Source organism: Oncorhynchus keta, chromosome 19 (assembly GCF_023373465.1).
Source record: "Oncorhynchus keta strain PuntledgeMale-10-30-2019 chromosome 19, Oket_V2, whole genome shotgun sequence".
NCBI classification, from domain to species: Eukaryota; Metazoa; Chordata; class Actinopteri; order Salmoniformes; family Salmonidae; genus Oncorhynchus; species Oncorhynchus keta.
The window spans coordinates 75,337,364-75,473,167 of NC_068439.1; the positions used below are offsets into that span (position 1 = coordinate 75,337,364).

General features: G+C 44.7%; 3 protein-coding genes and 2 long non-coding RNA genes across 8 annotated transcripts; 1 reads left to right on the forward strand and 4 right to left on the reverse strand.

Moving 5' to 3' along the window:
* Positions 1-47,457: 47,457 nt before the first annotated feature.
* LOC118398856 (serine/threonine-protein phosphatase 4 regulatory subunit 3) lies at positions 47,458-73,766 on the reverse strand. Of its 3 annotated transcripts, none has more exons than XM_035794624.2 (15): positions 72,586-73,766; positions 71,961-72,016; positions 71,753-71,851; positions 70,812-71,432; positions 67,550-67,627; positions 67,217-67,333; positions 66,299-66,415; positions 61,347-61,478; positions 60,989-61,091; positions 60,553-60,711; positions 55,748-55,917; positions 52,843-52,985; positions 51,636-51,850; positions 51,137-51,351; positions 47,458-48,720 (listed from the first exon to the last, which is right to left on the reverse strand). In XM_035794624.2, the coding sequence occupies exons 1-15, from the start codon at positions 72,725-72,727 to the stop codon at positions 48,601-48,603; spliced, it is 2,487 nt and encodes an 828-aa protein (XP_035650517.1). In that variant the 5' UTR covers positions 72,728-73,766; the 3' UTR covers positions 47,458-48,600. The 3 variants fall into 3 exon arrangements, with proteins under 3 accessions (XP_035650517.1, XP_035650516.1, XP_035650515.1); XM_035794623.2 differs by having other exon boundaries at positions 52,843-52,982; positions 72,577-73,766; XM_035794622.2 differs by having other exon boundaries at positions 72,577-73,765.
* On the reverse strand, positions 59,300-60,324 carry LOC127909483 (uncharacterized). 2 transcript variants are annotated; one of them, XR_008071418.1, is made up of 3 exons: positions 60,195-60,324; positions 59,920-60,011; positions 59,300-59,828 (listed from the first exon to the last, which is right to left on the reverse strand). It is a non-coding gene; the product is annotated as an uncharacterized LOC127909483 (long non-coding RNA). The 2 variants fall into 2 exon arrangements; XR_008071417.1 differs by having other exon boundaries at positions 59,300-59,874.
* Positions 73,767-80,109: 6,343 nt separating the features above from the next.
* Positions 80,110-83,481, reverse strand: LOC118398857 (enhancer of rudimentary homolog). Its single transcript, XM_035794625.2, has 4 exons — positions 82,979-83,481; positions 82,381-82,468; positions 81,847-81,967; positions 80,110-81,101 (listed from the first exon to the last, which is right to left on the reverse strand). Exons 1-4 carry the CDS (start codon positions 82,979-82,981, stop codon positions 80,999-81,001), a joined length of 315 nt encoding a protein of 104 aa, XP_035650518.1. The 5' UTR covers positions 82,982-83,481; the 3' UTR covers positions 80,110-80,998.
* Positions 83,482-83,728: 247 nt separating this feature from the next.
* On the reverse strand, positions 83,729-102,581 carry LOC118397902 (papilin-like). The gene is made up of 13 exons (XM_052471309.1): positions 102,450-102,581; positions 102,297-102,359; positions 95,215-95,324; positions 94,703-94,763; positions 94,424-94,526; positions 94,178-94,308; positions 93,712-94,020; positions 88,797-88,973; positions 88,350-88,500; positions 88,108-88,182; positions 86,032-86,179; positions 84,550-84,628; positions 83,729-84,206 (listed from the first exon to the last, which is right to left on the reverse strand). The coding sequence occupies exons 2-13, from the start codon at positions 102,351-102,353 to the stop codon at positions 83,901-83,903; spliced, it is 1,707 nt and encodes a 568-aa protein (XP_052327269.1). The 5' UTR covers positions 102,354-102,359; positions 102,450-102,581; the 3' UTR covers positions 83,729-83,900.
* Positions 88,980-90,781, forward strand: LOC127909484 (uncharacterized). The gene is made up of 3 exons (XR_008071420.1): positions 88,980-89,209; positions 89,253-89,765; positions 90,201-90,781. It is a non-coding gene; the product is annotated as an uncharacterized LOC127909484 (long non-coding RNA).
* Positions 102,582-135,804: the final 33,223 nt, after the last annotated feature.

Consider the following 135,804-nt stretch of genomic DNA (forward strand, 5'->3'; position numbering starts at 1 on the left):
GGAGAGAGGGATGAGTGGGAGAAAGGAGAGAGGGATGAGTGGGAGAAAGGAGAGGGGGAGAAAAGAGAGAGGGATGAGTGGGAGAAAAGAGAGAGGGATGAGTGGGAGAAAAGAGAGAGGGATGAGTGGGAGAAAGGAGAGAAGGAGGACAAAATCTTGGGGGGGGTGACATTCTTGCGGCCTGATGTAGAATGGATGCAAAATTAAAAATATCCCATGCTCCTGGAGGGGGTCCAAAACCTTGGATACACACACACAAAACCACTGTCAGGGGATCCTCCCCCAAAAAGAAAGGAATCGCTCTGGATCCGCTCACAGCCAATTGCGCCCCCCATGCACCCCAGCCTACGGTCTTTCTCCTCTGGCATATCAAACGCCAGTGAGAGGGAGCTGTCAAACCGCTGGGATCAAAAAGCGGAATGAAACGAGAGACTGACAGAGTCACAGGTGATGATTAATGAACTGTGTTTCTGTGTAGCTGAGAAGAAACGAAAGAAGCGGAGCAGGGAAATATACAGATGGGAGCTCTCATTGAAAGTAGAGTACAGTAAGTAGCCCAACGTGCTAAGAGAAGATGTGTGAGAGACTCACACGTTTCAAGGATGGACATTTTGACACAATTATCTTTATTCGAGATGAAAGGTTGGAGTTTTGTTCAGTTGAGGGCAGAGGCTGTCCTTCTATTTTCTTATGCTTCCCAGAGAATTAACAGTGGATACAAGGTTTTCTATTCATGTCTCTCTCAGGTTTCCACTGGCATCCAGCCATGCACACACACACACACACAGTCTCTCTCTCCTTCACTCTTTTGCCACTGGTGTAAAACCGGGCACAACGGTGGAAACCAAACACTCCAGTGTTTTGACTGGCCGTGATCCGTGGTTCCGGGCGGGATGAGGCTAGAGCGGGATTGATGACTCTCACCTGGAGGAGGACATTTACAGGAAAAACTTCCTCGCTGGAATTCCCAAGTTCTTATATTGGATCCTGGACACACAAGGCCACAGTCATGCCTGTGTGAGGGCCAAGTGGTCCCTGAGTGAAAGTGAAGAGTCCCTGGCGACACATACCACACACATACAGACACACATGCGAGCTTGAAAACTCATCGAAGCACAGACAGGCGAGCATGCACGCATGTGTGTGTGTTTGGATTAGTGTTTTCAAGCTCACGTGTGTGTGTGTGTGTGTCTCTTTCTGTATGTGTCGCCAGAGACTTGCTTTTCACTCAGGGACCACTTGGCCCTCACACAGGCATATGAGAGAGAGACACCCACACAGAGAGACCGAGAGAAATAATCGAATCAAAATGTTATTTGTCACATGAGCCGAATACTACAAGTCTAGACCTTACAGTGAAATGCTTACTTACAAGCCCTTAATTAACCAACTATGTAAAATAGAGAAAATGGAGAGATAATTGAGAGAGAGATCATGAGCTCCTGCATTTTTCAGTATGTTCTGAAAATAATATTTAGTTAGATAAACTTGGATATTGTGGCAGAGACATATACAGGATGCTACCCTCCACAACATAACCTTCACTCAAACCCTACAACCTGATTTTGGACGGAATTAAATGGAAAGCCCAAGCTATACATCAAATGCTCTGGCAAACAAACAAACTGAGAACACCATCCAACCTGGAAATGAGTGAGTAATGTTTAGTCTGAAACTATATTTCATATTCAAAAGCCAAGAAGAAAAATACATTACAATGATATATTTGACTTTATAAGGACTGAATGTTAAGTTAGACTACCAAGCTGCTTGGACAAGAGATTCAATTAGCACTGACGTGTCAAGTGTGAATGTTGCCAAAGTCCTTTAGCCCAGCAATGGCAGGAGAATCAAACAAGCTACACCAACCAAATTCAGAGCTGCTTCCCGCTGTTCAGAGGTAATTAAAATACCCTTTGTATGTAATAAATGACAAGGCAAGAAAATACACTGCTCAAAAAAATAAAGTGAACAATTAAAACAACACAATGTAACTCCAAGTCAAATCACACTTCTGTGAAATCAAACTGTCCACTTAGGAAGCAACACTGATTGACAATACATTTCAAATGCTGTTGTGCAAATGGAATAGACAACAGGTGGAAATTATAGGCAATGAGCAAGACACCCCCAATAAAGGGGTGGTTCTGTAGGTGGTGACCACACCCTGGTTGATGTTTTGGTCACTTTTGAATGCTGGCGGTGCTTTCACTCTAGTGGTAGCATGAGACGGAGTCTACAACCTACACAAGTGGCTCAGGTAGTGCAGCTCATCCAGGATGGCACATCACTGCGAGCTGTGGCAAGAAGGTTTGCTGTGTCTGTCAACGTAGTGTCCAGAGCATGGAGGCGCTACCAGGAGACAGGCCAGTACATCAGGAGACGTGGAGGAGGCTGTAGCAGCAGGACCGCTACCTCCGCCTTTGTGCAAGGAGGAGCAGGAGGAGCAATGCCAGAGCCCTGCAAAATGACCTCCAGCAGGCCACAAATGTGCATGTGTCTGCTCAAACGGTCAGAAACAGACTCCATGAGGGTGGTATGAGGGCCCGACGTCCACAGGTGGGGGTTGTGCTTACAGCCCAACACCGTGCAGGACGTTTTTCATTTGCCAGAGAACACCAAGATTGGCAAATTCGCCACTGGCACCCTGTGCACTTCACAGATGAAAGCAGATTCACACTGAGCACATGTGACAGACGTGACAGTCTGGAGACGCCGTAGAGAACGTTCTGCTGCCTGCAACATCCTCCAGCATGACCGGTTTGGTGGTGGGTCAGTCATGGTGTGGGGTGGCATTTCTTTTGGGGGCCGCACAGCCCTCCATGTGCTCGCCAGAGATAGCCTGACTGCCATTAGGTACCGAGATGAGATCCTCAGACCCCTTGTGAGACCATATGCTGGTGCGGTTGGCCCTGGGTTCCTCCTAATGCAAGACAATACTAGACCTCATGTGGCTGGAGTGTGTCGGCAGTTCCTGCAAGAGGAAGGCATTGATGCTATGGACTGGCCCGCCCGTTCCCCAGACCTGAATCCAATTGAGCACATCTGGGACATCATGTCTCGCTCCATCCACCAACACCACGTTGCACCACAGACTGTCCAGGAGTTGGCGGATGCTTTAGTCCAGGTCTGGGAGGAGATCCCTCAGGAGACCATCCGCCACATCATCAGGAGCATGCCCAGGCATTGTAGGGAGGTCATACAGGCACGTGGAGGCCACACACACTAGTGAGCCTCATTTTGACTTGTTTTAAGGACATTACATCAAAGTTGGATCAGCCTGTAGTGTGGTTTTCCACTTTAATTTTGAGTGTGACTCCAAATCCAGACCTCCATGGGTTAATAAATTTGATTTCCATTGATAATTTGTGTGATTTTGTTGTCAGCACATTCAACTATGTAAAGAAAAAAGTAAAATATTTAATTCATTCAGATCTAGGATGTGTTATTTTAGTGTTCCCTTTATTTTGAGCAGTGTAGTTTAAAATGAAGCTCCTTATGGAAAATCAAGAGACAATTTTTGCTGACTATTATTAATCTTCCACACAGATAATCCCCTGGCATCCCCTGGCGTGCTATATTAACTAGAGGTCGACCGATTAATCGGAATGGCCGATTAATTAGGGCCGATTTCAAGTTTTCATAACAATCGGAAATCTGTATTTACTTAACTAGGCAAGTCAGTTAAGAACACATTCTTACTTTCAATGACGGCCTAGAAACGGTGGGTTAACTGCCTCGTTCAGGGGCAGAACGACAGATTTTCACCTTGTCAGCTCGGGGGATCCAATCTTGCAACCTTACAGTTAACTAGTCCAACGCAATAACGACCTGCCTCTCTCGTTGCATTCCACAAGGAGACTGCCTGTTACGCGAATGCAGTAAGCCAAGGTAAGTTGCTTGCTAGCATTAAACTTATCTTATAAAAAACAATCAATCATAATCACTAGTTAACTACACATGGTTGATGATATTACTAGATATTATCTAGCGTGTCCTGCGTTGCATATAATCTTACTGAGCATACAAGTATCTAAGTATCTGACTGAGCGGTGGTAGGCAGAAGCAGGCACGTAAACATTCTTTCAAACAGCACTTTCGTGCGTTTTGCCAGCAGCTCTTCGTTGTGCGTCAAGCATTGCGCTGTTTATGACTTCAAGCCTATCAACTCCCGAGATGAGGCTGGTGTAACCGAAGTGAAATGGCTGGCTAGTTAGCATGTGATAATAGCGTTTCAAACGTCACTCGCTCTGAGCCTTGGGGTGGTTGTTTCCCATGGGTAACGCTGTTGTCATTTAGTTGCTGGTTCAAGCCCAGGGAGGAGCGTGTTTGTTACACTGGCAATACTAAAGTGACCATAAGAACATCCAATTTTTATTTTACCTTTATTTAACTAGGCAAGTCAGTTAACCTCTTGAACCTCTGGGGGCAGTATTTCATTTTTGGATGAAAAACGTTCCCATTTTAAACAAGATATTTTGTCACGAAAAGATGCTCGACTATGCATATAATTGACAGCTTTGGAAAGAAAACACTGACGTTTCCAAAACTGCAAATATATAGTCTGTGAGTGCCACAGAACTAATGCTACAGGCGAAACCAAGATGACATTTCATACAGGAAGTGAGCCAGATTTTTGAGGCGCTGTGTTCCAATGTCTCCTTATATGGCTGTGAATGCGCAAGGACTGAGCCTACACTTTGTCATTTCCCCAAGGTGTTTGCAGCATTGTGACGTATTTGTAGGCATATCATTGGAAAATTGACCATAAGAGACTACATTTACCAGGTGTCCGCTCGGTGTCCTCCGTCAAAACTATTGCGTAATCTCCAGGTGCGTGTATTTTTCCATTTTGAACAGAGGAGAAACCAAACTGCCACGAGTGACTTATCATCGAATAGATATGAAAAACACCTTGAGGATTGATTCCCTCAACACTGGGGCCCCACAAGGGTGCGTTCTGAGCCCTCTCCTGTACTCCCTGTTCACCCACGACTGCGATGCCACGCACGCCTCCAACTCAATCATCAAGTGATTGTGGACTTCAGGAAACAGCAGAGGGAACAACAGTGGTAGGCTTGATTACCAAACAAGGCTGAAGAAATTCGAGACAGCTTCTACAGGGAGGAGGTGAGGGCCCTCCGCCCTCAGTGTGGTGTCAGTGGTTATTACTGCACTGTCGGAACTAGAAGCACAAGCATTTTCGCTCACACTCAAAGCTGGGACCGAGAGACTGAAAAACGCATTAACATCTGCTAACCATGTGTATGTGACAAATACATTTGATTTGATTTGATTTGATTCTAAACAACGTTTGCCATGTTTCTGTCGATATTATGGAGTTAATTTGGAAAAAGTTTTAGCGTTGTAATGACTGAATTTTCGTTTTTTTTATGTGACCTTAGCCAAACGTGATGAACAAAACGGAGACAGAGTTTAGAATTGTTAGTTAGATTACGCGATTTCTCCTACACAAATAATCTTTTTGGAAAAACTGAACATTTTCTATCTAACTGAGAGTCTCCTCATTGAAAACATCCGAAGTTCTTCAAAGGTAAATGATTTTATTTGAATGCTTTTCTTGTTTTTGTGAAAATGTTGCCTGTTGAATGCTAGGCTTAATGCTATGCTAGCTATCAATACTCTTACACAAATGCTTGTGTAGCTATGGTTGAAAAGCATTTTTTGAAAATCTGAGATGACAGTGTTGTTAACAAAAGGCTAAGCTTGTGAGCCAATATATTTATTTCATTTCATTTGCGATTTTCATTAATAGTTAACGTTGCGTTATGGTAATGAGCTTGAGGCTATTATTACACTCCCGGATACGGGATTGCTCGTCGCAACAGGTTAAGAACAAATTCTTATTTTCAATGTCAGCCTAGGAACAGTGGGTTAACTGCCTGCTCAGGGGCAGAACGACAGATTTGTATCAAGTCAGCTCGGGGATTTGAACTTGCAACCTTCCAGTTACTAGTCCAACGCTCTAACCACTACGCTACCCTGCCACCCCAATAGTCATGGTATAGAGGGAAATAGTCGTATAATTCTTATAATAATTACAACCTAAACTTCTTACCTGGGAATATTGAGGACTCATGTTAAAAAGGAACCACCAGCTTTCATATGTTCTCATGTTCTGAGCAAGGAACTGAAACGTTAGCTTTCTTACATAGCACATATTGCACTTTTACTTTCTTCTCCAACACTTTGTTTTTGAATTATTTAAACCAAATTGAACATGTTTCATTATTTACTTGAGGCTAAAATGATTTTATTGATGTATTATATTAAATTAAAATAAGTGTTCATTCAGTATTGTTGTAATTGTCATTTTTACAAATAAATAAATATAATCGTCCGATTAATCGGTATCGACTTTTTTGATCCTCCAATAATTGGTATCGGCGTTGAAAAATCATAATCGGTCGACCTCTAATATTAACACACTACCCCCCTGGGGGGGTGTTAACGAGGGGTGGAAACTCCAGATATTAGACAATGAGGACTCAGAGTCATCTAATATAGATCTCTATAAGTCTGGAACAGTAATGGTACAGGGTAACCCCAAACTGTTTCAGCTGGACTTTCAACCAAACAAAGAATTAGCTCAGCAGGAGAAGCTCTCCCTTGAGAAAGATACCCCCACCCCGAGTAGGTCAGACCAGACCTCTTCATTATATAACCCCACAGACGAGCAACCCCAGGCTGAAAGTCAACCTCCCAGTCCAGAGTACTACTCCCTCATTGAAATGAATGATGAATTCACCCAGCTGGAAGTAAGGCAGGTGGAGCTGGAACAGCAGGTGAACACACTCCAGTCAGCACAGACCCAGACAACAGTCCAGCACAACAACACCCCCTTAACTAGACCTGGAGAGAGACATATCTGCACTCTGGACTGTAATGAGACAACATCAACAGGAGAAAGAGCAGGAGAAGAACAGCGCACAAGAGGAGAGGATCAGACTGCTGGAGGAGAGGGTGAGGGGGATGGCGTGTGACAGAAAAGCCAACTAGAGAGATTGCCACCCCTACAGAGAAGCCAGCAGAACAGCCCACCAGAGAGGTTGCCACCCCTACAGAGAAGCCAGCAGAACAGCCCACTAGAGAGGTGGCCACCCCTACAGAGAAGCCAGCAGAACAGCCCACTAGAGAGGTGGCCAACCCTACAGAGAAGCCAGCAGAACAGCCCACTAGAGAGGTGGCCAACCCTACAGAGAAGCCAGCAGAACAGCCCACTAGAGAGATGGCCACCCCTACAGAGAAGCCAGCAGAACAATCCACCAGAGAGGTTGCCACCCCTACAGAGAAGCCAGCAGAACAGCCCACTAGAGAGGTGGCCACCCCTACAGAGAAGCCAGCAGAACAACCCACCAGAGAGGTTGCCACCCCTACAGAGAAGCCAGCAGAACAACCCACTAGAGAGGTGGCCACCCCTACAGAGAAGCCAGCAGAACAACCCACCAGAGAGGTTGCCACCCCTACAGAGAAGCCAGCAGAACAACCCACTAGAGAGGTGGCCACCCCTACAGAGAAGCCAGCAGAACAACCCACCAGAGAGGTTGCCACCCCTACAGAGAAGCCAGCAGAACAACCCACTAGAGAGGTGGCCACCCCTACAGAGAAGCCAGGAGAACAACCCACTAGAGAGATGGCCACCCCTACAGAGAAGCCAGCAGAACAACCCACTAGAGAGGTGGCCACCCCTACAGAAAAGCCAGGAGAACAGCCCACTAGAGAGGTGGCCACCCCTACAGAAAAGCCAGGAGAACAGCCCACTAGAGAGGTGGCCACCCCTACAGAGAAGCCAGCAGAACAACCCACTAGAGAGGTGGCCACCCCTACAGAGAAGCCAGCAGAACAGCCACTAGAGAGATGGCCACCCCTACAGAGAAGCCAGCAGAACAACCCACTAGAGAGGTTGCCACCCCTACAGAGAAGCCAGGAGAACAGCCCACTAGAGAGGTGGCCACCCCTACAGAGAAGCCAGCAGAACAACCCACTAGAGAGGTGGCCACCCCTACAGAGAAGCCAGCAGAACAGCCACTAGAGAGATGGCCACCCCTACAGAGAAGCCAGCAGAACAACCCACTAGAGAGGTGGCCACCCCTACAGAGAAGCCAACAGAACAACCTACTAGAGAGGTGGCCACCCCTACAAAGAAGCCAGCAGAACAGCCTACTAGAGAGGTGGACACCCCTACAGAGAAGCCAGCAGAACAGCCACTAGAGAGGTGGCCACCCCTACAGAGAAGCCAGCAGAACAACCCACTAGAGAGGTGGCCACCCCTACAGAGAAGCCAACAGAACAACCTACTAGAGAGGTGGCCACCCCTACAAAGAAGCCAGCAGAACAGCCTACTAGAGAGGTGGACACCCCTACAGAGAAGCCAGCAGAACAACCCACTAGAGAGGTGGCCACCCCTACAGAGAAGCCAGCAGAACAGCCCACTAGAGAGGTGGCCACCCCTACAAAGAAGCCAGCAGAACAACCTACTAGAGAGGTGGCCACCCTTACAGAGAAGCTAGCAGAACAGCCCACTAGAGAGGTGGCCACCCCTACAGAGAAGCCAGCAGAACAGCCCACTAGAGAGGTGGCCACCCTTACAGAGAAGCCAGCAGAACAGCCCACTAGAGAGGTGGCCACCCTTACAGAGAAGCCAGCAGAACAGCCCACTTCAGCTCCTGACAAAAGTCTCGACATCATAGCAGAACAGTCCATCCCAGACCCTGACCATAGCGTCAAAATCACAGCGGGACAGACAAATGAAGAACCCCATGCCCCCTCTGAGAACCCCCCTGTCAGCATCCTGACAACACCCCCACACCCACTGAGGACATACACAAAACAAATTCTACTCCTTATGGACTCAAATGGGAAATATATACAAAAACGACCTGAAAGCACAGCAGGGAAGGGTGGCCACAGCACTGAAGGGAGGGATTGAAAAAGCATCTCCCACTTTCCCCAACGCACAAGTGGTTATCTCCACCCTGCTACCACGAAAAGACTTCCACACAGCTGGCAAACGCAATAATTTCCTGCGACTGTGCCTGAAAACCAGATGTTTACCTGGTCCACCACTCCACCCTCGACTTGAACAGAATTTACGACCAGTTCCACCTATACAAGGCAGCAGTGCCCATCTTCGCAAGGACATCGCTCTCAACCGCAGCCCCAACACTTCACACAGGAGCAACAGATCAATAGACACCACCACCCCCCCGGACCTACACATAGAGGACCCACGCCGAGAGGACCTACATCCAGATCACACCCCCACCAAACAACACCCCCCCAAGTCAACCATGCCCACACCCCATTTAGATCCCGAGAGATCAGACCTATGCCCCTCCTGTCCACCCCATGCCTCCCACTCCCGCAAAGAAAGCCACACATACACCCAGGCTGTGAGCAGGAGCAGGCCAACCCCCACTCTTTCACTAGCCCAAGTCCATGGAATGTACCAGATGCTCTGCAGGCTCTGCTCACACTTACTGGCCTGAGGCCAAACCACACAACATTGGACACTTTATGGAACACAAAGCCTTCACTATCTCATCCTGGAATATCCAAGGCCTGAGGTAATCTGCCTTTAGCCTAAAGAGCATGAACCTGGACTTTATCAAAGAAATACAGACATTGTCGTACTACAAGAAACATGGTATAAAGGAGACAGACCCACTGGTTACAGAGAGCTGGTAGTCCCATCAACCCAACTACCAGGTGTGAAACAGGGAAGGGACTCAGGGGGTATGCTAATTTGGTATAGCGCAGACCTAACTCACTATTAAATTAATCAGAACAGGAACATTTTACATTTGGCTAGAAATTCAAAGGAAATGATCTCAACAGAGAAAAATGTCCTCCTGTGTGCTACCTATATCCCCCCACTAGAATACCCATACTGAAGACAGCTTCTCCATCCCGGAGGGGGAAAATCAATAATTTCCAGGCCCAGGGACATGTAGCCTGTAGCGACCTAAATGCCAGACCTGGACAAGAACCTGACACCCTCAGCACACAAGGGGACAAACACCTGCCTAGAGGTGACAGCATTCCCTCCCCCATTTGCCCCCCTAGGCACAACTATGACAATATAACCAACCAAATAAGCAGGTCACAACTCCTACAGCTCTGTCACACACTGGGTATATACACATGGTCAATTGTGGTCTTCAAGGGGACTCCTATGGTAGGTACACCTATAGCTCATCTCTTGGTAGTAGTACTGTAGACTACTATCACTGACCTCAACCCAGAGACTCTCAGAGCGTTCACAGTCAGCCCACTGACACCACAATCAGCCCACTGATCACAGCAAAATCATAGTCTACTTGAACTGAGCAATACTCAATCATGAGGCATCAAAGCCAAAGGAACTGAGTAATATTTAGAAATGTTATAGATGGGAGGAATATGGTGTGGAAACCTACCAAAAAACTATTAGGCAACAACAAATTCAATCCCTTTTAGACAACTTCCTGGACAAAACGTTCCACTGTAATAGCGAAGGTGTAAACTTGGCAGTAGAAAATCTTAGCAGTATATTTGACCTCTCAGCTTCCCTGTCAAATCTAAACATTTCAAACAGAAAACCAAAGAAAATGAACAACAATGATAAATGCAAAAACTCCAGAAACCCTGAGTCTAATCCTTCACTATGATGAATCACTAAACAATACATAAACACCATGGGAAAAGGAACAGCACGTGAGAAATCAGGACCAATGTAATTGAAGAATCCATAGACTCTAATCACTTCTGGGAAAATTGGAAAACACTAAAACAACAATGAATTATCTATCCAAAATGGAGACGTATTGGTAAACCACTTCTGCAATCTTTTCCGCTCTATCACAAAAGAACAAACAGTAAAACATATACATGATCAAATACAAATCTTAGAATCAACTATTAAAGACGAACAGAACCCACTGGATTCTCCAATTACCTTGAATGAACTACAAGACAAAATAGAAACCATCCAACCCAAAAAGGCCTGTGATGTTGATGGTCTCCTCAATTAAATGATCAAATATAAAGACCACAAATTCCAATTGGCTATACTTAAACTCTTTAACATGATCCTTAGCTCTGGCACCTTCCCCAGTATTTGGAACCAAAGACTGAACACCCCAATCGGGGAGACAAATTTGACCCCAATAACTACCGTTGGGATGTGCGTCAACAGCCACTTTGGGAAAATCCTCTGCATTTGTCACACCCTGATCTGTTTCACCTGTCCTTGTGACAGTCTCCACCCCCTCCAGGTGTCGCTTATTTTCCCCAGTGTATTTATCCCTGTGTTTCGATGCATGTTCGTCTTGTATGTTTCCAAGTCAACCAGTGTCTTTTTCCCCCGTGCTCCTGTTTTCTATTCTCTTTTTCTAGTCTTCCTGGCTTTGACCCGTCTGTTTTTCTGGACTCTGGACCTGCCTGCCTGACATCGAGCCTGTCTTCCACTCTTTACCTCTTAAACTCAGAATCTGGTTTTGACCTTTTGCCTGTCCATGACCATTCTCTTGCCTACTCCTTTTGGATAAAAAATAAACAACAAAGACTCTAACCATCTGCCTCCTGTGTCTGCATTTGGGTCTCGCCTTGTGCTCTTATAGCATTATCATTAACAGCAGACTCGTACATTTCCTCAGTGAAAACAATGTACTGAGCAAATAACAAATTGGATGTTTAGCAAATTATTGTACGAAAGACCACGTATTCCCCCTGCACACCCTAATTGACAAACAGACAAACCAAAACAAAGGCAAAGTCCTCTCATGCTTGGTTGATTTCAAAAAAGCCTTCCGACTCAATTCGGAATGAGGATCTGCTATACAAATTGATGGAAAGTGATGTTGGGGGAAAATCATAGGACATTAGAAGATCCATGTACAAACAACAATTGTGTGGTAAGAATTGGCAAACACATTTCTTCCCACAGGGCCATGGGGTGAGACAGGGATCCCGCTTAAGCATCACCCTCTTCACCATATATATCAACGAATTGGCGAGGGCACTAGAACAGTTTGCAGCACCCGGCCTCACCCTACTAGAATCTGAAGTAAAATATCTAATGTTTGTTGATGATCTGGTGCTTCTGTCACCAACCAAGGAGGGCCTACAGCAGCACCTAGATCTTCTGCACAGATTCTGAAATACCTGGGCCCTGACAGTCAATCTCAGTAAGACCAAAATAGTGTTCCAAAAAAGGTCCGGTCACCAGGACCACAAATAAAAATTCCATCTAGACACTGTTGTACTAGAGCACACAAGAAACTATTTGTTCCGTGGCCTAAACATCAGCGCCACAGGTATCTTCCACAAAGCTGTGAACGATCTGAGAGACAAGGCAAGAAGGGACTTCTATGCCATCAAAAGGAACATACATTTTGACATACCAATTAGGATCTGGCTAAAATACTTGAATCAGTTATAGAATCCAAATCAAATCAAATCAAATCAAATTTTATTTGTCACATACACATGGTTAGCAGATGTTAAATGCGAGTGTAGCGAAATGCTTGTGCTTCTAGTTCCGACAATGCAGTGATAACCAACAAGTAATCTAACTAACAATTCCAAAACTACTGTCTTATACACAGTGTAAGGGGATAAGGAATATGTACATAAGGATATATGAATGAGTGATGGTACAGAGCAGCATACAGTAGATGGTATCGAGTACAGTATATACATATGAGATGAGTGTGTAGACAAAGTAAACAAAGTGGCATAGTTAAAGTGGCTAGTGATACATGTGTTACATAAGGATGCAGTCGATGATGTAGAGTACAGTATATACATATGCATATGAGATATATAATGTTACTTACCCTACATTATTCAAGGTAGCATTGTTTAAAGTGGCTAGTGATATATTTACATAATTCCCATCAATTCCCATTATTAAAATGGCTGGAGTTGGGTCAGTGTCAATGACAGTGTGTTGGCAGCAGCCACTCACTGTTAGTGGTGGCTGTTTAACAGTCTGATGGCCTTGAGATAGAAGCTGTTTTTCAGTCTCTCGGTCCCAGCTTTGATGCACCTGTACTGACCTCGCCTTCTGGATGATAGCGGGGTGAACAGGCAGTGGTTCGGGTGGTTGATGTCCTTGATGATCTTTATGGCCTTCCTCTAACAACGGGTGGTGTAGGTGTCCTGGAGGGCAGGTAGTTTGCCCCCGGTGATGCGTTGTGCAGTCCTCACTACCCTCTGGAGAGCCTTACGGTTGAGGGCGGAGCAGTTGCCGTACCAGGCGGTGATACAGCCCGCCAGGATGCTCTCGATTGTGCATCTGTAGAAGTTTGTGAGTGCTTTTGGTGACAAGCCGAATTTCTTCAGCCTCCTGAGGTTGAATAGGCGCTGCTGCGCCTTCTTCACGACGCTGTCAGTGTGAGTGGACCATCAGTTTGTGTTTGTGTGGACCATCCATTGCCCTTTATGGTTGTGAGGTCTGGGGTCTGCTAACTAACCAAGAATTCACCAAATTTGACAAACACCAAATTGAGACTGCATGCAGAATTCTGCAAAAATATCCTGTGTACAACGTAAAACGCCAAATATTGCATGCAGAGCAGAATCTGGCCGATACCCACTAATTATCAAATTCCAGAGAAGAGCCGTTAAATTCTACAACCACCTAAAAGGAAGCGATTCCCAAACCGTCCATAACAAAGCCATCACCTACAGAGAGATGAACCTGGACAAGAGTCCCCTGGGGCTCTGTTCACAAACAGACCCCACAGAGCCCCAGGACAAAAACACAATTAGACCCAACCAAATCATGAGAAAACAAAAAGATAATTACTTGACACATTGGAAACAATTAACAAAAAAAACTGAGCAAACTAGAATGTTATTTGGCCCTAAACAGAGAGTACACAGTGGCAGAATACCTGACCACTGTGACTGCCCCACACCTAAGGAAAGCTTTGACTATGTACAGACTCAGTGAGTATAGCCTTGCTGTTGAGAAAGGCCGCCGTAGGCAGACATGTCTCTCAAGAGGAGACAAGGTATGTCCACACTACCCACAAAATGAGGTGGAAACTGAGCTGCACTTCCTAACCTCCTGCCAAATGTGTGACCATATTGGAGACACATATTTCCCTCAGATTACACAGACCTACAAAGAATTTGAAAACAAACCTGATTTTGACTGACTCCCATATCTACTGGGTGAAATTCCACAGTGTGCCATCAAAGCAGCAAGATTTGTGACCTGTTGCCACAAGAAAAGGGCAACCAGTGAAGAACAAACACCATGGTAAATACAACCCATATTTATGCTTATTTATTTTCCCTTGTGTACTTTATTAACTATTTGCACATCATTACAACACCGTATGTAATATAATATGACATTTGAAATGTCTTTCTTCTTTTGGGAGTGTAGTATTTACTGCTCATTTTTATTGTCTATTTCACTTTTGTATATTGTCTACTTCACTTGCTTTGTCAATGTTAACATATGTTTCCCATGCCAATAAAGCCCCTTGAATTGAATTGAGAGAGATCGTTGAGAGACAGAGAGAGAGAGAGAGAGAGATCGCTGAGAGAGAGAAAAGTAGATAATTGAGAGACAGAGAGATCGCTAAGAGAGAGAAAAGATAGGACAAATAGATGGGGGTAAGGGTGGGGTAGGAGGAGACCCCAGGGACTAGTCAGAGGGGCGAGCCCATCGATCTGGTACACTGAGTGGGGTTGCATTTCACCTCCTCAGCAGAACACTGGCGCTTGGCCCATGGAACTGAGCCCTGTCCCATCTGTTCAGGGTCACCTCCAGGTGTGTGTGTGTGTGTGTGTGTGTGTGTGTGTGTGTGTGTGTGTGTGTGTGTGTGTGTGTGTGTGTGTGTGTGTGTGTGTGTGTGTGTGTGTGTGTCAAATCAAATCACATTTTATTTGTCACATACTTTGTAAACAACTAACAGTCGTCAAACAATTTCTGTATGGACCTCGCTTTGTGCACGGAGGAAGTGTTATGTTGAAACAGGAAAGGGCCTTCCCCAAACTGTTGCCACAAAGTTGGAAGAACAAAATCATCTAGGATCTAATCAAATTGTATTTGTCACATGCGCCGAATACAACAGGTCACAGACCTTACAGTGAAACGTACAAGCCCTTAACCAACAATGCTTTAAGAAACAAAAAAAGTGTTAAGTAAAAAAATTGATCATTTACTCCGCTACTTGAGTCATCCCTCTCCGCTCTCTCTCTCTCTCTCTCCATGCTGCTTTCCACACAGACCTAGTCCCACCCCCTGTCACTCAAGGAGCGCATTTGTTGTTGCTTAACCGCAAGATACTTTAGTTCAGTCTGCATGGTCAATACACCACATGCAACAATGTTGATGACAACGGTGTTGTTTCCACTTTGATTTTAATATAAATCCACAAGCATTTTAAAATTACAATATTCGTGTTTCTTACATCTGCAAAGAGATGTTTTCTTAGCAAGTTAAGCTAAATAATGTTAGCCACTAATGCTAATCCCTAGTTAGCTGGCTAGCTAACTTGCTAATAAAAGTACCGAGTCAGAGCAAACGTAGCTAGCTAATACAGCCTGATACCAGTGCTGGTGGAGGCTTAAATCAGCATGTTGTTTGTGCAACAGTATCTTCTAAATCAAAGAGGAATAGGCTAAGCATGAATATGTCGGCTATACGAATAAAGATTTTATGTATCCTAAGATTATAGGGTCCCATAGGAAGCACTGAACATCACTTTGGTTCCTACCCTGTCACAATAATCCATCCATGGTATTTTCATTCATTGTCATGTCAAACAACACTGTATTCAATGTGCCCACTGTTATTTATATTCTAACTATAGAATAAAGTCCCTAAGTTTGTTCTACTCACTGCTTTAGCACACTCTGCCAACCCCGGATGTCTTAGCTGTGTCTGAAACCTAGCTTAGGAAAACCACCAAAAACCTTGAAATCTCCATCGCTAACTACAGAATTTTCTGTCAAGATAGAACTGCCAAAGGGAGCAGTGTTGCAATCTACTGCAGAGATAGCCTGCAGAGTTCTGTATTACTATCCAAGTCTGTACCCAAACAATTCGAGCTTCTACTTCTAAAAATTCACCTTTCCAGAAACAAGTCTCTCACTGTTGCCGCTTGCTATAGACCTCCCTCTGCCCCCAGCTGTGCCCTCGATAATATATGTGAATTGATTGCCCCCGATCTACTGAGCTCGTGTTACTAGGTGACCTAAACTGGGACATGCTTAACACCCCGGCCATCCTACAATCCAAGTTTGATGCCCTCAATCTCACACAAATTATCAATGAACCTACCAGATAAAACTCCAAATCCGTAAACATGGGCACCCTCATAGATGTCATCCTAACTAACTCACCCTCCAAATACACCTTTGCTGTTTTCAATCAAGATCTCAGCGATCACTGCCTCATTGCCTGCATCCGTAATAGGTCAGCGGTCAAACGACCTCCACTCATCACTGTCAAACGCTCCTTAAAACACTTCTGCGAGAAGGCCTTTCTAATCGACCTGGCCGGGGTATCCTGGAATGACATTGACCTCATCCCGTCAGTAGATGATGCCTGGCTATTCTTTAAAAGTGCCTTCCTCACCATCTTAAATAAGCATGCCCCGTTCAAAAAATGTAGAACTAGGAATAGATATAGTCCTTGGTTCACTCCAGACCTGTCTGCCCTTGACCAGCACAAAAACATCCTGTGGCGTTCTGCATTAGCATCGAATATGCAACTTTTCAGGGAAGTTAGGAACAAATATACACAGGCAGATAGGAAAGCTAAGGCTAGCTTTTTCAAACAGAAATTTGCATCCTGTAGTACTAACTCAAAAAAGTTCTGGGACACTGTAAAGTCTATGGAGAATAAGAGCAACTCCTCCCAGCTGCCCACTACTCTGAGGCTAGGAAACACTGTCACCACCGATAAATACACTATAATTGAGAATTACAATAAGCATTTCTCTACGGCTGGCCATGCTTTCCACCTGGCTACCCCTACCCCGGTCAACTGCCCGGCACCCTCCACAGCATCCCGCCAAAGCCCCCACCATTTCTCCTTTACCCAAATCCAGATAGCTGATGTTCTGAAAGAGCTGCAAAATCTGGACCCCTTCAAATCAGCCGGGCTAGACAATCTGGACCCTCTCATTCTAAATTTATCTGCCGAAATTGTTGCAACTCCTATTACTAGCCTGTTCAACCTCTCTTTCGTATCGTCTGAGATTCCCAAAGATTGGGAAGGTGCCGTGGTCATCCCCCTCTTCAAAGGGGGTGACCTCTAGACCCAAACTGCTACAGATCCTACCCTGTCTTTCTAAGGTCTTCGAAAGCCAAATTAACAAACAGATTACCAACCATTTCGAATCCCACCGTACCTTCTCCGCTATGCAATCTGGTTTCAGAGCTGGTCATGGGTGCACCTCAGCCACGCTCAAGGTCCTAAACGACTTCATAACCGCCATCGATAAGAGACATTACTGTGCTGCCGTATTCGTCGACCTGGCAAAGGCTTTCGACTCTGTCAATCACCACATTCTTATTGGCAGACTCAACAGCCTTGGTTTCTCAAATTATTGCCTCGCCTGGTTTGCCAACTACTTCTTTGACAGAGTTCAGTGTGTCAAATCAGAGGGCCTGTTGTCCGGACCTCTGGCAGTCTCTATGGGGGTGCCACAGGGTTCAGTCCTCGGGCCAAGTCTCTTCTCTGTATACATCAATGATGTTGCTCTTGCTGCTGGTGATTCTCTGGTACACCTCTACGCAGACGACACCATTCTGTATACTTCTGGCCACTCTTTGGACACTGTGTTAACTAACCTCCAGACGAGCTTCAATGCCATACAACTCTCCTTCCGTGGCCTCAAAATGCTCTTAAACACAAGGGAAACTAAATGTATGCTATTCAACCGATCACTGCCCGCACCTGCTCGCCTGTCCAGCATCACTACTCTGGACGGCTCTGACTTAGAATACGTGGACAATTACAAATACCTAGGTGTCTGGTTAGACTGTAAACTCTCCTTCCAGACAAACATTAAGCATCTCCAATCCAAAATTAAATCTAGAATTGGTTTCCTATATCGCAACAAAACATCCTTCACTCATGCTGCCAAACATACCCTCGTAAAACTGACCATCCTACCGATCTTCAACTTCGGTGATGTCATCTATTAAATAGCCTCCAACACTCTACTCAACAAATTGGATGCAGTCTACCACAGTGCCATCCGTTTTGTTACCAAAGCCCCATACACTACCCACCATTGCGACCTGTACGCTCTCGTTGGTTGGCCCTCACTTCATACGCGTCACCAAACCCACTGGCTAGAGGTTATCTACAAGTCTCTGCAAGGTAAAGGCCCACCTTATCTCAGCACCCACTCGTAGCACGCGCTCCAGCAGGTATGTCTCACTGGTCACCACTGTGACGACCCTCCCACTCTGTCTGCCGTATTCTCTCTTTGTTCTTGTTTCCTTATTAGGATGCCGGTGGGTGGAGTTGGGAGGGTCGTCAGCTACATGGGAAACACCTGGGCCAGGTGTCTCCCAGGATAAATAGACCTCTTCCACATTCATGGAAGAGACTCTCTCCATGCAGACACCTTTTGTAGATTGTGTTGTGGTTCTTGGTGGCCTTTTGTTTGTTTGCTTTGGCACCTTTCATCACCCTGCATTATCACATTCATGCATGCAAAACACTCACTTACACTACTGATTACTGATTACACACACCATTGTATATTATACTTAGTTGCTTTAGTTAATAAATACATATTTTGCTACTCCTTATCTCCACGTTGTCTCCCTTTGTTACGGGCTTTGAGCCGGTTCGTGACACCACCAAAGCCAATTCCTCCTTTGGTCATCTTTCCTTCCAGTTCTCTGCTGCCAATGACTGGAACGCTACAGCTCACAGATCACTGCACCTGTACATAGCCCATCTGTAAACAGCCCATCTATCTACCTACCTCATCCCCATATAGTATTTATTTATTTATCTTGCTCCTTTGCACCCCAGTATCTCTACTTGCACATTCAGTATTTAAATGCTATATTATAATTACTTTGCCACCATGGCCTATTTATTGCCTTAGCTCCCTTATCTTACCTCATTTGTACTCACTGTATATAGACTTTTTGCTTTCTTTTGTTCTACTGTATTATTGACTATGTTTTGTGAAATAAAAAAAAATATTAAAAAAATTATAATAAACATTATATTTCCATGGTACCAACATTTTACCCAAGTGTTTTGATCTAAATCGCAATTGCAACATTTGGTTAAAAATAAGGCCTAGTATCACGGCAGTGTGGATCTCAAATGAGTGCAGGAAATGTAGAAATGGATAGAAATGCAGGATATTATTTTAGGATGAAGTTGAATGGAACAGTATAAAACAATCAGAATGGAGAAAGACGCATTGATATCACTTAGAATATATATGTTGCCAACAGAGAGTAGCAGCAGCGTAAAATAAGGGTCTGGGTAGCCCTTTGATTAGCTGTTCAGGAGTCTTATGGCTTGGGGGTAGAAGCTGTTAAGAAGCCTTGTGTATCAAGACATGGTGCTCCGGTACAGCTTTCCGTGCGGGACCAGAGAGAACAGTCTATGACTAGGGTGGCTGAAGTCTTTGACCATTTTTAGGGCCTTCCTCTGCCACCGCCTGGTATAGAGGTCCTGGATGGCAGGAATCTTGGCCCCAGTGATGTACTGGGCCGTACGCACTACCCTCTGTAATGCCTTGCAGAGGTCGGTGGTCAAGCAGTTGCCACCCCAGGCAGTGATGCAACCAGTCAAGATGCTCTCGATGGTGCAGCTGTAGAACCTTTTGAGGACCTGATGACAAATATTTTCAGTCTCCTGAGGGGTAATAGGTTTTGTTGTGCACTCTTTACGACTGTCTAAGTGTGTTTGGACCATGATAGTTTGATGGTGATGTGGACACCAAAGAACTTGAATCTCCCAACCTGCTCCACTACAGCCCCGTCGATGAGAATGGGGGTGTGCTCAGTCCTCCCTTTCCTGTAGTCCACAATCATCTCCTTTGTCTTGATCACGTTGAGGGAGAGGTTGTTGTCCTGGCACCACACGGCCAGGTCTCTGACCTCCTCCCTATAGTCTGTCTCATCATTGTTGGTGAGTAGGCCTACCACTGTTGTGTCATCTGCAAACTTGATGGTGTTGGAGTTGTGCCTGGCCACTCAGTCATAAGTGAACAGGGAGTACAGGCGGGGACTTAGCACGCACCCCTGAGGGGCCCCTGTGTTGAGGGTCAGTGTGGAACATGTGTTTTTACCTACCCTTACAACCTGAGGGCGGCCCGTCAGGAAGTCCTTAGCTTAGTGATGAGCTTTGAGGGCACTCTGGTATTGAGCGCTGAGCTGTAGTCAATGAATAGCATTCTCACATAATTGTTCCTTTTGTCCAGGTGGGAAAGGGCAGTGTTGAGTGCAAGAGACTGCATCATCTGTGGATCTGTTGGGGCGGTATGCAAATTTGATTGAGTGTAGGGTTCCTGGGATAATTGATGTGATTGTATGCTGTAGCGTCACATACATGTGTTTAGCAGATGTTATTGCGGGTGTAGCGAAACGCTTGTCCTTCTGTGCTTTATTGCGGGACAGGTACAGGATGGTAACAACAACTGCCCGAGTTACACCAGGAACACACAATCCCTCCATCAGTGCTCAGACTGTCCGCAATAGGCTGAGAGAGGCTGGGCTGAGGGCTTGTAGGCCTGTTGTAAGGCAGGTCCTCACCAGACATCACCGGCAACAACGTTGCCTATGGGCACAAACCCACCGTCGCTGGACCAGACAGGACTGGCAAAAAGTGCTCTTCACTGACGAGTCTGACGAGTTTTGTCTCACCAGGGGTGATGGTCGGATTCGAGTTTATCGTCAAAGGAATGAGCATTATACCGAGGCCTGTACTCTGATGCGGGATCGATTTGGAGGTAGAAGGTCCGTCATGGTCTGGGGTGGTGTGTCACAGCATCATTGCAGGCAATCTCAACGCTGTGCATTACAGGGAAGGCATCCTCCTCCATCATGTGGTGCCCTTCCTGCAGGCTCATCTGGTGGCTCATCATGACAATGCCACCAGCCATATTGCTCATTCAGTGCGTGATTTCCTGCAAGACAGAAATGTCAGTGTTCTGCCATGGCCAGCGAAGAGCCCGGATCTCAATCTCACGTCTGGGACCTGTTGGATCGGAGGGTGAGGGCTAGGGCCATTCCCCTCAGAAATGTCCGGAAACTTGCAGGTACCTTGGTGGAAGAGCTGGGTAACATCCCACAGCAAGAACTGGCAAATCTTGTGCAGTCCATGAGGAGGAGATGCACTGCAGTACTTAATGCAGCTGGTGGCCACACCACACCAGTTCTTGCTGTTGATGTGGCCACCAGATTTGCCAGTTCTTCAAATCAAATCTAATTTTATTTGTCACATACACATGGTTATTCCCATCAATTCCCATTATTAAAGTGGCTGGAGTTGAGTCAGTGTGTTGGCAGCAGCCACTCAATGTTAGTGGTGGCTGTTTAACAGTCTGATGGCCTTGAGATAGAAGCTGTTTTTCAGTCTCTCGGTCCCAGCTTTGATGCACCTGTACTGACCTCGCCTTCTGGATGATAGCGGGGTGAACAGGCAGTGGTTCGGGTGGTTGTTGTCCTTGATGATCTTTATGGCCTTCCTGTGACATCGGGTGGTGTAGGTGTCCTGGAGGGCAGGTAGTTTGCCCCCGGTGATGCGTTGTGCAGACCTCACTACCCTCTGGAGAGCCTTACGGTTGTGGGCGGAGCAGTTGCCGTACCAGGCGGTGATACAGCCCGACAGGATGCTCTCGATTGTGCATCTGTAGAAGTTTGTGAGTGCTTTTGGTGATAAGCCGAATTTCTTCAGCCTCCTGAGGTTGAAGAGGCGCTGCTGCGCCTTCTTCACGATGCTGTCTGTGTGAGTGGACCAATTCAGTTTGTCTGTGATGTGTATGCCGAGGAACTTAAAACTTGCTACCCTCTCCACTACTGTTCCATCGAAGTGGATAGGGGGGTGTTCCCTCTGCTGTTTCCTGAAGTCCACAATCATCTCCTTAGTTTTGTTGACGTTGAGTGTGAGGTTACTTTCCTGACACCACACTCCGAGGGCCCTCACCTCCTCCCTGTAGGCCGCCTCGTCGTTGTTGGTAATCAAGCCTACCACTGTTGTGTCGTCCGCAAACTTGATGACTGAGTTGGAGGCGTGTGTGGCCACGCAGTCGTGGGTGAACAGGGAGTACAGGAGAGGGCTCAGAACGCACCCTTGTGGGGCCCCAGTGTTGAGGATCAGCGGAGTGGAGATGTTGTTGCCTGCCCTCACCACCTGGGGGCGGCCCGTCAGGAAGTCCAGTACCCAGTTGCACAGGGCGGGGTCGAGACCCAGGGTCTCGAGCTTGATGACGAGCTTGGAGGGCACTATGGTGTTAAATGCCGAGCTGTAGTCGATGAACAGCATTCTCACATAGGTATTCCTCTTGTCCAGATGGGTTAGGGCAGTGTGCAGTGTGGTTGAGATTGCATTGTCTGTGGACCTATTTGGGCGGTAAGCAAATTGGAGTGGGTCTAGGGTGTCAGGTAGGGTGGAGGTGATATGGTCCTTGACTAGTCTCTCAAAGCACTTCATGATGATGGAAGTGAGTGCTACGGGGCGGTAGTCATTTAGCTCAGTTACCTTAGCTTTCTTGGGAACAGGAACAATGGTGGCCCTCTTGAAGCATGTGGGAACAACAGACTGGGATAGGGATTGATTGAATATGTCCGTAAACACACCAGCCAGCTGGTCTGCGCATGCTCTGAGGGCGCGGCTGGGGATGCCGTCTGGGCCTGCAGCCTTGAGGGTTGACACCGTAGGCTGCAATGAAGGAGAGTCCGCATGTTTTAGTTGCGGGCAGTGTCAGTGGCACTGTATTGTCCTCAAAGCGGGCAAAAAAGTTATTTAGTCTGCCTGTGAGCAAGACATCCTGGTCCGTGACTGGGCTGGTTCTCTTTTTGTAATCCGTGATTGACTGTAGACCCTGCCACATACCTCTTGTGTCTGAGCCGTTGGATTGAGATTCTACTTTGTCTCTATACTGACGCTTAGCTTGTTTGATTGCCTTGCGGAGGGAATAGTTACACTGTTTGTATTCGGTCATGTTTCCAATCACCTTGCCCTGATTAAAAGCAGTGGTTCGCGCTTTCAGTTTCACACGAATGCTGCCATCAATCCACGGTTTCTGGTTTGGGAATGTTTTAATCGTTGCTATGGGAACGACATCTTCAACGCGTGTTCTAATGAACGTACACCGAATCTGAGGAACTTGAAGCTTTCACCTTCTCCACCGTGGTCCCATCAATCTGGATAGGGGGGTGCTCCTTCTGCTGTTTCCTGAAGTCCTTAGTTTTGTTGACATTGAGTGAGAGGTTATTTTTCCTGGCACCACACTCCCAGAGCCGCTCTTATATGCTGACCAGACCGGACACGTCGCATGCGCGACACCAGGGGCTAAAATAGAACTCATTCCTATTTCTGATGCAGATCGCGCTGAAAGTCCTGCCTCTCCCATCTCCTCATTGGTTTATAGAAGCAGGTACCCACGTGCCATCTCCTCATTGGTTATACCCACGTGGGTGACTGAAAGACTAACTGTTTTGCTGGTAGTCGTGGTAATACAATGAAAGTTTAGATGTGATCTCCATATAAGTTAAACAATGAAAAAGCCTGGAAGGAGGAGAGATGACTAGAAACGATTCGGTTGGCTGTTTTTGTCAGAGGTCCTTGTGCATTTCAGGTAAAATAACAACTCAATGTTTATACCCCAGGACAAATTAGCTAGCAAGCTAGCTAAATAGGACAAATTAACGTTAGCTAGCAAGTGCAAGCTAACTAGCTAAATTGCCATACACGTTTAATGATTTTCAACCTGTCCCCAAATGAATGTCATTGGTTCCGAGTTTGTTTTGATATTTTAACCTGCGTGTTGTGATCGCGTTTGGTGTGGGGGGGGGAAATAAATTTATGCACGAGAGCGCACGACGGCACACGTTGAGTTTGAGTTAATTTTTTATTTTTACAGGGACAGTGCACATTAATCAACGTTTCAGTAAAAGTGCCGGTTTTAGCCAGCCGGCTAATTTTCAACCGCAGTCCCTGGGCAAGTTATTATAAACAATTACAATATAGACAATAGCAACATAGAACAAGCAAGACATAGCATACAGACAGAGCAACATAGAACAAAAAGCAGCAAGACAAAATTCATAAAAGCAACAAAGTGTTTCCACGTGCGGAGCCGGTTTGGGTTCCGTGTTACACTATTCCAGCGGACGCTTGGCATTGGGCATAATGATCTTAGGCTTGTGTACAGCTGCTCGGCCACGGAAACCCATTTCATGAAGCTCCCAACGGACAGTTATTGTGTTTACATTGCTTCCAGAGGCAGTTTGGAACTTGGTTGTGAGTGTTACAGACTATTTCTACATGCTACGCATTTAGCCCTCGGCGGTCACGTTCTGTGAGCTTGTGTGGCCTACCACTTCGTGGCTGAGCCGTTGTTGCTCTTAGATGTTTCCACTTCACAATAACAGCACTTACAGTTGACCGGGGCAGCTCTAGCAGGGCAGAAATTTGACGAACTGACTTGTTGGAAAGATGGCATCCTATGATGGTGCCATGTTGAAAGTCACTGAGCTCTTCAGTAAGGCCAGTCTACTGTCAATGTTTGTCTATGGAGATTGCATGGCGGTGTGCTCGTTTGTATACACCAGTCTGTATTGGATGTGACTGAAATAGCCAAATCCACAAATTTGAATCCACATACTTTTGTATACATAGTGTACCTTGTGAAAAGCCTGATGACCACCAACACCGGATTTGTTTCTCCCGTTGGAACAATAAACACCTGGGACAGTGATGTTATAGTACTGCTGGATTGTTTCACACTTTATTCACTGGCGGATTGTGAGGGGAAACAGCTCATATCCCCTCTTATCCTCTTTCGCTCGACCGAACAAAACCCACCAACCCAGTTTCCTGATCATAATGGAAATATAGCTCACCCCATGAAGAACACAGACTGTGCTGAAAACACAATATATCCTCAAATAAAACAAGGAAAAAGAAAAACACTATTTACAGTAAGGTTTAAATCACAGTTAACATGACAGAAAAAGAAAAACACTATTTACAGTAAGGTTTAAATCACAGTTAACATGAAAGAAGAAGAAAAACACTATTTACAGTAAGGTTCAAATCACAGTTAACATGACAGAAAAAGAAAAACACCATTTACAGTAAGGTTTAAATCACAGTTAACATGACAGAAAAAGAAAAACACTATTTACAGTAAGGTTTAAATCACAGTTAACATGAAAGAAGAAGAAAAACACTATTTACAGTAAGGTTTAAATCACAGTTAACATGAAAGAAGAAGAAAAGCTGTAATGTATAAAATAACGTATTGTTATATCTTAGGACTTCTTACACTTCTCTTAGAATCTTTTCTTTTTTTCATGAAAGAAAAGTGAACCTTTTCAAGTAGGCACTCCCTGTACTTCTAAACTCTGGTTCCATGTCAGATTTTAACACAGGGGAGTAGTTTGAAGCATTCCTAAACTCACAGACCTTTAATTCTAGGGTCAGATTGAAAACACTGTGGGGAGCTCTACAGCATTCCTAAACTAACATCAAACTGGTCTTGAGTCAGATATTGAACAGTTGGGAAAAGCACAGATGAACACGGGGTCTTGTTCTCTGGTCTACAGAAATCTAAGACATTCCTAAACTAACATCAAACTGGTCTTGGGTCAGATATTGAACAGAGGGTAAAAGCCCTGGGAAACATTACTGAACACTGGGTCTTGTTCTCTGGTCAGGTTGAGACCACTGGGGTGTAGTTTTCTACTTCTTAGTAGGATGGTTCACTTGTGTTTTGCACACATTTTTGACTTAAAGTTCCGCAAAGTCTCGTACACACACACACACACACACACACACACACACACACACACACACACACACACACACACACACACACACACACACACACACACACACACACACACACACACACACACACACACACGTCGTCAGAGACTGTGGACAGATTTACCTGTCAATCTAGAGGGTTTTCTCCTGAGAGGTGGTGCAGACAGTCATCCTGGTCTTATTTTCTTTGTGTGGGTGTTCGTGCCAGACACAGAAGCCTCCACTCAAAGTAAATTTGCTCACTTTTCTTTCACTTTTGTGCTTTTAATAACTCTTCTCAATTTATAGAAACCATTTAAAAACTTGTTAATGTCTATAAACCATTTAAAAACGTGTCAATGTCTAGAAACCCTTTCAACTTTTCTCAATGTTTCAAAGCCCTTCTTAATGTCTCAATGCCCTTTAAATTATTTTCAATGTCTCAAAGCCCTTCAAAACTCTTCTTAATGTCTCAAAGCCCTTTAAATTCTTCTCAACATAAACAAATCTGGACTTAATGGGGCTGAATTAAGGTGTCAGGACATCAAAGCCAGGATGTGGGCATGGCATGGCATGGGAAAGTGTGTGTGTGTGTGTGTGTAGGTATGTATGTTGGTTCAAACCGATCTACACACATATTAGCTACATCTACAGATCCATCTATATACAGCTGTGTCAGATTCAGAGCTGATTGTATTTCATGTAGCTCAGATTCAGAGCTGTCTGTATTTCATGTAGCTCAGATTCAGAGCTGTCTGTATTTCATGTAGCTCAGATTCAGAGCTGTCTGTATTTCATGTAGCTCTGATTCAGAGTTTTACTTCTAAATGGCACTCTATTTGCTATATAGTGCACTACATTTGACCAGAGCTCCATGGGCCCTGGTCTAAAGTAGTGCACTACATGTGGAAACTCTAGTATAAAAAAAAGTGGAGGGGGGGAAAAAACAGGACCATGGAAGAGAGGGCTAAGAATAGCAGCTAATAGTGTGAAACCTGCCACTGGCTCTCTCTCACACACACACACACACACACACACACACACACACACCTTGGAAACGAGTCTGAACAGTAACCTAAGCTGTCCCACCACAGAAACCAAGGCAATCAGCAAATCAAAGTGCTGTGTGTGTGTGTGGGGGGGGTAGGTAAACGAAAGCAGAAGACGTGGTGGAAACAAATCGTCCGAAAAATGAGCGGTGTGTGTGTGTGTGTGTGTGTGTGTGTGTGTGTGTGTGTCTCTGCAATCTGATGTATAGTTGAATGAGAGAGATTTTGCTCACTCATCCCCTCATCTTCCCCCTTCCTTCACTCCTGGAGAGCATCTGAGGTCCATTCTCTCCCCTCTTCTTCCACCACACACAAATACAACATCTCTCTCTGATGGGCCACTCTCCTCTCTAACTGTGCCCAGACAATTTCTTAACATGAAATAAAAGGGAACGAAGGAGAGTGGAGGGGTTCGGTGAGGAAGGAGAGAGGAGGAGAGGAGTGGAGGGGTGAGTGCAGAGTTGGAGAGACAGAGACAAAGAGACCGAGAGAAAGAGAGCGAGATGAAGGATGATGGTGAAGGAAAGAGTGGAGAGGGGTGGAGAGTAGAAGAGAGAGGAGTAGAGAGGAAATGAGAGAGAGAATGGTGAAGTGGAGAGGAGAGGGGTGGAGTGGAGGAGAAGAGAGAAGAGCAGGGTGGAGAGGAGAAGGGTGGAGTGAGAAAGAGGAGAGGGGTAGAGTGGAGAAGAGAGAGAGAGAGAAGAAAAGAAAAGAGAAGAGAAGAGAAGAGTGGAGAAGAGAGAGAGGAGAAGAGTAGAGAGACGAGAGCAAGGAGAGGGGTGGAGAGGAGAGGGTGGAGATGAGAAGAGAGAGAGGAGAAGAGAGGAGAGGGGTGGAGTGGAGTTTAGAGAGAGAGGGAGAGAGGAGAGGAGAGGAGAAGAAAGAGGAGAAGAGGGAGAGAGGAGAAGAGTGGAGAGGAGAAGAGGGAGAGAGGAGAAGAGTGGAGAGGAAAAGAGAGGAGTCAAAGGAGAAGAAATTAAGTGTTTGTTCACAACCACCAGCTGATAACTTCTCTTATCTCTTGCCCAGCTAAACCACATGCCACTAGGCCACACCGAGGGAGCTGTGTGTGTGCGTGCATGAACAAGACAGGGCACGTGCCAGACAGACAGAGAGGAGAGAAAGTGTGAAAGAAAAAGGTCAAATAGGATGAATGGAGAAAGTGAGAGAATAAGAGAGAAAATATGGCCATGGAGAAAGAAGGCGAGAGAGCAAGAGAGTAACAGACAGACAGATGGGGGAAAGATGAGTGGAGTTAGCAGGGGCTCGGCTTTGACCTGGTTCCACTCTCTCCCCCATGGTCACCCAGTCGCCTGATGACCACACACATCGCCGGCCCGCCGTCGTGCAACTGGCAGGGCACAGACGCCATCGCCCCACGACACAGAGCCGCCGCCACAATCCTCCAGACACCCCAGCGGGCCACCATTTCTGCTTGACAGCCTTTGGAGATGATAGTTCGCCGTAACAACAAAAAAATGACCGTTGTGTCCGTGGAAAATTTGGGAGGGAAAGTGTGAATGTCAAACAACGCTTAGACTGCTACTGTATGTAGACAACATATATATTTTGCTTAGTTATATAGTTGTATTACTAGCAAAACATAACGGCTGCTAAGACATTAACATAAAATCTACAGGTTTTTGAATTGTCGAGTTAAACGTTAAGTTAAATGAGGAGTGAAATGTACACAGAGTATAACAGTGTGTATACAGACAACGGTGACTGGGGGATGGGACGCAAATCGGCAACTTGCTCTACATGTTCCGACTCCGGTTGAACCTTTAGGTCCTCGACTTCTGACTCCCCTGTTAATGGCTTATTATTCATTTATTAAAATGACTATTTATTTCTGTTTATTTGGGACGCGATATCTTTAAGGCTTTATTCGTTCCAGCTTTAAAAGGCCTGGTGCAGTCAAGAACGTGATTTACCTGTGTTTTATATACATGAGTGTACAAAACCTGCTCTTTCCATGACATAGACTGACCAGGTGAAAGCTATGATCCCTAATTGATATCACTTGTTAAATCCACTTCAAATCTGCATAAATGAAGGGGAGGAGACCGGTTAAAGAAGGAGTTTTAAGCATTGAGACAGTTGAGACATGGATTTTGTGTGTGCCATTTAGATGGTGAATGGACAGGACAGATGATAGTAGGTTTGAGTGGGTCAAGAACTGCAATGCTGCTGGGTTTTTCACAATCAACAGTTTCCTGTGCTTATCAAGAATGGTCTACCACCCAAAGGACATCCAGCCAACTTGACACAACTGTGGGAAGCTAGCATCCCTGTGGAACGCTTTCGACACCTTGTAGAGTCCATTTCCCAACCACTTCAGGCTGTTCTGAGGGCAAAAGGGGGTGCAACTCAATATTAGGAAGTGGTTCCCAATCTTTTGTACACTAAGTGTATATTTCCACACTATGAGTTTGTAATAATAATGTGAAATTGTGAAAATTATGATAATGCCCTTTTAGTGTAAAAGCTGTTTGAAAAGGCTGATTTAAATTTCTGCCTGTTTTTGGCCTTCCTGGTGACATCACCAGGTGGTAAATGAGTTAGACTAATAAGGAAGAGGGATCCAAACATTTCTGCCAAAAACAACTCCTTTTCAATTTCCCCCTCCACACTCAGATCACTTCCAGACGGTCCTTGAAACATTTTTTGCTTGAGAAATTTCTCTTTGCTAAGAATGTATTTTTTACCTTTTTAATTTCAAACAATCAACACCATAGTGCCCACCAAACTCACGACTAAACTAAGGACCCTGGGATTAACCAGTTATTAAAAAAATAAATAATTGATCTTTATTTAACTGGGCAAGTCAGTTAAGAACAAATTCTTATTTACAATGACGGCCTACCCCGGCCAAATTCGGACAACGCTGGGCTAATTGTGCGCCACCCTGTGGGACTCCCAATCACGGCCAGATGAGATACAACCTGGATTCGAACCAGGGACTGTAGTGACACACTGAGATGTGATGCACTGAGATGCAGTGCCTTAAACCACTTGGGAGCCCAAATGTAATCAAAAATCTACATAAAACCCTAAAGTCATTAGTTATCATGAGAGGGTCATAACCAATAACTAGTAGTGCTGCATACTCAGAAAAAGGATCAAATCTTACTTTTCTGGTTTAAAAATAAAAGTTATATATTGCTGAGGTCACAAGCTCAAGTTCACAGTACAAATATGAAACATTTGATATGATGCATTTGCTATTCAACAACACTATGAATAAGGCTGGAAGTGACAAAAGCTTTCTAAATTTAACATAATCAAATTATAAAACGACTAACTATAAGATTTCACCTGTAAAATACATATTTTCATGTTTAGCGTTCGATAAATGTGCTTATTTTCTTAAGGTCTCTTCTCTGCCCCCATCGCTTTGAACTTCTCAGAGCTCTAGCTTGACTTTCTGAATTCATTAGGAACTCACCTTTCATTTCATATTAATCTTGTCCATCTATGACAAACAGAAAGTTGTTTTTTTTGTTTTAAATCTATGAACTATTTTAGATTAATGGCTATAAATAGATCTCTGAATATGCTACCGTGATGAAGCCACTCTTCTACTGCGCTAGCATGTAACAATTACAGGCAGTTGTGCTTTGTCAGTGGCTGCAATGTGGGGTTCAGCCTGGGATTGATGGACAGTCAGAAGAGCTACTTAAATGGTAGGAGGAACATCCCAGCTTCAAGTGGTTTCAGATTGCACATCCTACGTCACACAGGCTCAAAACAAATACTACTGGGTCCGTGAAAACCAGGGCTATCACTCAATGTAAGGCATTTCAATCTACCGTGTCCACAGATCGATTTATAAGTGAAAATGTCAGTCGGAACCAGTACCAGAACCACACAGGTCCCCAAAACAGTGGTCCTTACATCGCACATGTTTTAAACTCTTCCCTCTGCAACTGTATCCTGGACTTACTGACAGACTGCCCCCAGGTGGTGAGGGTAGGCAACAACACGTCTTCCCCGCTGACCCTCCACACAGGGGCCCCACTGGGGTGCGTGCTTAGTCACCTTCGATACTCCCTGTTCACCCACGACGGCGAGTCTGCGCACAACTCCAACACCATCATTAAGTTTGTTAACGACACGATGGTGGTAGACCTGATCACCGACGACGACGAGGGAGGAGGTCAGAGAGCTGGCAGTGTGGTGCCAGCACAACAATCTCTCCTTCAGCGTGAGCAAAACAACGGAGCTTATCGTGGACTACAAGCAACTGAGGGCCGAGCACGCCCCCATTCAGATCGACAGGGCTATAGTGGAGGAGGTCAAGAGCTTCAAGTTCCTCAGTGTCCACATCACTAAGGATCTATTATGGTCCACACACATCAACACAGTCCTGAAGAGGACACGACAATGCCTCTTCTCCCTCAGGAGGCTGAATAGATATGGCATGGAGCCTCAGATCCTCAAAACGTTCTACAGCTGCACCATCGAGAGCATCCTACACGGAACTACACATTCCTATGCACGCTCACTGGTTGCATCACTGCTTGGTATGACAACTGCTCGGCCTTCCGACCGTAAGGCACTACAGAGGGTAGTGCGTACGGCCCAGTACATCACTGGGGCCCAGCTCCCTGCCATCCAGGACCTCTATACCAGGTGGTGTCAGAGGAAGGACCTAAAAATTGTCAGAGACTCCAGCCACCCAAGTCATGTTCTCTCTGCTACCGCACGGCAAGAAATACCAGAGCGGCAGGTTTGGGACCAAAAGGATTCTCAAACGTTTTTACCCCCAAAGCCATAAGACTACTGAACAGTTAGTCAAATTTATTTCCAGACTACTTACATAAACCCCCTTTATTTTATATTCAGAAACATTGCACTGGCTCTATGCTCACTAGACTTTATCCACACATAATCCACTGGCTCTATGCTCACTAGACTTTATCCACACATACTACACTGGCTCTATGCTCACTAGACTTTATCCACACATACTACACTGGCTCTATGCTCACTAGACTTTATCCACACATACTCCACTGGCTCTATGCTCAATAGACTTTATCCACACATACTCCACTGGCTCTATGCTCACTAGACTTTATCCACACATCCTCCACTGGCTCTATGCTAACTAGACTTTGCCCACACATACTCAACTGGCTCTATGCTCACTAGACTTTATCCACACATACTCCACTGGCTCTATGCTCACTAGACTTTATCCACACATACTACACTGGCTCTATGCTCACTAGACTTTATCCACACATACTCCACTGGCTCTATGCTCACTAGACTTTATCCACACATACTCCACTGGCTCTATGCTCACTAGACTTTATCCACACATACTACACTGGCTCTATGCTCACTAGACTTTATCCACACATACTACACTGGCTCTATGCACACTCACTAGACTTTATCCACACATACTACACTGGCTATATGCACACTCACTAGACTTTATCCACACATACTACACTGGCTCTATGCACACTCACTAGACTTTACCCACACATACTACACTGGCTCTATGCTCACTAGACTTTATCCACACATACTACACTGGCTCTATGCTCACTAGACTTTATCCACACATACTACACTGGCTCTATGCACACTCACTAGACTTTATCCACACATACAACACTGGCTCTATGCACACTCACTAGACTTTATCCACACATACTACACTGGCTCTATGCACACTCACTAGACTTTATCCACACATACTACACTGGCTCTATGCTCACTAGACTTTATCCACACATACTACACTGGCTCTATGCACACTCACTAGACTTTATCCACACATACTACACTGGCTCTATGCACACTCACTAGACTTTATCCACACATACTACACTGGCTCTATGCACACTCACTAGACTTTACCCACACATACTACACTGGCTCTATGCTCACTAGACTTTATCCACACATACTATACTGGCTCTATGCACACTCACTAGACTTTATCCACACATACTACACTGGCTCTATGCACACTCACTAGACTTTATCCACACATACTACACTGGCTCTATGCACACTCACTAGACTTTATCCACACATACTACACTGGCTCTATGCACACTCACTAGACTTTATCCACACATACTACACTGGCTCTATGCTCACTCACTAGACTTTATCCACACATACAACACTGGCTCTATGCACACTCACTTGACTTTATCCACACATACTACACTGGCTCTATGCACACTCACTAGACTTTATCCACACATACTACACTGGCTCTATGCACACTCACTAGACTTTATCCACACATACTACACTGGCTCTATGCACACTCACTAGACTTTATCCACACATACTACACTGGCTCTATGCACACTCACTAGACTTTATCCACACATACTACACTGGCTCTATGCACACTCACTAGACTTTATCCACACATACTACACTGGCTCTATGCACACTCACTAGACTTTATCCACACATACTACACTGGCTCTATGCTCACTCACTAGACTTTATCCACACATACAACACTGGCTCTATGCACACTCACTTGACTTTATCCACACATACTACACTGGCTCTATGCACACTCACTAGACTTTATCCACACATACTACACTGGCTCTATGCACACTCACTAGACTTTATCCACACATACTACACTGGCTCTATGCACACTCACTAGACTTTATCCACACATACTACACTGGCTCTATGCTCACTCACTAGACTTTATCCACACATACAACACTGGCTCTATGCACACTCACTTGACTTTATCCACACATACTACACTGGCTCTATGCACACTCACTAGACCTTATCCACACATACTACACTGGCTCTATGCACACTCACTAGACTTTATCCACACATACTACACTGGCTCTATGCACACTCACTAGACTTTATCCACACATACTACACTGGCTCTATGCACACTCACTAGACTTTATCCACACATACTACACTGGCTCTATGCTCACTAGACTTTATCCACACATACTACACTGGCTCTATGCTCACTAGACTTTATCCACACATACTACACTGGCTCTATGCTCACTAGACTTTATCCACACATACTACACTGGCTCTATGCTCACTAGACTATCCACACATACTACACTGGCTCTATGCTCACTAGACTGTATCCACACATACTACACTGGCTCCATGCTCACTAGACTTTATCCACACACACACACACACACACACACATATATGGATGCCACACACACACACACACATACGGATGCCACACACACACACACACACACACACACACACATATATAGATGCCACACACACACACATATAGATGCCACACACACACACACACACATATATAGATGCCACACACACACACACACACACACACACATATAGATGCCACACACACACACACATATATAGACGCCACACACACACACACACACACACACACACACACACACATAGATGCCACACACACATGGATGCCACACACACACACACACACACACACATATGGATGCCACACACACACACACACACACACACACATATGGATGCCACACACACACACACACACACACACACACACACACACACACACACACATGGATGCCACACATGCCACACACACACACACACCACACATGCCACACACACACACATATGGATGCCACACATGCCACACACACACACACACACACACACATAGATGGATGCCACACACACACACACACATATGGATGCACACACACACACACATATGGATGCCACACACACACATATGGATGCCACACACACACATATGGATGCCACACACACACATATGGATGCCACACACACACACATGGATGCCACACACACACACACACACACACACACACATATGGATGCCACACACACACACACACACACATATAGATGCCACACACACACACACATATAGATCCCACACACACACACACACAAATGGATGCCACACACACACACACACACATATGGATGCCACACACACACACATATGGATGCCACACACACACACATGGATGCCACACACACACATATGGACGCCACACACACACACACATATAGATGCCACACACACACACATATGGATGCCACACACACACACACACACATATGGATGCCACACACACACACACATATGGATGCCACACACACACACCACACAGACACACACACACACACACACACACACACACACACACACACACACACACACACATATAGATGCCACACACACACACACACACACACATATAGATGCCACACACACACACACACACACACATATAGATGCCACACACACACACACACACACACATATATGGATGCCACACACACACACACACACACATATAGGATGCCACACACACACACACACACATATGGATGCCACACACACACACACACACATATATAGATGCCACACACACACACACACACACACACATATATGGATGCCACACACACACACACACACACATGGATGCCACACACACACACATGGATGCCACACACACACACACACACACACACACACACACACACACACACACACACATATAGATGCCACACACACACACACATATGGATGCCACACACACACACATATAGATGCCACACACACACACATATAGATGCCACACACACACACACACACATATGGATGCCACACACACATATAGATGCCACACACACACACACACACACACACACACACACATATGGATGCCACACACACACACACACACACACACACACACACACAGATGCCATAGATGCCACACACACACACATATGGATGCCACACACACACGCACACACACACATGGATGCCACACACACACACACACACACACACACACACACACATATAGATGCCACACACACACACACATATAGATGCCACACACACACACACACACACACATATAGATGCCATGCACACACACACACATATAGATGCCACACACACACATATGGATGCCACACACACACACACACACACACACACACACACACACATACACACATAGATGCCACACACACATATAGATGCCACACACACACACACCACACACACATGGATGCACACACACACACACACACATAGATGCCACACACACACACACACACACACACACACACACACACACACATATAGATGCCACACACACACAATATAGATGCCACACACACACACACACACACACACACACACACACACACACACACACACACATAGATGCCACACACACATATGGATGCCACACACACACACATATGGATGCCACACACACACACACACACACACACACACATATGGATGCCACACACACACACATATAGATGCCACACACAAATATAGATGCACACACACACACACATATGATGCCACACACACACACACATATGATGCCACACACACACACACATGCCACACACACACACACACACACACACACATAGATGCACACACACACACACACATATAGGATGCCACACACACACACACACACACACACACACACACACACATGGATGCCACACACACACATGGATGCCACACACACACACACACACACACACACACATGCCACACACACACACATATATGATGCCACACACACACACACATAGATGCCACACACACACACACACACATACATATAGATGCCACACACACACACACACACATACACCACACACACACACATATGGATGCCACACACACACAGATGCCACACACACACACACACACACACACACACACACACATACATAGATGCCACACACACACACACACACACACACACACACACATATGGATGCCACACACACACACACCACACACACACACACACACACACACACACACACACATACACATATGGATGCCACACACACACACACACACACACACACACACACACACACACATATGGATGCCACACACACACACACATATGGATGCCACACACACACACACACATATGGATGCCACACACACACACACACACACACACACACACACACATATGGATGCCACACACACACACACATATGGATGCCACACACACACACACACACATATGGATGCCACACACACACACACACATATGGATGCCACACACACACACACACACACACACACATATGGATGCCACACACACACACACATATGGCACACACACACACACATATGGATGCCACACACACACACATGGATGCCACACACACACACACATATGGATGCCACACACACACACACATATAGATGCCACACACACACACACACACACACATATAGATGCCACACACACACATATGGATGCCACACACACACACACACATACATATAGATGCCACACACACATATGGATGCCACACACACACATATGGATGCCACACACACACACACACATACATATAGATGCCACACACACATATGGATGCCACACACACACACACATATGGATGCCACACACACACACACACACATACATATAGATGCCACACACACATATATGCTGCTACTCTGTTCATTGTCTATCCGCATCACATTTGATTTGAGTAGGCCTGAGGTTTTTCATAGTTTCCCAGAAATGATTTGATATTGAGATAAAAACAGCTGCATTGGACCTTTATACTTCCCTACCAAGCAAAAAAGACAGTAACTGCTAATAGCATGGAACTGAGAAAAACAGCTTTTATTTACCTTGGTTTCATAGTAACTTTATACAGTTACTGCTAACATGACCACCATTCTCTCCAAAACACAATACGAGGCAGGATACTTGTACATGATTAAGCATGTATTTAATGAAGCAAAAATGTCCTTAGATTATTTTCAACCAAATGAACAGTTACTGCCTTTTTGCTTGGTAGGGCAGAATACTTAGGTGAATGAAGTGAATTCAATAGCTTGATTGCTGTTGGCAGTTTCCCTCTATGCCAAGTGATTACACCGCTGTGAGTGAGGTTAGCTAACCCCTGGTCCCATTCATTAGGCACGAAACAAAAAGCAACAGGGAGGGACTAGCTGAACTTGCCCAATGTGAAACGCTCATATTCGGTTTCCGTTGTAAAACATTTTGCTTTGGCATGCCCTGATGAATACGACCCGTCTGGATGTTTGTCTCTTTCTGCCTCTGGGCTGCATTCAGAGGAGTTGTGTTCCTGAACGTTCCCCAGCGCACTCTCGTTCCTCAATAACACCTCCTGAACAGCCTACTGTGTAAGCCTTTGGGGCCTTTTAACTGTTAGTTTCACTCAGTGTGAGTTTTATACATCTGTTAATGGAGGGGAGAATTTCACACCTGTGGAGGTTATCTGCTCGATCTCAATGCATGACTTTATTTAACTAGTTAAGAGCAAATTCTTATTTACAAAGATGGCGTACACCGGCCAAACCCGGACGACGCTGGGCGAATTGTGCGCCACCCTATGGGACTCCCAATCACGGCCAGTTGTGATACAGCCTGGAATCGAATCAGGGTGTCTGTAGTGACACCTCTAGCACTGAGATGCAGTGGCTTATACCGCTGCGCCACTCGGGAGCCCATTCTCTAGACTCTAGAGAGTAGTAGTACAACTGCAAATGGGAGTTGTAGCGATTGCGGAATAGTCTCTCTCACATCTCTCTCTCACACACAAACACACTTCCGGGGCCGGAGGTGCGCTCTTTATCACTGTGACAGTTCCATTTAACACGTGGCTCGAACACACTTAGCCTCACATCCTTGTTTCCTGTGCCCCCATAGTGAGCAATAACACCCCCACCACTTAACATTTGAGACGGGCGTAAAGCAGGAACAGATCCCATCGCCATTCACTGAAAAGCTCATCATATCCCTCCAGATCTGGAGTGACAGCAGACTGATGGTGGGATTGGGGGTTTGCTGTTATCCAAGACAAAGAGAAGAGGCGATGTATTCAAGCTGCAAAACTTATTGAGAAACAGATGTATGTAACCGAGTCACATTGAATAGCTGGGTTATACTGTATGCCTATACACTGAGTATACAAAACATTAAGGATGCCTGATCATTCCATGACAAAAGCTTTCCCCTGGATTCACCTGGTCAGTCTATGATCCCCTATTGATGTCACTCGTTAACTCCAAAAGATTTAAGTGCCTTTGAACGGGGTATGGTAGTTGGTGACAGGCGCACCGGTTTGTGTCAATAGCTGCAATGCTGCTGGGGCTTTCCTGCCGAACAGTTTCCTGTGTGTATCCAGAATGGTCCACCACCCAAAGGAGATCCAGGCAACTTCACACAACTGTGGGAATCATTGGAGTCAACATGTGGAATGCTTTCGTCACCTTGTAGAGTCCATACCCCAGATTAATTGAAACTGTTCTTAGGGCAAAATGGGGAGCAACTCCATTAAAGATGTTCCTAATGTTTTGTGCACTCAGTGTATGTTGCCACTTGAGAAAGCACACGTTGTACTGGTCATCTGACCTGGTAGGCCTTCCGTTTTCTTGTGGAAGACAAGTCTGCTTATTTAAGTAGTGTTGTACAGGAAATCACAGATGTACAACACGTGGCCATTTGTAGATGGGATAAGGGATATGAGTGATATAAGCATGCAGGCAGACAGGCAACGAACACACGCACACACACACACTTTAGGCCTACATATTGGATAATGCTTGGCACAACTCAAAATACAAATTAGGTTACTGAATAGGGTAGGACGACATGTTTTATATCCAAGAATACAGGATTCATCCAAGGCCTACATCTGACCTTTCCAGTGAAGCATGTTATCACCAGAGACCCTGAGCTCTAATGTCTCTCATCAACACACCTACTGACAATTAAAAAGAAAACTCCAGGGCTGGCAGAAAGCCAACAGTGTAGTGCTGCAGTGAGGCCTCTTCTCTCCCAGCAGCGGCATTAAATCTAAAACACATGGCGAAACAGATGACTTTTTTTCTCAGGTCTTTCATTACAGCTACCGACGGACGGATGCTGACTGTTGCGGAGACGGATGCCGACTTGCTGTGACCTCGGGCATGGGGCGGCTACTACCAATTTCGCAACGCGAGCGGCAGCCATCTGCACAGTTGGACCTCCCGCCACTCTCTCACCCCGTAGGACACAGTACACAGAGATCCGGCCGTTTTCACATGGTGATTAATCACAGCGGACACGCTGTGCTGAACATGGCCAATCACCTCTATTAGCCCGGGAACCGCCGCCAACACAAGGCCAGACAGAGGAGACTTTGTTGGCGAGAACACATGTCATTGTCCGCCGGTCGCGGCCGCGACGCCTGGGTCCATTTTGCAGACATTGTGCGGGGCTTGTTTCGACAACCTCGCCATGCACGGCCATGTATTTCCTCCCCAGTATAGGCTACGTTTCCTATTTCATATTTTGCCACAAGATTCATTTTTCATGAATGTTTCATATTAGGCCTACATGCTAGAAGAAGATGAAAAAAGGGACTTAGCAAAAAGTAGCAGAAATTACATCTGGGGTGGCTTCTTCCACGGCAATAATTGGCACATGAAAGTTGTTTTGCACGTTGATACTCGACCCCTAACTTCTAATTATATTTCACTTTCTCCGAAGGGCCCGTGGTGGGGGTTCGATGACAAAACGACCAGGTTACAATGCATTTCCTTTCTACAGTTGAATCCAAGCCCAAGTAGCAGCAGCAAAGACTCCATCACTCTCCCTTGTTACAGCTGACGGGTGAATCCTCACTAAAACTAGGAAAGATACCACTTTGGAACGTTTCATTTTTAATATTCATGTTTATATATTCATAAATTTAGAAAATTGTTATTGAAATAAAAATAACTTACTACTCATATTACAGCGCAAGAGGTAGAGCTTCATTTGATACACAGTCCTTTGTAGCGCATACATATGAAACGTTATATAGTATTAAAGGAGGTCTGGGTAAGGCCAACAAAAATTCCAAATTAAAACATAATTGAGAAATAATTCAGATACTGTATAATTTGTATGTCAACAATTCTTTCTCCAAAATACCCCTTGATGGATAAAATATATATATATATATATCCTGGTCTTGTTTTATTATAGTTTGGTGAGGAATCACCCTCTCATCTCTCAGGTGTATCTCCTCAGGTGCAGGTGAGCATTAGAAGGGTAGCCTACTGTGAAAATAAAAGTCCCTAACGAAGTCTCAATGGCAATGCCATAATAAAAGTATCAGATACACAACATTTCTGATTCGGATTATAAAACATTTATTTCAAATTCATGGCTTCTTATAGCAGGTAGCCTAACGGTTAAGTGCATTGGGCCAGTAACAGAAAGGTCATTGGTTTTGAATCCCTGAGCCGAAAAATCAGCCATTCTGCCCTTGAGCAAGGCAGTATACCCCCAGCAACGACTCTCTGGGAGCCGTTGACGTGGATTAAGGCAGCAGCCCCCCGGACCTCTCTTATTCGGAGGGGTTGGGTTAATTGCGGTAGACACATTTTGGTTGAATGTATTCAGGTTGTGCAAGTGACTAGGTATCCCCTTTCCATTCCCTGTACCTGCTTTCAAGACCAGATAAGAGGACAAGATTGACCTATCTGAAGTGTGAGGTGACCAATTCAGGACTGTACGCAGCAGAAGGGCCGCTGGTTGCTCTAGTTATAGTGTCATACAGAAGGTTCAGGGCCCATATCCACAAAGTATATCAGAGTAAGAGTATTGATCTAGGATCAGTCCATATAACCTTATGATCTAAAAAGGCAAAAAAATTATCTAAAAAGGCAAAAAATGATCCTAGATCAGCACTCTTACTCTGAATTGCTTTGTGAATATGGGACGTGATCCTCATCTACCTCCTAATTAGGGGATCCGAAGGCATCTCACTGTTCAACACATTGTGTTAGCCTACCTCGATATCAAGGGTGGAAATCAGTCTGGGAACCCACTAACGTAAAATCCTTTAATTCACCTTATATTAATTTTTTACATGTCAAAATGATTTCACTCCCAGTCCATGCCTGTATATAAACCCTCAATTCCTAGGCTACTGATTTACATACACAAATTACCACTGCCATAAGCATTCTGTATGCTTAGCCGGTTTCATCTCAACCAAATGCCATTGACATTTGCCGACATTTCCCTCTGCAGGAACCCACAACAGTCACGGCCCATTGGCAAGAAGATGATGCAGTCGTCTGGATTCTTAATAAAACGAAATAAGACTGGGGTAGTAGGACTTAACATATGGGTTAACGATAGGCTACATACCTACGCCCTCCCAGGCCCACCCATAAACTAGGGGAAACACTGGCCTAAGGGACCGTGGCTAGATAGCATTTAAGTGAACCAGTTATGTAGCGTTGTCAGTTACCTGCATTGCTGTTAATGCTCATCCTGGACTGGCCAGTCGACGGAACAGCTCCTGATCGCTCCCAGACAAAACTGTGGGCAGCAATGCCGGAGAAGACAGGGAGTCATGCCAATCAAAAGAGCTGTCAAAGAGGGTATTCAATGGCACGCCAGGATGTCCACGGCACGCCAGCAGTTCCGCCAGTGGGGATGCCTTCAGGCTGGCAGACACACAGGCGGGCAATGCAAGGGGGCAAGGGTCTTGGCAAAAACCTTGCGTTGGGTTGGCATGCCTTTTGGTCGAGTAGAGCTGGCATCACTAGGCCACTACCAGACTGCCCCTGTCCCCAGTCCGGTAGGGAGTCGAGAGAGAGAACACACAGTCATGCTGTGGAACAAAAGTAGCATTGGCAGGAAGAAAGGTTGTTTTTAAAACGCATCTTGTCTCTGAAGTCAATAAAGGCTTTGTAGTGAATGGGGTTGGAAATAGGCGTTGTGAATCACAATGAATCGCGGCCTGCTGAGCTTTGTGGATCAGATGGGTTTAATCAGATGGTTTTAATTAATAGCAGACGTTTGATAGCCGACTCTGCTATTGAAGCGATGAGGCAGGATAATGCGAGGCGCACCATGTCACAGTTAGCTTTTTGGTTTAGTTCCAGGGCCCACGGAGGCACAGATAAGACAAGACTAATCAATGTTTATCGTAAAGAGAACTGTCAGTCTCACATCTATCCTGGTCTTAACCATAAAAATGGTGTGTAGTTACCTTCAACAATTGCCCCTTGGGTATTAATAGAGTGGATGGAATTAAAACTAATCTCCCCTGGCCTATAGACTACCTGCAAAATGGGAAATATTTAAATCATTGACATTTTAATGAGCATACGAAGGCAATCTGCAATCTAATACAGATGAGACAATACAATGTAAAGTGTTATTGTAATCCCAGAGGTGGTGCTTGTTGCTTTAGCGGTCAAACCCTGCTATCAAACGTTACACAGCGGGTCTAAGTGGACTACAGATGCTCTTCTCTTTGAAGAAACCTGCACGACTATAGTAGAACAAAGTAACAGTTTATCAAAATAAGCAGTTTGTTGAGAAAATAAGAACCATGACAACCTGCATGTGAGAACTCAAGACTCAATATAGACAAAGGCCCACAAAGGACGTCAACAAAGGACGTCAACAAAGGACGTCAACAAAGGACGTCAACAAAGGACGTCAACAAAGGACGTCAACAAAGGACGACAAAGGACGTCAACAAAGGCCCACAAAGGACGTCAACAAAGGCCCACAAAGGACGTCAACAAAGGCCCTCAACAAAGGACGTCAACAAAGGACGTCAACAAAGGCCCACAAAGGACGTCAACAAAGGCCCACAAAGGACGTCAACAAAGGCCCACAAAGGACGTCAACAAGGGCGTCAACAAAGGCCCACAAAGGACGTCAACAAAGGACGCCAACAAAGGCCCACAAAGGGCGTCAACAAAGGCGTCCAACAAAGGCCCCAAAGGCGTCAACAAAGGACGCCAACAAAGGCCCACAAAGGACGTCAACAAAGGACGTCAACAAAGGCCCACAAAGGACTTCAACAAAGGCCCACAAAGGACTTCAACAAAGGCCCACAAAGGACGTCAACAAAGGCCCACAAAGGACGTCAACAAAGGCCCACAAAGGACGTCAACAAAGGCCCACAAAGGACGTCAACAAAGGCCCACAAAGGACGTCAACAAAGGCCCACAAAGGACTTCAACAAAGGCCCACAAAGGACTTCAACAAAGGCCCACAAAGGACTTCAACAAAGGCCCACAAAGGACGTCAACAAAGGCCCACAAAGGACTTCAACAAAGGCCCACAAAAGGACTTTGAATTGAGAGGATGGCTGCCATTATACGGGATACTAACCAACTGTGCTATGTTTTTTTGTGTGTGTTTTTTTTCATAATGCTGCTGCTTCCGTCTCTTAGGATCGAAAAGAGCTCCTGGACCTCAGAAGAGCGATTACTCGCCTCAAACTGGACTAAGATTTTTTTTATTTAATGAGTCCGACGCGAAGGACAAACGGCTTTGTAAAGACAAGGCCCAAATCTCCATAATCGGCATGAAGAACAGATGGAGAAAAAGGGGAAGGAGGGGTGCCTTGTAAGAATTTGCTGACGAGTAGGTAAACCACCACTACCCTCCGTTTTATTGGAAATGTGCAATCACTGGAAAACAAACTGGACAATCTACGATTAAGACAATCCTACAAACCGGACATTAAAAACGAATAACTTATGTTTCACTGAGACGTGGCTGAACGACGACGCAGATAATATAGAGCTGGCTGGCTGGCTTCTCCGTGCAGCGGCAGGACAGAGCAGCTACATCCGGTAAGACAAGGGGTGAGGCTGTATGTATATTTGTCAATAACTGCTGGTGCACAATGTCTAATATTAAAGAAGTCTTGAGGTGTTGTTCGCCTGAGGTAAAATACCTCACGATAAGCTGTAGACCACACTATATCTACCAAGAGAGCTTTTAATCTATATTATTGGTAGCCATTCTATTTACAACCAAACTGAGGCTGGCACTAAGACCGCTGTATAAGGACATAAGCAAACAAGAAAATGCTCAACCAGAAGCGGCACTCCTAGTGGCCAGGGACTTTAACGCAGGCAAACTTAAATCAGATTTACCTCATTTCTACCAGCATGTCACGTGCAACCAGAGGGGGAAAAAAATACTCTGGACCACCTTTACCCCACACACAGAGGCATACAAAGCTCTCCCTCAACCTCCAGTTGGCAAATCTGACCATAATTCGATCCTTCTGTTTACAAGTAATAACTAAAGCAGGAAGTACCAGTGACCCGCTCAATACGGAAGTGTTCAGATGACACGGATGCTATGCTAAAGGACGACTTTGCTAGCACAGACTGGAATATGTTCCCGGGATTCATCCAATGGCATTGAGGAGTTTAACACCTCAGTGACCGACTTCATCAATGACGTCGTCCCCACAGTGACCGTAAGTACATTTCCCAACCAGAAGCCATGGATTACAGGCAAAATCTGCACCGAGCTAAAGGCTAGAGTTGCCGCTTTCGAGGAGTGGGACACTAATTCAGATGTTTATAATAAATCCTGATATGCTCTCAGATGAACCATCAAACAGGCAAAGCTTCAATACAGGATTAAGATTGAATCCTACTACACCGGCTCTGACGCTCATCAGATGAGGTAGGGCTTGAAAACTATTACGGTCTACAAAGGGAAACCAAGCTGCCCAGTGATGCGAGCCTACCATACAGGCTATATGCCTTTTATGATCGCTTCGAGGCAAGCAACACTGAAGCATACATGAAAGCACCAGCTGTTCCAGACGACTGTGTGATCACGCACTCCATAGCCGATGTGAGCAAGACCTTTAAACAGGTCAACATTCACAAAGCCACGGGGCCAGACGGATTACTGACATGTCCTGACATGTACTCAAAGCATGTGCTTACCAACTGGCAAGTGTCTTCACTGACATTATCAACCTCTCCCTAACAAGTCTAATATCTACATGTTTCAAACAGACCACCATAGTCCCTGTGCCTAAGAAAGTGAAGGTAACCTGCCTACATGATTACCACTCACGTCGGTAGCCATCAAGTGCTTTGAAAGGCTGGTCATGGCTCACAACACCATCATCCCGGGAACGCTCAACCCACTCCAGTACGTATTCCGCCCCACAAGATCCACAGATTACACAATCGTGTCCACATCACCAACAAACTATCATAGTCCAAACTGAGAGAGTCATGAAAAAAAAAGTTATATAGCTGCAGCATCAAGAGCGACCTGACCGGTTGCATCACCGCCTGGTACGGCAAATGCTCGGCATCTGACCTTAAGGTGCTACAGAGGGTAGTGCATCACAGGTACATCCAGGACCTATATATACTAGGCGGTGTCAGAGGAAGGCCCAAAAAATTGTCAGTAACTCCAGTCACCCAAGTCATAGACTGTTCTTTCTGCTAATGCACGGCAAGTCTAGGACCAAAAGGCTCCTTAACAGCTTCTACACCGAAGCCATTAGACTGCTGAAAAATTAAACAAATGCCCCCCCCTTTTGTTTTTACACTGCTGCTACACTCTGTTAATTATCTATGCATAGTCCCTTTACAAATTACCTCGACTAACCTGTACCCCCACACATTAACTCGGTACCAGTACCCCCTGTATATAGACTCATTATTGGTGTGTGATTTTCTTGTGTTACTTTATTTAGTAAATTTTTCCTTAACTCCATTTCTTGAACTGCATTGTTGGTTAAGGGCTTTTAAGTAAGCATTTCACAGTAAGGTCTACACCTGTTGTATTCGGGGCATGTGACAAATACAATTTGATTTGAACAAAACAATGGATTTCAACAAAGACCAACAAAGGACTTCAACAAAGACCAACAAAGGACTTCAACACATAATGAGTAGCTAAGACCAGAAAGAACAACCTTCCACCTCCCAAAGACCCCCAGTATAACTTTTCCAAACGGACTGGCAGGTCTTGTGATGCGAGGGCACCACCTGGAGGAGATGTTGAATGTGTGCACTGACTGAGGTTTACACATGTCAATATTTAGAACTGATCAATGATGAGGTCAGCTTCAAACGATTACAAAATTGTTAGAAATAGGTTTAAAGTATAAAAAGTTCCCATTCACAATAAAACAATATTCCACCAGACTTTTCAACATAAGTTTGGGTCCTATAATTATATTTTATTCATTTTGTATTTTTAATCCCAACCCCCGTACCCGCAGGAGGCCTTTTGCCTTCTGGTAGGCCGTCATTGTAAATAAGAATTTGTTAACTGACTTGCCTAGTTAAATAAAGAAATGAAAAATAAAATCCCCTCAAATGTTTGAGGTGTCAGGTGAAAAGCAGTTAGAGAACATTTAAACATGAGCCTGGTCCCAGCTGTTTGCTTTGCCAACTCCTGTGGTCATTGTCAAACCCCTATAGGAGTTGGCAAGACGGCACAAACAGATCTGGGACCAGGCTACAGCAACATAGGAGTGCAGAGATAACACAATTCAGTCTTGCGAGTCGCCATCACAAAAGGTAGTAGGACATCATACAGCAAAGATAATTTTTAATGGTCCCAAATATTTCTGAACAACTAAGTATACACTTATGTAAAAGAAAACAAAAAAGAAGCGAAGATATGACAAAATTGATCACATCTACAATTCCACTCAATCTTTAATCAAGACGGGATTACAAATTCTTTTCCCCAAAAAATCTGCAGTTTCAAAGGGCAAAAAAGGGTCAAACTAGCTCAACCTACTGAGGTCTTTAAAAACCTGTTCAAGTGCGACTGAAAATGTCCTGAACATGTAAAGGCTGGGTTGTTTACAAAAACAGGAGAGGGGGAGAGAGAGAACGAGAGAGAGCGAGAGACAAAAAGAGAGTAAAAAGACAAAATAAGAAACCTCTGTCTTTTTTCGAATCAAGAGGAAGAACTTCCCTCTGAGCGACGACAATGACATCATCAAAACGAAAAACAGACAGCATTTTCGCCGCGCCGGTGTCTGCCGTCTCCCGTCTGGTCCTAGAAACTAACTTCTTTTAAAAAACAACGTAAAAACACGGAGAGAGAAAAGGGGGGAAATGTAGCGGAGGGAGGAGAGACAGAAAAAAAGCAGCTGGGTGAAGGAGTCAGCGTAGGGGGTGAGTGGTGGTTCTGCGTCTGGATTGGCCGGCCCCATTTTGGGGGTCGTTGCGATGTCCTTCCCTGAGTGGGGGGTTGGGGGTGGGGCAGTGGGTCATGGTCTGAGCCAGCAAGCTCTTTGGGGTTTTAGTTTGTATGCGAGTGTGTGTGTGGATAAATGTGTCTATTTTTCCGATATTTTAGCTTTGTTTAATTATTTATCGTCAGTTCGCCCCTTTTATCTGACGGTAATATAGGAGATGGTCATTTCTCCACGCCTTCCTCTCTCGTCCATTCGTTCTCTGCGTTCGCTCCTAGCTCCGCGGCCTCCCGATTGGCACTTGTATATTGGGATTAGTCCGAGGAGACGCGTTTCCATTCATAGTCCGCTCCTCAACATGAGCCCCCGTTAAAAAAACCAAGGGGGTGAAGTCATTCATGGTTTTAACAGTTTTTGTTAGTTTCTGTGCCTATCGTGGGATCGGTGGGAAATAGTCTGGCGCTCGGAGCGAGAGAGAACAACAACATTAACGTTTTTTTTATTTTATTATTATTATTATTATTATTTTTAGGAGCTCAGCTTGGACTTCTTGGACAGGGGAGGAGTCTCCTCTTTACTCTCGCCGCTCACGTCCTCTTCGTCTTCCTCGTCGTCGTCGGGGTAGTCCACCAGCCCCACCAGACCTCCCTGAGAGAGAGAGAAAGCGAGAGTTGGGGGAGAGAGAGAGAAAGCGAGAGTTGGGGGAGAGAGAGAGAAAGCGAGAGTTGGGGGAGAGAGAGAGAAAGCGAGAGTTGGGGGAGAGAGAGAGAAAGCGAGAGTTGGGGGAGAGAGAGAGAAAGCGAGAGTTGGGGAGAGAGAGAGAAAGCGAGAGTTGGGGAGAGAGAGAGAAAGCGAGAGTTGGGGGAGAGAGAGAAAGCGAGAGTTGGGGGAGAGAGAGAGAAAGCGAGAGTTGGGGGAGAGAGAGAGAAAGCGAGAGTTGGGGGAGAGAGAGAAAGCGAGAGTTGGGGGAGAGAGAGAAAAGCGAGAGTTGGGGAGAGAGAGAGAAAGCGAGAGTTGGGGAGAGAGAGAGAAAGCGAGAGTTGGGGGAGAGAGAGAGAAAGCGAGCGGGGGAGGAGAGAGAGAAAGCGAGCGACGGAGAGGAGAAAAGGAGAGAGAGAAAAAAGCGAGCGTTGGAGAGAGAGAGAGCGAGAGAGAGGGGAGAGAGAGAGAAAGCGAGCGGGAGAGAGAGAGAAGCGAGCGACGGAGAGAGAGAAAGCGGCGGCGGAGAGAGAAAGCGAGCGACGGAGAGAGAGAAAGCGAGCGACGGAGAGAGAGAAAGCGAGCGACGGAGAGAGAGAAAGCGAGCGACGGAGAGAGAGAGAAAGCGAGCGACGGAGAGAGAGAAAGCGAGCGACGGAGAGAGAGAGAAAGCGAGCGACGGAGAGAGAGAGAAAGCGAGCGACGGAGAGAGAGAGAAAGCGAGCGACGGAGAGAGAGAGAAAGCGAGCGACGGAGAGAGAGAGAAAGCGAGCGACGGAGAGAGAGAGAAAGCGAGCGACGGAGAGAGAGAGAAAGCGAGCGACGGAGAGAGAGAGAAAGCGAGCGACGGAGAGAGAGAGAAAGCGAGCGACGGAGAGAGAGAGAAAGCGAGCGACGGAGAGAGAGAGAAAGCGGCGGAGGAGAGAGAAAGCGAAAGCGACGGAGAGAGAGAGAAAGCGAGCGAGAGAGAGAAAGAGCGAGCGGAGAGGAGAGAGAGAAAGCGAGCGACGGAGAGAGAGAAAGCGAGCGTTGGAGAGAGAGAGAAAGCGAGCGACGGAGAGAGAGAGAAAGCGAGCGACGGAGAGAGAGAAAGCGAGAGTTGGGGGAGAGAGAGAAAGCGAGCGACGGAGAGAGAGAAAGCGAGCGACGGAGAGAGAGAAAGCGAGAGACGGAGAGAGAGAAAGCGAGCGACGGAGAGAGAGAAAGCGAGCGACGGAGAGAGAGAAAGCGAGCGACGGAGAGAGAGAAAGCGAGAGACGGAGAGAGAGAAAGCGAGAGACGGAGAGAGAGAAAGCGAGAGACGGAGAGAGAGAAAGCGAGAGACGGAGAGAGAGAAAGCGAGAGACGGAGAGAGAGAAAGCGAGAGACGGAGAGAGAGAAAGCGAGAGACGGAGAGAGAGAAAGCGAGAGACGGAGAGAGAGAAAGCGAGAGACGGAGAGAGAGAAAGCGAGAGACGGAGAGGGAGAAAGCGAGAGACGGAGAGAGAGAAAGCGAGAGACGGAGAGAGAGAAAGCGAGAGACGGAGAGAGAGAGAAAGCGAGAGACGGAGAGAGATGGAGAGGGAGAAAGCGAGAGATGGAGAGAGAGAAAGCGAGAGAAGGGGGAGAGATAATTAATCTATTCAGATCTGCTCCTCTGATTTGCAGGAAAACTAAATAACTCCACTAAAGTCTTTACCTACTAACTCTACTCAACACATCTGGACCGCAAGCTACTTTCTTGGGGACCACAGACTGATATCTGATTCCCATCCAGAGGACTTATTCCCTATTGGAACAATTATGTTTATTACCATTGCATATTACAGGCAACATATGTTTGGAGTAACCAATCGACATACTGGACACAACAACTCCAACCACTAACATAGAATGCTGGCAAATATGTTAATGAGCCCCCAACACCACACAAATAATATGTTGTACAATGTGGGCATTACTCAAAATGGCCACCTATAACAGCAGCAAGACTCCGGCATCAGACTGTGCAAAGCTAGCATACACTGCACCAGCTAATTTGGGGTAAATTGACTATTGGTAAAAGTCAGCAGTTGTTGGTAGTGGCTCTGTAAACAAACCCAAAGAGTGGATTGCAGTCTGTCCTTCTCCAGACTGCATTCAAGGTAAGGAAACAAATGTCAATTTTCTATTATGGATAAACTATCCCTGTCTTCTGTAAGACCTAAACTACTAAAACACCCCCCCCCCCAAAAAAAAACAAATCTCCCCATTACTCGACACAGAACGAAGACAACTGACAAACTGGCAGGGTTACCTGGATTGTCCAATAACACCAATGTTTCCTGTTCTTACGGGCCTTAATGAACACAATTCAGGTCCCCGTGGGTTAGGTACTACTACCCACCTTTGTGGTGACTGCTGTCGGGGGCGAGCCCTTGGCCCCTGATCCTGGTGATCCTGGAGAGCCTGGCGAGCCGGGGTGCAACGAGGCGGAGGGAGGCGGGCTGGACAGGCTGGTCTTGGTAGTGGAGCCGGAGAAGGACAGCTTGAAGCTGGGGCTTTGGCGGCCCGACAGACTACTGGACTTGCCCAGAACTTCCTTTTCGTCTGAGTCTTTCACTGTGGGGTAGAGAGACCGAGATAGACAGTTGTAGGAAGTCAGTTTGACCATTTTTAAAGACACAACTTACTTTCTTCTCAGTACGTAGAGTATGTCAGATACTTTCGAATGAATGAGCTGCGCTTACATTTAGTTAACTCACAGTAAGAGAACCAATTGAATAATCCCAAAAGTACAAATTCCAAGCTAATCCACGTGTAACTAAAAAATGTATTTCACATAACTGGCCTGGGTCAAATACATGTTTTGCCAGGAATTCATGCATTCTTTCCCTGCGACTTACGTTTCTTCCTCTCCATGAACTTGCTGATGGGGTCCATGAGGTCTTCGTTCTCGCCGGCGCCGCCACTACTCTTGGTGGTCTTGTTGTCCGAGGGGGGCACCACCGCCTCGCCGTCCTCCAGCTCGTCCTCGTCCGCGTTGAACCACATCTCCTCGTCGTCATCCAACGTCCGCGCGTCCCGGCGGAACCTGTGGTTCCTCAGGATCGACCTCATGCTGTGTGAGGTGAGGTGACCAACGGTTAAACCTGACCATGACTGTAGAGCTTATTTACAGATACATAATGAATAGCAATCAATAAAACAACGGCAGATTCCAAACTGTAAAAATGGTAAAACTATTGGTAAAGTCAATAGCGGTGGGGCATAAATATAGCGGCCCCCCATGCACTTATCACAAATTCCACATTTGTTAAGTTCTCTGTATTGTACAGTGCTCTCCTTTACTCTTTTCTTGTATGGTCATTAGCAAAATATGCATGATCCCAATTTTACATCCAAGATGGCAGCAATTTGGAAAAAATCCATCCCCCTCCCTCCATATTACAGCAGTCTTTATTATCCCAGAGGGGGAAGTCCTTTTGTACCACATAGTAAAAACAATTCACACATGACAAACATACACAAAAACAATATTACCCGTCCAGTTTGGGGTTGTCAATATATTACCTGTCCAGTTTGGGGTTGTCAATATATTACCTGTCCAGTTTGGGGTTGTCAATATATTACCTGTCCAGTTTGGGGTTGTCAATATATTACCTGTCCAGTTTGGGGTTGTCAATATATTACCTGTCCAGTTTGGGGTTGTCAATATATTACCTGTCCAGTTCGGGGTTGTCAATATATTACCTGTCCAGTTCGGGGTTGTCAATATATTACCTGTCCAGTTTGGGGTTGTCAATATATTACCTGTCCAGTTCGGGGTTGTCAATATATTACCTGTCCAGTTCGGGGTTGTCAATATATTACCTGTCCAGTTTGGGGTTGTCAATATATTACCTGTCCAGTTTGGGGTTGTCAATATATTACCTGTCCAGTTTGGGGTTGTCAATATATTACCTGTCCAGTTTGGGGTTGTCAATATATTACCTGTCCAGTTTGGGGTTGTCAATATATTACCTGTCCAGTTTGGGGTTGTCAATATATTACCTGTCCAGTTTGGGGTTGTCAATATATTACCTGTCCAGTTTGGGGTTGTCAATATATTACCTGTCCAGTTTGGGGTTGTCCTGCCTCTCCCTCTGCTGTTCGTAGCGCAGCTTCAGTCCTTTAAAGGTCTGCACATAGTTCACGTCCTCCAGAGCCTTCCAGTAGTTCTCCACTATGTGGGCCGTCAGGGACTTCACATCCTCCTGGGGGGAACGGGAGAGTATAAAGGGAGAAAGAGAGAGAGGGGGGAAGGGAGAGGAGGAAGGGGGAGGCAGGAAGGGATGGGAAGAGGGAGAACGTACCAGTCTTGTTTAATACAATGTCCTGTGTCATGTATATATGCGCACATTAGTACTTGGACTCTAATGAAATTTGTGGATTCGGCTATTTCCAGCAACACCTGTTGCTGACTGGTGTATAAAAATGGAGCACACAGCCATGAAATCTCCATAAACAAACATTGGCAGTAGAATGACCTTACTGACTTTCAACGTGGCGCCGTCATAGGATGCCACCTTTCCAACAACTCACAGTTAATCAAATTTCTGCCCTGCAAGAGCTGTCCCGGTCAACTGTAAGTGCTGTTATTATGAAGTGGAAACGTCTAGGGGCAACATCTGCTCAGCCACGAAGTGGTAGGCCACACAAGCCCACAGAACAGGACCAACGAGTGCTGAACGCGTAGAGCGTAGAAATTGTCTGTCCTCGGTCGTAACATTCACTACCAGTTCCAAACTGCCTCTGGAAGCAGCAACAGCACAAGAACTGTTCGTCTGGAGCTTCATTTAATAGATTTTCTTGGCCGAGCAACCGCACACAAGCCTAAGATCACCAAGTGCAATGCCAAGCATCGGGGCTGGAGTGGTGTACAGCTCAAACAACATCGGGCTATGGAGCAGTGGAAACGCGTCCTCTGGAGTGATGAATCAAGCTTAACCACCTGGCGGTCCGATGGCAAAATCCCACACCATCACACCTCCTCCTCCATGCTTCAGGGTGAGAACTACACATGCGGAGAACACCCGTTCACCTACTCTGCGTCTCACAAGACACGGCAGTTGGAACCAAAAATCTCAAATTTGGACTCATCAGACCAAAAGGACAGATTTTCACTGGTCTAATGTCCATTGCTCGTGTTTCTTGGACAAGCAAGTCTCTTGTTCTTATTGGTGTCCTTTAGTAATGGTTTATTTGCAGCAATCCGACCATGAAGGCCTGATTCATGCAGTCTCCTCTGAACAGTTGATGTTGAAATGTCTCTGTTAGTTGAACTCTGCGTTCATTCAGACTACAATATGGAGTGCAGTTAACTTTAATGAACTTATCCTCTGCAGCAGAGGTAACTCTGGTTCTTCCTGTCCTGTGGCGGTCCTCATGAGAGCCATTTTCATCATAGCGCTTGATGGTTTTTGCGACCACTTGAAGAAACTTTGAAAGTTATTGAAATTTTCCCATTTGACTGACCGTCATGTCTTAAAGTAATGATGGACCGTCATTTCACTTTGCTTATTTGAGCTGTTATTACCATAATATGGACTTGGTCTTTTACCAAATAGGGCTCTTCTGTATACCACCCCTACCTTGTCACAACACAGTGGATTGGCTGAAATGCATTAAGGAAAGAAATTCACAAGGCAGACCTGTTAATTGAAATACATTCCAGGTGACTATCTCATGAAGCTGGTTGAGAGAATGCCAAGTGTGCAAAGCTGTCATCAAGGCAAAGGGTGGCTACTTTGAAGAATCTCAAATATAAACACTTCTTTGGTTAATACATGATTCCATGTGTGTTATTTCATTGTTTTTATGTCTTCACAATTAATCTACAATGTAAATTGTTGAGTAGAAATAAATAAATAAATAAATAAAACCTAGAATGATTAAGTGTGTCCCAACTTCTGACTGGTACTGTATATAGATAACATTTTGTGCACAAATCTGTTTACATCCCTGTTGGTGAGCATTTCTCCTTTGCCAAGATAATCCATCCACCTGACATATTAAGAAGATGATTAAACAGCATTATCATTAAACAGGTGCGCCTTGTGCTGGAGAAAATAAAAGGCCACTAAAATGTGAGGTTGTCACACAACACAATGCCACAGATGTCTCAAGTTTGGATGGAGTGTGCAATTGGCATGCTGACTGCAGGAATGTCCATTTGAGCTGTTGCCAGAGAATTAAATGTTAATTTCTCCATCATAAGCCACCTGACCACGTGTAACCACACCAGCCCAAGACCACACCCGGCTTCTTCACCTGTGGTATCGTCTGAGACCAGCCACCCGGATAGCCGAGGAAACTGGGGGTTTACGCAAATGAATGTTCTTTAGCACAAACTGTAAAACCTCCCTCTGGGAAGCTCATCTACATGCTCGTCATCCTCACCAGGTTCTTGAGTGCCCCACAGTGTCAGTGGGGTTTCAGTTTGGACTGGTATAAATTACAAACAATGAATTGCAATTTTATCGATGGCCATTTGAATGCACAGAGATACCGTGACAAAATCCTGAGGCCCATTGTCGTGTCATTCATCCACCAGCATCTTCTCATGTTTCAGCGTGATATTGCACGGCCCCATGTCGCAAGGATCTGTACACAATTCCTGGAAGCTGAAAATGTCACCCATTCAGCATGTTTGGGATGCTCTGGATCGACGTGTACGACAGAGTGTTCCAGTTCCCGCCAATATCCAGTAACTTCACACAGCCATTGAAGAGGAGTGGGACAACATTCCACAGGCCACAATCAACAGCCTGATAAACTCTATGTGAAGGAGTTGTGTCATGACACAGATACTGACTGGTTTTCTGATCCACACACCTATTTTTCTTTTTTTTTTAAGGTATTTGTGATCAACAGATGCATATCTGTATTCCCAGTCATGTGAAATCCCAAAATAAAGGGCCTAACAATAAAGTTAAATCACAAAAAGAAGAGACATCGTAAGCGGAAAAATACTCACCACGCGGACATACTCAAACATCTCTATGATGGCTGAGTTCATGAGGTTGTAGCGTGCGCCGTTGTTGAGGAAGGCCTTGACCACGGGTTCAAACAGAAAGTTCCTTATGATGTAGCGGTTGTAAAACTCGTCCTTCAGACCAATGATCCGCCGCATGAAGCGCAGCGCGCCTGGAGAGGAGAGAGAGAGAGAGCGAGAGGGTGGTGGAAGAGGAGAGAGAGGGTGGTGGAAGAGGAGAGAGAGGGTGGTGGAAGAGGAGAGAGAGGGTGGTGGAAGAGGAGAGAGAGGGTGGTGGAAGAGGAGAGAGAGGGTGGTGGAAGAGGAGGAGAGAGGGTGGTGGAAGAGGAGGAGAGAGGGTGGTGGAAGAGGAGGAGAGAGGGTGGTGGAGGAAGAGAGAGAGAAAGTGGTGGAAGAGGAGAGAAAAAGTGGTGGAGGAGGAGAGAAAAAGTGGAGGAGGAGAGAAAAAGTGGTGGAGGAAGAGAGAGAGGGTGGTGGAGGAAGAGAGAGAGGGTGGTGGAGGAAGAGGAGAGAGAAAGTGGTGGAGGAAGAGGAGAGAGAAAGTGGTGGAGGAGGAGAGAAAAAGTGGTGGAGGAAGAGAGAGAGGGTGGTGGAGGAAGAGAAAAAGTGGTGGAGGAAGAGAGAGAGGGTGGTGGAGGAAGAGAGAGAGGGTGGTGGAGGAAGAGGAGAGAGAAAGTGGTGGAGGAGGAGAGAAAAAGTGGTGGAGGAAGAGAGAAAAAGTGGTGGAGGAAGAGAGAAAAAGTGGTGGAGGAAGAGAGAAAAAGTGGTGGAGGAAGAGAGAAAAAGTGGTGGAGGAAGAGAGAAAAAGTGGTGGAGGAAGAGAGAAAAAGTGGTGGAGGAAGAGAAAAAAAGTGGTGGAGGAAGAGAGAAAGGGTGGAGAATGAGAGAGAGGGTAGAGGATGAGAGGGAGGATAGAGGATGAGAGGAAGTATCAGCACTGTGTGACAATATAGCATCCATCCCTGTCTGTCCAAAGCAGAGTTAGACCCAGAGACTCCGCACAACACCTGCCACCAAAACCCGCCGTGCTGACAGGCCAAGAGACAAGTCTATCATGTTGACTTTTATGTCAAAGGGAAGGTGACGTCAATTGCACGATGGCCGTTACTAGTATCGCTAGATAGAAACTAGCTAGTGATTTCACATCATCTACAGGGCATTCAGAAAGTATTCAGACCCCTTCCCTTTTTCCACACGTTGTTACATTACAGCCTTATTCTAAAAAGGATTAAATTAAATTGGGAAAACCCACAGTTTCCTCAGCTATCCAGGTGGCTGATCTCAAACGATATCGCAGGTGAAGCCGGAAAATGTATTTAATCCATTTTAGAATACGGCTGTAACGTAAGAAATGTGGAAAAGGGAAAGGGGTCTGAATACTTTCCACATGCACTGTATCACTCAGGGCGAAGGGGTCTGATATAGGCTGAAGCATAGGCTTGGTCCATCTGTATTTAACCCACTGGACAACATCCTGATTCATCTTATTCTTATTCACTCAAAAAAAGGTTGATTATTTTGGTTTCTATTACAAAGTAGGGCTATGTCATTGCAGGTCGTAACCGCATTTGTAAAACGATGCCACTCTAGCAATTGAAGGAGTAGAGAAATAAACGTGGCGGCATTGGAAAACCGGGATCACAACCGGGATCACAACAAAAGCCAAAACGGCTTTCAAAATACATTTGCGAAAACTGCTTTGGAAAGTGTTTTCCTGTGATGCATTAAGATTTGCTGTGCATTGACGTCATGTCAGAATACATGTTTCCCTCCCTGTGACTCTTGCAACTTCAATGGGCCTGGAGGGGAATATTTCTCTGGCACAGATGAGGTAAATAGGTCAACTGTTCTTCTATGGGGCTGTATGATTTAGTTTTAATAACAGCATTATATGGCAGAAATAGTAGCAGTGGACAGTTCCATCCTGAGAGAATGACTTAGCCAGCAGCTACCGTAGGCTACACGCCGCTGCCACAGATGTGCATTACAGACCTGTTAATTCCCTTCCTCTGAACATCGGAGCGTCCGCAAACAATCGTGCATGTCAGTTCAGTGCACGGTGTAAGAGAAAGTCAAATACTTTAGAAATACATTTGGGAATATATTTCTTAGAACAGACATGGGTATGTTTTAGGCCAAACCAGCCCCCCTAATTTCTGAAAGTTTCCAATCGCAATATAAAGTCAAGAGAAGAAAAAGCCTAGGAGGAGAGATATGTAAAATAGAAACGATTTGGTTGACCGTTTTATGTGTGGATTAATTGTCAGAGTAGAGGACCTCGTGCACTTCAGGTAAAATAACAACTCAATGTTTATATCCCAGGACAAATTAGCTAGCAACAGCAAGCTAGCTAAAAATGACAAATTAGCTAGCAAGTGCAAGCTAGCTAGCTAAATTGCCATAAATGTTTAATGCTTATCGACTTGTCCCTAATATAAAATAATTGGTTCAGAGTTTTGATATTTTAACCTGCGCGTCGTGATCTCGTTTGGTGTGGGGGGGACAAAATACATTTATGCATGATGGTGAACGTGCACAGCCAGTATGGGTTCCGTGTCAGGGATGCAAACTGCTGAGGGCCCAAAATGGTGACACCTTTTTTTTATTACACTGAAACATGCAAAGAAAATCCCTGTTAGGGGGAAATGCTGATTTTAGCTAATTAAATAACAAAGAATATGATCTACATGATCAGTCTCTGTGTGTAAAGTAAAAAGTGGTTCATGTGAACCTGACTCACAGCTAAAACATGTAAAGAAAGCAATCTAATGGTATTTGTTACCTAGACTTTACTGTAAGTCTTGAGAACAAAACAATACTCTAATATTGCAGTTAGCCATGAAGGCCTTTACAATAGAATGCTTGTTACCATGACAGCCTTTATAATAGAATGCTTGTTACCATGACAGCATGAATCTAATAGAATGCTTGTTACCATGACAGCCTTCAAAATAGAACACTTATGAACACACACATAAATATTGCACTTGGGGAAAAAACATCTTAAAGTAGAAATAGAATGAAACAAACAGGCAATCTATTGTTGCTCTATTATAGTGGCCACTATAGTAGACATTGATCAAGTGCACAAGGCTGTGTTTAAAAATAACGTTCACCGAGTTTAAAAAATATATAATCCCCCTCATTCACACGTGTTATTGTCAAGTTCAACACAACAAAAGTAATATCTTTGGGCTACACATTGTACACTGTACATTGTACACTTTCTGCCTGTGGACATCTGTTCTACAATGTGCCAGCAAAAGTGAGAAAGAGGGAAGTGTGTGGTGTGTGGTGTTCCTTTCACCTCTATAGTGGCATCCAGTTTAAGCCAGGCCCAGCTCCAGCTACACTTTAACCCTGAATCTACTTGTTTATCAAGCAACACCTCATTTTCACCTAATTCTCCCATTCTGAAAATGAACCACATACTTTAGAGGGAAAACATTTAATTTCAGATAGTAGTTAGTTAGCTAGTGAACATTTCACACAGATTGCCAGGGTCCAGTAAGCACTAACGCGTTATAACTTGAGGAATGGCAAGGAGTTGTATACCAGTAAATACTATAGCGAATTGGTTAGGTTACTAACGTTAGCTGTCTGACTATTAGCAAGCAAATTTTCACAGCATAAGCTCAATTATTTGATCAGATAAGTTGTCTAATGTTGCTCAACATTTCTCTGGATAGCTAACGGAGATCCAGCGAGCAAGATACTTAACAATGCTAACAATACTTGTTCCATCACACTTTCTCCCCTCACCTCAAACTTTCCAAATGCCAGGTGTTTTTTTAGTATACAGTTCATGAAGTCTCCATGGTCAGGCTGCTCACCTAACGTTACCTTCATCACCCCCGTCTCCGTGGTCAGGCTGCTCACCTAACGTTACCTTCATCACCCCCGTCTCAGTGGTCAGGCTGCTCACCTAACGTTACCTTCATCACCCCCGTCTCCGTGGTCAGGCTGCTCACCTAACGTTACCTTCATCACCCCCGTCTCCGTGGTCAGGCTGCTCACCTAACGTTACCTTCATCACCCCCGTCTCCGTGGTCAGGCTGCTCACCTAACGTTACCTTCATCACCCCCGTCTCCGTGGTCAGGCTGCTCACCTAACGTTACCTTCATCACCCCGTCTCCGTGGTCATGCTGCTCACCTAACGTTACCTTCATCACCCCCGTCTCCGTGGTCATGCTGCTCACCTAACGTTACCTTCATCACCCCCGTCTCCGTGGTCAGGCTGCTCACCTAACGTTACCTTCATCACCCCGTCTCAGTGGTCATGCTGCTCACCTAACGTTACCTTCATCACCCCCGTCTCAGTGGTCAGGCTGCTCACCTAACGTTACCTTCATCACCCCCCGTCTCCGTGGTCAGACTGCTCACCTAACGTTACCTTCATCACCCCGTCTCCGTGGTCAGACTGCTCACCTAACGTTACCTTCATCACCCCCGTCTCCGTGGTCAGGCTGCTCACCTAACGTTACCTTCATCACCCCCGTCTCCGTGGTCAGGCTGCATTCTGTTGTTATGTGAACAATTGGCTGAGCCTTGGATACAGACAGTATTGCTCCGAATACGCATCACTAAACCTCTTACAGCCAGGAGTGATCCAAAGCCCCACCCCCTCCCAACCTTTTCTCATCAGATCTACATGAATCGCGTAGGTCCACCTATTTTGGATTCAAAACGGCGAATTTCACCTAAAGGTGACTAGTTTGCATCCCTGAACAGTGAACTTTAACCCCTGACTTTACGATGTATGTGTGTAATATATATATAGACTCACAAAGGGCCAGGAAGGCGTGCTGCGAGGCGGTGAGCACCAGGACACGGCGTAAGACGTCCTTGTTGATGATGTAGTTCTTGATGTGGTAGGTGTGGTGTTCCACGCAGAACGTCAGCAGCTCCAGGATCAGAGCCAGCAGCTGAGACGTCTGGAAGTCATCTGGGGGAGAGAGGTGGCGTTTGGGGGGGTTCATAACTATCATAAAGCACTCACACACATACAGTACAGTGGCTCATATGGTGAGCGTGTGTGTGTAAGATTGGTGGTCATTCACTCACACATACAGTAGCTCATCTCAGGTGAGCGTGCCTGTATGTATAACTTTCAGTGAATGTGTTCTCATGATAATCAGAGAACTCACATTTACAGTGGGCCACGGTCAGGTCAAAAATAATGTCATCTTTGCACACACACGTACAGGGGATTGATGACTCACCTTTGCTGAGTTTGTCATCTGTGGTGTTTGCCAGTAGAGGAGCAGAGAGGATGTGCATGCAGTGCTTGTAGAAGAAGCTTAGGAACTCAGTCTTCTCTGTTTTCTGCAGAAGGACCAGAGAAACTGTGAGTTACAAACACTCCCAAGTAAAAAATAAATAAAAAAAAGCTTCAACAAAACACAGGAGATCTACACCAGGGGTTAGACGAGAGAGGCCTGGTCTCCGGACGAGAGAAGAGAGGTGTGAGAAGGAGCTAGACTTTCGTTGACGATGACAAGCATGTTCCCGGGTGAGGGTTGTTAGCTCAGGGTGAGAGGTGTAAAGAAGGGTGAGAGGTTAAGAAGAAGCTCTACTCACGTTGGCGGTAGCCAGCATGTTCTCAGGGTCCACCAGGGTGCGCAGTAGGCCCATCAGCTGCACGGCGCCACCCAGCTCCGGGTCCGTGTCACAGATCATGTGCTCAATGATCAGGTTGATCAGCAGAATGTCCTGGGAGAGACACGGTGGGAGATACAAGAGAGACTTTAGACAGACACCATTAGCACTGCTCCCCTAGGGACAGATCTGGGATCAGCTTCCCCTCCCCCAAACCTAACATTAAACATTCGTGGGGAGAAATGCAAAACTGACCCAAGATCAGCATCTAGAGGCAATATTACCACGAGCACTCATGCTACCTTTAAAAACACATAGGCGACTCAAAGAACGTCAGACCGGATGACGTGAAAACTTGGACTACCCCATGTTGCTTGGCAGTTTGCCTGGCTGGCTGATTTGAAGAACATGCTAGCTTAGCTACATCCAAAATTCCAAACTGAACAAATATGGCACTTTGAACATCCAAACTTCCTAGCTAAACTGTAGGTGATGTCGCTAAACATATCCTGATAGACATTAAAATGAGCCTAGCTATTGCTTTAGTTAGTCTTCATGACTAGTCATGCAAACAGAAGGCAAAAGGTTCAACATTTTAGGCATCACTGTCTCATTGCAAACAAAATCAGGTTTCGTCCTGGCATGATGAGTCGCCTATGTGAACGCAGCATCATGCACAATGGTGGCGTTCCAGGTCATTTTTATTGCAGTCAAGCTGTGCAGATTACCAAAGGATTCAAGATCACAAAGCCTGGAAAGGTGTGTAACGTCTCAGGAAACTCATTGATGGGACATAAGCCTAGAAATATTCTGAAATGCACAGCATCGCGACAGCAAAAACCTGGAACGTCACCCCTCACAATGTTCCAACCAGTTCAGGGAACAGAACCGAAACCCGGAAAATAATGACATTTTGAGGAACGGAAACAGAACCGAAAGGGATCTCTAGTGTTCCGGAACAGTCAGTTTATTTGGTTGTTTCATATTTGTCCCATTTCGATAGTCCATAACTCTGAGGTTAGCATCTCGGATGTCCTACTAAGGGAATGCAGGGGTGTATTCATTAGACAAATCCCATAGCAAATTCAGTTCTAAATGTTTTGCAACAGACACCGTTTAAACCAAACAGGAAATATTTTTTGCAAAGACAATGAGAGTTTCTATTGCACAAATTCAGATACAGTTAAAGTTGGAAGTTTACACCTCACAGTTAAAGTTGTTTTTGTTACACCTTAGCCACATACATATAAACTCAGTTTCACAATTCCTGACATTTAATCTTAGTACAAATTCCCTGTCTTAGGTCAGTTAGGATCACCACTTTACAATAAGAATGTGACATCTCAGAATAATAGAGAGAATGATTTATTTCAGCTTTTATTTCTTTCATCACATTCCCAGGGGGTCAGAAGTTTACATACACTCAAGTAATACTTGGTAGCATTGCCTAGCCTTCCACAATCTTCCCACAATAAGTTGGATGAATTTTGGCCCAATCCTCCTGACAGAGCTGGTGTAACTGAGTCAGGTTTGTAGGCCTCTTTGCTCACACACGCTTTTTCAGTTCTGCCCACAACTTTTCTATGGGATTGAGGTCAGGGCTTTGTGATGGCCACTCCAATACGTTGACTTTGTTGTCCTTACACCATTTTGCCTCAACTTTGGAAGTATGCTGGGGGTCATTGTCCATTTGGAAGACCCATTTGCGACCAAGCTTTAACTTCCTGACTGTGGTCTTGAGATGTTGCTTCAATATATCCATGTAATTTTCTCCTCATGATGCCATCTATTTTGTGAAGTGCACCAGTCCCTCCTGCAGCAAAGCACCCCCACAACATGATTCTGCCACCCCCGTGCTGCACGGTTGGGATGGTGTTCTTTGGCTTGCAAGCCCCCTTTTTCCCCCCAAACATAACTATGGTCATTATAGCCAAACAGTTCCATTTTTGTTTCATCAGACCAGAGGACATTTCTCCAAAAAGTAAGATCTTTGTCCCCATGTGCAGTTTCAAACCTTAGTCTGGCTTTTTCGTGGCAGTTTTGGAGCAGTGGCTTCCTTGCTGAACGGTTTTCAGGTTATGTTGATATAGGACTCGTTTTACTGTGGATATAGATACTTTTGTACCCTTTCTTCCAGCAATTTCACAAGGTCCTTTGCTGTTGTTCTGGGATTGATTTGCACTTTTCGCACACCAAAGTACGTTCATCTCTAGGAGACAGAACACGTCTCCTTCCTGAGCGGTATGATGGCTGCATGGTCCCATGGTGTTTATACTTGCGTACTATTGTTTGTTCAGATGAAGGTGGTACCTTCAGGCATTTGGAAATTGCTCCCAAAGATGAACAAGACATGTGGAGGTCTATAATTTATTTTCTGAGGTCTTGGATGATTTCTTTTGATTTTCCCATGATGTCAAGCAAAGAGGCACTGAGTTTGAAGGTAGGCCTTGAACTACATCCACAGGTACACCTCCAATTGACTCAAATGATGTCAATTAGCCTATCAGAAGCTTCTAAAGCCATGACAATTTTCTGGAATTTTCCAAGCTGTTTAAAGGCACAGTCAACTTAGTGTTATGTAAACTTCTGACCCACTAGAATTGTGATACAGTGAATTATAAGTGAAATAATCTGTCTGTCAAGAATAGTTGGAAAATTACTTGTGTCATGCACAAAGTCGATGTCCCAACCGACTTGCCAAAACTATAGTTTGTTAATTTTTATTTCACCTTTATTTAACCAGGTAGGCTAGTTGAGAACAAGTTCTCATTTACAACTGCGACCTGGCCAAGATAAAGCAACAAAAAAACAAAAAAGGGTCTCTATACATTGTGTGCAAAAGGCATGAGGAGGTTGGCGAATAATTACAATTTTGCAGATTAACACAGGAGTGATAAAATGATCAGATGGTCATGTGCAGGTAGAGATACTGGTGTGCAAAAGAGCAGAAAAGTAAATAAATAAAAACAGTATGGGGATGAGGTAGGTAAATTGGGTGGGCTATTTACCAATGGACAGCTGCAGCGATCGGTTAGCTGCTCAGATAGCAGATGTTTGAAGTTGGTGAGGGGGATAAAAGTCTCCAACTTCAGCAATTTTTGCAATTCGTTCCAGTCACAGGCAGCAGAGAACTGGAAGGAAAGGCGGCCAAATAAGGTGTTGGCTTTAGGGATGATCAGTGAGATACACCTGCTGGAGCGCGTGCTACGGGTGGGCATTGCCATCGTGACCAGTGAACTGAGATAAGGCGGAGCTTTACCTAGCATGGACTTGTAGATGACCTGGAGCCAGTGGGTCTGGTGACGAATATGTAACGAGGGCCAGCCGACTAGAGCATACAGGTCGCAGTGGTGGGTGGTATAAGGTGCTTTAGTAACAAAACGGATGGCACTGTGATAAACTGCATGCAGTTTGCTGAGTAGAGTATTGGAAGCTATTTTGTAGAAGACATCGCAGAAGTCGAGGATCATTAGGATAGTCAGTTTTAGTAGGGTAAGTTTGGCGGCGTGAGTGAAGGAGGCTTTGTTGCGGAATAGAAAGCAGACTCTAGATTTGATTTTAGATTGGAGATGTTTGATATGAGTCTGTGAAGGAGAGTTTACAGTCTAGCCAGACACCTAGGTACTTATAGATGTCCACATATTCTAGGTCGGAAACCATCCAGGGTGGTGATGCTAGTCGGGCGTGCGGGTGCAGGCAGCGAACGGTTGAAAAGCATGCATTTTGTTTTACTCGCGTTTAAGGGCAGTTGGAGACCACGGAAGGAGTGTTGTATGGCATTGAAGCTCGTTTGGAGGTTAGATAGCAGTGTCCAAGGATGGGCCAGAAGTATACAGAATGGTGTCATCTGCGTAGAGGTGGATCAGGGAATCGCCCGCAGGAAGAGCAACATCACTGATATATACAGAGAAAAGAGTCGGCCCGAGAATTGAACCCTGTGGCACCCCCATAGAGACTGCCAGAGGACCGGACAACAGGCCCTCCGATTTGACACATTGAACGCTGTCTGCAAAGTAGTTGGTGAACCAGGCAGGGCAGTCATTAGAAAAACCGAGGCTACTGAGTCTGCCGATAAGAATATGGTGATTGACAGAGTCGAAAGCCTTGGCCAGGTCGATGAAGACGGCTGCACAGTACTATCTTTTATCGATGGCGGTTATGATATCGTTTAGTACCTTGTGCGTGGCTGAGGTGCACCCGTGACCGGCTTGGAAACCAGATTGCACAGTGAAGAAGGTACGGTGGGATTCGAGACGGTCAGTGATCTGTTTGTTGACTTGGCTTTCGAAGACCTTAGGCAGGGCAGGATGGATATAGGTCTGTAACAGTTTGGGTCCAGGGTGTCTCCCCCTTTGAAGAGGGGGATGACTGCGGCAGCTTTCCGATTCTTGGGGATCTCAGACGATATGAAAGAGAGGTTGAACAGGCTGGTAATAGGGGTTGCGACAATGGCGGCGGATAGTTTCAGAAATTGAGGGTCCAGATTGTCGAGCCCAGCTGACTTCTACGGGTCCAGGTTTTGCAGCTCTTTCAGAACATCTGCTATCTGGATATCGGTAAAGGAGAAGCTGGGGAGGCTTGGGCGAATAGCTGCGGGGGGGTGGAGCTGTTGGCCGAGTTTGGAGTTTCCAGGAGGAAGGCATGGCCAGCCGTTGAAAAATGCTTGTTGAAGTTTTCGATTATCATGGATTTATCGGTGGTGACAGTGTTACCTAGCCTCAGTGCAGTGGACAGCTGAGGTGCTCTTGTTCTCCATGGACTTTACAGTGTTAACAAGAAATGTGTGGAGTGGTTGAAAAAAAGAGTTAATGACCCCAACCTAAGTGTATGAAACCTTCCGACTTCAACTGTAGGTCCCTCCCCGCTTAATTGTGTTTTCTTATGTTTGGTTCATATTAATACACATCCCTGGTATAGGTGAGAGCTGTACTCACGTCGTCGTTCTGCTGGGACTCCTGCATGACAAACTCTCGTACCATAGAGGGGTTGTACTCCACCAGATAGGAGAAGATATCGGTGGCCGCACCACGCACCTGCACATCATCCATCCCCTGATGGCACAAACACACACACACACCACATCAGTCACAGAACACAATGGAATAGAATATTACAGAGTAGAACAGAATAGACTAGAATAACAACATAAGTAGTTAGTGAAGGAAAAAAACATGTGAATTTGTTCGTCATTGTTAAAGGCCGATGGCACCTTAGTACGGCTGGTCAAAAAAGATCAGGCCAATGCTTGAGCGGTATTTGATATAGTTTGCCTGGTCAAATGGAATGCTTCCAAAAGTTATTTTACCCTTACTGACCCTGACGCCCAAGCTTAATTAACTGATTGTTGACTGATTGATTTTATTCCAGTGTCATACACCTATTGGTGGCCAGCTCACATGGGCTTATAAGTAACACTATTGTTTATTTATGTGCACAAAACACAAAACTAAAATTGCATGATCGCTAAATACTGGACAATTTAAACAATCCCCCAATAAATATTGTATTATAAATTGGGCCTCCTGTATTCTACTGATGTTAACATGTTTATTCTGTTCTTCTGAGACATTTACTTTATGTTCCTATTATTATTATTATTTATTATTGTTGTTGCATTGTCCAGAAGGAACCTGCAAGTAAGCATTTCATTGGACGGTGTTTGCCATACATACAACTAATACAACTTTAAAATTACACACAGACCATAATCATGGCAAGACCAGCTGCCAGTATGTCACATTATTACAAACAATACATTTCTCCTTCTCCCCAAGACTATGAAAATAAAATACTCAAACACTTAAGTATTTGTTGTGTATGACCCAGGTGTGGAGTGCTGTGTGGGCTCTCACCAGTACCACCTCTAGTGCAGGGAGAATGCCCATGTTCGACAGCGTCTTGAAGAAGGCTTCTCTGTTTTGAGGTTGTAACGTTTGGGAGAAGGCGCAGAACTCCTTTAGAAAGTTTACCTGTGGAGAAGAGAACTTCATGTTAGCCAATGACTACTATACAATGTGTGAGAAAGGTGGTAATAATTGTCAATTTTGTCCAAATAAACCCTTGTGCTTGATTCACATTATAAGGCCAAGCCAAGCCCTACCGGCCTGGTCATGCGACCTAGTTTTGTAGGGCCCATAGTGGGAGTCCGGCATTAGTTGCGTCTGTGCGGATGTCAGTTGGCGTACCAGTTCGTATCGCTTGTCGTCGTCTGTGGCCTCGTCTGTGAGCTGTGCAAAGAGGTCTGTCAGGAACTTCTCATCGTCCTGACCGTGAAGGAAAGAAAAACAAGAGAACAAAGGTTGAGGAGGACAACGGCATAAAGTTGTACATGGACACAGATCTGTCCGTTCTTGGGTTTGTCTCCCAAATGGCTATGGTTGGAGAGGGGTAAGCTGATCGTAGCGCTGTGCCTATGAAGGCCATTTGTATCTGAAGTCGGCATGGTCAATAGGTCTGCTAATGTTTAGCTGTTCCACCATGCAGTGTTAACCCTGGGGTTGTTTCAATAGGCACGAAACAAGAGAAAAAAAATCCAAAAAGAGGAAGTACTACCGTTCCTTGTCCAATAAGAACACTCATTTTAACTTTTAGTTGAAAAACATTTTAGCTTAACAAACCTGACTCACTGTAAGAGGAAGTTGAAAACCGTTTCCTAGATAAAAGGACCTTTATGAGAAGTCCTCATTAGTGATGGGAGGGGGAAATTATTGTTACATATCAGCATATTTATTTACTTATATTGCCATATATATTTTTTCATTAATCACAATATTCTTTTTGCACTAGTGGGCAGTACCTGTGACAAAACTCTGTTTCCTTCTACAAAACGTTCTCTTTTTAAATAGTGAGCCAACATGTTTTCAGCACTTATTTCCATGACTGATCAAAACCTAGTTTTGGAATGGCTCTCGCTTATCCCACTGCAGCAGACATATAGTGAGCAATATGTTTGGAACATTTAAAATAGCAGAATCGAAATAAGTTTAGAATCGTAACATACTGAACAAAATTATTTAAAAAATGCAACATGCAAATATTTCAACGATTTTTACTGAGTTACAGTTCAATATTAGGAAATCAGTCAATTGAAATAAATTCATTAGACCCTAATGTATGGATTTATCACTGGATATCAATACAGATATGCATCTGTCGGTCACAGAAAACCAGTCAGTATCTGGTGTGACCACCATTTGCCTCAAGCAGTTTGACATCTCCTTTGCATAGAGCTAATCAGGCTGTTGATTGTGGCCTGTGGAATGTTGTCCCACTCCTCTTAAAATGGTGCGGAGTTGCTGGATATTGGCGGGAACTGGAATGCGCTGTCATACACGCCAGTCCTGAACATCCCAAACATGCTCAATGGGTCACATGTACGGTGAGCACGCAGGAAATGGAAGAACTGGGATAATTACAACTTCGAGGAATTTTGTTCAGATCCTGGCGACATGAGGCCGTTCATTATCATGCTGAAACATGAGGTGATGGCAGCTGATGAATAGCACAACAATGGGCCTCAGGATCTTATCACGGTATCTCTGTGCATTCAGATTGCCATCGATAAAATGTATGTGTTTCTTGTCCGTAGCTTATGCCTTCCCACACCATAACCCCACCATGTGGCACTCTGTTCACAACGTTGACATGAGCAAACCACTCGCCCACACGACACCATACACGAGTTCTGCGGTAGTGAGGCCGGTTGGACATACTGCCAAATTCTCTAAAACGATGTTGGAGGTGGCTTATGGTAGAGAAATTAATTCAATTATCTAGCAAAAGATCTGGTGGACATTCCTACAGTCAGCATGCCAATTTCACGCTCCCTCAAAACATCTGTGGCATTGAGTTATGACAAAACTTTAGAGTGGCCTTTTATTTTCCCTAGCACAAGGTGCGCCTGTGTGATGATTATGCTGTTTAATCAGCTTTTGATATACCACACCTGTCAGGCTCACTAGTGTATGGACAATATCTGGGAACTTTTATTTCAACTCATAAAACATGGGTCCAACACTTTACATATTGCATTTATATTTTGTTCAGTATACACATTGTATCCGCACCTAAGCATTTCCTAGTCACAACATTTTACCATAGCTAACAAATTAAGTTTTCTTATTGGACAAGCCCAGCTAGTCCCTCGCTGCTTCAGTCTGCTTTCTTCCCTTTGGTGCCTGATTAACACAGCCCATGTCTGTCCGTTTCCCCCCAAACAGCATAACCTGTTTACAAAACACTCTTCCGTTTCCACGGAGACTAGCGTACACAAACAAGGTGTGGAGTTGACAGTGCAACAACCATAAGGTCACTTGACCATAAAAGCAGCCAATCATTGACCATGGGTACAGCACATACAAGACAAAGTAAAAAGCACAGGCTTTCTTTATAGTGAGAACACACAGCAGTTATTTATACTAGACTTTATCTGGTGCCTCTGTAATGACACAAATGCTGACCATTTATTTTAGTTCCAATGGGTGTGGTTAGGGCCAGGAGAATGAACCTCTGGGCTCTAGGTGTGGTTCATATAGCCTGGGTACCAGTCTCCTTACTAGCTAATCCACTTCCTGTGCTCCATGTCATGTGCCAAAGACACTGGCCTTTCTGCCATCTTCAAATACGAACACTATATCAATAATGAGCTTGAGATCACCATCACAGTTATGGTCCAATCACAACGATTATGCAAATATTGGAACACTATCACTTTCTCTTCACAGAACATGTTGGTATCTGGTTGCTAAGCAACAGTTTGTTTGTCCAGATGAAACCAGTCTGTCAAAAGTTTGTAGCTCACATCTCAAAAGTTTGTAGCTCACAGCTCACATGCATAATGCAATTCAAACCACAAAATGCTTTAAAATACAACAACTGGCCAAGCTAACTGCTAAATGTTTATTTTTGACTTTGTTATAACTCATAATTCTATTTAAGGATCCACATGTCATCATGGAAAATATTCAATGTTATTTCCAACAACCAATGAGCAACTCCACTGTAAATCCAGCACATATTGAATGTTGAGATTGCCGAAAGGCCCGTTTATTTGCCAATGACAAGGAGTGGAACGTTAGCGACTGGTACTCAGACTGGGGTTTGTATGGCTATCATAAGAAAAACAAAACAAAAATAAAACCAAAACACAGAAATCGCTGACATTTCACCATGCTCCCCATGTGTACACCTGCATGTGTGTGTGTAGCACCTTACTCTGGCCTATGTTGTCCTGACTGTGGCCACTTAATTCAAATCAAAATCAAATCTTATTTGTCACATCGTTGGTAAACAACAGGTGCAGACTAACAGTGAAATGCTTACTGACGGAACAACAATGCAGAGATAAAATGCTACTAATTATAGAAAAAAGTAACAAGGAAAAAAATACAAAACATGTTTGTGTTTAGTGTGCATGCTGGTGCCCTCCCCGTGTCCCCACAATCTCACCTGCAGCATGCCCACGATCTCCACCTTGTTGAAGAAGATGAACGAGTGCAGCGTGGAGAGCATGTTCTCCTCGAACACCGACGGCGTGGGCAGCACCATGTCCTGGATGTACTGCACCCGGTACGTCTGGTGGATCTTGGCGCGCAACTCAGGGTCGCCGATGGGGATCACCTCCTTGAAGCGGGCAGTCTTGGTGAGGAAGTCACGGTGGCGCCGCGGCGCAGCCCCCAGCACAGGGTCGTGCTCCAGGCAGCCAATCACGTCCATGATGCACTCCTCTGAGAACATAACCTCGAACAGTGCCGTGCGGTTCAGCAGGAAAATGCCCTTGACGATCTCATAGAGGTGGTGGAGGCCGTCGGCGTTCTCCAGGTCCTCGCACTGGCGAAAGAGCTCCAGGAGCTTGCGGATGTAGCCCTCGTTCTCCACAGCCAGGGCCAGTTTCTCACGGCGTAAGGGCGAGGGGAGAGAGGAGGCCACAAGTTCTGCGAGCTCCTCGAGGCGACCCAGCTCGCAGGGTGGGAGCTCGAGCCCCGGGGAGGACATGTCGTCGAACCGCTCCTCCTCCGACTCATCCACCAGCTCTTGGGTGATGTCCACCGACGGGTCCTTGCCCTGGACCTAGTAGAGACGGAGACACGGGAGTCAAAAATCACACAATCAAACCAATGAGTTATAACACCACAACATTAGGGACAGAACAGAGCGAAACACGAGTCAAAACAACGCATGAAGGCATTTGTTATACATGAACATGCCAGCTCTATCCTTTAAACCATACTTAGAAATGTAGAAAATTACATTATCACATTAAGTGAAAGCTAAACATATAATTATACTTCATTATTAAGGGACTTTTGGATTCTAGCCACAAGACAATAGAGTTGAGTATGTTCCACCTTCATCTTATACTCACACACAGAGAAGAAAAGTGGGATTACCTGACAGATTTTCTCCCAGATCTCATCGCAGCCAGCCTTCTCCTGGAAGCTGAGGGCCAGGTCATAGTTCTCAGCCTCCGACCATACTATCAACGTGTCCTGATGGAAAGAGACAAAACAGCACTATTACTATCATAAATACCCTGTTAGAATAAGACAGGAGACATGACGCTAACATTCAAGTGTCTTCGTCCAGCAAGTGACTGACCTGTTGTTTCTGGTAGGCTGTGTTTGGGTTTATCTTCGACTCCAGCAGCAGGGAACCTGGGGGTGTGAAGAAACACAAAGTGAGTTAGCGATGACACCAAAAACTAACATGCAGCTTTGCGCAAAGATTTCGACAGCTGAAGTGGACGCAGCTCACTGCTGCAAAAGGACGGCGGGGGGCTAAATCGGGAGTTGTGTATCTCGGCCCCTCTTTGGGCGGCTGTGGGGACAGTGTGATTATGTAACTGTAAGGCCATGACATAGTGGTTAGACTGTGCTGCATTTACAACAGGGGCCTGGCTGAGATGGGGCATGATATTCCATGATCACTTCTAGCTATGTATTTGTATATTTTGTACATTTTAGTGCACATAGTATGAGGATTCAGGAGTCAGTGACTTGTGTAGGACTCAAGGGATCAATGAACCAACCACTAATTAGATATCGAGGCTCCTCTTTTGACTGTCTTCATAATAGTACACAAAAACGAGGCTACGTAGTTTGTTTACAGATAGCTAGCTAGGTGTTATCGACAACATCGTGACATTATCAGAACAAAGAGTATAGCAATCAATCAATGGTTGTGAGTATTAGTGAGAGTATAACAATACTTTTACCTGACTCACCATCGCTCTCCGCTCGCACCAGCAGAGACATGCCTTTCAGCCGCTCTACATAGCCCGAGGAGACGTGTCCGGTGCCGCGGTCGTCCCATTGTCTGTCCTCGTTGAGCGTATAAACTTTGACTCGGCGGCGGGTGTCCGTCATCTTGGCAGGTGGTCGTGACCGCTTTCCCCAGCCGACTTCTGTTTACCTTGCTCCGCAACGCGCCAACTCTTCCGACTGCCTAGTGTGGTGGTTGTGAGGATCAACTACCGTACATCCACTTAGTCAGAAGAGTTAAAAAAAACTAGATTTACTAGCTAGTTATCACAGTTCGCTATGTATAGCTTGCTACAGATGCTAGCTGGCAACCACAAAACTTGCCTCGCTCAGACCAAAAAGCCTACGACGCGTCCGTTCACACTGTCTAGCAGATCGGTTAGCTAGTTACCGACAGTCTCCTTCAGAAACTAGCTACACAAACAGTACAACCATAGACCAAATAATACGTATATAAACTAGGTTCGAATGGGAAACATTCCGTGTAATATTACAAATATACTATGTTAGAGGACTTCAGCTATAGTACACTGAGATGATTGCTATATGCTAGCTAGCTAGCTATCTACCGGAGCTAACTAGCTAGCACGTTAGCTAGCTAGTCGGCTAACTGCCTTGCTACATTCAACATCTTATGAAAACAGTACATTATTATACATCGACAAATACCATACACCGGTTACATTATTGCCCGTTTACGAACCACAACCAGTGTCGTTAAATGTAGCCCGACTTTTCCGATCAGCTATACGGCTTTCTATAATACGTTAGCTGCTAGCTAGCTATTTCTTTCCCAAGTGTTCCGCCATGTTCTGGCTCCGGGCCGCGGAGAAATCAGTCTCTCTCCTCACTGGTAGTCCTTGCATTTCAAAATGAGGAAGACCATCAAGCTGTAATCGTATAACTCCCCCCAATGTTATGTTTCACATACTAACATTACTTGTCATTCATTTCCATCATATCGCTTCTCTAGATAATTGTTAACTACAGCCCCTGTGACCATTCAGCCATCTTGGGTCCCTTCAGAAAGTCAGTACGGGGTTTCCAGCACAGCAACAACAGGGCAGCACAATAGTATCCAGCTGCAGCCCCGCAGTAGCCTGTCACTAAAAGCAATACTATCTCCATCTTCAGGCCGTGGTTAATCCCTAGCACATACATGTGAACTTTTTCTTTCCTACTTTCCTAACTTTAAGGAAAGGGAGCTAGAGAAGGAGGGGAGGAAAGGGTGGTAGGGATGGAAAGGAATCTAGGAAAGGAGGTAAGGAAGCTAGGAAAGAGGAAAGGATAGGGAGTTAGAAAATGGAGTGAGGAAAGCTGGAAGGGAATCTAGGAAAGAAAATTAGTAAAGGAAAGGAAGCTAGGAAAATAGCTAGGTAAGGAAAGGAGATAAGGAAATAGCGATAGGGGAATAGCGGAATGAGAAGTAGGGAAGGAAAGGAAGACTTTTTTTCACTATTGCTACTCGCTGTTCATTATCTATGCATACTCGCTTTACCCCTACCTACATGTACATATTGCCTCAATTACCTCAACTAACCTGTACCCCCGCACATTGACTCGGTACCTATATAAGCCTCGTTATTGTTGTTTTATTATGTTACTTTTTTTTACATTAGTTTATTGAGAAAATATTTTATCAACTCTATTTTCTTAAAACTGCATTGTTGGTTAAGATATCTTATGGCTGCAGGGGCAGTATTGAGTAGCTTGGATGAAAGGTGCCCAGAGTAAACAGCCTGCTCCTCAGTCCCAGTTGCTAATATATGCATATTATTAGTAGTATTGGATAGAAAACACTCTGAAGTTTCTAAAACTGTTTGAATGATGTCTGTGAGTATAACAGAACTCATATGTCGGGCAAAAACCTGAGAAGAAATCCAAACAGGAAGTGGGAAATCTGAGGTTGGTGGATTTTCAACCCAGCCCCAATTGAATACACAGTGGGATATTGGTTATGTTGCACTTCCTAAGGCTTCCAGATTTACACCTTTTGTATTCAGCGCATGTGACAAATAAAATTTGATTTGATTTGAAAAAGAAAGGGAGCTAGGAAATGAGGTTGGAAATGGAGTGAGGAAAGGAGAAAAGTAATCTAAGAAAGAAAATGAGGAGTTCACATGTATCTGGTAGGAATGAACCATGTCCAGTAGACAACAATTTCCTGCTATGATGCAATCACATTTAATTGTCTTGTATCTGTAAAAACAGCTGGACATACATTTACATTACATTTAAGTCATTTAGCAGACGCTCTTATCCAGAGCGACTTACATAATGATGTCACACCTAAAAAACATTTTTTAAATACTAAAAACTAGAATGTCAAATAAAAATTAAGTGGTTGAAGTGTTTACATTTAGTCAAATTGCACATGAGTATCTATTTCATTTCTCAGGTAGCATGAAAAAGCCAGTATAGATAGAATGCAAGAATTTACTCATATTTGCCATATTCTAGTAATTCTCATGTGTCAAATTTCTGCCCTGCTAGAGCTACCCCGGTCTGTAAGTGCTGCTGTTGTGAAGTGTAAACATCTAGGAGCAACAACAGCTCAGCCACTAAGTGGTAGGCCACACAAGCTCACAGGACAGGCCCGGCAAGTGATGAAACATGTAGCGTGTAAAAATTCTCTGTCCTCAGTTGAAACACTCACTACCGAGTTCCAAACTGCCTCTAGAAGCAACATCAGCACAAGAACTGTTTCGTCGGGAGCTTCATGAAATGGGTTTCCATGGCCAAGCAGCTGCACACAAGCCTAAGATCACCAAACACAATGCCAGGCGTCGGCTGGAGTGGTGTAAAACTCACCGCCATTGTTCATGACCAGTGGAAACGCGTTCTCTGGAGTGATCAATCACGCTTCATCATCTGGCAGTCCAACGGACTAATCTGGGTTTGGCGGATGCTAGGAGAACACCACCTGCCCCAATGCAAAGTGCCAACTGTAAAGTTTGGTGGAGGAGGAATAATGGTCTGGGACAGTTTTTCATGGTTCAGGCTAGACCCCTTACAATGAAGGGAAATCTTAACACTACAGCATAAAATTACATTCTAGACGATTCTGTGCTTCCAACTTTGTGGCAACAGTTTGGGGAAGGCCTTTTCCTGTTTCAGAATTACAATGCCCCCATGCACAAAGCAAGGTCCACTCAGAAATGGTTTGTTGCGATCTGTGTGGAAGAACCTGACTGACCTGCACAGAGCCCTGAACGCCGACTGCATTCCAGACCTATTCGCCCAACCTCACTAATACTCTTGTGGCTGAATGGAAGCAAGTCCCCGCAGCAATATTCCAACATCTAGTGGAAAGCCTTCCCAGAAGACTTGAGGCTGTTATAGCAGCAAAGTGGGGACCAACCCCATATTAATGCCCATGATTTTGGAATGAGATGTTCGACGAGCACGTGTCCACATACTTTTGGCCATGTAATTTATGTTGTATCTACTTATTATATGGGCTAGCCAACTAATTTTCAGCATTTATTCAGTTAGTAGCAAAGCAGGCTACAGCCTCATGATAAGCCAATGCCAACCTAATAGTTTCTTAAGAGGAATTTATACAAAAGCCTACCTGTAGGTACTCTCTCCCGGGTGTCATCCTCAGCGTCGTCTACGGACGCTTCTCCCTCAGGGCAATTGTCATCACCTATGTGGAGATTGAGAATCACAATATTATTGCAAGTTACCTTGCTGAAGTCCTATAGCCTAATGTAACATTACTTACCAGCACGTGAGATGTTTATGTTGGTGTGCATTGAAACAACAGGTCTTTGTCCTAGGATTTCATTCTTTCCGATAGAAAAATAGGACCACTTCGAAGAAGTTCTGTTTTTTCACTCAGGTAGCGCTGTTTCAAGGCCTTCCACTTGAATCTTTAAGATGTGCCAGGCTTTGTTATAGCCCTTACTCTGCAAGTCTTATTTACAGTAATTGTTCAAATAATCAGGCGTTTCTTGGAGCGTTTTGCATACTTTTGAATCAAACCAAAAAACTCTTTGGACTCTTCCTCCGTACACTTGAATCTTTGTGTGCTCGGCAGGGTTTGAATGACGCTGGAGGGTATAGCAGCCGTTTTACAGGCTCCAGACCAATTGTGCTATATTATGTGTTAACTTCTTTAGTACATAATGCGCCTCGCCATCGTTTCTTATGACAGAAAAGAGCTTCTGGACATCAGAACAGCGATAACTAACATCGATTTGAATGAGGATTTCTACTTCAATGAGTCGGAGGCAAAAGACATACTGCTCATTCCAGACCAGGCCCAAATCCCTGAGACTCTGAAAAAGGAAGAGGCCGGAGTGCGGGATACCTGACAAGACTACTTTGCCGGAAAAGGGGCTGCATATCGGGCAGCCTTCTGAGAATCGGTAGGCGAGCGAGTAAACTCCCACTGACATCCGTTCTTCTTGCTAACGTGCAATCATTGGAAAATAAAATTGATGACCTACAATTAAGATTATCCTGCCAACGGGACATTAAAAACTGTAACATCTTATGTTTCACCGAGACGTGGCTGAACGAAGACACAGACAATATAGAGCTAGCGGGATTTTCCATGCACTGGTAAAACAGAGACTCTACCTCTGGTAAGACGAGGGGTGGAGGGGTGTGGCTATTTGTCAATAACAGCTGGTGGGCAATGTCTTATATTAAAGAAGTCTCAAGGTATTGCTCGCCTGAGGTAGAGTACCTTATGATAAGCTGTAGACCACACTATCTACCAAGAGAGTTCTCATCTGTATTATTCGTAGCCGTCTATTTACCACCACAGAACGAAGCTGTCACTAAGACCGCTCTCAACCAACTCTATAAGGCCATAAGAAGAAAACGCTCACCCAAAAGCTGTGCTCCTAATGGCTGGGGACTTTAATGCAGGCAAACTTAAATCAGTTTTATACATTTTTTACCACCATGTCACATGTGCAACCAGTGGGGGGGGGATCCTAGACCACCTTTACTCCACACACAGAGATGCATACAAAGCTCTCCCTCACCCCCATTTGGCAAATCTGACCATATTTCTATCCTTCTGATTCCTGAATACAAGCAAAAACGAAAGCAGGAAGTACCAGTGACTCGCTCAGTATGGAAGTCGTCAGATGATGCAGATGCTACACTACAGGACTGTCTTACTAGCACAGACTGCAATATGTTCCGGGATTCATCTAATGACATACACCACCTCAGTCATCGGCCTCATTAATAAGTGCATCTATGACGTCGTCCCCACAGTGACTGCACGTACATATCCCAACCAGAAGCCATGGATTACAGGCAACATCCCAAACCATCAAACAAGCAAAGCGTCAATACAAGAATAAGATTGAATCCTACTACTCCTGCTCTGACGCTCGTCAGATGTGGCAGGGCTTGAAATTTATTACGGACTACAAAGGGAAACACAGACGTGAGCTGCCCAGTGACGCGAGCCTACCAGATGAGCTGAATGCCTTTTATGCTCGCTTCTAGGCAAGCAACACTGAAGCATGCACGAGAGCACCAGCTGCTCTGGATGACTGTGTGATAAACGCTCTCGGTTGCTGATGTGAACAAAACCTTTAAACAGGTCAACATTCACAATGCCGCTGGGCCAGACAGATTACCAGGATGTGTACTCAAAGCATGAGCGGACCAACTGTCAAGTGTCTTCACTAACATTTTCAACCTCTCCTTGACCGAGTCTGTAATACCTACAGGTTTCAAGCAGACCACCATAATCCCCCTGCCCAAGGAAGCAAAGGTAACCTGCCTAAATGATTACCACCCTGTGGTACTCACATCAGTAGCCATGAAGTGCTTTGAAAGGCTGGTCATGGCTCACATCAGCAGCATCCTCCCGGACACCCTAGACCCACTCCAATTCGCATACCGCCCAAACAGATCCACAGATGACGCAATCTCAATCACACTCCACACTGACCTTTCTCACCTGAACAAAAGGAACACCTATGTGAGAATGCTGTTCATTGACTACATACAGCTCAGCGTTCAACGCCATAGTGCCCACAAAGCTTATCACTAAGCTAAGGACTCTGGGACTAAACACCTCCCTCTGCAACTGGATCCTGGACTTACTGGCGGGCCGCCCCCCAGGTGGTAAGTGTAGGCAACAACATGTCTTCCACGCTGATCCTTAACACTGGGGCCCCTCAGGGATGTGTACTTAGTCCCCTCCTGTATTCCCTGCTCACCCACAACTGTGTGGCCAAACATGACTCTAACACCATCATTAAGTTTGCTGACAACACAACAGTGGTAGGCCTGATCACCGACAACGATGAGACGGCCTATAGGGACGTCAGAGAACTGGCAGTGTGGTGCCAGGACAACAACCTCTCTCTCAATGTCATCAAAACAAAGGAGCTTATTGTGGACTACAGGAAACAGAGGGCCGAGCACAACCCCATCTTCATAGGCCGCGTTTTTGTTGTTGTTGCACTGTCTCTACCCACACACATGCATAGTTACGCTACACACATACACTGCTGCCTAGCTACTTTTACCCCTACTTACATGTACACCTGCACATTGACTTGGTACCGGTACTCCTTGTAGATAGCCTTGTTATTGTTATTTTGTTTTACTATTTCTTTTTTTTATTAGCACATCTTTCTCACTTTTTAACTCAGCATTGTTAGCTCATAAGTAAGCATTTCACAGTAAAGTCTACACCTATTGTATTTGGTGCATGTGACAAATACATTTAACTTGTTGCTCTGTCCTGCAAGCATACGCTATATTAGAATGAATGAAATGCGGACTGGTGATTTATAGTTACGTGACATTACATGCCCCACGTACCTTCAAAACGAGTCAGCATTAATCACTTATTTGAAAATCACTGTTTCTATCATTTGTTCGCAATAAAGTTTTACCAAAATATAAATCCACCACTGTTGAAAGGATAAAAACGTACATTTTTAGAAAATGTCTCTACATATTCCTTTTCCATTACACGTCACATTTGCGACATTGCTTTTGTTAAATAAACCTGAGTCAATGGAAACCGGCCTAGTTTTAGTGGCAGGCTTCTGTTGGGCTGCAGCTGGGTGCATATCGAGCAGCCCGCCACATTTTAAAGCAACAGTACACAGGTTTCAAAACGTAAGGCAAGAGCCTCTCAGCATCACTTGGTGCAAAATATGAAGATATATGCAGCTAATGACAAGGAATCATAACTACTACACGTACACAGTAATATTCAATTATTTGGAAGAATCTTTTCAGATTCAGGTCTCCCTAGAGAATGTCATGTTTCATCCTCTGGTAATTTACCAAATGTTTCTATCTAAACAATTCAATCCATTTGTGAATCTTCGTTCCACCAAAGAAGAGCTGTATATTGATAATCTTTACATAAAGATTTGCCTCTTCCGCTCTGCCTGTTCACATCTTCTCTGTATAAAAGCATAGATGCAGTCTGTACCATAAGCAGTATATAGATATGCTTTCAGTAAAAAAAAGACACTCCAAATCAAATCTGAAAACAATAGTTAATTTCCTGTATTCAGAGAAAATAACAAAATGAACATGAAATCAGATGTCAGGCAAATACATTTACAAAAACAGACAGGTTTAAAATGAGAATGACAGTAAGAGGTGCAAAAATTGAAATTAATCTACTGACACTAATATCACACTAAATCTAAATTCAACATTTTAATTTAATTTTTTTTAATGAACAAATCACACCCTTAGTGGCATGTTACAATTCAATTCTCCCTTAAAATGTATAAAAACAAAGCAAATAGTCACTCCTATCCATCTTCCTTGAACAGAAAGGAAAACAATTGCTGAAAGAAAAACAGTACTTAAATAGTTGTCCTGTTTTGAGCTCGTTTTTCTTCTGTTCAATAGATCCATCTTCACCAAGCAACTAGCCCCTCCCACAAATAGACCCAAACAAATCACAAGCTTGTCTCCCAAGCCCCACCCCATAGATCACTGTCCTGTCACCCCACCCCCAGATCAGTCCCTGGTCGAATACCTTCAATATAGTTGTTTTCTCCCTTCCTTGGAGTACTCACTGATCTGGTTGGATTGGCGACAGCAATAGGTTGATAACCTTGCTCGCATCTATCCAATCACTTCTAGATCTGTGATTCTCAAGGAAGGGAGGCTGCACTTTGTTTTGTGTGTACTCGAAAACAGGGCCACTGTCCCCCTCCCTTCATACAGCCCAGTAATAACCCAGACCAATAAAACCAAGGCCCACCCCTACACCCATCTGATGAAGTTGCCCCCATGCACTGTTCCAGAATCAGGGTTTTTACCTCCTAGTGGTTTGGGTTCTGACCGTGGTAAAGCAAACTGACCCTAGATCTGTGCAATGGGGGCAACCTCTTGGCTACCCCCCCTTCCTGCCTGCCTTTACTTCCCAGCTTGTTGGGCCTGACGCCGCAGGAGCACGTAAATCTTCTCCTTGATCCAGTCTTTGTTGTACGGCTGGTACGTCTGAGTGTCTGCACGGTACCTGAATGAACAGCAGGAGGTTCGTATTCATTAGCCACCAAACAGAATAAAAACAGACAAACCGCGAGGAAATACATCAACATTTCCAACAAGAACACCTCTTTTTTTCCAAAAACATTTTTTAAATTTAACTAGGCAAGTCAGTTAAGAATTTGTTCTTATTTACAATGACGGCCTACTGCCTTGTTCAGGGGCAGAACCACAGATTTTTACTCTGGGATTCGATCCAGCAACCTTTGGGTTACTGGCCCAATGCTCTAACCACTAGGCTACCTGCTACTCCCAAAATAAGACCCAGGAGAGACATGTCATGAACATAAGATTGTTCTCCCACGACATTAAGCCTTGTGCTCAATTGGCAGATAGGCTATTTGACCCCGGGAAATAAATTCTACCAGACCTAATTACCCGGGGGAAAACAGAAGGCAATTCTTAGTTGCAATCCAAAATGTAATCCTAGTCCCCTAAAACCTTGGCAGAGCTGTGAAATGACAGGATAGACCAGGGTGGTATTCACTAGGAATGGAAGCAAACAAGGAAACGGTGAGGGACTACCTGAACTTGTCCAATAACAAATCATTGTTTGTTTGTTTGTTTGTTTGTTCCCCCCCCATTGCAAAACATTTTCCTACGGTGTCAACTAACAAATACAACCATACCTAATAATAATAGCACCTCTGGAATGCAAGGTGGATTTATTGCTAAACCATTGGGCTCTAACGGTGAGGTTGCACAGTACAACTTACACTAGACAGCTGAGGTCTGCCAAGTCATCAATGAAGTCAAACAGCTGGCTGATGTCATAGGTGATGGAGGGACTGTTGGGATTCATCCTCTTCAGGTGCTCTTCGTACATTTTACACACACCTGGATCAGGAAGGACACAGGTTGAGACAGTGATACATAGAACGAGGCTACACGTGGAAATACTTCTGAGTTCAGGACAAAACAAACCGTGCTGACCAACAGTCAAAAGCAGAATATCACCATGTAGAATCGTCTGGATATTAACAGTAAGCGATGGCCAATGTTCTGGTCAGAGGCAATAGGACGGCCAACCACTTCTTTTAACCATTCTTTGGCACAGTGTGTTCTTTAAGTGGGGCCTACACCGGGGGTCGTGTTCAGTAGAGCACACCGTAGCAACACGTTTTGAAACTAAACATGAACATCTGTCTTCTTATTGGACATTCAGGTAGTAGGTAGGGGTTATCCCTACTGGGAACAACCACTTCAGAGACCCAAACAGCACCACTCAGTGTCTGTAGACTGATTCTCACCTTCCATGCATTCGTTGACTGACTCGTAGTCGGCATATGTTCGCCCCTCTGGTCTCTTAGTTGGCTGGACAAGCAGAATGGTGTGTGACTGTAAAGAAGAGAAAAACACAGTTGGTTTTTTTTACATATGGAAGTGTGTATTTGGCCTATACTGTAACAACCAAAACACACCGACCATGACGTTGTCAGTAAATGTTGTTACACACTTTACCACTGCTCAAATGGTATTTTATTATACAGACAAAGTTACAATTAATCCAATAAGAATAGAGCAGATGGAATTTGGTCTGACGAACCTCATAACAGTCCCTAACGGATCAGCTTTGCTTACTGTCTCGATAACGCATAGAGTTGCTATTCTTGTATGACACGCATCAACATCCGCGAAGCTTGCTAACATTACTGTAAATGACTGCATTTGGCTCATTAGAAAAATGTGTATCGAGCTAGTAAAGTTGCGAGCTCCTGCCAGAGCCCTGTAGCTCGGGCTAGCCAGCTAGCCACAGTTTTAGCTAACTAGCTCAGCAATGAGTCGAATGATTGGATAATATAGTTCAGATTATTTTTGCTCTTCGTACAGTGCAAAAATGACACTTACCATGTTTGTGTTGGTGTCCGATTATACTTTTAAAGCTAGACTTACAGATTCAGCGTTTAAATGGCTGTTATATTGCTCTGCTAGCCCCGTGAAATGTAGCTGTATGGAAAGAATTTGCGAGAAAGGAAGTAGTGATGGTTCGTTCGGGAACGGCTCCTTTTGAACGGATATTTTTTTTGCTGAACGTCGGGAACCGAATCGCAGTGGTGAAAGAGCCGTACGTTTGACTCCCTGGCTTGCGTACTGCTACGATTGCTTTTGGAGCACACAAGTCATTTCTCTAAAGAGAGAAATTCCTCACTGCAGAAACAATAAATAGTGGTGAGAGCGCGTCAATCTGGTACACGCAGATTTATTCAGGGAGTAAAAAAAAAATATATAAAATACTTTGCTCGGGTACAAATGTATTTGGACGCACATTCCACAATCTGACAACCTTTTGCTTTACATGGTTCTAGGTCGATTTCTAAGCATTTTGAACGAAGAGCCGTTTTGGAGCCAAATAGGCCAGCTCTTTTACGTGAAAGGAGCCTAGTTGGCTGCTCACCCGAAAAGACTCCGAATGGCCATCACTAAAAAGTGGAGAAAATATCTATCTATTTCAAAGTAAAAGCACCTATTCAAAATAAAAGTCTCAATTTACTACGTGATATTTATAACGCCAGTGATAAACTGGGGCCACTCTTCAAGTGTAAAAAGTAAATAAAAATATATTATGACACAAGAAGAAGGATAACATGATACAACAGATTTGTTCAGTTCAGTTTATTGATATCAACAATGACAGAAAGCACAGAGAAATGTTGCAGGTCAGATTTTGAAAGACATTTGTTCACATATGAAGTATTATATGGAAAACTTAATATCTTTCCTTTCCTCTGTATGGTGTTTGTATGACTGAAACAAATTCATCCTGTGTCTCTTAAGACCGGGCGCGGTATGCCCTCGCACTCGCCCTCGCCCTCGCGCCCACCCTTACTCTCATGTCAGACCGTGCGGGTGGGGATGCCTGTCGTGGTGTCACGACGGCGCCGCCACACTCCCTCTGGCAAACGTCCCTGGACACAAAGTTGTTGGCGTTGCCATGGCAACCACCATACCAGAACTGAGTGCAGCTGCCAGTGGCTGAGTTGTAGTAGAAGCGAGATGTCCAGTTGGCACAGGATCCATCGTCACGTGACAGGGAGCACATATGGCCGGACTGAGCATAAGCCGGGACAGAGTGGTCCTGCAGAGAGAGAGAGAGAAAGTCAGACACACGCACACACAAGAGAGACATATATACAGAAAGACAGGCAGACAGACAGTATGACATATATATATATTTAACTTTTATTTAATTAGGCAAGTCAGTTTAAGTACAAATTGTTATTTACAATGACGGCCTACACCGGCCAAACCCATGACGGCGCTGGGCCCATTGTGCACCGCCCTATGGGACTCCCAATCACGGACGGTTGTGATACAGCCAGGATTTGAACCAGGGTGTCTGTAGTGATGCCTCTAGCACTGAGATACAGTTTCTTAGACCGCTGCGCCACTCTGGTATAATGGGTGGTAGCAGCTCTTACCACACGTGGTTGGTTATCAGCACATCCTGCCCTTCCATGACCCTGAGCAGTAGTCACCCCATCCAGACAGCAGCCGTACCTGACAACCAGACACACACACAGGTAAGATATAGAAAACAAACCAACAGGTAGCTGGTATAGACAGGCACACACAAAGACAGGTGAGACAGAAACACGGACGGCATCCATATAGGCCAGGGCTGCCCAACCCTCTTCCTGTAGGTTTTCAGTCCAACCCTCTTCCTGTTGGTTTTCAGTCCAACCCTCTTCCTGTTGGTTTTCAGTCCAACCCTCTTCCTGTTGGTTTTCAGTCCAACCCTCTTCCTGTTGGTTTTCAGTCCAACCCTCTTCCTGTTGGTTTTCAGTCCAACCCTCTTCCTGTTGGTTTTCAGTCCAACCCTCTTCCTGTTGGTTTTCAGTCCAACCCTCTTCCTGTTGGTTTTCAGTCCAACCCTCTTCCTGTTGGTTTTCAGTCCAACCCTCTTCCTGTTGGTTTTCAGTCCAACCCTCTTCCTGTTGGTTTTCAGTCCAACCCTCTTCCTGTTGGTTTTCAGTCCAACCCTCTTCCTGTTGGTTTTCAGTCCAACCCTCTTCCTGTTGGTTTTCAGTCCAACCCTCTTCCTGTTGGTTTTCAGTCCAACCCTCTTCCTGTTGGTTTTCAGTCCAACCCTCTTCCTGTTGGTTTTCAGTCCAACCCCCTTCCTGTTGGTTTTCAGTCCAACCCTCTTCCTGTTGGTTTTCAGTCCAACCCTCTTCCTGTTGGTTTTCAGTCCAACCCTCTTCCTGTTGGTTTTCAGTCCAACCCTCTTCCTGTTGGTTTTCAGTCCAACCCTCTTCCTGTTGGTTTTCAGTCCAACCCTCTTCCTGTTGGTTTTCAGTCCAACCCCTTCCTGTTGGTTTTCAGTCCAACCCTCTTCCTGTTGGTTTTCAGTCCAACCCTCTTCCTGTTGGTTTTCAGTCCAACCCTCTTCCTGTTGGTTTTCAGTCCAACCCTCTTCCTGTTGGTTTTCAGTCCAACCCTCTTCCTGTTGGTTTTCAGTCCAACCCTCTTCCTGTTGGTTTTCAGTCCAACCCTCTTCCTGTTGGTTTTCAGTCCAACCCTCTTCCTGTTGGTTTTCAGTCCAACCCTCTTCCTGTTGGTTTTCAGTCCAACCCTCTTCCTGTAGACTTTCAGTCCAACCCTCTTCCTGTAGGCTTTCAGTCCAACCCTCTTCCTGTAGACTTTCAGTCCAACCCCCCAGTAGATCTCCAGGAAGAGGGTTGGACTGAAAACCTACAGGACAGTAGACCTCCAGGAAGAGGGTTGGGCAGCCCTAATATAGGCCATCGAGTTGAAAGTCACTAGTTGGACTGCAAGTAACATACCTTTTTGTCACAATCAACATCTTTGTACCATGTGTGTTCAACACAACGCTATCTCTATCTGAACGTTTTGTAATGTTCTGTAACGTTGTGCTGTACTGAACAGACCCAAAGTCTTACCGGGTGCGTTCACAGTCATCTGTGGGACAGCCCTCTCCTCTATGCCCACCAGCGGATGTGTGGCCGTCCGGACAGCAACCATAGTATGACTGGGCACAGTGGGGACCAACCACGGTGGTGGAGTAGGGGTCATACACTGTGTTAGTGGCTAAAGAGAGCAAACACACATAAGGTCACATGTTTACATAATGTATAAAAATAGCCTCTCCTTAATGAGAGTGGCTTACCAAGGCAAACTTCCAAAAGGACTCATTCAAGATAAAAGGAGTTGGAGCGCTCCACAAAGAAAGGCAGAGATTTGGGGGGTTTTCACTCTGAGGAAGACGTTAACTTGACGTTGAAACGTCAGTCATCTGTTTGCATCCTGTACAATGGATTAAAATGAGCATAAAATAAATACATCTCTGCCTTTTCTTTGTGGAGTGCCACAACTCCTTTTCACCTCAAATTAGCCCTTTTGGAAGTTTTTCTTTGTAAGCCCTTCTCGTGATTTTTGTCATTGATCAACCCTCCTTTCCTTTGTTTGGTGAGGTACGAAGGCCCACCTGAACTCTATATTATACTTGAAGTACATATACAAAACGTAAACACCCACCCGGGTAACAATGAGCATGTTGAGAATATTTAGAACTGGGTGTGTTTATTTTTTGCTATCGTACATTTAGTCGTGGTAGGTATGTTTAGCTGTATAGTATATTTAGTAATGGTAGGTATGTTTAATAGTAGTGGTAGGTATGTTTAGCTAGACAGTATATTTAGTAGTGGTAGGTATGTTTAGCTAGACAGTATATTTAGTAGTGGTAGGTATGTTTAGCTAGACAGTATATTTGGAAGTGGTAGGTATGTTTAGCTAGACAGTATATTTGGAAGTGGTAGGTATGTTTAGCTAGACAGTATATTTAGTAGGGGTAGGTATGTTTAGCTAGACAGTATATTTAGTAGTGGTAGGTATGTTTGGCTTTACAGTATATTTAGTAGTGGTAGGTATGTTTAGCGAGACAGTATATTTAGTAGTGGTAGGTATGTTTAGCTAGACAATATATTTAGTAGTGGTAGGTAGGTTTAGCTAGACAGTATATTTGGAAGTGGTAGGTATGTTTAGCTAGACAGTATATTTAGTAGTGGTAGGTATGTTTAGCGAGACAGTATATTTAGTAGTGGTAGGTATGTTTAGCTAGACAGTATATTTGGAAGTGGTAGGTATGTTTAGCTAGACAGTATATTTTTTAGATATAGGCCTACCAGTTTGGCAAGTGGAACCTGTATTGTATATATGTAGCTATGATTTTATGATGGATTACAACACTGCCTAGACCGCTCAAATTCAACTCTGGAACTCAAAGCTAGTTCCTGGACTGATTCAGACCTGGGACACCAGGTGGGTACAATTAGTTATCAGGTAGAAGAGAAACCCAGCAGGATCCAGACCTCGTAGGGTCAGAGTAGGATACCTTTGGTCTAGACAGGGAGGACTGGGACATACAGTATGTACTATGAGAGAAGCGTGTTTTAGCACCACTACCACCACCACCACAGGAGGTTGGTGTCACCTTAATGTGTCAGGACGGGCTCGTGTTAATGGCTGGAGTGGAATAGGTGGAATGGTATCAAATACATGAAACCTATGGTTTTCCAGGTGTTTGATGCCATTCCAGACCTTATTATGAGCCGACCCTCCCCTCAGCAGCTTCAACTGACCACCACCAATCAACTTACACCACTGTGCACACGCCCGTTACTATGACAACTAGCATAGCTATGTCAGCAAATGACTGCTGTCTGAACATGCACAAATCCCATTTGGTCACTTGTAACTTGCTGATTGGACAGTCTGTAGAAAAAAAACGGATTTGAAAAACAGAACTGTTTGGATCATTAAGGCTTGCAGGGAGAACAACTTTTCAGAGAAGTGTGTTTTAACCTGAGGATAGATAGTCTCATGGTCAACTCTGATTTGTTAAAGTGAGAAATGAGTGAGAAATAAATGGTAAGCTATATCTGTCTCTACTTGAATTATCCCAAGACAGTCTACGCACAAGGATGATTATAATTTCACACACAAACTGACACACACACCTGAAGGGTCATAAGGCACAAATCCTCTCAGAGTTCCATCATGTCCTCTTGGGTCATGGACACTTGGTACACCTACTGTATACAGAGGGAGACAAGGATGAACAGACACACACACACACACACACACACACACACACACACACACACACACACACACACACACACACACACACACACACACACACACACACACACACACACACACACACACACACACACACACACACAGGGATTGGACTCACTCTGGGCTTCATGGCAGGTGTGGGTGTTACAGTGCTCCACAGTGGGGGGTCTGACGTGGGGGGAACATCTGTCCTCCGCATGTGGGTTCTGTTCTATGTCCATACACACCACCCTTCTCTCACGCACCCCCCCACCACACTTCTTAGAGCACTATAGGGACAAGGAGAGGGACAGAGGGAGAGGACAATGAGAGAGAGCAGGATAGAAGGATAGAGAGGGACAGAGAAGAAGAGAGAGAGAGAGAGAGAGAGGGAGAGGACAGTGAGAGAGAGCAGGATAGAGAGGGAGAGAGTGACAAAAAACAAAGAAAAGTATGGAAAGATGAGAGGATACATAAGAGTGTACTGTGTTAAAAGTATCTCACTCTCTCATTGTTTATGTATGTTGTTTAAAGTGCTTTGTAATGTATGATTTTGACCCAATAAGAAAGAAAATCTCTCTCTCACCAGTCCGAAGTCATTGACATGCCAGCTGATGTGGGTATGGCAGGCTAGTTTGCGGCAGGCCTGGACTGTGGGTGGGCGTGCCAGACCGCTGCAGGCCTGCTCCCCAAGGCGCTCTCCTCCCGCCCCCACACAGAACACCTCCCTGGTCTGCTGGCCATCACCACAGCTCACTGAGCACTGGACATTGGACATATCAATTAGGGTATTTAGCGGCAAAACAAAATCTGCAATCTGAAAATCATTCTGTGGCGACACTGTAGTTGGTCAGTACAGTGGAGAGGTACAGTATATTGAACATGATTTTGCGTACCGACAGATACATCTTGTTGACAGAGAGGTTTGGGAAACACTCTCCTAATCTACCCTCTGTTATACTGTTAATGTTGACTCTATACTGGCCATACTGGTACCCGGTACTCACCACACTGTAGCTACCCAGTACCCACCACACTGTAGCTACCCAGTACTCACCACACTGTAGCTACCCAGTACCCACCACACTGTAGCTACCCAGTACTCACCACACTGTAGCTACCTGGTACTCACCACACTGTAGCTACCCAGTACCCAGTACTCACCACACTGTAGCTACCCAGTACTCACCAAACTGTAGCTACCCAGTACCCAGTACCCACCACACTGTAGCTACCCAGTACTCACCACACTTTAGCTACCTGGTACTCACCACACTGTAGCTACACAGTACCCAGTACTCACCACACTGTAGCTACCCAGTACCCAGTACTCACCACACTGTAGCTACCAAGTACCCAGTACTCACCACACTGTAGCTACCCAGTACTCACCACACTGTAGCTACCCAGTACCCAGTACTCACCACACTGTAGCTACCCAGTACTCACCACACTGTAGCTACCCAGTACCCAGTACTCACCACACTGTAGCTACCCAGTACCCAGTACTCACCACACTGTAGCTACCCAGTACTCACCACACTGTAGCTACCCAGTACCCAGTACCCCCCACACTGTAGCTACCCAGTACCCACCACACTGTAGATACCCAGTACCCACCACACTGTAGCTACCCAGTACTCACCACACTGTAGCTACCCAGTACTCATCACACTGTAGCTACCCAGTACCCAGTACCCAGTACTCACCACACTACAGCTACTCAGTACCCACCACACTGTAGCTACCCAGTACCCACCACACTGTAGCTACCCAGTACCCACCACACTGTAGCTACCCAGTACCCAGTACCCACCACACTGTAGCTACCCAGTACCCAGTACTCACCACACTGTAGCTACCCAGTACCCACCACACTGTAGCTACCCAGTACCCTCCACACTGTAGCTACCCAGTACCCACCACACTGTAGCTACCCAGTACCCAGTACCCACCACACTGTAACTACCCAGTACTCACCACACTGTAGCTACCCAGTACTCACCACACTGTAGCTACCCAGTACTCACCACACTGTAGCTACCCAGTACCCACCACACTGTAGCTACCCAGTTCCCAGTACTCACCACACTGTAGCTACCCAGTACTCACCACACTGTAGCTAACCAGTACCCAGTACTCACTACACTGTAGCTACCCAGTACCCATCACACTGTAGCTACCCAGTACCCACCACACTGTAGCTACCCAGTACTCACTACACTGTAGCTACCCAGTACCATCACACTGTAGCTACCCAGTACCCATCACACTGTAGCTACCCAGTACCCAGTACCCACCACACAGTAGCTACCCAGTACCCACCACACTGTAGCTGCCCAGTACCCAGTACTCACTACACTGTAGCTACCCAGTACCCAGTACCCATCACACTGTAGCTACCCAGTACCCATCACACTGTAGCTACCCAGTACTCACCACACTGTAGCTACCCAGTACCCAGTACTCACCACACTGTAGCTACCCAGTACTCACCACACTGTAGCTACCCAGTACCCACCACACTGTAGCTGCCCAGTATTCAGTCCCACCACACTGTAGCTACCCAGTGCCCAGTACCCATCACACTGTAGCTATCCAGTACCCAGTACCCAGTACCCACCACACTGTAGGCTGCCCAGTACCCAGTACTCACCACACTGTAGCTACCCAGTACCCACCACACTGTAGCTACCCAGTACTCACCACACTGTAGCTACCCAGTACCCACCACACTGTAGCTGCCCAGTACCCAGTACCCACCACACTTTAGCTACCCAGTACCCACCACACTGTAGCTACCCAGTACCCACCACACTGTAGCTACCCAGTACCCACCACACTGTAGCTACCCAGTACCTGGTACCCAGTACCCACCACACAATAGCTACCCAGTTCCCTGTACCCAGTACCCACCACACTGTAGCTACCAAGTACCTGGTACCCAATACCCATCACACAGTAGCTACCCAGTACCGGGTACCCAGTACCCACCACACAGTAGCTACCCAGTTCCCTGTACCCAGTACCCACCACACTGTAGCTACCAAGTACCTGGTACCCAGTACCCACCACACAGTAGCTACCCAGTTCCCTGTACCCAGTACCCACCACACTGTAGCTACCCAGTACCCAGAAATCCTTCTAGTGGTGTGGGGGCTGTGCTTTGGCAAAGTGGGTGGGGTTATATCCTTCCTGTTTGGGCCTGTCCAGGGGTGTCCTCGGATGGGGCCACAGTGTCTCCTGACCCCTCCTGTCTCAGCCTACAGTATTTATGCTGCAGTAGTTTATGTGTCGGGGGGCTAGGGTCAGTTTGTTATATCTGGAGTACTTCTCCTGTCCTATTCGGTGTCCTGTGTGAATTTAAGTGTGCTCTCTCTAATTCTCTCTTTCTCTCTTTCTTTCTCTCTCTCGGAGGACCTGAGCCCTAGGACCATGCCTCAGGACTACCTGACATGATGACTCCTTGCTGTCCCCAGTCCACCTGGCCGTGCTGCTGCTCCAGTTTCAACTGTTCTGCCTTATTATTATTGGACCATGCTGGTCATTTATGAACATTTGAACATCTTGGCCATGTTCTGTTATAATCTCCACCCGGCACAGCCAGAAGAGGACTTGCCACCCCACATAGCCTGGTTCCTCTCTAGGTTTCTTCCTAGGTTCTGGCCTTTCTAGGGAGTTTTTTTCTAGCCACCGTGCTTCTACACCTGTATTGCTTGCTGTTTGGGGTTTTAGGCTGGGTTTCTGTACAGCACTTTGAGATATCAGCTGATGTACGAAGGGCTATATAAATAAATTTGATTTGAAATTTGATACCCAGTATTCAGTACCCACCACACTGTAGCTACCCAGTACCCAGTAACCACCACACTGTAGCTATCCAGTACCCAGTACCCAGTACCCACCACACTGTAGCTGCCCAGTACCCAGTACCCACCACACTGTAGCTACCCAGTACCCACCACACTGTAGCTACCCAGTACCCACCACACTGTAGCTACCCAGTACCTGGTACCCAGTACCCACCACACAGTAGCTACCCAGTTCCCTGTACCCAGTACCCACCACACTGTAGCTACCAAGTACCTGGTACCCAATACCCATCACACAGTAGCTACCCAGTACCGGGTACCCAGTACCCACCACACAGTAGCTACCCAGTTCCCTGTACCCAGTACCCACCACACTGTAGCTACCAAGTACCTGGTACCCAGTACCCACCACACAGTAGCTACCCAGTTCCCTGTACCCAGTACCCACCACACTGTAGCTACCCAGTACCCAGAAATCCTTCTAGTGGTGTGGGGGCTGTGCTTTGGCAAAGTGGGTGGGGTTATATCCTTCCTGTTTGGGCCTGTCCGGGGTGTCCTCGGATGGGGCCACAGTGTCTCCTGACCCCTCCTGTCTCAGCCTACAGTATTTATGCTGCAGTAGTTTATGTGTCGGGGGGCTAGGGTCAGTTTGTTATATCTGGAGTACTTCTCCTGTCCTATTCGGTGTCCTGTGTGAATTTAAGTGTGCTCTCTCTAATTCTCTCTTTCTCTCTTTCTTTCTCTCTCTCGGAGGACCTGAGCCCTAGGACCATGCCTCAGGACTACCTGACATGATGACTCCTTGCTGTCCCCAGTCCACCTGGCCGTGCTGCTGCTCCAGTTTCAACTGTTCTGCCTTATTATTATTGGACCATGCTGGTCATTTATGAACATTTGAACATCTTGGCCATGTTCTGTTATAATCTCCACCCGGCACAGCCAGAAGAGGACTTGCCACCCCACATAGCCTGGTTCCTCTCTAGGTTTCTTCCTAGGTTCTGGCCTTTCTAGGGAGTTTTTTCTAGCCACCGTGCTTCTACACCTGTATTGCTTGCTGTTTGGGGTTTTAGGCTGGGTTTCTGTACAGCACTTTGAGATATCAGCTGATGTACGAAGGGCTATATAAATAAATTTGATTTGAAATTTGATACCCAGTATTCAGTACCCACCACACTGTAGCTACCCAGTACCCAGTAACCACCACACTGTAGCTATCCAGTACCCAGTACCCAGTACCCACCACACTGTAGCTACCCAGTACCCACCACACTGTCGCTACCCAGTACCCACCACACTGTAGCTAACCAGTACACAGTACCAGTATCCAGTACCCACCACACTGTAGCTACCCAGTACCCAGTACCCCCCCACACTGTAGCTACCCAGTACCCAGTACCCAGTACCCACCACACTGTAGCTACCCAGTACCTAGTACCCACACTGTAGCTACCCAGTAACCCCCACACTGTAGCTACCCAGTACCCAGTATCCAGTACCCACCACACTGTAGCTACCCAGTACCCACCACACTGTAGCTACCCAGTACCTCCCACACTGTAGCTACCCAGTACTCACCACACTGTAGCTACCCAGTACCCAGTATCCAGTACCCACCACACTGTAGCTACCCAGTACCCACCACACTGTAGCTACCCAGTACCTCCCACACTGTAGCTACCCAGTACCCACCACACTGTAGCTGGAAACACTGTACTCGGCACACTGCTGCTGGTTGCAGGCCTGCTGGCTGGCCGGCCTGGGTAGTCCCTGGGAGTCGCAGTAAGAGTCATCCACCACGTGGGGCGCCGTCGAGTCCTGGACCATGCACTGTACACTGCGGTGCTGTGTGCCTCCGTTGCAGGGGGCTGAGCACTCGGACCAGGCGCTGTATGTGTAGGCGTACGTGAGGGACTCGCGATGACGCAAGTTGGCGGCAGGAGCGGGATGGGCCGGCACCACGTCACGGTCCATGCCGAGGATCTCTTCGTTGATCACCGCCTAGGTATCAGATAACACAGATTAAGACAATATGAGTGTGTGTGTATGTGTGTGTGCATGCGTATGTGTGTCTGTGTGTGTGTGTGTATGTGTGTGCATGGCATGTTGAACTATTAAATGTGGAATAAAAAGAAGGATATAAGGTAAGTACTAATACCCTGCAGATGCCTGCGATACAGATGTCACTGCGCCCCACATAGCAGGGTGTCCCGTCCACCACGGCAGGCCTGTGTCTGTAGAAGAAGTTCTCTCCACGGGGGACGCAGTTCAGCTCACATGGGTTAGACGCTTCACAGGTAAACAGCAAACATTAGTCATTCTTCATGTATGTATAATGAGTATATGGGTAATAATCCACAGTGAAATATTACACTTTATAATTTGCATGTCATTCCCATTGTACCTCCATGGTAAGGCAGCCAGGTGTATCGTTTACTCTGGAAGTCCATCCTATTAAACTGGGCACACTGCTCCTCGCGGATATCCCTGGAACCCACGGGACATGCCTGCATGGAACAGACAATCTCATTCTGTTGGTGTTTTCATTGGGGTGTGTGTGTGTGTGTGTGTGTGTGTGTGTGTGTGTGTGTGTGTGTGTGTGTGTGTGTGTGTGTGTGTGTGTGTGTGTGTGTGTGTGTGTGTGTGTGTGTGTGTGTGTGTGTGTGTGTGTGTGTGTGTGTACCTGCGTATTACAGGTGCGGTAAGATTTTGAAGATCCCACGCAGTTGTTTCCTCCGTCTGTCCTGCAAATCAAAGAGGAGAGTCAGAAAGACATACAATCCTCATACACACACTCTCTCAACTCTCTCTTTCTCTGTCTCTCTCTCTCTCCCACACTCTCTCAACTCTCTCTTTCTCTGTCTCTCTCTCTCTCCCTCTCTCACACTTTCTCAACTCTCTCTTTCGCTGTCTCTCTCTCTTTCTCTGCCTCTCTCTCTCTTCCTCTCTCACACTCTCTCAACTCTCTCTTTCTCTGTCTCTCTCTGTTCTCTCTCTCCTCTCTCTCTCTCTGCCTCTCTTTTCTCTCTCTCTCTCTTTCTCTCTGCCTCTCTTTTCTCTCTCTCTCTTTCTCTCCCTCTCTCACACTCTCTCTTTCTCTGTCTGTCTCTCTTTCTTTCTGTCTCTCTCTTTTCTCTCTCTCTCCATCTCTCTCACACACACGCACTCTCTCACATTCATTTGTTTTTTTTTTACCTTGCAGTAATACATTGCCTGGTCCTCATGGCTACTCCAGTGCCACAGGGGCGGCTGCATGGCCCATAGGTTCCGTATTCCCCCCAGTAGTCATTGCTGGGCGCCGTAAGCTGGAACATAACAGCAGTGAGCACACCAAACGCCATAACCCGACAGTAAACACAGTACTCGGTAAGTATACACCAGAATAGCAAGTGGAAAACATCCTCTCACCACAAACAATTACATATCATTACACAAACCTTTTACACACAAGTATGGTAACGATATAAAATCCCCACATTCCAGCTGTTTTTGTAAACAAAATATGACTGTGTGCCTTTATTGTGTAATGACATGAGTTGTGTTGTATTATTGGTGTTTTAAATGCATGTTGGTGTATTGCGTAGTAGTATTAGATCATCTCATGTATTTCCGGTTTGTTTTTGTTGTCTTCCCTTGAGGACCACACTGAAAATCTGCTTTGTATAACATTGATATATAGGGAGCTCCAACAGTGTTGGGAAAGCGACACATTGTTTTGTTTGTTTTGGCTCTGTACTCCAGCACTTTGGATTTTAAATGTTACAATGATCATGAGGTTAAAGTACGGATAGTCAGCTTTAATTTGGGGGTATTTTCATCCATATCGGGTGAACTGTTTTAAATTACAGCACTTTTTGAACACAGTCCCCCCATTTTAGGGGACCAAAAGTATTGGCAAAAAAATAACTTATATGTGTATTTAAGTATACTGAACAAAGATATAAACCAACATGCAATCATTTCAACAATTTTACTGATTTACACAGTTCATATAAGGAAATCAGTCAATTGAAATAAATTCATTAGGCCCTAACCTATGGATTTCACATGACTGGGCAGGGGCACAGCCATGGGTTGTCCAGGCCCAGCCAATCAGAGTCTTTCCTCACAAAAGGGCTTTATAACAGACAGAAATACTCCTCAGTTTCATCAGCTGTCTGGGTGGCTGTTCTCAGACGATCCCATAAGTGAAGAAGCTGGATGTGGAGGTCCTGGGCTGGCGTAGTTACACGTGGTCTGTGGTTGTGAGGCCAGCTGGACGTACTGCCAAATTCTCCAAACGACGTTGGAGGTTGGACATTCTTGCAGTCACTATGCTAATTGCACGATCTCTGAAAACTTGAGACATATGTGGCATTGTGTTGTGTGACAAAACTGCACATTTTAGAGTGGCCTTTTATTGTCCCCAGCACAAGGTGCGCCTGTGTAATGATCATGCTGTTAAATCGGCTTCTTGATATGCCACACTTGTCAGGTAGATGGATTATCTTGGCAAAGGGGAAATGCTCACTAACAGGGATGTAAACAAATTTGTAAATTTGTGCACAACATTTCTGGAAAATATGGAACATTTCTGGGATCTTTTATTTCAGCACATGAAACCAACACTTTATATTTTGTATTTATATTTTTGTTCAGTATAGTTAAATGTTAAGTGTTTGTTCCCATATTCCTAGCACGCAATGATTACATCAAGCTCATGGTTTAGCTTGTGACTACAAACTTGTTGAATGCATTTGCTGTTTGTTTTGGTTGTGTTCTGGATCATTTTGTGCCCAATAGAAATTAATGGTGAATAATGTACTGTGTCATTTTGGGGTCACTTTTATTGTAAATAAGAACAGAATATGTTTCTAAACACTTCTACGTTATTGTGGATGCTACCTTGATTACATATTAGCCTTAAACGAATTGAGAATAATGATGAGTGAGAAAGTTACAGAAGCACAAATATCAAACCCCCAAGACATGCCAACCTCTCACCATCAAATCAAATGAAGTCAAGCTTTATTTATACATCAACGCAATGTGCTTTACAGGAATTTTTATTTATTTAAAACAATGAAAATAAAGCTGAAATAATTTACTACACACAAAACACGAGATAAAAAAAAAAAAGAATGACAAACTGAACTAAAAAGCACCCAGAGGAAAAGCAAATCTAAAAATGTGTTTTAATATGTTCACAGTTTCAGCCCCCCTCAGGTTCTCTGGTAGGGTATTCCAGAGGCTGGGGGCACAGTAACTAAAGGCTGTCTCTCCATGCCTCAGGTTCTCTGGCAGGGTATTCCAGAGGCTGGGGGCATAATAACTAAAGGCTGTCTCTCCATGCCTCTTGGTCCCCCTCAGGTTCTCTGGCAGGCTATTCCAGAGGCTGGGGGCACAGTAACTAAAGGCTGTCTCTCCATGCCTCAGGTTCTCTGGTAGGGTATTCCAGAGGCTGGGGGCACAGTAACTAAAGGCTGTCTCTCCATGCCTCAGGTTCTCTGGTAGGGTATTCCAGAGGCTGGGGGCATAATAACTAAAGGCTGTCTCTCCATGCCTCTTGGTCCCCCTCAGGTTATCTGGCAGGCTATTCCAGAGGCTGGGGGCATAATAACTAAAGGCTGTCTCTCCATGCCTCTTGGTCCCCCTCAGGTTCTCTGGCAGGCTATTCCAGAGGCTGGGGGCATAATAACTAAAGGCTGCCTCTCCATGCCTCTTGGTCCCCCTCAGGTTCTCTGGCAGGTTATTCCAGAGACTGGGGGCATAATAACTAAAGGCTGTCTCTCCATGCCTCTTGGTCCCCCTCGGGTTCTCTGGCAGGTTATTCCAGAGGCTGGGGGCATAATAACTAAAGGCTGTCTCTCCATGCCTCTTGTCCCCCTCAGGTTCTCTGGCAGGTTATTCCAGAGGCTGGGGGCATAATGACTAAAGGCTGCCTCTCCATGCCTCTTGGTCCCCCTCAGGTTCTCTGGTAGGGTATTCCAGAGGCTGGGGGCATAATAACTAAAGGCTGTCTCTCCATGCCTCTTGTCCCCCTCAGGTTCTCTGGCAGGTTGTTCCAGAGGCTGCGGGCATAATAACTAAAGGCTGTCTCTCCATGCCTCTTGTCCCCCTCAGGTTCTCTGGTAGGGTATTCCAGAGGCTGGGGGCATAATAACTAAAGGCTGTCTCTCCATGCCTCTTGTCCCCCTCAGGTTCTCTGGCAGGTTATTCCAGAGGCTGGGGGCATAATAACTAAAGGCTGCCTCTCCATGCCTCTTGTCCCCCTCAGGTTCTCTGGCAGGTTATTCCAGAGGCTGGGGGCATAATAACTAAAGGCTGCCTCTCCATGCCTCTTGTCCCCCTCAGGTTCTCTGGCAGGTTATTCCAGAGGCTGGGGGCATAATAACTAAAGGCTGTCTGTCCATGCCTCTTGTCCCCCTCAGGTTCTCTGGCAGGTTATTCCAGAGGCTGGGGGCATAATAACTAAAGGCTGTCTCTCCATGCCTCTTGGTCCCAGGCTGGGGGCATAATAACTAAAGGCTGTCTCTCCATGCCTCTTGTCTCCCTCAGGTTCTCTGGCAGGTTATTCCAGAGGCTGGGGACATAATAACTAAAGGCTGTCTCTCCATGCCTCTTGTCCCCCTCAGGTTCTCTGGCAGGTTATTCCAGAGGCTGGGGACATAATAACTAAAGGCTGTCTCTCCATGCCTCTTGGTCCCCCTCAGGTTCTCTGGCAGGTTATTCCAGAGGCTGGGGACATAATAACTAAAGGCTGTCTCTCCATGCCTCTTGGTCCCAGGCTGGGGGCATAATAACTAAAGGCTGTCTCTCCATGCCTCTTGGTCCAAGGCATTTGGATAGTTTAAAAAGGCCAGTTCCGGAGGACCTGAGGGACCTACTGGGTACATAACTTAAAAAGCATGTCTAACATGTAGTGGGATGCACAATCCTGGATGGATTTAAACATCAATAGAAGAATCTTAAAATTAATTCTAAAACTCACAGGCAGCCAGTGCAGGGACCTTAAAACCAGTGGTGTGTGCGCTCAGTCTGGTCTCGGTCACTACCCATGCTGCAGCATTCTGTATGTTTTACAGTGCAGAGACCTTAAAACCAGTGGTGTGTGCGCTCAGTCTGGTCTTGGTCACTACCCATGCTGCAGCATTCTGTATGTTTTACAGTTGACAAATTACTTTCTTGGGTAGACCAGACAGAAAAGCGTTATAATAGTCAAGCCTGCTTGTAATAAAAGCATGGATGAGTCTCTCTGTATCAGCCTGAGAGAGAAATGGTTGAACCTTGGCAATGTTCCTCAGGTGGTAAAAAACTATTTTGGTCACATTCCTAATGTGTGATTTGAAATGGAGTTCAGAATCTAAAATAACACCTAGGTTTTTTAGTTGGTGTTTTATCTTCATTGCCTGTGAATTAACATTTGATTTGAAATGGAGTTCAGAATCTAAAATAACACCTAGGTTTTTTAGTTGGTGTTTTATCTTCATTGCCTGTGAATTAACATTTGTGGTCAGATTTTCTCTCTGTGCTTTGGCTCCAACAAAAAGTACCTTGTCTTGATTTAGCTATAGGAAGTTGTGAGCCATCCAAGTATTTAAATCACTAATACAGTCTAATCATTTATCCACGGAGCTAAAAATCCTCTGGTGACACAGAAATGTAAAGTTGTGTATTATCTTTTTAGCAGGGAAAATCAGTGCTGTGCTTTCTGATAAAGCTGCCAAGGGGTAACACATATAAAGGGGTAACACATATAAAGGGGTAACACATATAAAGGGGTAACACATATAAAGGGGTGGTAACACATATAAAGAGGTAACACATATAAAGAGGTAACACATATAAAGGGGTAACACATATAAAGAGGTAACACATATAAAGGGGTAACACATATAAAGAGGTAACACATATAAAGAGGTAACACATATAAAGAGGTAACACCTATAAAGAGGTAACACCTATAAAGAGGTAACACATATAAAGAGGTAACACATATAAAGAGGTAACACATATAAAGAGGTAACACATATAAAGAGGTAACACATATAAAGAGGTAACACATATAAAGAGGTAACACATATAAAGAGGTAACACATATAAAGAGGTAACACATATAAAGAGGTAACACATATAAAGAGGTAACACATATAAAGAGGTAACACATATAAAGAGGTAACACCTATAAAGAGGTAACACATATAAAGAGGTAACACATATAAAGAGGTAACACATATAAAGAGGTAACACATATAAAGAGGTAACACATATAACACATATAAAGAGGTAACACCTATAAAGAACACATATAAAGGGGTAACACAATATAAAGGGTAACACATATAAAGAGGTAACACATATAAAGGGGTAACACATATAAAGGGGTAACACATATAAAGGGGTAACACATATAAAGGGTAACATATAAAGGGGTAACACATATAAAGGGTAACACATATAAAGAGGTAACACATATAAAGAGGTAACACACATATAAAGGGTAACACATATAAAGAGGTAACACATATAAAGAGGTAACACATATAAAGAGGTAACACATATAAAGAGGTAACACATATAAAGAGGTAACACATATAAAGAGGTAACACATATAAAGGGGTAACACCTATAAAGAGGTAACACATATAAAGAGGTAACACATATAAAGGTGTAACACATATAAAGAGGTAACACATATAAAGGGGTAACACATATAAAGGGGTAACACATATAAAGGGGTAACACATATAAAGGGGTAACACATATAAAGGGGTAACACGTATAAAGGGGTAACACGTATAAAGGGGTAACACGTATAAAGAGGTAACACATATAAAGGAGTAACACATATAAAGGGGTAACACATATAAAGAGGTAACACATATAAAGGGGTAACACATATAAAGGTGTAACACATATAAAGGGAACAGTATCGAGTCCAAAATGTGACAAAAATAAAACTCTCGACCGGTTAAATAGGTCCTAAAACAATTTTGAACTGGACCGGAGAGACCAACCCACCTCTCCAGTCTGTCCAGAAGCACAGCATGGTCACCAGTGTTGAATGGTGCACTTACATCTAAGAGTACAAGGACAGACAGGTGTTTGACATCTGTGTTGACTCTCAGATCATGTAACACTGTAAATAAGACTGTTTCTATGCTGTGGTGTTTAGGAAACCTGATTGGATTTTTAATTTAAATACGGTTGGCACTTAAAAAATACTTTAGCTCATTGAACACTAATTTCTCCAGAATTTTGCTTAAGAATGGAAGGTTGGAGATTGGCTGACATTTGCTAAGAGCTGAAGAATCTAGATGACTTTTCTTCAGAAGGGGTTTCACCATAGCAGTTTTAAGTGCAGTGGGTAAAATGCCTGTAACAATAGCTTGCATTTTTCAGATATGCAATTCAAAAGAGTTTTGAAGAAGGTGGTGGGGATAGAATCGAGAAGGCAGGTAGAAGACTTCAGTTGTGATATCACTTTCCTGAGCATGTCTGTGTCAACCAGGGAAAATAAATCCACAGTGCCTTTGCGTGGTAGGTTAGAGGACATATCATCAAACTTCTCATCAGATCTTGACTGATACCCAGCCTAATGTTGGTTATTTTATCTCTGAAATATGCCACAAACTCATCATATTTAGATGTGGAGGAAAGTTCACATAGGTTTGGAGGGGTTAGGATTTATCAGGCCATCAATGGTTGAGAAGAGCACTCTCTAATTAAACTGATTGTTAGTGATCCAATTTAGAAAATGAGCCCGTCTGGCATTTCTAATTGCCTTGTTATATATGCCAATTTGCTCTCTGAGAATATCATAATCGACCTGTAACTTTGACTTTCTCCACTTTTGCTCTGCCTTTCTGCAACTCCTCTTTAATTGATTAGTTTCATCACTCATCCAAGAGCCTCTCCGTTTGGCTGTGGCCCTTTTCAACTTTACTGGAGTCATGGCATCAAAGGTTGCCCACATTTTGCTATTAAAGTTATCAACTAAATAATCACAAGAGGAAGGCAGAATAGGTGGTGGAGTATTGGTCAGACACTCAATAAAATCTGTAGCAACTTCAGAGGTAAGATAGTGTTTCTTCATAATGTGTTCAGTGTTACCCTGTGCTATGGGCAACAGGGTAGTAAAACAAAATCAAAAAGCAAATACAATAACAAGGGATGTTAGTATTTTTGAGGTGGGAGGGGATGGTATTGGTGAGTCTGTAACTTTCTCACTAATCATTATTCCCCTGTATGTTTTTTTAAATCCAAGCAACACATCAAATGAAATAAGTATCACTCACAGAAAGTGATGGTACAGCCAGTAACTGCAGAGGAACCAGGACCAGTAGGATGTTCATGTTTATCTGCAGAGGATAGGAAAAATACAAAGGTGCCTAAACATTTGCAAAAATGTCAAAAATACTATAGAATATATGATCATCATTCTATCGTACCTTTTCAAGATCTCTGTAGTTCAAATCCACTCCTCTTGCTCAGAGTCCCAGAAGGATGTGCACTCGCCCAGGAAACAGGAAGCCGACTGACACTCAGTTATCAGCCCTTTTAACTTCCCAGCTCTCAGAGCTGTTAGCTATATATAGTACAGGTGTCCGGTTACAAGTAACTCCTTGCATGAAATTAACATTTTTTTAAATTCAATTCACTTTGTTCCTTTCCACTTGGATTTCCACCATCACTTTGGTTTATCATATTTTTTGTTGTTGCTTTTCATCAGGATTCATATTGATTTTGGGGTAAATCTTTTCTTCTGTTCATTCTGGCAAACTATGATATTCAACTCTGTCTGAAGTGACATCCAGGCCAATAATGTGTTGGTATGTTATTGTGTACAGTATTTGATACATCAACCTCGTTTCACACAGATATATTGTAAGGCGGGGCAGAGCAGGACACCGTAAAAACAAACAATAACACAAAATGTACCTTCAATTTTACAGTGAAGAAATTACCTCTGATTTACTTTAAAAATGGTTAAAACAGTCATTACACAATAATAACCTAGGAATTACAACACTGAATTACTCTTTCTCTAGGAATCAGTCTATCAAGCACCACTAGGAAAAACAGGTAGTAAGTTACCAGTTATATTCTTTGAAGAAAGTACCAGAAGGTACCCATTATAATTTCACAACCATTCCTATAGTACCAGATAAGAGGTAAGTATCTGTGGTATCAGTAACGTAGAATAAAGTGAACAAAGATCATTGGAAGGACAATGAAATGATCCTAGAATTCAGAACGTATATTGTGATGGGGAAATTACAACAAACGTCTATAGTGTGAAGGTGTGGGCTGATTTTCTCTAGACTTGATTCTGTCTGTTATAATAAGTTGTTCTCATATATTTGATGATAATGATTGACGACAGAGATAATTACTGAAGGTCCAAGGACCGAGGAGGACACACTGACGATTCACATGAATGTACACCCACATAGGAATTGTATTACACCATTATGTATCAAGTATATACGGTACCCGCTGTCTTTCAGTCTAAGACTGCAACAATCTTCTGCTATGATGTGGATTGTTGTTCCCTTTTTGCTATTATTAAACCTAATTCATTCTACCATCTGCCACTCTGTCTTAGAGGCCTGAGTTTTCCTTATTACAAATATACACATCCATAAAAGCATAGTGTATAACAGTTGGAAAAGACATGGTTACACACGTCCAGAGACAACAGTTTGTTAAGTCCTTTAAATGTTTGTTTGTGGCTCAACTTCGTGTGACGTTTACCACTCCAACCGCTGAAAGTTCCTTTCGCACACCCCACAACCCCACTAAACACACACCAAGTCACTGAAATCACCTCAGGGGGTTATTTCTGAGTTATTTCAGTGTGAAAACAGAGGAAGAGCAATGCCAGGCTGGGGAAGGAATCATGCCCTGTTTCTGTGTGTTAGGGTACCATTAGTAGCGGTTCCCATGCCACGTTTTCACCAGACAGGAGAAGACAGCAGACATTACGGCTTCTCTGCTGGGGAACACACAGCCACACGGAACCCTGGAATATATACTTTAATCTAATCAGTAGGCCATTTATCCAGGGGAGAGAAAGGGGAGTGAGAGAGAGAGAGGGAGAGAGGGAGAGAGAGAGAGAGGGAGAGAGGGAGAGAGGGAGAGAGAGAGAGAGAGGGAGAGACACATGGAAGAAAAAGAGGGGGATTTCTCAGTCAAAAGCAGACAAGACAGAGTGCAGGAGAAAGGGACAAGACAGAGAGCAGGAGAAAGGGACAAGACAGAGTGCAGGAGAAAGGGACAAGACAGAGTGCAGGAGAAAGGGACAACACAGAGAGCAGGAGATAGGGACAGAGAAAGGGACAAGACAGAGAGCAGGAGAAAGGGACAGAGAGAGGGACAAGACAGAGAGCAGGAGAAAGGGACAAGACAGAGAGCAGGAGAAAGGGACAAGACAGAGAGCAGGAGAAAGGGACAGAGAGGGACAAGACAGAGAGCAGGAGAAAGGGACAAGACAGAGAGCAGGAGAAAGGGACAAGACAGAGAGCAGGAGAAAGGGACAGAGAAAGGGACAAGACAGAGAGCAGGAGAAAGGGACAGAGAAAGGGACAAGACAGAGAGCAGGAGAAAGGGACAAGACAGAGAGCAGGAGAAAGGGACAAGACAGAGAGCAGGAGAAAGGGACAGAGAAAGGGACAAGACAGAGAGCAGGAGAAAGGGACAAGACAGAGAGCAGGAGAAAGGGACAGAGAAAGGGACAAGACAGAGAGCAGGAGAAAGGGACAAGACAGAGAGCAGGAGAAAGGGACAGAGAAAGGGACAAGACAGAGAGCAGGAGAAAGGGACAGAGAAAGGGACAAGACAGAGAGCAGGAGAAAGGGACAAGACAGAGAGCAGGAGAAAGGGACAAGACAGAGAGCAGGAGAAAGGGACAAGACAGAGAGCAGGAGAAAGGGACAAGACAGAGAGCAGGAGAAAGGGACAACACAGAGAGCAGACGTGGAGAAGTGTCCTCCGATGACCTGAGAGCCCAAATCAAAAATAACTACAGTATGTAATGTGTAGAACTGGAGTTCTTTCTGGTCGGTCCTGAACTACTTTGGTGACCATATTTCAGGTGCATAGGCTCAGATCTGATAGATTGCTCTTTGATTGACTCTTCGCTCAACATCATAAACAACTAATTAAACCCCCCCCCTCCCGTATCTCCACATAGAGTGATACATCTCTATCCTCTCTAACCCCACCACACAGTCTCTGCTCTCTCAAGTGTCCATTTGGTTTTCCATAGAGCAGTCTGTGACAGAATCTGAATCAGTCAGTCTCTCATGGGTTGTGTTCAGTACATCGCAAAACATTTCGCAGAGCAAATGAAAATCTTCACTCTCATTGGAAACATCCAGGTATTATCTCCCGGTTTCACTCCATTTCAAAATGTTTTCTGCCTACTGAACACCACAGTGCTCTTTTCCCCTCATAGCTGCCTGTTGAGCTTCTGGGCTTGCCTCTCCTTGGAGTTGAAGGCGAACTTGGTGTCCTGCAGCTCCTCCATGGCATCCATGGCCTCCTGCATGTCACGGGACAATGCCTCGTACCTCTCCGCCAGCTCTCTCCGCTCCTGCCTCAGCTCCAGCACCATGCGGGTCAGCTCTGTCATGTTGTGGCCGCAGTGACCCCGGAGCTGCTCCACGTCGGAGAGGAGAACCTCCATGCAGTTCATCAGCTGCTCCAGGCTCTCGGCAGACACCAGCATCCCGCCCTCCCCCATCCAGACTGAGACAAAAGGCTGTAGTGAAGAGGCTTCACAGGAAGACTAGCGATTGCTATGGAGTCAGCTAATGGGGATCCAAAGAAAGAAGAAAGAGAAATCCTAACCAGGAAACAGAAATGTAGCAGTGATCAAACCAGGAAACAGAAATGTAGCACTGATCAAACCAGGAAACAGAAATGTAGCGGTAATCAGAGGTGCTGATGATCAACAAGTAAAGTGGGTTAGAAATATGAGTACAGAGTTGAAGGAAAATGCTAGAAAAAACAAGAAGAAAGTAACAGAGAAAGAGAAATGGCTCCTGCTCTTATTCTCCCTGTAAAAGGTTTTTAAGCTTCTTCTGGCTGAATACAGGTCTAAGGGTAATCCTCTGTGCTTTGTGTGTGTGTGTGTGTGTGTGTGTGTGTGTGTGTGTGTGTGTGTGTGTGTGTGTGTGTGTGTGTGTGTGTGTGTGTGTGTGTGTGTGTGTGTGTGTGTGTGTGTGTGTGTAATAGAGAGTAGAGTATGTCTGCACCTGTGTGTGTTCAGCCCGCTCTCTGACGTCTGCTGCTCACTAATCCGCTTACAGCAGCTAACCTGACCTCCACCCCACAGTCAGGGAGCCTACTTACCTCCCAATCCATCGTCCTTCCCAGCACTGAACTTGTCTGTCTGAGTCAAGGAGATCATAGATCACAGAATTCCATTATGGTGTTTAGCAGCGTAGCCGCAGGTAACCTACTTTTTGAAGTGATTTGTTTGAGTATCAGATGAAAATATCATGACTGGTTGTTCATGCCACATTAAAATGTAATACATTTTTACTGTTAAATTGCACGTCTTTACTATTAGACCCATTAAAATATGTGTTCCATGCGAAAATACCCGATAGAGGCTCCTCTGAATGTCACAGTATACGTTTCCCTCTGCAGAGGTCTTGCTTTCTCTCTGGCTTCATTATGGTGATAGAAACTGTGAAGACACACAATTCATGAATGTATACGGCAATACAATCTATGTACAAGAACTCTAGCATGGGGATATTAAACCGAACCGAAATGACCATGATGTATGAGATGCAGAGATCAGCTGCACCATTTAATCAGCAGAGATCAGCTGCACCATTTGATCAGCAGAGATCAGCTGCACCATTTGATGAGCAGAGATCAGCTGCACCATTTTATCAGCAGAGATCAGCTGCACCATTTGATGAGCAGAGATCAGCTGCACCATTTGATGAGCAGAGATCAGCTGCACCATTTTATCAGCAGAGATCAGCTGCACCATTTGATGAGCAGAGATCAGCTGCACCATTTGATCAGCAGAGATCAGCTGCACCATTTAATCAGCAGAGATCAGCTGCACCATTTAATCAGCAGAGATCAGCTGCACCATTTGATCAGCAGAGATCAGCTGCACCACTTGATCAGCAGAGATCAGCTGCACCATTTAATCAGCAGAGATCAGCTGCACCATTTGATCAGCAGAGATCAGATGCACCATTTGATGAGCAGAGATCAGCTGCACCATTTTATCAGCAGAGATCAGCTGCACCATTTGATGAGCAGAGATCAGCTGCACCATTTGATCAGCAGAGATCAGCTGCACCATTTAATCAGCAGAGATCAGCTGCACCATTTAATCAGCAGAGATCAGCTGCACCATTTGATCAGCAGAGATCAGCTGCACCACTTGATCAGCAGAGATCAGCTGCACCATTTAATCAGCAGAGATCAGCTGCACCATTTGATCAGCAGAGATCAGATGCACCATTTGATGAGCAGAGATCAGCTGCACCATTTTATCAGCAGAGATCAGCTGCACCATTTTATCAGCAGAGATCAGCTGCACCATTTGATGAGCAGAGATCAGCTGCACCATTTTATCAGCAGAGATCAGCTGCACCATTTGATGAGCAGAGATCAGCTGCACCATTTGATCAGCAGAGATCAGCTGCACCATTTGATCAGCAGAGATCAGCTGCACCATTTGATCAGCAGAGATCACTTTCAACATGGGAATGTAGTACTTTTGGTTACATTAGGACAAGATATTTATGACACAAACATATTTGACCCCACAAGGACCTGGACAAAAAGAACACCGACAGTACGTCAGAATGCTTTGTAGGAACTACAGCTCAGCGTTCAACACCATAGTGCCCTCCAAGCTCAACACTAAGCTAAGGACCTTGACTATTTACATAAACCCCCTTTATTATTTATTTATGCATCTTAATTGTTTTGCACTGACTCTATGCACACTCACTAGACTCTACCCACACATACTACGCTGACTCTATGCTCACTCACTAGACTCTACCCACACATACTACACTGACTCTATGCTCACTCACTAGACTCTACCCACACATACTACGCTGACTCTATGCTCACTCACTAGACTCTACCCACACATACTACACTGACTCTATGCACGCTCACTAGACTCTACCCACACATACTACACTGACTCTATGCACACTCACTAGACTCTACCCACACATACTACACTGACTCTATGCACGCTCACTAGACTCTACCCACACATACTACACTGACTCTATGCTCACTCACTAGACTCTACCCACACATACTACACTGACTCTATGCACACTCACTAGACTCTACCCACACATACTACACTGACTCTATGCACACTCACTAGACTCTACCCACACATACTACACTGACTCTATGCACGCTCACTAATATCTACCCACACATACTACACTGACTCTATGCACACTCACTAGACTCTACCCACACATACTACACTGACTCTATGCACGCTCACTAGACTCTACCCACACATACTACACTGACTCTATGCACGTTCACTAATATCTACCCACACATACTACACTGACTCTATGCACACTCACTAATATCTACCCACACATACTACACTGACTCTATGCACACACACTAGACTCTACCTATACATACTACACTGACTCTATGCACGCTCACTAATATCTACCCACACATACTACACTGACTCTATGCACGCTCACTAATATCTACCCACACATACTACACTGACTCTATGCACACTCACTAGACTCTACCCACACATACTACACTGACTCTATGCACACTCACTAGACTCTACCTACACATACTACACTGACTCTATGCACGCTCACTAGATATCTACCCACACATACTACACTGACTCTATGCACGCTCACTAATATCTACCCACACATACTACACTGACTCTATGCACACTCACTAGACTCTACCTACACATACTACACTGACTCTATGCACACTCACTAATATCTACCCACACATACTACACTGACTCTATGCACACTCACTAATATCTACCCACACATACTACACTGACTCTATGCACACTCACTAGACTCTACCTATACATACTACACTGACTCTATGCACGCTCACTAATATCTACCCACACATACTACACTGACTCTATGCTCACTCACTAGACTCTACCCACACATACTACACTGACTCTATGCACACACACTAGACTCTACCTATACATACTACACTGACTCTATGCACGCTCACTAATATCTACCCACACATACTACACTGACTCTATGCTCACTCACTAGACTCTACCCACACATACTACACTGACTCTATGCACACACACTAGACTCTACCTATACATACTACACTGACTCTATGCACGCTCACTAATATCTACCCACACATACTACATTGACTCTATGCACACACACTAGACTCTACCTATACATACTACACTGACTCTATGCACACTCACTAATATCTACCCACACATACTACACTGACTATATGCACACAGCGACACACACACACTGCTGCTGTCGTGGTTGGACCTGGTCGCTCTTGAAAAATGTATTTTGATTCTGTTTGACATGATAATTCCATAAGGACAAGGTAAGAGAGGAGAAACAGACAGCCACCCAGACTAGTCTGACACTTATTAACCAGGCTAGTCTGACACTTATTAACCAGGCTAGTCTGACCCTTATTAACCAGACTAGTCTGACACTTATTAACCAGGCTAGTCTGACACTTATTAACCAGGCTAGTCTGACCCTTATTAACCAGACTAGTCTGACACTTATTAACCAGGCTAGTCTGACACTTATTAACCAGGCTAGTCTGACCCTTATTAACCAGGCTAGTCTGACACTTATTAACCAGGCTAGTCTGACACTTATTAACCAGGCTAGACTGACACTTATTAACCAGGCTAGTCTGACACTTCTTAACCAGGCTAGTCTGACACTTCTTAACCAGGCTAGTCTGACCCTTATTAACCAGACTAGTCTGACACGTATTAACCAGGCTAGTCTGACACTTCTTAACCAGGCTAGACTGACACTAAACCAGGCTAGTCTGACTGGCTAGTCTGACTTATTAACCAGGCTAGTCTGACATTAACCAGGCTAGACTGACACTTAAACCAGGCTAGTCTGACACTTCTTAACCAGGCTAGACTGACACTTATTAACCAGGCTAGACTGACACTTCTTAACCAGGCTAGTCTGACACTTCTTAACCAGGCTAGTCTGACACTTCTTAACCAGGCTAGTCTGACACTTATTAACCAGGCTAGACTGACATTTATTAACCAGGCTAGACTGACACTTCATTAACCAGACTAGTCTGACACTTCTTAACCAGGCTAGTCTGACACTTCTTAACCAGGCTAGACTGACACTTCTTAACCAGGCTAGACTGACACTTCTTAACCAGGCTAGACTGACACTTCTTAACCAGGCTAGACTGACACTTATTAACCAGGCTAGTCTGACACTTATTAACCAGGCTAGTCTGACACTTATTAACCAGGCTAGTCTGACACTTATTAACCAGGCTAGTCTGACACTTATTAACCAGGCTAGAGTGACACTTCTTAACCAGCCTAGACTGACACTTATTAACCAGGCTAGACTGACACTTCTTAACCAGGCTACATTTACACGTACATTTAAGTCATTTAGCAGACGCTCTTATCCAGAGCGACTTACAAATTGGTGCATTCACCTTATGACATCCAGTGGAACAGCCACTTTACAATAGTGCATCTAAATATTTTAGGGGGTGAGAAGGATTACTTATCCTATCCTAGGTATTCCTTAAAGAGGTGGGGTTTCAGGTGTCTCCGGAAGGTGGTGATTGACTCCGCTGTCCTGGCGTCGTGAGGAGTTTTTCCACCATTGGGGGCCAGAGCAGCGAACAGTTTTGACTGGGCTGAGCGGGAACTGTACTTCCTCAGTGGTAGGGAGGCGAGCAGGCCAGAGGTGGATGAACGCAGTGCCCTTGTTTGGGTGTAGGGCCTGATCAGAGCCTGGAGGTACTGAGGTGCCGTTCCCCTCACAGCTCCGTAGGCAAGCACCATGGACTTGTAGCGGATGCGAGCTTCAACTGGAAGCCAGTGGAGAGAGCGGAGGAGCGGGGTGACGTGAGAGAACTTGGGAAGGTTGAACACCAGACGGGCAGTTCTGGATGAGTTGTAGGGGTTTAAATCTCACAGGCAGGGAGCCCAGCCAACAGCGAGTTGCAAAAATCCAGACGGGAGATGACAAGTGCCTGGATTAGGACCTGCGCCGCTTCCTGTGTGAGGCAGGGTCGTACTCTGCGGATGTTGTAGAGCATGAACCTACAGGAACGGGCCACCGCCTTGATGTTAGTTGAGAACGACAGGGTGTTGTCCAGGATCACGCCAAGGTTCTTAGCGCTCTGGGAGGAGGACACAATGGAGTTGTCAACCGTGATGGCGAGATCATGGAACGGGCAGTCCTTCCCGGGAGGAACAGCAGCTCCGTCTTGCCGAGGTTCAGCTTGAGGTGGTGATCCGTCATCCACACTGATATGTCTGCCAGACATGCAGAGATGCGATTCGCCACCTGGTCATCAGAAGGGGGAAAGGAGAAGATTAATTGTGTGTCGTCTGCATAGCAATGATAGGAGAGACCATGTGAGGTTATGACAGAGCCAAGTGACTTGGTGTATAGCGAGAATAGGAGAGGGCCTAGAACAGAGCCCTGGGGGACACCAGTGGTGAGAGCGCGTGGTGAGGAGACAGATTCTCGCCACGCCACCTGGTAGGAGCGACCTGTCAGGTAGGACGCAATCCAAGCGTGGGCCGCGCCGGAGATGCCCAACTCGGAGAGGGTGGAGAGGAGGATCTGATGGTTCACAGTATCGAAGTCAGCCGATAGGTCTAGAAGGATGAGAGCAGAGGAGAGAGAGTTAGCTTTAGCAGTGCGGAGCGCCTCTGTGATACAGAGAAGAGCAGTCTCAGTTGAATGACTAGTTTTGACTGACACTTCTTAACCAGGCTAGTCTGACACTTATTAACCAGGCTAGTCTGACACTTATTAACCAGGCTAGTCTGACACTTATTAACCAGACTAGTCGGACAGCTCTGTTGTGTCTGCTGGGATAAAGGAACAGAGAAAACATAACATATTGTATGATATATCAGCGCAACTCGCTATTTCAATTATTACCTCAGCTTCTTCACTATCAAACATTGGCTTTATTTCCCTCCAACTTTGACGTTTGTGAGTTTTGTTCTGTAAAGCATGTCCTCCGTTGCCTGTCGCTCAGTGTGTGTGTTTTCCTGAACCACTTTACACCAGAAGAAGTTCCTTCAAATCAAATCAACTTTTTTTTTGTCACATACACATGGTTAGCACATGTTAATGCGAGTGTAGCGAAATGCTTGTGCTTCTAGTTCCGACAATGCACTAATAACCAACGAGTAATCTAACCTAACAATTCCACAACTACTACCTTATACACACAAGTGTAAAGGGATGAAGAACATGTACATAAAGATATATGAATGAGTGATGGTACAGAATGGCATAGGCAAGATGCAGTAGATGGTATAGAGTACAGTATATACATATGAGATGAGTAATGTATGTTATGTAAACAAAGTGGCATAGTTTAAAGTGGCTAGTGATCCATGTATTACATAAAGATGCAGTAGATGATATAGAGTACAGTATATACATATACATATGAGATGGGTAATGTAGGGTATGTAAACATTATATTAAATGACATAGTTTAAAGTGGCTAGTGATCCATGTATTACATAAAGATGCAGTAGATGGTATCGAGTACAGTATATACATATGAGATGGGTAATGTATGTTATGTAAACAAAGTGGCATAGTTTAAAGTGGCTAGTGATACATGTATTACATGTATGGCAGAAACCACTCAATGTTAGTGGTGGTTGTTTAACAGTCTGATGGCCTTGAGATAGAAGCTGTTTTTCAGTCTCTCTGTCCCAGCTTTGATGCACCTGTACTGACATCGCCTTCTGGATGATAGTGGGGTGAACAGGCAGTGGCTCGGGTGGTTGTTGTCCTTGATGATCTTTATGGCCTTCCTGTGACATCGGGTGGTGTAGGTGTCCTGGAGGGCAGGTAGTTTTCCCCCGGTGATGTGTTGTGCAGACCTCACTACCCTCTGGAGAGCCTTACGGTTGTGGGCGGAGCAGTTGCTGTACCAGGCAGTGATGCAGCGTGACAGGTTTGTGAGCGCTTTTGGTGACAAGCCAAATTTCTTCAGCTTCCTGAGGTTGAAGAGGCGCTGCTGCGCCTTCTTCACCACGCTGTCTGTGTGGGTGGACCAATTCAGTTTGTCCGTGATGTGTACGCCGAGGAACTTAAAGCTTTCTACCCTTTTCACTATTGTCCCCACTACTGTCAATACTTCATATGAACAATAAATATATTTGAGTTGAATTGAAAGGTATTTACTTCCTGGTAACTATGTATCAGATTCATTTCTATCTTCAAGTACCAGAAAACACCCAGATGAAGTGTATAGTTGGAGCTTGGAAGTACTCTTGTAAATGTTCTTGTTCTTCCCTCCAAAGGCAACAGACAGCACAGCAGGTACAAATACAGAGTGATGATTGAGCTCTGTACTGAAGTTGTAGTACCGCCAATTAGCCACCAGACGTCAGTCTATACCCATCAAAGTAAAATGTCAATATGAGTGAATATAATAATAATAATAATAATTTGGGATGTTTATATTTTTCATTTATTTAAGTGTGAAATGGAAAATAGGTTTTTGTTTATTTCAAATCCCCCCGAGACACCTACAGGGAGGGAAGTCAGGGTCCCCATTATCCAGCACCACTGGAGAAATTGACATTAAGTGCCTTGCTCAAGGGCACAGACAGATTTTCCCCCTTGTCAGCTCGGAGATTCGAACAAACAACCTTTCAGTTACTGTCCCAACGCTCTAACCTCAAGGCTACCTGCCGCATATCACATTTTACCAAACACAAATTCAAGAATTATGCAACCTAACTTCACAAATAAAACAGTACCTACCTGTGGCTGTGAAAACGGCAAGACCCCGTCACAGCGGCTAAAATATCCTAACTCTTTTATTTTCAGAGACAAATCCACTGGTTAACATTGATTGAATCTTATGAAAATGTGTTATTGTAACATCCATTCACAGTTACTCTTAAGAACTCAAAAATACATTTGAGCAGGAATGCAGCAGGTAGGTCAGGGATGGGCAGCATTGAGGGAGGGGGACACAGTTGTTCACTAAGCTGCGTACCAGTATTGCTCCAAACGCACATCACTCATCCTCTTACAGTCAGTATTGATCCAAACGCACATCACTCATCCTCTTACAGTCAGTATTGATCCAAACGCACATCACTCATCCTCTTACAGTCAGTATTGCTCCAAACGCACATCACTCATCCTCTTACAGTTAGTATTGCTCCAAACGCACATCACTCGTCCTCTTACAGTCAGTATTGCTCCAAACGCACATCACTCATCCTCTTACAGTCAGTATTGATCCAAACGCACATCACTCATCCTCTTACAGTCAGTATTGCTCCAAACGCACATCACTCATCCTCTTAGTCAGTATTGATCCAAACGCACATCACTCGTCCTCTTACAGTCAGTATTGATCCAAACGCACATCACTCATCCTCTTACAGTCAGTATTGATCCAAACGCACATCACTCATCCTCTTAGTCAGTATTGATCCAAACGCACATCACTCATCCTCTTAGTCAGTATTGATCCAAACGCACATCACTCGTCCTCTTACAGTCAGTATTGATCCAAACGCACATCACTCATCCTCTTACAGTCAGTATTGCTCCAAACGCACATCACTCATCCTCTTAGTCAGTATTGATCCAAACGCACATCACTCGTCCTCTTACAGTCAGTATTGCTCCAAACGCACATCACTCATCCTCTTAGTCAGTATTGATCCAAACGCACATCACTCATCCTCTTACAGTCAGTATTGCTCCAAACGCACATCACTCATCCTCTTAGTCAGTATTGATCCAAACGCACATCACTCATCCTCTTACAGTCAGTATTGCTCCAAACGCACATCACTCATCCTCTTAGTCAGTATTGATCCAAACGCACATCACTCGTCCTCTTACAGTCAGTATTGATCCAAACGCACATCACTCATCCTCTTACAGTCAGTATTGATCCAAACGCGTATCACTCGTCCTCTTACAGTCAGTATTGCTCCAAACGCACATCACTCGTCCTCTTACAGTCAGTATTGCTCCAAACGCATATCACTCATCCTCTTACAGTCAGTATTGATCCAAACGCACATCACTCGTCCTCTTACAGTCAGTATTGATCCAAACGCGTATCACTCGTCATCCAAAGCCCCCCTTCTCAACCTTTTCTCATCAGATCTACATGAATCGCGTAGGTCCACCTATTGTGGATTCAAAACGGCGAATTTCACCTAAAGGTGACTAGTTTGCATCCTTGAGTTTTACATTACTTTAGTTTCAAGCTCTGAGAGTATCTGACAAAACGCTCATTTATGAGTGAAATGTCCCATTAAGCGCATCCATGGTCTTTGAATCGCCATTCATTTCTCTAGGAGGCACACGGCATCTACTGCACGAAAATATCCAACAACAAACGCAAGTGTGTCTGGCTGTTTTGCCAAAAAACGTACCTCTTGGGCTGGCAGTGGGTGTCCCGTTCTGGGTAGTGTTCTGCTGTCCTGTGAAAGTCAGTGTTACAGGGACATCAATTGTAATGTAACAAATTCAACTCAGATGTTATATTTTGTCTGTAGAACTAAAAGAGGAAAAGTAAGTGTAGTTCAAGACCTGAATGCTGATTGGCTGACAGCCGTGGTATATCAGACCGTACACCACGGGTATGTATTTTTACTGCTCTAATTACAACAGTAACAGTTTATAATAGCAATATGGCACCTCAGGTTTTTTGTGATATATGGCCAATATACCACACTTAAGGGCTGTGTCCAGGCACTCTGTGTTGCGTCGTGCATAAGAACAGCCTTTAAGTGTGGTATACTGGCCATATACCACACCCCCTTCGGGCCTTATTGCTTAATTCTCATACAAGTAAACAAAACCATGGTGTCATAACCTGAAAGCAGGTCTCATTCACAGAGTGAGTGCTGCTTTAACGTCATTGTGTTCATAAAGGCTAAACTGATTATAGATCAGCACTCTTACTCTCAGGTACTTTGTGAGTACATGTCCATATTCAAAGTCCGGTCAAATCAACCAGGTGGTATTTTTAGTGCAGACCTTGTTTAGATGTAAACATGTAGTAAAAGTACCACCAACCCACTAAGTCTCATTATTTTCCAATTAGGATAAACATTAGGTAGCACTATGACACATTTATAAATAGATTTCATACTACCAATAGTTTTCATACTAACAATATATTTCCAAGCATTATAATTAATAAGCATTTCTAATGATTTAGAGAACATTTATAAGCATTAATTCTAATTTGTAACCTACTAATTTACTTCACTAAAATGACTAAGCTATCTTACTATCTTCAGAATAACTCAGTATGCAGGAGGGCATGTATTAGAAAGACTTCCACCCATCTAGCTTTGGGCATTTGTTCTGGGGAGAAGCAGCACATAGACATGTGGGGAGGAACATAGATACTGCACTCCCACTGGGGGGGTCTATTGGGTCTGTCCTCCATTACTGTTTTACCTGTGATAAGCATTTATACATGTGTATTTATCAAAGTTATTTTAAACCGGTTAGGTTATGACAAATGGACACATAAAAGATAGCTAATAATGTTTGAAAGAGGTTTGTACCAGGTGTGTCTGTGCCAGGTGTGTCTGTGCCAGGTGTGTCTGTGCCAGGTGTGTCTGTGACAGAGAAAAACAAAGGTTCTGTGGTGTTTTGTGTCATAATGCCATACTGTCCATCACAGTGGACAGGGGAGAAAGCCTGGACAGGGGAGAAAAAGATGGACAAGAAAGGTTCTGGACAGGTGAAAGAGGATATGGACAGTCATACTTATGCCATATGGACAGGGAGGATAGGACAATGGAGGGGAGATGGACAGGGGAGAAAGAGGAGATGGACAGGGGAAAGAGGAGATGGACAGAGAAAGAGATGGACAGGGGAGAAAGAGGATATGGACGGGGAGATGGACAGGGGAGAATATGGACAGGGGAGATGGACAGGGAGAAAGAATATGGAGGAGATGGACAGGGGAGAAAGAGGAGATGGACAGGGGAGAAAGAGGAGATGGACAGGGGAGAAAGAGGAGATGGACAGGGGGAAAGAGGAGATGGACAGGGGAGAAAGGGAGATGGACAGGGGAGAAAGAAAGAGGGGAGATGGACAGGGGGAAAGAGGAGATGGACAGGGGGAAAGAGGAGATGGACAGGGGGAAAGAGGAGATGGACAGGGGGAAAAGGGAGATGGACAGGGGAGAAAGAGGAGATGGAGAGGGGAGAAAGAGGAGATGGACAGGGGGAAAGAGGAGATGGACAGGGGAAAGAGGAGATGGACAGGGGAAAGAGGAGATGGACAGGGGGAAAGAGGAGATGGACAGGGGGAGGGAGATGGACAGGGGGAAATGGACAGGGGGAAGAGGAGATGGACAGGGGGAAAGAGGAGATGGACAGGGGAGAAAGAGGAGATGGACAGGGGAGAAAGAGGAGATGGACAGGGGGAAAGAGGAGATGGACAGGGGGAAAGAGGAGATGGACAGGGGGAAAAGAGGAGATGGACAGGGGGAAAGAGGGAGATGGACAGGGGAAAGAGGAGATGGACAGGGGAGAAAGAGGAGATGGACAGGGGAGAAAGAGGAGATGGACAGGGGAGAAAGAGGAGATGGACAGGGGATGGACAGGGGGAAAGAGGAGATGGACAGGGGAGAAAGAGGAGATGGACAGGGGGAGGGAGATGGACAGGGGAGAGGAGATGGACAGGGGGAAAGAGGAGATGGACAGGGGGAAAGAGGAGATGGACAGGGGAGAAAGAGGAGATGGACAGGGGGAAAGAGGAGATGGACAGGGGGAAAGAGGAGATGGACAGGGGGAAAGAGGAGATGGACAGGGGGAAAGAGGAGATGGACAGGGGGAAAGAGGAGATGGACAGGGGAGGAAGAGGAGATGGACAGGGGAGAAAGAGAAAGGAGAAAGAGGATGGAAATGGACTGGACCTGGAAGAAAAAGACAGAAAGGGAAGGAGGGAGAAATAAAAATGTGGACCTGAAGTGCTGATGATGCATAGGAAGACATTGAGAAAGTTGTAATAAAATGTACCCGGGGGAGAAAGAGGAGATGGACCGGGGAGAAAGAGGAGATGGACAGGGGAGAAAGAGGTCTGTCCTGGACATTACTGTTTTGGACCCGGGAAAGAGAGATGGATACATGTGTATTTATCAAAAAGTTAGATTAAAAAAGGGAGATGGAGGTTTTGACAAATGGACACATAAAAGATAGCTAATAATGTTTGAAAGAGGTTTGGACCAAAGGTGATGTCTGGGGGAAAGAGGAGATGGACAGGTGTGTCTGGGGAGGAAGAGGAGATGGACAGGTGTGTCTGTGAAGAAAAAGACAGGTGTCGTGTTGGCAGAAATCTCTGATGATGCATAGGAAGACATTGAGTGTTGTAATAAAATGTACCTGAAGTGCTGATGATGCATAGGAAGACATTGAGTGTTGTAATAAAATGTACCCGAAGTGCTGATGATGCATAGGAAGACATTGAGTGTTGTAATAAAATGTACCTGATGAAGTGCTGATGATGCATCGGAAGACATTGAGCGTTGTAATAAAATGAATAATTGAACTTAGGCATAGATTTGCCTTTTCAGAACTGTCTAGTCAGTGTAAGTAGTCTATTATGTTGAGGAGCCTACTATCTTTTACTCACTGGATTGATTGCTGGCACATTCACCATCGCTGTTCCCTGAAACAAAAAAAATATTTGAATGAATATTTTCTCACACAACACACAGACTAATTAGAGTCCTCACCATAATGTGTGCCGTCACATCTCAATGTTGTTTTCTCGTCCCACTTCAACCACGCCTGGTCGTCTTTAATGTAAACACAGCAGCCCTTCAAGCTTTTCAATCCTGTCCTGCACACAGGGTCATTACTTCCTCTTGGCTCAAAACAAGACACCATTTCATCTCCTCTATTGGAAACCCTGGCTGTCCTGTATCAGCAAGCTGCTGTAAGAGAGAGACAGAGAGACACAGACAATTGACCATTGTGTCAGTTTGAGACAGGTATGTACGATGATTGAGTCTGACTAGGAGCTGGTCGTGGACTTCAGGAGGAAGAGTGGAGAGCACGCCTCATCCACATCAACGGTGCTGTAGTGGAGCGCGTCGAGAGCTTCAAGTTCCTTGGTGTCGACATTTCTAAGGACTTAACAATGTCCATACACACACCCTTGCATATGATACGACAACGCCTCTTCCCCCTCAGAAGGCTGAAAAGATTTGGCATGTGCCCTCAGATCCTCAAGACATTCTACAGTTGCACCATCGAGAGCATTTTGACTGGCTGCATCACTGCTTGGTATGGTAAACGCACCGCCCTCGACCACAAAGCACTACAGAGCCAGAAAAAGACTTCAGTCACCCAAGCCATGTATATGCTTAAAATGATGTCTTGTAATGCTGGTTAATTCTTTGCAACTCAAGCTTTAGGTCTTGTATGTGAATCCATTCATTTTACAAAGTTATTACATAATACTTGCTTCTCATGATGTCATGCTTCTCCTTGATACATATGATACTATAAATACCTCACATGTGACTCACAATAAATACTAAGCCATTATTAGCCTATTAAAATGTTTATCTGACCTCAAAGATAATTAGCAATATGCAAAAATTCCCAATCTGGCCCTCATACAGTCACGGCCACCTAATCATCCCCAGCGTACAATTGGCTCATTCATCCCCCCTCCTCTCCCCTGTAACTATTCCCCAGGTCGTTGCTGTAAATGATAACATGTTCTCAGTCAATGTACCTGGTAAAATAAGGGTACAAAAAAACATTTTAAAATGGTTTAGCCACATGCATTCAAGTATTATGAGTTTAGCTGGCTAAGACCAAGGAATGGTCACGAGAAGCGAAGATCAGAAGGAAGTGTTAATAACATCTTTGTAAAATGAACGGATTCACATAGAAGACCTGAAGCTAGAAGATAAGACAGAGAACAAGTTTTAATTTTTAAAGTTTTTTTTAAAACAGTTATTAGATCTGAAGGTATAACCTTCTCAACCTTCACAAGCATTTCGCTACACTCGCATTAACATCTGCTAACCATGTGTATGTGACAAATAAATTTGATTTGAACCCCAAACCAACGACCAGTCAAACAATACCAAGTTTACAGTGTAACCTGACCACCAAGGCCCAATCTCCTCAGGGTGTCACAACATCTAAGGGCTGGTGTGGGGGATGAGACCAACAGAAAGAAAAATACACAATTCCTGAGAAGACAATAAAACCTCTTTGCATATAGTACATCAGAGTTCCCTCTGTCCAGATACAAGTTACCACAGAGATCATACAACCATTTAGATAGCATCAGAGTTCCCTCTGTCCAGATACAAGTTACCATAGAGATCATACGACCATATAGATAGCATCAGAGTTCCCTCTGTCCAGGTACAAGTTACCACAGAGATCATACAACCATATAGATAGCATCAGAGTTCCCTCTGTCCAGATACAAGTTACCACAGAGATCATACAACCATATAGATAGCATCAGAGTTCCCTCTGTCCAGGTACAAGTTACCACAGAGATCATACAACCATATAGATAGCATCAGAGTTCCCTCTGTCCAGATACAAGTTACCACAGAGATCATACAACCATATAGATAGCATCAGAGTTCCCTCTGTCCAGATACAAGTTACCATAGAGATCATACAACAAGTTACATATAGAGATAGCATCAGAGTTCCCTCTGTCCAGATACAAGTTACTACAGAGATCATACAACCATATAGATAGCATCAGAGTTCCCTCTGTCCAGATACAAGTTACCACAGAGATCATACAACCACATAGATAGCATCAGAGTTCCCTCTGTCCAGATACAACTTACTACAGAGATCATACAACCATATAGATAGCATCAGAGTTCCCTCTGTCCAGATACAAGTTACCATAGAGATCATACAACCATATAGATAGCATCAGAGTTCCCTCTGTCCAGATACAAGTTACCATAGAGATCATACAACCATATAGATAGCATCAGAGTTATCCTCAGTGAACAGTTACCACAGAGATCATACAACCACATAGATAGCATCAGAGTTATCCTCAGTGAACAGTTACCACAGTGATCATACAACCACATAGATAGCATCAGAGTTATCCTCAGTGAACAGTTACCACAGTGATCATACAACCATATAGATAGCATCAGAGTTCCCTCTGTCCAGATACAAGTTACCACAGAGATCATACAACCATATAGATAGCATCAGAGTTCCCTCTGTCCAGGTACAAGTTACCACAGAGATCATACGACCATATAGATAGCATCAGAGTTCCCTCTGTCCAGATACAAGTTACCACAGAGATCATACAACCATATAGATAGCATCAGAGTTCCCTCTGTCCAGATACAAGTTACCACAGAGATCATACAACCATATAGATAGCATCAGAGTTCCCTCTGTCCAGATACAAGTTACCATAGAGATCATACAACCATATAGATAGCATCAGAGTTCCCTCTGTCCAGATACAAGTTACCACAGAGATCATACAACCATATAGATAGCATCAGAGTTCCCTCTGTCCAGATACAAGTTACCACAGAGATCATACAACCATATAGATAGCATCAGAGTTCCCTCTGTCCAGATACAAGTTACCACAGAGATCATACAACCACATAGATAGCATCAGAGTTCCCTCTGTCCAGATACAAGTTACCACAGAGATCATACAACCATATAGATAGCATCAGAGTTCCCTCTGTCCAGATACAAGTTACTACAGAGATCATACAACCATATAGTACATCAGAGTTCCCTCTGTCCAGATACAAGTTACCACAGAGATCATACAACCACATAGATAGCATCAGAGTTCCCTCTGTCCAGATACAAGTTACTACAGAGATCATACAACCATATAGATAGCATCAGAGTTCCCTCTGTCCAGATACAAGTTACCACAGAGATCATACAACCATATAGATAGCATCAGAGTTCCCTCTGTCCAGATACAAGTTACCACAGAGATCATACAACCACATAGATAGCATCAGAGTTCCCTCTGTCCAGATACAAGTTACCACAGAGATCATACAACCATATAGATAGCATCAGAGTTCCCTCTGTCCAGATACAAGTTACCACAGAGATCATACAACCATATAGATAGCATCAGAGTTCCCTCTGTCCAGATACAAGTTACCACAGAGATCATACAACCATATAGATAGCATCAGAGTTCCCTCTGTCCAGATACAAGTTACCACAGAGATCATACAACCATATAGATAGCATCAGAGTTCCCTCTGTCCAGATACAAGTTACCACAGAGATCATACAACCATATAGATAGCATCAGAGTTCCCTCTGTCCAGATACAAGTTACCACAGAGATCATACAACCATATAGATAGCATCAGAGTTCCCTCTGTCCAGATACAAGTTACCACAGAGATCATACAACCATATAGATAGCATCAGAGTTCCCTCTGTCCAGATACAAGTTACCACAGAGATCATACAACCATATAGATAGCATCAGAGTTCCCTCTGTCCAGATACAAGTTACCACAGAGATCATACAACCATATAGATAGCATCAGAGTTCCCTCTGTCCAGATACAAGTTACCACAGAGATCATACAACCATATAGATAGCATCAGAGTTCCCTCTGTCCAGATACAAGTTACCACAGAGATCATACAACCATATAGATAGCATCAGAGTTCCCTCTGTCCAGATACAAGTTACCACAGAGATCATACAACCATATAGATAGCATCAGAGTTCCCTCTGTCCAGATACAAGTTACCACAGAGATCATACAACCATATAGATAGCATCAGAGTTCCCTCTGTCCAGATACAAGTTACCACAGAGATCATACAACCATATAGATAGCATCAGAGTTCCCTCTGTCCAGATACAAGTTACCACAGAGATCATACAACCATATAGATAGCATCAGAGTTCCCTCTGTCCAGATACAAGTTACCATAGAGATCATACAACCATATAGATAGCATCAGAGTTCCCTCTGTCCAGATACAAGTTACCACAGAGATCATACAACCATATAGATAGCATCAGAGTTCCCTCTGTCCAGATACAAGTTACCACAGAGATCATACAACCATATAGATAGCATCAGAGTTCCCTCTGTCCAGATACAAGTTACCACAGAGATCATACAACCATATAGATAGCATCAGAGTTCCCTCTGTCCAGATACAAGTTACCACAGAGATCATACAACCATATAGATAGCATCAGAGTTCCCTCTGTCCAGATACAAGTTACCACAGAGATCATACAACCATATAGATAGCATCAGAGTTCCCTCTGTCCAGGTACAAGTTACCACAGAGATCATACAACCATATAGATAGCATCAGAGTTCCCTCTGTCCAGATACAAGTTACCACAGAGATCATACAACCATATAGATAGCATCAGAGTTCCCTCTGTCCAGATACAAGTTACCACAGAGATCATACAACCATATAGATAGCATCAGAGTTCCCTCTGTCCAGGTACAAGTTACCACAGAGATCATACAACCATATAGTACATCAGAGTTCCCTCTGTCCAGATACAAGTTACCACAGAGATCATACAACCATATAGATAGCATCAGAGTTCCCTCTGTCCAGATACAAGTTACCACAGAGATCATACAACCATATAGTACATCAGAGTTCCCTCTGTCCAGATACAAGTTACCACAGAGATCATACAACCATATAGATAGCATCAGAGTTCCCTCTGTCCAGATACAAGTTACCACAGAGATCATACAACCATATAGATAGCATCAGAGTTCCCTCTGTCCAGATACAAGTTACCACAGAGATCATACAACCATATAGATAGCATCAGAGTTCCCTCTGTCCAGATACAAGTTACCACAGAGATCATACAACCATATAGATAGCATCAGAGTTCCCTCTGTCCAGATACAAGTTACCACAGAGATCATACAACCATATAGATAGCATCAGAGTTCCCTCTGTCCAGATACAAGTTACCACAGAGATCATACAACCATATAGATAGCATCAGAGTTCCCTCTGTCCAGATACAAGTTACCACAGAGATCATACAACCATATAGATAGCATCAGAGTTCCCTCTGTCCAGATACAAGTTACCACAGAGATCATACAACCATATAGTACATCAGAGTTCCCTCTGTCCAGATACAAGTTACCACAGAGATCATACAACCATATAGATAGCATCAGAGTTCCCTCTGTCCAGATACAAGTTACCACAGAGATCATACAACCATATAGATAGCATCAGAGTTCCCTCTGTCCAGGTACAAGTTACCACAGAGATCATACAACCATATAGATAGCATCAGAGTTCCCTCTGTCCAGATACAAGTTACCAGAGATCATACAACCATATAGATAGCATCAGAGTTCCCTCTGTCCAGATACAAGTTACCACAGAGATCATACAACCATATAGATAGCATCAGAGTTCCCTCTGTCCAGATACAAGTTACCATAGAGATCATACAACCATATAGATAGCATCAGAGTTCCCTCTGTCCAGATACAAGTTACCATAGAGATCATACAACCATATAGATAGCATCAGAGTTCCCTCTGTCCAGATACAAGTTACCACAGAGATCATACAACCATATAGATAGCATCAGAGTTCCCTCTGTCCAGATACAAGTTACCATAGAGATCATACAACCATATAGATAGCATCAGAGTTCCCTCTGTCCAGATACAAGTTACCACAGAGATCATACAACCATATAGATAGCATCAGAGTTCCCTCTGTCCAGATACAAGTTACCACAGAGATCATACAACCATATAGATACATCAGAGTTCCCTCTGTCCAGATACAAGTTACCATAGAGATCATACAACCATATAGATAGCATCAGAGTTCCCTCTGTCCAGGTACAAGTTACCACAGAGATCATACAACCATATAGATAGCATCAGAGTTCCCTCTGTCCAGATACAAGTTACCACAGAGATCATACAACCATATAGATAGCATCAGAGTTCCCTCTGTCCAGATACAAGTTACCACAGAGATCATACAACCATATAGATAGCATCAGAGTTCCCTCTGTCCAGATACAAGTTACCACAGAGATCATACAACCATATAGATAGCATCAGAGTTCCCTCTGTCCAGATACAAGTTACTACAGAGATCATACAACCATATAGATAGCATCAGAGTTCCCTCTGTCCAGATACAAGTTACCACAGAGATCATACAACCATATAGATAGCATCAGAGTTCCCTCTGTCCAGATACAAGTTACCACAGAGATCATACAACCATATAGATAGCATCAGAGTTCCCTCTGTCCAGATACAAGTTACCATAGAGATCATACAACCATATAGATAGCATCAGAGTTCCCTCTGTCCAGATACAAGTTACCATAGAGATCATACAACCATATAGATAGCATCAGAGTTCCCTCTGTCCAGATACAAGTTACCACAGAGATCATACAACCATATAGATAGCATCAGAGTTCCCTCTGTCCAGATACAAGTTACCACAGAGATCATACAACCATATAGATAGCATCAGAGTTCCCTCTGTCCAGATACAAGTTACCACAGAGATCATACAACCATATAGATAGCATCAGAGTTCCCTCTGTCCAGATACAAGTTACCACAGAGATCATACAACCATATAGATAGCATCAGAGTTCCCTCTGTCCAGATACAAGTTACCATAGAGATCATACAACCATATAGATAGCATCAGAGTTCCCTCTGTCCAGATACAAGTTACCATAGAGATCATACAACCATATAGATAGCATCAGAGTTCCCTCTGTCCAGATACAAGTTACCATAGAGATCATACAACCATATAGATACATCAGAGTTCCCTCTGTCCAGATACAAGTTACTACAGAGATCATACAACCATATAGATACATCAGAGTTCCCTCTGTCCAGATACAAGTTACCATAGAGATCATACAACCATATAGATAGCATCAGAGTTCCCTCTGTCCAGATACAAGTTACCACAGAGATCATACAACCATATAGATAGCATCAGAGTTCCCTCTGTCCAGATACAAGTTACCACAGAGATCATACAACCATATAGATAGCATCAGAGTTCCCTCTGTCCAGATACAAGTTACCACAGAGATCATACAACCATATAGATAGCATCAGAGTTCCCTCTGTCCAGATACAAGTTACCATAGAGATCATACAACCATATAGATAGCATCAGAGTTCCCTCTGTCCAGATACAAGTTACCACAGAGATCATACAACCATATAGATAGCATCAGAGTTCCCTCTGTCCAGATACAAGTTACCACAGAGATCATACAACCATATAGTACATCAGAGTTCCCTCTGTCCAGATACAAGTTACCACAGAGATCATACAACCATATAGATAGCATCAGAGTTCCCTCTGTCCAGATACAAGTTACCACAGAGATCATACAACCATATAGATAGCATCAGAGTTCCCTCTGTCCAGATACAAGTTACCATAGAGATCATACAACCATATAGATAGCATCAGAGTTCCCTCTGTCCAGATACAAGTTACCACAGAGATCATACAACCATATAGATAGCATCAGAGTTCCCTCTGTCCAGATACAAGTTACCATAGAGATCATACAACCATATAGATAGCATCAGAGTTCCCTCTGTCCAGATACAAGTTACCACAGAGATCATACAACCATATAGATAGCATCAGAGTTCCCTCTGTCCAGATACAAGTTACCACAGAGATCATACAACCATATAGATAGCATCAGAGTTCCCTCTGTCCAGATACAAGTTACCACAGAGATCATACAACCATATAGATAGCATCAGAGTTCCCTCTGTCCAGGTACAAGTTACCACAGAGATCATACAACCATATAGATAGCATCAGAGTTCCCTCTGTCCAGATACAAGTTACCACAGAGATCATACAACCATATAGATACATCAGAGTTCCCTCTGTCCAGATACAAGTTACCATAGAGATCATACAACCATATAGATAGCATCAGAGTTCCCTCTGTCCAGATACAAGTTACCACAGAGATCATACAACCATATAGATAGCATCAGAGTTCCCTCTGTCCAGATACAAGTTACCATAGAGATCATACAACCATATAGATAGCATCAGAGTTCCCTCTGTCCAGGTACAAGTTACCACAGAGATCATACAACCATATAGATAGCATCAGAGTTCCCTCTGTCCAGATACAAGTTACCACAGAGATCATACAACCATATAGATAGCATCAGAGTTCCCTCTGTCCAGATACAAGTTACCACAGAGATCATACAACCATATAGATAGCATCAGAGTTCCCTCTGTCCAGATACAAGTTACCACAGAGATCATACAACCATATAGATAGCATCAGAGTTCCCTCTGTCCAGATACAAGTTACCACAGAGATCATACAACCATATAGATAGCATCAGAGTTCCCTCTGTCCAGATACAAGTTACCACAGAGATCATACAACCATATAGATAGCATCAGAGTTCCCTCTGTCCAGATACAAGTTACCACAGAGATCATACAACCATATAGATAGCATCAGAGTTCCCTCTGTCCAGATACAAGTTACCACAGAGATCATACAACCATATAGATAGCATCAGAGTTCCCTCTGTCCAGATACAAGTTACCACAGAGATCATACAACCATATAGTACATCAGAGTTCCCTCTGTCCAGATACAAGTTACCACAGAGATCATACAACCATATAGTACATCAGAGTTCCCTCTGTCCAGATACAAGTTACCACAGAGATCATACAACCATATAGATAGCATCAGAGTTCCCTCTGTCCAGGTACAAGTTACCACAGAGATCATACAACCATATAGATAGCATCAGAGTTCCCTCTGTCCAGATACAAGTTACCACAGAGATCATACAACCATATAGATACATCAATCAGAGTTCCCTCTGTCCAGATACAAGTTACCACAGAGATCATACAACCATATAGATAGCATCAGAGTTCCCTCTGTCCAGGTACAAGTTACCACAGAGATCATACAACCATATAGATAGCATCAGAGTTCCCTCTGTCCAGATACAAGTTACCACAGAGATCATACAACCATATAGATAGCATCAGAGTTCCCTCTGTCCAGATACAAGTTACCACAGAGATCATACAACCATATAGATAGCATCAGAGTTCCCTCTGTCCAGATACAAGTTACCACAGAGATCATACAACCATATAGATAGCATCAGAGTTCCCTCTGTCCAGGTACAAGTTACCACAGAGATCATACAACCATATAGATAGCATCAGAGTTCCCTCTGTCCAGATACAAGTTACCACAGAGATCATACAACCATATAGATAGCATCAGAGTTCCCTCTGTCCAGATACAAGTTACCACAGAGATCATACAACCATATAGTACATCAGAGTTCCCTCTGTCCAGATACAAGTTACCATAGAGATCATACAACCATATAGATAGCATCAGAGTTCCCTCTGTCCAGATACAAGTTACCACAGAGATCATACAACCATATAGATAGCATCAGAGTTCCCTCTGTCCAGATACAAGTTACCACAGAGATCATACAACCATATAGTACATCAGAGTTCCCTCTGTCCAGATACAAGTTACCACAGAGATCATACAACCATATAGATAGCATCAGAGTTCCCTCTGTCCAGGTACAAGTTAGAAGTTCCCTCTGTCCAGATACAAGTTACTACAGAGATCATACAGCCATATAGATAGCATCAGAGTTCCCTCTGTCCAGATACAAGTTACCACAGAGATCATACAACCATATAGTACATCAGAGTTCCCTCTGTCCAGATACAAGTTACCATAGAGATCATACAACCACATAGATAGCATCAGAGTTCCCTCTGTCCAGATACAAGTTACCACAAGTTACCACCACTCTCCCCCAAAATAGACATTAAAAGAGATCAAACACAGACACTCGGGGGGGAAGTGATATTTAAACACTTAACGTTTCTGAAAATGCCTTAATTAAAAATGGAGCCGAGTTGGTGACCTCATCCCAACCGTGTCTGTCAATTGAGAGAGCGGAATAATATCCCTAGCTATGCGTTGTGTGTTATGTTAACCAATCTGGCATACAGTACTACAGGGAATACTCTTGGCAGCACAAACTACTCTGGCAGCATGTCTACTGAGCTCCGGGAAACGATTCATGCAAGATAAAAAACAGAAACATTCCTCATCTGAAACAACCATCACTATTGAGTCTTGTGTACAGCCTATTGTTCATGTCACATCCTGACCATTTACATTTTTTTTAATTTGACCTTTATTCCGGTTACTAGTCCAACGCTCTAACCACTAGGCTACCCTGCCGCCCCACCATAGAGAGCCTTTGTTTTTCTATGGTATAGTAGGTCAGGGTGTGACTGGGGGGGTATTCTAGTTATTTTCTATGTGGGGTTCTAGTTTAGTTTTTCTATGTTGGTGTTCGGTATGATTCCCAATTAGAGGCAGCTGGCTATCGTTGTCTCTAATTGGGGATCATATTTAAGCATCATTTTTCCCACCTGTGTTTTATGGGATATTGTTTTTGAGTTAATGCACGCAGCACCTCTGTAGTCACGGTTCGTTGTTAGTTTATTGTTTAGCTAAGTTTCACTTTCTAATATATTATGTGGAAACCTTATCGCGCTGCAGTTTGGTCCGATAATTATTCCAGCGAACATCACAGTTCACTTGTTATGTTTTCAATATATATAGTACAACTTTTTTTTTAGCTGATCTAATCTCTTTTCTGTGGTGATCTATAAGTGTGATTATTATATTATACAGTTACAGCAATGAGTCAGGATGGACCATTTCAATACTGGAGATTCAGTAATGTTTGCTAGAACAGGGTCTCATACTGTCTTTGTTGTATTTTCCAGAGCAGTGTGGGGCGAAATGAGCCCCTAGAGACCAATGAAGCCTTCACTTCCCCTAGTCAGCCTGCTTTCTGTGTGCCGCACGTGACGGGTGGGGTTTACTTTGAAACGCACAATGACAGCAGTGCTTATGCCTGATGGGAAACAAGGACAATCTGCAAGAAAGGCTGCTTACTTCTCTGTTGCCCTTCCACAAGAAAGACTATGGACCAGTGGAGGCTGCTGAAGGGGAGGACAGCCGCTCCAGCCATTACCACGAGCACATACTCCCCAATTAAGGTGCCACCAACCTCCTGTGGTATGTACAGTGGTGAGAGGGGTCTAGCTGAAAGTGTAAGAACTACATACTTAACTGGGAAATGGACAAAGGATTAACTTGAAGATGGATTGTACTCTGAGTAGATGATCAAGCAAATGACTGGACTGTTGCTTCATATTCCATCTAGGATACTATCTATATTCCAGAGCAGACTGGTGAGAGGAGCTATAGGAGGATGGGCTCATTGCAACGGTTGGAATGGAATAAATGGAACGGTGTTAAACATATAGAAACCACAATTCCACGCCAAGATTCAGGTGACCCTTTTTTCAAATTTCATAAATGGTATTTTCCCATTTTGTCAGTCAATTAACACAATTATTAGTGCCAGTGGACACACTTGCAGTATATATAAATGTTCTCTCACTGCGTTTATTGTCAGCAAACTTAACATGTTTAAATATTTGTATGACCATAAGATTCAACAACTGAGACATAAACTGAACAAGTTCCACAGACATGTGACTAACAGAAATGGAATAATGTGTCCCTAAACAAAGGGGGGTCAAAATCAAAAGTAACAGTCAGTATCTGGTGTGGCCACCAGCTGCATTAAGTACCGCAGTGCATCTCCTCCTCATGGACTGCACCAGTTGTTGCCATCCTGTACCTGTCCCGCAGTTGTGATGTTCGGATTGTACCGATCCTATGCAGGTGTTGTTACACATGGTCTGCCACTGCGAGGACGATCATCTGTCTTAGGCATCTCACAGTACGGACATTACAATTTATTGCCCTGGCCACATCTGCAGTCCTCATGCCTCCTTGCAGCATGCCTAAGGCACATTCACGCAGATGAGCAGGGACCCTGGGCATCTTTCGTTTGGTGTTTTTCCAGAGTCAAGAGAAAGGCCTCTTTAGTGTCCTAAGTTTTCATAACTGTGACCTTAATTGCCTACCGTCTGTAAACTGTTAGTGTCTAAAAGACCGTTCCACAGGTGCATGTTCATTAATTGTTTATGGTTCATTGAACAAGCATGGGAAACAGTGTTTAAACCCTTTACAATGAACATCTATGAAGTTATTTGAAATTTTACGAATTATCTTTGAAAAACAGGGTCCTGAAAAACAGACGATTTTTATTTTGCTGAGTTCATAGATTTCTTTAAAAACAAGTCATCTACCCCTTTTCTACAATGGGCTGATTGACTCATAACCTTCACAGAAACAACCATGCTATCAAGATCGTACAAACAGGGACTTGTCCAGAGCATTGATTAGAGCAGGAGTGTCAGACTCATTCCACGGAGGTGTCATGCATACATTCTACTTGGACCCGATCCCCACTACCCTGGGCCCAGTTCAAAAGTAGACCATTGTATAGGCATTAGGAAGCCATTTGGGATGCAGTCGGTGTCTTTACCATCAGTCTGGATGAAAGGGTCCTAGCTAAAGGAGTGTATCAGAGAAATCACTTACACTAGCTAGCTGGTTGCTCTCCCTCTGGAGAGTTCATGGGTTTCATGTTTCATGTTCTCCCCAGAGGCCAGTGTCTGACTTCCTCTGGATTACACTTTGATCTGGAGTCACACACACACACACGCACACACACACACACACATACATATACACATACACATACACACACACACCAGCAGAGGCTGCTGAGGGGAGGACGGCTCATAATAATGGCTGGAAGGGAGTGAATGGAATGGCATCAAACATAGAAAGTATTCCGCGTCATTACCACAAGCCCTTCCTCCCCAATTAAGGTACTTCAACCTCCTGTGACGCACGCACAGTTTATGTGATTAGCCTGATCCCAGGTCAGCCTTGGGTATATATATATCACAGCAGTAGACCAGTATTTAAACCCTGCTGGTCTTCACCAGATCCCCAGTGTCCGGTCTGGAGCGTGAAGTCACAATCACTGATCCCAGGTCAGCCTTGGGTATATATATATCACAGCAGTAGACCAGTATTTAAACCCTGCTGGTCTTCACCAGATCCCCAGTGTCCGGTCTGGAGCGTGAAGTCACAATCACTGATCCCAGGTCAGCCTTGGGTATATATATATCACAGCAGTAGACCAGTATTTAAACCCGCAGGCAATCGTCCCTCCCTCCGTGGAATGAGTTTGACACATGGATTAGAGTGACATATGGGCTGTGAAGTATAAAGAAACATGCCGTGCCTCACATTCTGACATAGGACAATTAAGGACATTAAGTACATTAATTAGACGGTGCTTTAACCATTTCCTCCTTATTTTGAATGAAAATGCTTTTGTACAAGTTTAGTTTAAACAATGGTTCTCTTGTTATGTAGATCTGTAGGCTGTTGTCTTGCCAACTCAATTACTGTTATTGTCACATAACAGTCCTTTGAGACTTCAGTGGATACTGAATAGTAAAATTGGAGGTGTTGATTTATTCAGTGAGCCATTTCGGGAGCCACAAATAAAAAGTAAATAAAACACCTCAATGACCTGAGACATTGAGGATGTCGCACAGAAAAGTGTGGTAGGGACTCTAGAAGAAATCCTCCATTCCCGTCAATGATTAAAGACATGCTCTGGATCTTTGGCGACTACTAAGTATTTTTTAAACCTCCCACTTTGGGCTGAAGTGCAGCTCAATGTGCAGTTCAAACATGCATCTTACCTTTTAATTCGCCACAAAATCCGTAGTTTCAAATCAAATATTTTTTCAGAAGCTGTTCTGCACCCTTTTCCATACATTTTCCCCACGTGGGCCAGCCCCCTAGCAATTCAAGTTCAACCAATGAGCATCAGCCGCTCGCCATAAGAATGTCAGTTAACAAGATACACCCAAAGCAGAGAGAGAATGTGGTGCACAAATCTGCACATATGTGATGTAGTATCCAATTGTAGGCTTGTGAGCTCTACTTTCAGAACTACTGGCTAAAAAGTACTGGAGAATCCATTTAAGAGAAAAGGTTTAAAAAAACAAATCAGGAGAGAGGACCAGACTTGAATGCAACCATATTAACTAGTTGCCTTGAACACAGCTTCTCAACAAGCATTAGCTGCAACTCATTGCTAATCAACCTCTACACCAGTCCTCTCTCTCAATCAAGACTGGCACCCAACTTAATTAAACCTCTTTTGTCACGTTGGTATGAAGGATCGGGAGACAGGCGCAGGAATGCGTAATATGGGTTTTTGTATACAACACACAGGGTTGAAACCCAAACAAAAGCGCACAATGATTAACACACGGGACGAGACCCGTAATCTGCGCAATCCACAATGGCACGAAAGTCCAAAACAAACAGCACAGGTACTCACACTCTCCAACAGACACTGTAACAATATTCAATATCCCAATGGAAACCAAAGGGCACACTTTTACAAGTACTAATCAGTGGGAATAGGGGACAGGTGTACGTAATGAATGTTCCGGAGGGATCCGTGACATTTTGCTATGTAGTGCATGTTGTACAACAATGTGCGAGACGAGCCTTATGAAGCTTTGCTAAGTTCTCTGCTTAGCAAGTTAATTGTAATATTTTGTCATAATATCGTACCTGCGTCCGTTTGTACGTTGAGTATTCCTTTCATTCATGTTAAGGGTAATTGATAACTGTTGGACACGTCAGTATACCATTTTCATGAACTTGTCCAGGGTCACTCACGTGTGTCACAGTCCATGTGACGGCAGGCCACACAGTATCAGATTGCATCAGTTTGTTACAAATGAACTATTATATTGGCCTCATCCTATTACCCTGCAGACCGGCCTCTTCTCACTCTAGAAATGCCAGCAGCTTCTTGGCATTGCATGCCGTCTGTCCAGCCATGATTGTTCTATTCCTCGCGCCCCTTTTCGTCCACTAAACTACTTCTCCCTCTCTCCGGACAGTTGACTGTGGTTGCCACCCCTTGCCTGGAACCTGCTTTAACTCACTCATTTCAGACACAATCTACCTCAAAAAAACGGAATCCTACCCAACCAACAAAAATAGGATTGTCTTTCTTCCTTCATTGGAGTTTTTGCCACACTCTCTTCTGCTTGCTCTCCTGGGGTCTAAGGTTGGGTCACTCCATTGGCATGTCGTCCATATGCCTGTACTATTTCAACTATATTGACAACTATTCAGTGCCTGCAGTACAGAACAGCTTCCTTCCTCTTCAGGGTATGACTAACTTGGCGTTCTCTTTTTGAGGATTGCCATCACCACAGCAGCCCGACAACCACGGCCTGAGTATGTCTACCTGCGACTCCAAGCCAAGCTCTAAAGTCCACCCCCTGGAATCTTCATCTGCAGCCATCTGCTTTATCCGATCCATTCTCATTCCTCTCCTGGATCCTCTCACATCCATTCCATTTCCTCAATAGATATTCTAAACCCATTTCAATGTCAGGTCCTTAAACTCATGAAGGTTAGGTTGAAAGCTAGATGACTCGAGATTAACGTGACCAAAGACATGACTGAAACCGAAACCAATTTTCCTGGATGTGTGGATAAATACAAATATTATTATTGAGGCTCTCACTAACTTATTGCACAATGTGGATAAATACAAATATTATTATTGAGGCTCTCACTAACTTATTGCACAATGTGGATAAATACAAATATTATTATTGAGGCTCTCACTAACTTATTGCACAATGTGGATAAATACAAATATTATTATTGAGGCTCTCACTAACTTATTGCACAATGTGGATAAATACAAATATTATTATTGAGGCTCTCACTAACTTATTGCACAATGTGGATAAATACAAATATTATTATTGAGGCTCTCACTAACTTATTGCACAATGTGGATAAATACAGCTGGGGAGCAGCAGAACCCAGACAGATGCCGAGGGAAGAGACCTCATCCACAGGCAGCTGGGGAGCAGCAGAACCCAGACAGATGCCGAGGGAAGAGACCTCATCCACAGGCAGCTGGGGAGCAGCAGAACCCAGACAGATGCCGAGGGAAGAGACCTCATCCACAGGCAGCTGGGGAGCAGCAGAACCCAGACAGATGCCAAGGGAAGAGACCTCATCCACAGGCAGCTGGGGAGCAGCAGAACCCAGACAGATGCCGAGGGAAGAGACCTCATCCACAGGCAGCTGGGGAGCAGCAGAACCCAGACAGATGCCGAGGGAAGAGACCTCATCCACAGGCAGCTGGGGAGCAGCAGAACCCAGACAGATGCCGAGGGAAGAGACCTCATCCACAGGCAGCTGGGGAGCAGCAGAACCCAGACAGATGCAGAGAGAAGAGGCCTCACCTACAGACAGCTGGGAAGCAGCAAAACCTGACTCTGTGTAGACAACGTGTAAAGGAGACTGTGTTACCTGACACTCTGTAGACATCTCAGGTAAAGGACAAATG

Excerpts from the sequence above, each read along its gene's own strand:
- LOC118398857 (XM_035794625.2), bottom strand. Across the intron at positions 81,968-82,380 it reads AGTCAACGAATGCATGGAAG|GTGTGTGTAAAATGTACGAA; the intron begins GTGAGAATCAGT and ends TTCCTGATCCAG. Across the intron at positions 81,102-81,846 it reads GCAGACCTCAGCTGTCTAGT|GTACCGTGCAGACACTCAGA; the intron begins GTAAGTTGTACT and ends CTGTTCATTCAG.
- LOC118398856 (XM_035794622.2), bottom strand. The coding sequence starts at position 72,727 with ATGACGGACACCCGCCGCCGAGTCAAAGTTTATACGCTCAACGAGGAC. Across the intron at positions 67,334-67,549 it reads ACGACAAGCGATACGAACTG|GTAAACTTTCTAAAGGAGTT; the intron begins GTACGCCAACTG and ends TCTTCTCCACAG. Across the intron at positions 52,986-55,747 it reads TGTTTGAGTATGTCCGCGTG|GAGGATGTGAAGTCCCTGAC; the intron begins GTGAGTATTTTT and ends CGTTCCCCCCAG.
- LOC118397902 (XM_052471309.1), bottom strand. The coding sequence starts at position 102,353 with ATGAACATCCTACTGGTCCTGGTTCCTCTGCAGTTACTGGCTGTACCA. Across the intron at positions 95,325-102,296 it reads TGGCTGTACCATCACTTTCT|CTTACGGCGCCCAGCAATGA; the intron begins GTGAGTGATACT and ends GTTATGTTCCAG. Across the intron at positions 94,309-94,423 it reads CTGGCTGCCTTACCATGGAG|CGTCTAACCCATGTGAGCTG; the intron begins GTACAATGGGAA and ends TTACCTGTGAAG.